This window comes from Culex quinquefasciatus, chromosome 1, assembly GCF_015732765.1.
Source record: "Culex quinquefasciatus strain JHB chromosome 1, VPISU_Cqui_1.0_pri_paternal, whole genome shotgun sequence".
In the NCBI taxonomy this organism is placed as follows: Eukaryota; Metazoa; Arthropoda; class Insecta; order Diptera; family Culicidae; genus Culex; species Culex quinquefasciatus.
Genome location: NC_051861.1, coordinates 74,467,412 through 74,611,590, shown reverse-complemented (window position 1 = coordinate 74,611,590; position 144,179 = coordinate 74,467,412). Strand labels below are relative to the sequence as shown.

Genomic DNA, 144,179 nt, shown 5'->3' with positions numbered 1-144,179 from the left:
AAGTCCGGAAAAAGGCGTAGAAAGCGGTTATTGCGGCGGAGACCTGGTCCACCCTCTACGGCTTCCAGTTGTCTGCCTCCAAGTCCCAGTTACTTCACGTGTGCAGGAAAAATCGCCACTCGGACATGCCCAATGTCTGTACTGACGATGGCCCGATGGAATCGGTGAAGTGTGGTACACTACTTGGCATCGCCTTTGACAGCCGCTTCCGCTTCTGGAAGCACATCGAGAATACCAAACGAAGTGTAGCGAGTCGAAACCGAGCTCTGGCCGTCCTTGGCGGCCATCTCGTTGCCGGAGCCCGTACTACACTCCTGATGGCCCAGCAGGCGCTCGTCCAGTCTAAGATTTTCTTCGGCTGGGGAGTCGTCAGCAGTGCCAGCAGCTCGAGGAGAAACCGTCTGGAGGCCTGCTACAACGCCGGCATCCGATCGGCATCAGGTGCCTTCAGATCCAGCCCCATCCCCGCTATCATGGCGGAAGCAGGTGTACTGCCCTTCCGCTACCAGGAAGTAATCAAAAAAGGGACGCAGGTACAAGCTCTGGCAGAACCAGGTGTTAAACGAGCCATATTCTCTCGAGCCCAGGAGAGGTTTGGTGAACTAACGAAGCTAGATCTCCCCGACGTTGCTAGAGTACTTCGAACCACAGACCGTGCCTGGAACGAACCACCACCCAAAATCGACTGGCGAATGCACGAGATGGTACGCGCCGGGGATAGCACCGCAAAGGTTGCGGCCGCCTTCGGCGAAATCGCACAAGATTACCTGTCGCACCGGAAGATTTTCACCGACGGCTCCCTGAAGGACGAGATAGTGGGAGCTGGTGTCGTGGACGGCGACACTCATTCCACATTCCGACTTCCAGAGCAATGTTCAGTTTTTCTGCGGAAGCACTCGCCATAGTGAAGGCGCTGGAAAACACACCGAACTATGACAGCCGCCTCGCCATTCTCTCAGACTCGCTCAGCGTCCTTGGAGCTGTGGAAAGCGGCTTCTCGAAACATCCTTGGGTGCAACAGATCGAACAGCTGATTAGCGGACGTGACGTCACTTTTATCTGGATCCCGGACACACCGGAATCTCCGGAAACGACCTGGCGGACGAAGCAGCAAAGCGGGCCAACGAACTCGACCCTGTCGACGCTCCGGTGCCTAAACAAGATCTGCTCCGATGGGCCCAGGAGAAAATCCGGGCGGCTTGGGATCAAGAGTGGTTCGGCTATAGGGACATGTCTCTTCGCCGGATCAAACCGACAACCACCGCAGGCAGATACCGTAGTGACCAAGAGGAACAGAGGGCGCTGACGACTCCGCATCGGTCACACGCGGCTCACGCACAGCGAGACCTTCAAAACCGGCGCCAAGTCCTGTTCAACCTGCGGCGTCCCTCTAACGGTGGCCCACATCCTGCTGGACTGCCGTAGATACGACGCCGAACGAAACAAGCACGAACTCGACTCCAACCTTGGGGTCGTACTTAGCAACACGGACAAAGAAGAGGACAAGCTGCTCTCGTTCCTTCGCGAGAGCGGCCTCTTTAAAGAGCTGTGAAGGATTCGCCAAGTGTCTACAAGACCCGGGGCCCCCCTAACCACAATTCGTTCGAGGCGTGGCATAGGTGTGGCATCCCCGGGCTTCTGACACGAAGCGGACTCTGGAAAGCACCAACAACGTCGGCAATGGTACACGAACTCCACGGGTCGGAAGACCCGGGGCCCCCCTAACCACAAGTCGTTCGAGGAGTGGCATAGGTGTGGCATCCCCGGGACCCCCCCCCCCCTAACCACAAGTCGTTCGAGGCGTGGCATAGGTGTGGCATCCCCGGGCTTCTGACACGAAGCGGAAGAGGACGCACAAAGGGGGAAAACCCCCCTGTTCCCTCGGACAAATACCAGCAGCACGGCCCAGTAGGCCCAGCGATGGAGGTGCCGCCAGCCACAAGTGGCCGAACGAACAGCAAACGATTGCCGAGCGAGCGCCGAACGGCGCCGAGAAGACGGATCACCGATTGTCAGCGAACCTTAGAATAACAAATTAAAAGTGAAATAGAATAATAAATGTACGCTAGGAGGGGCAGCGAATGACCGAAAGGTTAAAGCTGCCGGAAATAAAGAAATTAACAACAACAACGATCCTCGGTCCTAAGCTGGTCGTAGTACCTAAAAGGACCTAATAAAAATAATTTATGAGTAAAAAAAAAAACCTAGGTGATGCGAGCTGCAGTTCGCTTTACAAGGAGACAGTCATTTTAAGCGGACTTACCGGAGACCAAGTTGCCTAGAAATTTATAACTGGAAAAAGAACCAATTCCACCTGAACCTGATTCTCACCATCATGACAGCCGTCCAATAGGGTGCCCAGAAAAAATGACCCCTGCTCCACAAGCGGAAAACGGTTAATTGGGTTATTTTAAGCATCTGTGCAAATTTTGAGCGAAATTGGTTGTGATTAACCCATTGATACCTGAGCCTAATGTTGGTGAAAACAATGTTTTTCATACAAAAATGAGTTTTTTAAATCGCTAATAAATTTTCAGGATTAAGTTTTACAACTTTGGTATGTTGTACAAAGTTATAAAGCATTAAATTTTCAATAAGAATCTCACTTTTGGGAATATTTGGATGGGAGTAGCGCACCGTGCAGACCAAACCGTAAGAAAATGGGGTTTTCCATACATTTTTTCGATTTTTCCCATACAAACTTCACCTTCGAGTATCAATGGGTAAATGTTGACCGATTTTTCTCATATTTGGCCGGTGTCCTAAAATAGCCCAAAGAGCAATATTCAGCTTGTGGTGCGAGGTTTTGAGAAAAAGTCCCATATTCTGGGCACCCTACCGTTCATTTCCGGCCGCTCCCATCTCCACCGCACATCAGGGTCAATGAAGACGAGAACTGTTGATGCTCCTCCACTTTTTCAGAGTTTTAAGGTAAAATTTCCACGGTATCCTCATGTAAATTTCGCCAAGAGTTGGACGGACCACCCTAGGCGAGTGGTAACGAAAATTTCATCTAAACTTACTAAAGGAAATTTATGTTTCTTCGCGTTTAAATGCATTTTACAGAGATGATATTTTTTCCCCACCTTTATTATTGACTACAAACTTGAAAACAAAAACCACATTTCAAGCAGATCGGAGTCATCTTAAAACTGGTACAACAACAACAACATCTATTTTGACGATACATCAAGTTTGGAAATTATCGCACTAATATACTACACAGCAAAAAATCCGATGCTAAAATCGCATGCAAAAGCATGCACATCTCCTTCGTCAAAATAAACACTTACAAAAATTTCATCCGACGGGATTCAAACCCAGCACCAAAAGTACGGACTGGCGCCTTAGCCCACTCGGCCATCAGACCGATGAATAGCTACAAGGATAAACGCATATATGAGCTTGACATTTCGGTCAAGTAGGTTTCCCATACTGATGGGCTACATATTTCAGGGTGTAAAATCACATAAAATTGCATACAATAATGCAATATTAATTTTACACCCAGGCCTTTTACACGCAGCTGGATTACTACTTTTTCAGCTGTGTAGGCTGGAGAATGTGTCATAGACGGGAAGTGTTAACTTAAAAAAACGAAATGTTAAGTTTACATGCACCTTAATCAGCAAAAAAAAATTATTTAGCATTTAGCATTATTTATTAGAACAGATTTTACAAAAAAACCAAGCGTTTGCGAGAAACAGCGTGTCTTCTAATTTAATCACGTAACTCACCCACACACACACACACGCGCGCACGCTTGCATCCAAAGAGCGTACACTTGATCGAGAGAATAAGTGCCCTTATCAGTCGTTTTGGCGTCCAGCGCCACTCTCAGATTCCTCCAGAACATCAGAACGATCCGTAGTTTTTCGAAAGGTCATGGTTGTAACTGCAAAATAATATGTATCAGCAGAGACTGTAAAGACTGAGTGTTTGGGCAAATTATGTTCTATCATGCATAAATGAACCAACAATTTGATTGGTGGGTCAGTCTTGACTGTTGAAAACAAATATAAATAATTGAAAAAATCCACGCGGTCGTTGGAACGCCCAGCTGTTAAAATCTCTCAAGCTCTTCCAGTTTTCAAGCTCAGGATTCTCTCGCTTTCGTCGCTCCGAACTTGTACGATCGATCCGATCAGTCTCCTTCGTGAGCCGGCTGCGATCGGTTGTTCTCGTGTTAAGTCTTTTCCCACCCGTATCGTTTGTTCGATTCGCGAATCAAGTGTGCTCAAAGTAAACAAGCGGACCTAATCCGACAAGTGTGTTGAGTTGTCGGTGTCACCGTCGTCGTCGGCCAACTCGTCTTTGTAAATTGAGAGCTACTTTACTCGAAAGGTGCCTGAATGTGTGTTGGATTGAAACTTGGATGATCATTAGGGTGACACAAAAAAAATCCTCAGCGCTCATAACTTTAACTGTTCCCTGTGTAATATTAAGCATGTGGTTTAAAAAATTGTACATGCAGTATGTAATATATAAGTGTCTTTTTTTACAAAGGTGATGTGCATGGTATTGCGATTTATCAATTAGATTTTTTACTGTGTGGCACACGGCTGAAAGTGTTTTTCCGTAATTTATATTGAATAGTTTAAGTGCAACAATTATATTTCAGTCTCGATTTAATCTGCTTTTTGAGCCTATGAATAGTAGTAATTTATAAAAAAACAGTCGATATTTAAACAATATTTAATAATAATATATTTTTGAAAAGATTTGGTTTTTTGCGGCAACTTTGACCATATTTAAAGGGTGACGAGCGGGATTTCCCAGAATTTGCAATTTTTGAGCCTCTCGATTTCCGAGAAATTTGGTTGAGACTCCAAGAAATTTGGATACTTAAATTGAAGCAAAATAATTTAAAGTCAATCAGTGACATTAGATGAGTTATATTCTATACATAGAAAAAATGAGGCCATTTTAAAGTTCGATTCTAACAATGCTGCTTTGATTTACCAGTTCAGCTTACAAAAAAATTAAAATGCAGTTGCAGGTCAGGAATGATAAACCAAAGTCAAAGCAAACAAATCTTTTTCCTCAAGATATTTTATTATTTGGATGGCAAGTCATTTTATGTTGGTTTCGTATCGGCACCAATAATCAATTATTATTTTCGTATAACTCTGGCATTTCTTTGTTACGTTAAAGCCCGCCATATTCAGTTTAGTTGTTCTTTCAACAGTGAATAATCCTTCACTGCTTGTCAAGGGAGAAAAACCATTCAAATGATGCTTTGGATCCTTACTTTCCAATGTACCATACATCTTGATCCTGAAAATTAATGCAAAAGCTTTTGTTTATGTCTTGGGCAAAATAAAAAAAAAGTTTATGTGTACTAGGACTAACTACGACACAAAAAGATGTATTAAAAAAATTAAAAATCATTCTGAGTAAATTCAGAATGGATAAGTATAATTCAGTATTGAGTATTGAGTCCCAACAAGTCACTAAATTGAATTTTAACTCCAAGATTTGGAAAACTTTTTTTACAGGTAGGAAGCATTCCACAAAATTATTGAATTCTCGATATTAAACTGTGTGCATAATAACTAAGACTTAATGTTATCCAATTTATCAAAATGTTATAAATGGGTAATTCTCTACCAACTCGATTTTCGTCAAACTTTATCCTAAAGAGTAACCTTTGTCCCTGATCACGAATCCGAGGTCCGTTTTTTGATATCTCGTGACGGAGGGGCGGCCCCTTCCATTTTTGAACATGTGAAAAAAGAGGTGAATTCCCAAAAAAAAACGTAATTTTCATCGAAAAAAAAAACACTACAAAAGTTTTAAAAACTGTGCCATTGTCCGTAACTCGACTGTATTTTTTTGGAACATGTCATTTTAAGGGAAATTTAATGTACTTTTCGAATCGACATTGACCCAGAAGGGTAATTTTTTCATTTAGAACAAAATTTCGTGTTTTTTTGCAATAGAACATTGTTACACTTTAAAAAGTAACCCTGCAAATTTATTTGTTCTAAATGAAAAAAAAACCCAATGTAGATTTGAAAAGTTACCAAATTTTTAACGGTCGAGTAACGGAAAATGGCAGAGTTTATAAAATTTTTTAAGTGTTTTAGTGGCAGTGCTTGGCCGAATGGTTACGCTGTGCGCTTTGTAAGCGGATGATTCTGGGTTCGATTCCCATCTGCTGCAACCTTCCATCGGATGAGGAAGTAAAATGTCGGTCCCGGCCTTGGTTGTTAGGCCGTTAAGTCTTCCAGTTGTAGGAGTCGTCTCCATGCCATAAGTACAAACAACACACCAAACCAAACCTACTCCGGTGGAATCGCTGGCGGCGGTTGGACTGGCATCCGAAGGTCATCAGTTCAAACACTGGAGTGGAAGGTTCCTTGGAGTAGAAAGAGGTTTGGGTGCTCTCCCCATTCAAGCCTTCGGACTCCTAGGTTCAAGCAGAAACTTGCAATAGAGACCACAAAAGACCTGGGGGTCGTTAATGTGGATGGTTTGATTTTTTTGATTTTGAAGTGTTTTTTCGATGAAAGTTACGTTTTTCGGGATTCTGAGTACGCCATCAAATCAAAATTACATTTTAGATAAAAGTCCCTTTGACTCCAAATTTCTATCTCATCACCATTTCAGGCTGCAAATTATTGAAAAACACAACCCTTTTTTTCGCATGTTCAAAAATAGAAGGGGTCGTACCGCCCCTCCGTCACGTCTCCGATATCAAAAACAGACCTCGGATTCGTGATCAGGTACAAAAGTTATCTCTTAGGATAAAAATTCAGGCAAATCGAAGAGGGGTCGGGGCAACTGCTGTGTGAGTTGGGGGAGAATTACCCAAATCTATAATGCATCTTTAAAAAAAAGGTCAACACATAAATAATTTTGCCTAAAAACAAAAATTCCCGAGAAATTGCAATATTCAACTCAACTCTAAATCAATGTTTTTTGTGTTTCCTCTCAAAGTGTGTTGTTTTACATCTTAAGCTACAAATTCCATCTTATACTATAGTAAAACTTTTGAAAACAAGAAAAAATAAAAAAGAAATATGACTGGGAAAGACTCTGCACTGCAGAGTGATTGTTTTATTTTTTTCTCTCTTGTCACCCTAGTGATCACCTTACGAACACACTGATAGGTGCAGGTCGAGCCGGAGATCAGTTGCGACCGGACTGACCGGTATTCACTGATTAAGTGAGAGGCTAATTAGTGCTCGTCGCCTCTCATCGCAGTGTATTCCCAAGACCCGGTCAGTTTAGTCACCGTTGTGTTCTGATGGACTGTATTTATCGTTGATAGACACTAGCTTGTGTTGGATGGTATTTGTACTACACTAGTCGACCTAGTCTAAGTACGACGCATATTGCTGCTCAGCAGTCCTCGACGATGTGTTTGGAATAAAAATTTCGAAATTTAGCTGTAAAAGTGCGACCAATGACCAACGATTTGGTGCGAAAATGTGCAATGTGATGTCTCCCTCTGGCAGTGTCTTGTGAATTGTGGCACAAAATCAAAATAAAACTGAAGAAAGTGAAACATTTGCTGTGGAAGGGATAGGATAGTTGTTTGTGTGGAGTGTAACGGGTCATCCCCGGACTAGATGACAAAGGAAAAGGAAGAACCCGCAACGATGGTCCGGGGTGTCCCGTGGGCACTCTGGCTATCATCCGGGCTGGTGATAGCCCTGCTTCTCTTCAGTACGGTCATGCTGATGGTCACGGTAAGGTGCAGCACCTCATCTCGTTCTCATAACAGAATAATATTTGAGTAATTCTTATCAAGCGCATTTGTGTCCATCGTGTCTGACGGTGGGATTTTCCGTCCGTCCCGGACTGGACACAACTCAACCGTTCACAAACAGTGTAAAGTCGGAAGTTTGTGTTTAGACCTCCTAACGAAATCTCTTTCAACCTCTAAACAACACGATCCGACGCAAAATATCTCAATCCGGTCTGGGTCAAGCAGCATCAGGAACATCGTCCTACGAGCAACCTGCCAACAATTAAAAAGCATTATTTTCTGTTTTGAACTTTGTGTTGTTAGGGAATGGAATTTCCATAGATTGACGACGACGACCACTACAAACTTATCGTCGACGTCGGTTTTCGACAATGACCGTGACGCACCACGTAGACTTTAAAAACACTCAGTTGTGTAGAACAGGCATCACATTTAGCTACCGCATGAACCTGAAGAGCAAAATGCCAAAAATTAAACATTCCTCTTGTATCAGTTTGTAAATTTGTGCAGCATAGAACTGTTAAAAACATCGAATATTTTATTAACAGAAAAGCTCTACTTCATCTAAGATTATTAAATTATGTGGAAAATTAGATTAAGATTGAAGCAGTCGCTTGCATTTAGTTTCACTGTTAAGTTAATGCCGAAATGGTATATTCACCGTCCCAATCAATATCAGTGTTGAAGAGTTCATTATAGCACTAATGTGAATGCTGCAAAATCCAATTTCTCAGAACATGTATCAAAAAGTGACAGTTTTCGACATTTTGTTGGTTTTGAACTAGCCAAATACACGAACCCCAAACTAAAGTGTGAAAACAAACGAATCAGTTTTGAAATTCTATTTAAACGTGTTTTTCGAATTGCAGACACCATTTTTTGCCAATTTAAAAAAGGTATCTTTTTTGCAGACATTTTTTATTCATCAAATAAAACTCTTTAAAAATGTTTTCAAAGTGAAATATCTATGTGTAAAGTCATTTTGACTTTTGCCATATTCAATTCAATTCAATTCAGTTTATTACTGTAGTTTCTCGACTAACAGAAGTTTTGTAAGTGCAGTACAGAGTTTTTGAGATCCTTTCAGCTGTGTATAAGGCATTTATCACAATGGATGCAAATAAAGTTGGTTGTAAAGGAAACAGCAAACAGAAAAACAACTCGCAAAAAAAACTTTCATTTTTCTTTTGCCATATAAAAATCCACTTTTTCAAGAAATCCGTTTTTTCTCAGCAAGTTGTTTTTTTTTTATTTGGGACAATTAAACCAACAGTTCAGTGCATCTTTGTAAAACATTGATACACTTTTAAGAGTAACCCTGCAAAGTTACAGAAAAACGCGTAATTTAAAATGAAAAATTAATTTAATATCTAAAAGAATTTTTTTCAAGATATGTCAAGTTTTTGTAAAAGTTACATAAAACCGCCTCCTATGATTACACTGACTTACAAAAATTGACAAAAATGACTGCGCAGGCTCAACTCGAGGGGAAGCATGAAGTTTGGAGTCCCCAGAAACACGTGCATTTTGAATTTTTCAGAAATATTTCGTCTGGGTCGAATGGTTTTTCTCCAAACTTTGTATGGAGAATTAGGGCGGTTCGTCGCTGTTGCATACAATCGAAAAATTGCAATTGTAGCGAACAGCACTAATTCTCCATACAAACTTTGGAGAAAAAACCATTCGGCTCTGACAAAATGTTTTTCAAAAATTCAAAATGCACGTGTTTCTGGGACACCAAACTTAATGCTTCCCCTTTGTTGGTTGGTGTTACACTTATCCTGTCGTAAAACTTTTTTATATTATTCACAGTCAATAGTCAATGATCGATTATCCGAAGACCTTGGAAAAATTTCACTTCAAAATATTAAAGGAACAGATTTTTTTTAAACTTCGGACCACTTCGGATTTGTGCTCCCTAAACACGTTCTAATCGACAGAATTGAATTATAGTGAACTTTCTGCGAAACAAAAATTCTTTTTTGGTAAAAATGATATGAAATCATCTTAAGCGTATTCAGGGAGTCCAATTCTCTCGTACCTTAAGCAAGTTGAAGCGTTTCCCAAGTAACATTTTTTCCAAGAGTTCTACAAGAGCTCTTCAAGATAGCTACAGCATAGTAGTTTGGACCGCGGTAGGATAAAATTCTCTTCAAAACATCATTACTAACATCATTCTCTTCTTCAGGAGTTTGGAAGAGTACTTGAAGACCTACCGCGGTCCAAACTGCAATGCTGTAGCTATCTTGAACAGCTCTTGTAGAACTCCTGGAAAAAATGTTACTTGGGTTTACTAACATCAATTTCAGAAATGTCGAGTTGTATATTAATTGATGTTTTACATCTGTGTGTGTGTATGTGTGTGCAACCAACCAAACGGGACCATGCGGCCGCTGCTTACAAATTGAGTTGTTTCCATGTATTTTTAGATCTACATTCTATACATGCAAATAACTCGCATAGGCATTTGGAAGGTGTTAGCTCTGCCGAGCTTCGGTGACCCATTTCTACGCTGGCTAGCCGAGCGCGAGGTACTTCAGCTTTATCGACAAGCCCCGCCCTGAAGAACGTTTGCATCAATCGGATTCAAACGTTATTTAGAACTTCCGAACCCTTGTCAAATGGACAAGGACCCAGCGCGTATATAGTTAATACTAACAGTATTCCTAATTCCAGATATAGCTCACCAAGTCGCGATGGCCTAGTGGTTAGCATTTTTGCTTACCAATCCAAAGGACGGGGGATCGAACCCCGACTCGAGTGACTTTGATTTTTCGTTCATGTTCAGAGTTTCAAGATTCATATTTCCTATACTTTCTCGTTGGGAGCAGATGGGAATCGAACCCAGGACCATTCGCTTACAAAGCGAACACCGTAACCAGTCAGCCACGGCCGCTCATCAATTGATGTTTTACATCTGGGCTTAATAGAAAGAAATGTAAGAATTTTAAGAGCTTGAAGAGTATTGTAGCAAAAGTTCGTGGACTAATTCAAAAACATATTTATTTTGCAACGGAGTGTAAAAAGTTCCAAAAGCAAACACCAAGGCGAGACGTACTGTCGTCAAAGCTGCACACCATCATTGGAGGAGCTAGAAGCACTATTTTTGGAACGTTAAATCACGCACGGAACAACTTTGCACAAGTGTTTCGTTCGTTTTCTGTTACAGTTGGTTTGTTTTACACATTTTAGATACTTTAATCGGTTCGCTTGTGATAACACGTAATCACGCTAAAGTTTAAAATAAATATAGTTTAATGCAGCCCGATTTCTGCCGAATCTAAATTACGTGTTATTTGTCTGCACCCTCAAGCGATTAGTAACCACTCGAGCAATGTATTGATTAGATTTGTTTATGTTATGATGTCACTGTCAAGTTTTGTAATCAGTGGGAATCCATCGATTCTAGGCTTGATAGACGTTTGCTTTTTTTGCGTTAAAAGTACTTCAGTGTGCATTACTTTATAACCGGTAACAAGAGAATATTTTGAATAGTTATAATAGTTATGGTTATAATAACATTGACTACAAATCAAACAACCAAATTCCACCTTTTAACTGGCACTTGAAGAAATGTGTACATAAAGCTGGTTTAAATCCAACATTGCTTAAAAATGTCCGGATGTTTGAATTTTAAAACTATTCGAAACTTTCTCAAATGTATTATCTCCAACTTAATACGATACAAATTGATCTCACCTTTGTGCCTTTTAGAGTCTTCACACTTTGTTGTGACTTGCTGCCGAAAACCTGTTTTTCTACATTTCGGGGGAACCCCCCTTGAGCGTGCGTTCACCACATTGCGTCCTCAGATGCATATCATATTCATTCGATTGCTTACTATTTCTTATTCAATATTCCAGAACAGAAACAAAATCATAACTCATAGAATAATGAGAGCTACCTTGTCGAGTTGCTATTCCAACAGATGCATTGGTATTTGTCACAATAAAATTCCGTTGGTATGAAAATGAAGAATGATGCAACCCCTCTTACGAATACTACCGTGCGAGTATTAAAAGTGCTTTTAAACTAAATACCAACTCCGTCCATTCGATTATTATCATTGCCAGACAAACAGGGTTTCACTTTAGCTGGTAAAGAACTTCATTGAGGTGCAAAGTTAATTTGTTTGGATTAGCCAGCTAACGACAACGAACGTAGTGTTTTGTGAGTGTGTTAGTCAGGTGGTATAATTTATGTAGGTGCACGATCTGCTCCAGTCTCCGGTGCTTAAGCGATGCCACTGAGAGTGAATTTGAATAATAATTGACTGATTGAAATTCTCCTGTTACGTTGTTTGAGGAGGGCGAGTTATAATCCAGCATTTGTGGGAATTTTCGGATGGATGTCAAAAAATCCCCGCTAAAGTAGTTTGTTTACACTGCAATGTAGCTATTTATAGAAGGAAACATTTGTTAGGATTGTCTAGCAACTTGCTGACGGAAACTTCTTTACTCTTTACTCTTTACTCTTTACTCTTTACTCTTTACTCTTTACTCTTTACTCTTTACTCTTTACTCTTTACTCTTTACTCTTTACTCTTTACTCTTTACTCTTTACTCTTTACTCTTTACTCTTTACTCTTTACTCTTTACTCTTTACTCTTTACTCTTTACTCTTTACTCTTTACTCTTTACTCTTTACTCTTTACTCTTTACTCTTTACTCTTTACTCTTTACTCTTTACTCTTTACTCTTTACTCTTTACTCTTTACTCTTTACTCTTTACTCTTTACGCTTTACTCTTTACTCTTTACTCTTTACTCTTTACGCTTTACTCTTTACTCGTAGAATTTTACTTTTTAATTGAGAGAAAATTATAGTTAATCCCGTTGTGTAGAAAAATAATAATCACAATTGTGGCTCTGATTGCTCCTTTTAATTTGCGTGAGAGAGCTCTATTTCCGGACATGGCTGCAATATCAAATTTAGCGCAACATTCAGCGTATGATTGATAGCAGAACGCTGAACGCTTGAATTGGTGGAAATTTCGTATCACGCTCACTACACACGATAGCTGTGACGTCATTGTGGTTTTCCGGATTGTGCGGTTCCGATGGATTCGTGCCCCGTCGAATGTAGACCAGTGGTCACTTTGTTGTTTAGAAGTTCAGATTGACTGAGCCAGATAACTTTGCAAGTGTTGAACATATGAAATGAGTCATTGTTTTCTTCGGCATTGTTGGCTGTCAGAGTCATTTACGATTGCGCACAATAATGCAATCGTGCTTGCTACCTTGTGGGTGAAGGCTTTTAAAACAAAACAAAAAGACATAACGTTAAAAACACGAATAATTTGAAAAAAATACTACTTTTCAAAAAAATTCGTGAATTTCTTATCTGAAAAAATAGAAATAAAATTTTATTTTATTTGCAAAATAACGATTTGGTATTTAACATACAATAATATCCAACAGCTTCAAACCACTAAAAATATATTTGCCAGGGGACAATATTTAAACATTATCAACAATGGATAATTTTTTAAAAGCATTAAGAACAGTCTTTTTGATAAGATAAACCTAGAAGGTATTGACGGAAACTTGTTTGGTTCACTAATCCTTAATGCCTTATTTTATCCATTCTCTAAATCTCTGCAGCTGAATAGTGATTGGAAAGGAGCGCAGTACAGTTTCCTGATCTGAGAGAGTAAAAACTGAAGACAAAGTGGATAGCGTTAGCACGCCACCGGTTAAATTGCCACCGTTTATCATTCTTTCAATTACTTTCAGTTGATGTCTTCCAGCTTGAAGGGTGCCATAAAGTCAGTGACTGCAACAGTTTGTGTGGTTTTGCTGTTGGTTTCTGGTTTCCGGAAGGAATTTAATTATGTTATGTATGAAATACTTTTTTCCAAAATGATTTAAAATATACACGCAGAACAATATTTTGTACGACCAGCCTGTACGAAGTTTGATGCAACAAAATTTTTGTTGAATATAACTAATAAAATTTTGCGTTGAAACAAACCTTGATTTTCTCAACTCTATAAAATTCTATTGCTATTTTGAAAAAAGTTGCTTTGACGTTTAGTGTTGATTCAACAAAAATCTGGATTTTCAAATCAACAATGCCTTATGTTTCTACGTGTAAAGATCATTTAAACAAAGGGGGTTTCTTCAAAACTATGTCACCTGCTCAGTTAAACTTTCTGTTCCATTTTAAATCTTTTGTCAATTTCCACAAAAAAAAACACACAAGTCACACCACATGTATCGTATATATACTTGCGTCCAATTCAACACCGCTAATAAATATCAATGAAACATAAAGCCTTCGCCAGCACCATTTTGCAAACAAGTTTCGACGCACGTTTTCCATGCCATTAGCTGCTTTATGTGTTACACAGTTTCAGAACCATAACAGTCCTGGGAGGTGAGTGGGCCGTTGAACCATATTCCAAGTGGCATCATTTTCCGATGCCTCGTTCTGCTTTCACCAGCTGATTTTACAAGGCTTGCCAGTTTTGCTGCTCACAAGGAAAGATTCTTCAAAAAGGTGCCATAATGAGGGATCGGTCTTAGCAACGATGTAACAGAGGCCATAAACTGCTCTGAGACGGTTGTAGGGTGATCAATTTTTTTCAGAATTTAGTAAAAATAAAAATGAAATCAAAAATTTATTTTGAAATAGAGGAAAAAATCAACTCGTGACAAAATTGGTAGGCTAGAAATTTTGACAGGTGTGATTTTCATAAATTATTCGCCTCCTTTTCTCTGGGAAAAATGTAGCTGTCAAACTAAGCAAACTGTTAAAGTCACTCACAATATGAACTTTGAGTGATTTGAGTTCAATTCTGACATCACGATTTTCTCTTCTATTTCGTAGAGACTACTTACTTTACCTTTCATTCTCGAACGACGATACGGCCTACTGATCAGTAGTGCGGTGCCTGTGGGGACGCGCAGTCCTGTTTTTTCGCGTTATTTTCCGTCTCTTTTGTGTCGCTGTTCGAGTCCATGTGGTGATTGGTCATTATAATTAAACAATGGCATCAGTAGTGCGGTTCTTGTGAGGATGCGCAGTCCTGCTTTTTCGTGTTATTTTCGTCTCTTTTGTGTCGCTATTTGTGTGCATGGGGTGATTGGTTTTCTTCTTCTTCTTTTTTCATTTTTTTTAGTTCGCGCGTTCGTTGGCCGATGAGTTTTTGTTCTCTTTGTATAGTTTACGATAGAAACGATCCGATTTTTTGTTTTTTGAGACAAGCAAGTCGTATTGCTGGATTAAGTCCTTTCCATATCATCGAGGATCGGAAGGCACGTCGACGAATATGTTTTAAGGCTCATGTTATATAATAATTTTAATAAATGAAGCCCTTCCTACATCACCGTTGATCGGAAGGCACGCCGACGGAGAGTTTCTGGAGAATCGCGATCGAATTAATACTATATTTAAATCCCTAGATAGCTATCTTTCCGCAGCCGGCTGCCTAAGATTTTTAAAATTTCAACCGATAAACAAATTGCTTATGGTCTCATGTGATACTTTGTCGGAGATGCAGCCGATTTAGCGGTCCCATCACTCAAGTATCGACTAACATTCCCATCCACTTCCCCGTGTCTTACCTCTGGTCGTGGCCGGCGTCGGTATTGAGCAGCACGGACCTTTGAAAATTGCAAAGGGGTGATGATTGGTTCCTACTTTTCATCTGTGGTCCACGGAGCAATGTTTGGGGGTCCTGGTCAATAACGTAGTAGCAGCTACGGGTAGACACCAATGCTATTCTCGAACGACGATACGGCCTACTTTTCTCTATCAAAAACAACAGAATTTAAAAAAGGTAATACTTTCTAGATAAATTAGTATTTTAGGACGCCCAATCCACCGATGCACCGCGATGGCTCCAGGTACTTTGTCTATATAACGACTAAATAGTTATACTTTTCAGCACTGAAATGGATGCTGAAAAGTTAAATTTTTAGAAACAAAAAGTTTTTATTTTCTTTTTCACAGAAAGGTATCCACCACGATTCACCGCGATCAATTTTTGACAGTTCGACGCCAACGAATTATTTCAAGAAAAATTACCGCGGTTAACCAAAATCAAATCAATAATGCACCTCCAGTTTAAATTTTCAAAAAATATTATATCATATCTCGGAATCCTGTTAATAAACTCCTCCCATTTTTCAAAGGATGTTTGAATAAACCCAAACATGCTCGAAAATTATTTTAAACGCAGGGGAATATATTTTAAATGTAGCTGGTTCCACTTGCATTCCCATTGAAATTTTGAAAAAAATGGGAGTGGGGAATGACACAAACTTTTGAAAATATTTCTACCACCCTTAAACGAAATTTAAAAAAAAGTTAATGCATTGCAAACCCTATAGAATTATTTGAGAGCCTAATACGAGAAAAAAATGTTTCCTTCTCTTCCGGAAAAAAATCCGAGCTGACTTCCTCATCCATACCTAATTGAGGTTCAGGACACTTGGCTGGTGTTTTCTTCACCATTTGCATTCCAAGAGGTATCAAGCCATATTCACATATGGTTCCAAGAAATTTATGGCTATTGGCCAAACTGTCGTCGTCTTCCTCAACTCCAGTGGTGCACAAAGGTAAACCTGGCCGTTCTGGGAGGACACCAGAAAAAAGAGTAGCACCGCGCCATCCAACACAGGACATAAATCTCAGGTTCGCTCCAAGTTTGCTACATTTCTACGAGGACATAGAGCCACTTTTAATGATCATTAATATGAATTCTCCAAGCGCCACCCAGCTCTGGCGTGTGTTAGCTCAGGGGACTTTGCATACATGTTGGCTATGGCACCAGCAAGCGGCACCGCGAAAGTGCACACATTTTGCAGCTGCATCAGCTGCAATCGCACGCGACTGCTGCTCTGCAGTAACATTAAATTATCGGCGGGTGAAACCGAAGAAACGGCAGTCGGTGCAAGTGTGGTGTGGATCTCAGGAAAGGATAACGTTTGCCACGCGTTCCTGGGGACAAAGTACGCGAACAGAAAAAAAACTAATCATATTTTTTTCCGAGAACTAGCGAATAACTCTTTGATCATGTGTACTTTATGTCCCGCATGTGAAACTTTAAATTATACTTTATCAGATTTTATAAACCAGCATTAAAACTTATGATTTCTTTTTTTATTTCATGTAAACATCGTGATCGCATGATCTAGATGTACTCCGGAGTTGCGTGCTCAAAGGTAAATTGTTATATTATTTTATAATTTGTAGAAATTCCATGAGAAATAATAACAACAAAAATCCTGAAATTAACAGCAATCCAAAAATTCGATCTTTATTCAAAATTAGACCATTTTTAGTTTAAGTCGAATGAAAACTTTTTTTCAAAATTTAAGTTTCTTAAATAAACCAGAAATAATAAGATACAATTCAATTTTAAAGCTTGTGTGTTCTTTTATGTTTTGTACAAGACAGTACAAAAATTCTAGAGAGCAAACAAACATAAATTAGTAATTTTCATTTTTTCTAATATAACCATTATAGAATGTAGTTCAAAAACATTAAACCATTAGCTAAATCCTTCATTTCATATTGTAAATAAAGATAAAGCAACAAACAAAACCTTTAAAACGTCTACAATCGTCGTCATCGTTTCTCTGATAACATATTGTAATTATTATCATTAGTAAAAAAATGATTGACAATTTCATAACATTGAGACTTGTATAAATGTTGTGGGAAAACTTCTGAATGCATAAATTAAAAGGCATCTTTGGATCTACAGCGTTCCTACAGGTACATTGAAAGAAAGGAAGGTACAACGAAAGAATTACATATCATTTCGGAATCATTATCATATATGATATTATCATTTAATCATTAGAGGTGTTAAACATATTTTTTTAATATTTGGGATGATTGGTCAAAACATAATTGAAGAAATAACGTACAACAACTAAATGCTTCGAGCAAAGAATTTATTATTTTATCTCTTTTTATTCTACTATTTAAAAAGATACATCTATCCTAAACTCAAACATAAATTGCTTACCTTACCTTGATTGATGTATTTTTTCCTATTTACATTCAGCCCACAGATTCCACATCAGAGTTCCGGCCCCTGGTGCGGCTACGGTCCACAACTACCGTGAGCGACGAGCCATCCGATACGGCCACCGATGAGGAGGTGCAGCAGAAAATCTCCGAGCTATTCAAACGTAAGGGATATTCCAACCCAGACCCCGATCCGGAGGATCAACTACTTGAGGAGTCCGGCTCTCAGATTGAAGCTAGAATAGTAGGTTTTGCAATGTCTCACGTTGTTAGATTATTTCCACTCTTTCTGGAAAGTGTAGTGAAGAATTTACAGATCTAGAACCATACAACATTCGAAAATTGTCCGCAAAAGTGACTTTCCTGCTTCAGCACATTTTCCCTGAAAGGTGGATTCCAGATCGAGGCAAATTTTGAGTAACTTTTCCGCGAGCAGGATCCTCCTAGGCGTCGACGAACGCGGCGGCCGCTGCAAAAGATCGGCAAGGATTTTGACGCAAGCCAGTCGTACGTGATCAAGCACGCCAACGGGACGATCACCTACGTCTTTCCCAAGGAGGTTCTGAAGGGAAATGGCAACGCCCAACTGGTGGCCGATACCACTTCAGAGGACAGCAAGAAAGCGGCTGAGGAAAACGTCGTGCGGTATCGAAGTAGGAAAAGCCTCCGTGGCGATTGTAGTATGAAGTGCTCTAGTTTTAGGCATTAGGGGGAAATTGGTTGTAGAGATTTTGTTTGGTTGTGCATTGGTATTAGACAAAAACGTTGTAAAATTGCTTTACTAACACATAAAATCACAAAAAAAACTCATCAAATCTGCATATTCCCAGTGCAAACGACGGAACAACATAGCGTCGTTTACTAAAATCGCCATAAATTTATAATCTCTTCAGTAATTTTGAGTTTTTGACCCAGAAGGAGGGTAACCGTATAAATAAGAGCAACACATGTCTCATGGTGAGAAACATTGGAAAGTGATAAACATTGAATAAAGAAGATATTTTGCGAAAAATTCCCCGGCGGAATACAGTGCACAATTTTTTCGCAAAATATCTTCTTTATTCAATGTTTATCACTTTCCAATGTTTCTCACCATGAGACATGTGTTGCTCTAATCTAAATTATAATCTCTTATTTTTGAGTTTGAATTCTACCACTTTGGAGAAGAACTAAGTAAAAATCCAGAATAATTTTTTTTAGAAGACTCAGGTAAATCGAGTATGGACTTTAAAACCCATGATCGGATGAATGTCTCAAATGCAACAGCAAGTTTTGAAAAAAAAAACAGAGTGTAAATGTCACATCTATTAAGCAATATTGTATCTCTCGCGACAAAATGTTTTTACTTTAATTTTGTAAAATTACTGTATATTTTGAGCTATTGCCTTCTTCACTATACCCCTCAAATATTGAAGATCTGAAAATGTCTAAAATACACTTTGAGATATTCTGACAAAAACAATGTACATCATGTGACCTAACGTTGAATGCGTAATCAAATAAACTATCCAACGAGTCCAAAAGATTGAAGATCTGACAACCAAAAGTTATGAGTCTTGGATCATCTTAAGCAACCATGCGCACCCACGATTATCGAAGAAGATAGCAAAAATGAAGAGGTGCGCATGGTTGTTTGTAAAAGGGTTCGCAATGTTGCCTAAAATTATTCCATAGCATTTGTACCCAAATTTTCAATTTTAGGTAATTTATAAACATTCAATTTAGCGTGTTCAAGGGTCCCAATTCTTTCTTACTTTGACGAAACTGAAACTATTTACACCACCTCAAAAATGTCGAGTTGTTTAATCATCGAAAATGATTTGAGCGCAAACAGTTCTGGTTCTCACGGATCGCTGAACTGCAGAAACGAAATTTACTTAAATTTTATGGGAAGATTTTCATGTTATGTCGAACAGCGCCAAATATTTTCTTTTAGTTTTTCAATTATAAATCAAGTACTGTTGATATTTTATTTGAAAAACATTTTAAGCAGTTTAATTATTTTTCTGTCAGAAGAACGAATCAAAAATAAATAAAATCCTTATAATAGAAGTTACGCTTACAACAACCCACCCTAAATCCCTGAAAAGTAATGGTCACTGGCAAATTCATATAATAATGGACTAACATTAGCTTAATTGCATGCAACTACTGTATACGACTATTTATATAATATGGATATTACACCCTGTAAATTTTTCACTTATGATCTAATCAACATTAGCCTAGTATCCTACCTAATCTCTGAGTCGGTATTTCCAGTACAGATGTATGTAAGCCTAAGTAACAGGTGTTACGTCCATTATTGATTGGTTTAAATTGAAATGCAGTCAAAAGTTCAATTTAGGCTTACATATTGTCCATATTGTGTCCATATTCTAGCGCCCAGTTCCAACTCAAGCGATATTGTCTTTCCCTCCGACTCAGAACCACCAACTTCGGACCAAGTGACACCGCAGAAGAAGGAATCGTGCAGTCCGGAATTTCCGATCTGCAACAACGTGGACAACTATCCGCACAACAAGATCAACGACATTGTCGCAAAATACAAGCAGCAGTACGCCGGCGTTTTCGGCGAAGACGTTGTGGTACCCGAGGGAGACGCACTGGTGACCCGGTTCGATACTTCCAACGATAGACCACTTTGCTATTCAGTAGAGCGGTTGATTCACCCACAGGAGGGCTTCACGAAGGATAAGATAAACTTGACCATAGTCAACACCAAGGAGTACAAACAAGGAGTTCGGGTGGAACTGTGCAGGTAAATAAGGCTTTAAAGTAAATTGTGTACCAGTCGCCCAGGATTCATCGATGACTTTTCCATTTCAGTAACCCTGCCCAAACGTGCAACGAGCTCGACGGGCTAATGGGGCAATATAGGACCGAATGCAAACAGCTGTACCACTACCGGACGCTGCTGGCCGTTCATCCCAAAACCGGAGAGCTGTACAAAGAATCGTTCAAACTTCCTTCCTGCTGCAAATGTGTGATAAAACCCCTTACTTTGCTCAGCGATGGCAAATAAGCACGCTTAAAATTACGTGCGGATGAATCCGCACAAGTAAAATTCACAAATTCAGGACATCGCGATATTAAACCATTGACAAAAGCTTACAAATTGCTTTTACTCAGAATGCGTGATCGCACTAATTGACTAAGTGGCAACCTGTAATGCTGCGTGTACATTCTCATCAAATCGAATACGCCATAATGTGTAGTTGTTTGCTCTTAAAAATAATATGTAATAAAGTTTGTATTTTATAGTAATTAGGAATCAATGACTTCAGAAAGAAATTCATCAGTTGAATGAAAACAAACCATTGATTTCAATACGTAAAACAATCATATTCAAAGTTGTACAGTGACTTTTAAATAACACTTCCCTTATCGTCAGAGGAGACGGAACGACTGAGTGAATTTAGCACTTTGCTAGATGCTGTCAGTTTCTTGTTCGAGTAATGTGAAACTTTTGTGCGCATGGTCGAGAATTTGAATTGCCAGAAAGGGACCGATATTTATTCATTGAAACAGGATGGCATGTGGAAAGGGATGGAAAGTCGTTGTTTACTCATTGTACGAGAAGCAACAGGTGTATGGGCATTGTGAACTCATAGTTTAACCGTATTCAAGCTATCCTTCTACATTCCTGTGCAGAAAAATGTAAACATTCATGTTCAACAAATTGAGTGATGAATTACGAGTTATTTTCCTTTCAAACATAGTTTTTATACGCTTCTTAGAACAACAACATTCGGTTGCATGTTTCGCTGAGTGAGCTAAGGGAGCGTTTTGCCTTCCTCACCTTACTGAGGAAAGGCTATAAAATCACTCGAAAAACGAAATTCTTAATTTGACTTCCTAGACCCACCTTCATGTATACCCTGGGTGCAGAATAGTGGTTTGCAAAGCGGCCTCAATTTAAAACTGTCAAAGCGGCACCAATTTACTGTTCGCAAAATGATACCAAGTACTGGCAAGTATTGTGATCGATCTATAATTTATTTTGTCAGGAAAAAAAAGATGGCGTCGAAGTCAACACATCTTAAGAAGACGATTGATATCGAGATGGCATAATTCAAAATCAAAAAATCAAATCAAATTATTCGCTCTACAGCATTGCCTTGGCGTTCTCGATTACGAGATTCCTACTCGAAACTAGGTGTCCAAAGGCTTGATTGTTGAGGCAATTGCAAACCTCTTTTTACACCTACGCTTCCATCAACCCCAGGATTCGAACTGACGACCTTTGGATTGTTAGTCCAACTGCCTACCAGCGACTCCACCGAGGCAGGACCCAGGGAGACGACTCCTACACCTGGACTGAGCTAACGACCTAACCTTTTTAGGTTAGTCCGGGGCCAACATTTACTTCCCGTCCGACGGAAGGCGTGGTCAGACAAATCTCGTCTCAAAATTTGCCACCAGGACCTTCTGGGATCAAACCCAGGCCGACTGGGTGAGAGGCAACCACGCTTACCCCTACACCACGGTCCCAGCTTGGCATAATTCGTCGTAGACATTTCAATATGTCCCACGCAAAACCTAGATTATGACGTTTTTAAAATTTAGCGACGATAACTATGAATGGCATCTGCCAAATAATATTGAGTTATCTTACTCCGATATTATTACTACACTTATTAAAAGATACATAATTTCAGAACTTCCATTCGGTTCACAAAATTCCACCCACTTTTGACACAACTTTTCATCACGTGGAAAACAGAAAAGGACTCTTTTGACCGCCCATTGTTCAGTCTACGAAAAAAAGCGAAGTACTTAATGTTTCAGCTAAAACTTCAACATCAACAGATCCAAAATGTTTTAAAACAATTCACTTCAGCAGCAAACAATAAGCCACGCTTGAGCTTGGACATAGCCTTCTACTTTGTTTTTGTTAACAGCTGTAGTGCAGTTGTGTTGGTGAGAAACAGTGGGGAGCTTTCGAAAATTACGTTATGCATTTTGTCTTTTCAGCACCCAGTGTATACCTATCGACTCAGAATCAAATTCTGAGCAAATGTCTGCATGTGTGGTGGGATGCTGATCAAAAAAATTTGCACTGGATTATCTCGGCATTGGCTTGACAGATTTGGACCGTTTTGGTCTCATTCGATCCGTCTTGGGGTCCCATAAGTCGCTATTGAAAATAATAAAGTTTAGTTAAGTACTTCAAAAGTTACGTTAATAAAACGATTGAAACAAAAGTCCGGAAGATTGTAAAAACGGTGGTTTTTGTAAGAAACCCCGTCATGTTACATATTTTTAGAAAGGTACCTTTCCAACGAGCTCAAGAGATTGCAGATCTGACACCCCTATCAAAAGTTATAAGCACTTAAGTGTTATTTATGACCTTTTTAGAGGCCGGATCTCATATATTTCGATGAAAACGTTGTCCGGATCTATCATGCGACCTGTCGTTGGATAAGTAATCAAAAGACCTTTCTAACGAGTTCAAGAGATTGCAGATCTGGAAACCCTATCAAAAGTTATAAGCACTTAAGTGTTATTTAAGAACTTTTTAGAGGCCGGATCTCATATATTTTGACAAAAACGTTGTCCGGATCTATCATACGACCTGTCGTTGCATAGGTAATTAAAAGACCTTTCCAATGACTTCAAAAGATTGAAGATCTGACAACCCAATCAAAAGTTATAAGCACATAAAAGCCCTGAATTATGAAGATCTGATTATCCAATCTGATGGTATGAATAATGAATCATAGAACACTGAAAGGTCCGCCCTTTTGTATCTATTTTGGATAGCATTTCGCTCTGAATGTGAGGAAGACACCAACCACCTAAAGGTGGAATAAATAACGTTTTTTATTACGTAACGCAAAAAAAAATGATTTTTAAACACCCTATCGCCCCCCCTCCTCGTAACAAAATGTCGATACCAATTTAAAAAAAAAATAATTGGAGCGTATCATAGCCATATGCTGATAAAATAAATATCTGGTGTTTAATGCAATTTACAACTCTCTTTTTGTAACCAGGCATTTCAATTTGAATGTTTGTATAAGTTTATACTCGGCCATAGTCAAGGGCCATAAACTCTAAAAAATATGTGCAACGGCATAAAAGAAAATATAACAATGATCCAAAATGTTTCAAAGCAACGGACCACTTCAATAAATATAAACAATTGCTGATTTTCAATTGAAAATGTAATATTAATAATGATAAATTATAAAATTTATTATTTAAAATTACTTTTATCACTATTGAACAAAATCAAATTACATGAGATTTAAATTATGATAGATTTTTTGATCTGCTACGTTTAAATTTAAATAAGATTTTTTGATAAAATTTTAGTTTTTATTTACATAAATATTTTATAATTGCTATATCTTTAACATTAAGTCAAAACTCTAAAGGCATAAAATGTAGGGACTTGCAGACCAGAGCTTTGAAACACTATTCGAGAAAATAAAAGATACAGTAAATTATGTAATCAAAAATCTGAAAAGCACGTGTCACAAGTGTGTTTCGAAAGTTAAATTGAGCTACGTGTCACAAATGTGCACAGAATTTCCATACAAACCAAAAAAACTCAAATCAATGATTTAATCGACTAATTCAGTATATTTTCAAAAACAAAAGATTGCATTGCCTTTAGAAAATATGTATCAACATAAATTTGTGAAAAAAAAGCTAAAAATTTCACATTTTCCAACAACATGTATGACGTGTAACGAGTGTGCACGATCATTTTGATGATAAATTGGTCTTTATCACAAGTGTGTATTGTGAAATCCGGGAAACGGAAGCGAGTTCCCAAACTCGGGTTAAAGCATCTTGTAATGTTGTTAAGTATAGCAAAACGCCAACTCATTTTCGACCAAAATGGTCTATGTCACAAGATATCACACATCAGACGATATGATACATTTATTGTTGGTTGTCTCCCAGATGGTTCCATTTGAGATTCTTAAAAATAATGTTTTAATTTAATTAAATATCTGCTAAATTTAACAACTGATTTTATTTAATCACCAGATAGTAGCAACTATGCAAAATTAAACGAAGAGTATAATGACGGAAGCGATGAATGTACAAAAAAATAAATAGGTATTTTTATTCATTAAAAATTGGATTAAAACAAAAAAAACAACCTGCTAAAATAATTTAGTAGTAAGCGTAAACAAATCAAAGTTAAATCCAAAACTTAAGTTAATCATTCAAATGTTTCTAGTTTCAAGCTATATCTATGTCTATCCCCTTTCCCTTGCAATTTTAGTAAGTTTTTTTTTTATATTTTTTCTTATTCTTGGTGACACCTTTATTTACAAGCAAAAACTGTTCCAACATGGGTTATGATAAGGAACTTCAAAACTCTGTTATGTACCTCAAAAGAACTTATTGTATCTTGATTATTCACCAATAAAACCGAATTGAATTGCAAAAATATTCAAATGTTGCGACTAGATTTAACTTTAGGTTCATTGTATCGACTTTTTTTTTAAACATTATTCACGGGCTCAAACGGGTAGGGGTGACGTTCACCAGATTCAAAGTTAAAGACTAGGACTTGAATTGAAAAATATTTACAAGGTTTATTCTGTGGGCATGACGAAGCCGAATATCATTCGGCTTTTGACATGTTACTCCTTGAAGCTCAATAAAAACTTACTAAATATCTATTACCAAAAATGTAGAACATTGCTCTTCGGTAAATTCTTTTCTTCTTTCAGGAGCAAGTTAGCACCATACTCTCTTCGGCAAAGTTGTAGAGGACATTCCAGAGCATTCGAATATGAGTCCGGTTTTGATATAGCATAAAACGTGGATTTGATAAAAAAAAATAAAATAAAATGGTTTTCCCCATACAAATTTATATGGAAAATTGAATTGCTTTGCGCAAAGTGAGGACTAAACCAATCGGTCCCAAACTTTGGAGAGTTGTTTAGGACCCCAAAAGGAACTCAAAAATTGCTGTGCTGGAAAATCGATTTTGATATTACACCCTAATGTCCAATCCTTGGGAAGATACAGCGGTTTTAAACATAAAAATAATTTTTTTTTGTAGTTTTCGGCAATTTCTATATGTCAGGCTTGGGTTTTTCAGTATCGTAAATATTTTGACCGGAAAGCTCGTCCAATTTCTCATAAGTTTGCCTGTGACAGCTTTTTGATTTGATTCGTTTTGATATTTACGTAAGCTAATTTACTATCCAGGTTTCTACCACACTGAAAAAATGTCTATTTTCAGTTGTTAGCCATTTAATTAAGCTTACATCATCCAATTGAAATGCTGTCAAAGACAAACTCATGGGAAATAGGACGAGCTTTCCGGTAAAAATATTTACGATACTGAAAAACCAAGTCTAACAAATAGAAATTGCCGAAAACTACCAAAAAAAAATCATTTTTATTTTTAAAACCGCTGTATCTTCCCAAGGATTGGTCATAGGACAATGGTCAATATTAAGACTTTTATGTAAAATTGTCTGAAGAATCGATTCCCACTACCGGTTTTTCAAAATTTCGACGTTAAGACCACTTTTCAAAAAAACTGTTTCAGTAAATGATTTTTGTATTTTTTTTAGGAGAGACATACCATCCTGCATTTTTCGGCAGTCTTTTGATAACATCTTAGGCTATTTCCTCAAAAATTTTGAACTAAAAAAATCGTGACTTCACCTTTAAATTTAAGTTTTAGACATAAAACTCAAAAAGTCTCATAGAAGTGCCATGTATTTTTGTTTCAGTGTATTTTTTAAAGAAAGCCCGTCCAATTTCCTACAAGTTTGTCTTTGACCACTTTTTGATAGGACGCAACGGCTTTGAGTTACAGTAATTTTTAAATTGCAAAATACATTTTTTTAAATGCCTTACGCCCTTCTCAAATGTTATTCTCGAGTACTATTGGCTCCATATACACAAAAATGGCTTATATAGGCCTAGGATAAGATGTCTACAAAGTTTCATTAAAATCGGAGAGGGTCGGGTACAAAAGTACCAGAAAAAATCCTGATTTGAGCTGGAATCGCTCTCTCAATAAAAAAAATTACAAATGTCACTTAAGCAGTCAAAACGTGCAACTGAGCGTTGCCAGATCTTCAATGAATTGAACTCATGGGAAAAACTCATTACCTAATCAACGATGGGTCGGATGATGGATCCGGACATAGTTTACATAGGGGAGAGTGGGGAGACTTGATCCCCGGGGACACTTGATCCCAAGCCTGTATCTCGTCAGCATGTCGACGTCGTCGTGCTATCTTGTCGCACCCGCCATTTCGACGTTCCGAGAAAAACGCGTTTTAATGTTTGACCTTGAATATACAAAAACGAGAGCACACAATGTAAACAATAACAAACACGTTTTGTTTGGCTGACCATTCTGTGCATTGTCCCAAAGTTTGGTTGAAGTTGGTTGCTGGAGTCCCGAGTTATAATTACAAATGTTTACGGTAGTCTAGCTTGTACGTGCGACAAACGCATCCTGACTTTCCTGGCCTGAAATCCCTTTGGCCTTTTGTCGCACTTACATCAATTTTCATGGAGTGACAAGATAGCACGACAAGATTGAAACTACTTTCATATATAAAGTGACAAAAATGCACGGAGTTTTTTGGTTTTTGTTGAATATCTCAGGATTGAAATCATGCCCATTTTTTGTCTAAAAAAGAAAATTTTAAGTTTTTAAATATTTTGCATGCTAAACTTGTTATATTTTGCACACAAACGTACAGGTTTTATGTGAAATTGCTGTAAATTATAGAAAATTAAAAGTTTGGATGAATAAGAAACATTTTGCTTGAGATTTCTTCAAAATGTTGAAAGGGGGACCAAGTTACCCCTAACATTTTTAAAATGCCGGTTTAAAATATTTTTTTAAAACGCTTGGCATGACTCGAAGAGTTCATCTGATGAAATACCCTTATTAGCCAAACATAGATAAATGTTTAAGCTTTCAATTCATGCAAAAAGTTTATAGTTTTGTGAGAAATTGACAGAGTTATGTGCGATACAAAAAAGGGGATCAAGTCTCCCCACTCTCCCCTACCCAATTCCGTCGTGAAATTACTTACTTTTCCTGTCCTTCTCGAGTGACGAAACGGCCTACTTTTCTCTACCAAATATAAAAGAATGAAAAAATAATGCCTTTTAAAACCAGTGCTGAAAAGTTCTACTTTTCAAAACTGAAATGGGTGCTGAAAAGTTGAACTTTTCAGCACAGGTATCAAAAAGTAACATTTTTCAATGTTGTTTTGTTTTTGAACGGTGAATTTACTTGACACATGGCAAAAATAACTAAGCAATCCACGACCCCCGGGTCTTTTGTGGTCTCTGTTGCAAGTTTCTGCTCATTTATAGGCGTCTGAAGGTTATGTGTGGTGAGTCACCCAAAACCTCTTTTACGCAAATGGACCGACGTTTTACTTCCTCATCCGATAGAAGACCAGGGGATAAGGCGGGAATCGAACCCGCGCCCCATAGCAACTAAGAGATCGGCAGCCGAAGCCGCTAACCACAACAGTGCAAATTACGACATAAACCAGCTCCTCCTATAAAAGGCTCAGAGGATGAAACTTCGACGTGAGCTGGAAGAAAATGATTATTCTTATTAGTAAATATTTGAATTTCGTTCAATACCATAACACATACCTGTTATTTTTTCACAATTATAGTATTAAACTACTTTTTCTGATGGTAGTCAGAAAACAGTCGACAACAGCGAGCAAATACAAAAAATGACAGCTACAAAATGACATCAGTTTCAGCTGTGAGACTCGGCAAATCTTTACTGAGCTTTCAGTAAAACAAAAGGTTATTAGCTGAGTACTCGGTAATTAAATTACCGAGTACCTATAATTTACCGGAAACTAGCGTTTACTGAGTGTAGAGTTATGAGTTATTTGAAGTGTAGCACCTACACATATAATGAGTAAACCAAGTGCAGTGTGTAATCGGAAGATCTGTCAAACGAACGAACGAACAGAAGCGAGAGAGTAAATGTCTAACGGCATACGGCAGTTAGGATTGGAGAGTAGCACGGAGCGGACGTGTTGGCTGGAGTGAATATTCCACACTGAGAAGTTCAGTGATATTAATACTGAAGTAAGGTACTTTCAGCAGCCCGGGAGCATGTCGACAGCTCCCATGCAAACTGAGCGTACCCCTTTTTGTGGGCCCAGTGGGCCTAAGATGGCGGCCTTCGATATTATCTAGCCAAACTTTTGAAAAAGGCGAACAGTTTAAATAAACATAGTTTTGGCTTGTTTCAGTTCAAAACGACAAAATAAGCAGTCTGGAATCATTTTCTTCAAAAACTTGTTTAGAGATACGCCGCGTTCAAATATTGGTCTAGAATAGTTGAAGTGAGCGTGCCGCGAAAGCCGTCACGAAAAAAAAATTTTCCCATGCAAATTTTGAGTTGCGTATTTCATGGGCGGACTCCGACGAGGCCCACTAGCCATCTTTCGGTGAATACGCGCAACTCACGAAAACTGTCAGCTTAGGGCCCGGCTGACTTTCAGCGATTTTTTTAACCGTAGCTCAGTATATTTCGACAGCAAAGTAAAATTTGATTTTTACAGGGGAGCAGTTCTCTACGAAATCGATCTTTTTCTTAAATTTTAATTTTTGTATTTTTTAATCCGGCTGAAACTTTTTTGGTGCCTTGGGTATGCCCAAAGAAGCCGTTTTGCATCATTAGTTTGTCCATATAATTTTCCATACAAATTTGGTGTCTTCGGCAAAGTTGTAGGTATGGATAAGGACTACACTGGAAAAAAATGATACACGGTAAAAAAAATTTGGTGATTTTTAATTTAAGTTTTTGTCATTAAAACTTAATTTGCAAAAAACACTATTTTTTGTGTTTTTTTTATTTTTTGATGTGTTTTAGAGGACGTCAAATGCCAACTTGTCAGAAATTTCCAGGTTGTGCAAAAAATCTTTGACCGAGTTATGAATTTTCGAATCAACACTAATTTAAAAAAAAATCGAAATATTGGTCGTAAAAATTTTTCAACATCATTTTTCGATGTAAAACCAAATTTGCAATCAAAAAGTACCTCAGTGAAATTTTCATAAAGTGCACCGTTTTCAAGATATAGCCATATATAGGATTTTAAAAAAATTAGTCGCATTTTTCCATTTTTTAAATTAGTGCACATGTTTGCCCACTTTTGAAAAAAAAATATTTTTGAAAAGCTGAGAAAATTCTCTATATTTTGCTTTTTTGAACTTTGTTGATACGACTTATAGTTGCTGAGATATTGCCATGCAAAGGTTTAAAAAGCAGGAAAATTTATGTTTTCTAACGGCGATATCTCAGCAACTAATTGTCCGATTTTCAATGCTAAAATATGCAACATTCGTGAAATTTTCGATCTTTCCGAAAACAATAATTTTAAAATTTTCAAATCAAGATTAACATTTCAAAAGGGCCAAACATGCAATATTACGCCTTTTTGAAATGTTAGTCTTGATTAAAAAAGGTGCAGGTGGTTATGTTACACATGACCAGTATGACAAAGAACTTTGCAAGATGATTGTTGTAATTTTCGATTAGACGTCCGGTCCAAATTTCCCCCCTCATAATTAACATCCTATCAAACTAAGAGGACGGAAATGGCAAGTGGAGCTGAAATATAAATCGAGGTGAAATCAAATGACTTTCCTTCACCACTCGAAAGTTACCAAGATGCGGGAATGTTTTTGCAAGGATGCAAGGAAATTTGAACAGCTGACATTAAAACTGCCCTTTATAGGGCTTTAATTGATTACGAGATAGTTATTTTAAATTTCCTGATTCCGATTTTCAAAGCGGCACAAAAAAATGTGCATCGCAGTAATCTATTTATTACTTCCTGCCTAATAAGCAAATTAATTTATATGCTTAACTTCAGATAATGGCCAAACGCAACTTTTTATGTCCAGTATCAAAAACCATAAAGTTTAATACCCATATTGCCCCAACTCTTACGGTCCGGCAAATGTCCCCCCATCGGAACATCCGCGGGGCCTCCGGCCACTCCGGATTGTGGCCACTACTGCCGAAATGTCAAATTTCATATCCAGTATCAAAAACCATAAAGTTTGATACCCATATTGCCCCAACTCTTACGGTCCGGCAAATGTCCCCCCATCGGAACATCCGCGGGGCCTTCGGCCACTCCGGATTGTGGCCACTACTGCCAAAATGTCAAATTTCATGTCCGGTATCAAAAACCATAATGTTTGATACCCATATTGCCCCAACTCTTACGGTCCGGAAAATGTCCCCCCATCGGAACATCCGCGGAGCCTCCGGCCACTCCGGATTGTGGCCACTACTGCCGAAATGTATCATTTCATGTCCAGTATCAAAAACCATAAAGTTTGATACCCATATTGCCCCAACTCTTACGGTCCGGAAAATGTCCCCCCATCGGAACATCCGCGGGGCCTCCGGCCACTCCGGATTGTGGCCACTACTGCCAAAATGTCAAATTTCATGTCCAGTATCAAAAACCATAAAGTTTGATACCCATATTGCCCCAACTCTTACGGTCCGGCAAATGTCCCCCCATCGGAACATCCGCGGGGCCTCCGGCCACTCCGGATTGTGGCCACTACTGCCGAAATGTATCATTTCATGTCCAGTATCAAAAACCATAAAGTTTGATACCCATATTGCCCCAACTCTTACGGTCCGGCAAATGTCCCCCCATCGGAACATCCGCGGGGCCTTCGGCCACTCCGGATTGTGGCCACTACTGCCAAAATGTCAAATTTCATGTCCGGTATCAAAAACCATAAAGTTTGATACCCATATTGCCCCAACTCTTACGGTCCGGCAAATGTCCCCCCATCGGAACATCCGCGGGGCCTTCGGCCACTCCGGATTGTGGCCACTACTGCCAAAATGTCAAATTTCATGTCCGGTATCAAAAACCATAATGTTTGATACCCATATTGCCCCAACTCTTACGGTCCAGCAAATATCTCCCCATCGAAACATCCGCGGGGCCTTCGGCCACTCCGGATTGTGACCACTACTGCCAAAATGTCAAATTTCATGTCCAGTATCAAAAACCATAAAGTTTGATACCCATATTGCCCCAACTCTTACGGTCCGGCAAATGTCCTCCCATCGGAACATCCGCGGGGCCTTCGGCCACTCCGGATTGTGGACACTACTGCTAAAATGTCAAATTTCATGTCCGGTATCAAAAACCATAAAGTTTGATACCCATATTGCCCCAACTCTTACGGTCCGGAAAATGTCCCCCCATCGGAACATCCGCGGGGCCTCCGGCCACTCCGGATTGTGGCCACTACTGCCGAAATGTATCATTTCATGTCCAGTATCAAAAACCATAAAGTTTGATACCCATATTCCCTCAACTCTTACGGTCCGGAAAATGTCCCCCCATCGGAACATCCGCGGGGCCTCCGGCCACTCCGGATTGTGGCCACTACTGCCAAAATGTCAAATTTCATGTCCAGTATCAAAAACCATAAAGTTTGATACCCATATTGCCCCAACTCTTACGGTCCGGCAAATGTCCCCCCATCGGAACATCCGCGGGGCCTCCGGCCACTCCGGATTGTGGCCACTACTGCCGAAATGTCAAATTTCATGTCCAGTATCAAAAACCATAAAGTTTTAAACCCATATTGCCCCAACTCTTACGGTCCGGCAAATGTCCCCCCATCGGAACATCCGCGGGGCCTTCGGCCACTCCGGATTGTGGCCACTACTGCCAAAATGTCAAATTTCATGTCCAGTATCAAAAACCATAAAGTTTGATACCCATATTGCCCCAACTCTTACGGTCCAGCAAATGTCCCCCCATCAGAACATCCGCGGGGCCTCCGGCCACTCCGGATTGTGGCCACTACTGCCGAAATGTCAAATTTCATGTCCAGTATCAAAAACCATAAAGTTTGATACCCATATTGCCCCAACTCTTACGGCCCGGCAAATGTCCCCCCATCGGAACATCCGCGGCCTTCGGCCACCCGGATTGTGGCCACTACTGCCGAAATGTCAAATTTCATATCCAGTATCAAAAACCATAAAGTTTGATACCCATATTGCCCCAACTCTTACGGTCCGGCAAATGTCCCCCATCGGAACATCCGCGGGGCCTCCGGCCACTCCGGATTGTGGCCACTACTGCCGAAATGTCAAATTTCATATCCAGTATCAAAAACCATAAAGTTTGATACCCATATTGCCCCAACTCTTACGGTCCGGCAAATGTCCCCCCATCGGAACATCCGCGGGGCCTCCGGCCACTCCGGATTGTGGCCACTACTGCCAAAATGTCAAATTTCATGTCCGGTATCAAAAACCATAAAGTTTGATACCCAACTCTTACGGTCCGGCAAATGTCCCCCCATCGGAACATCTGCGGGGCCTTCGGCCACTCCGGATTGTGGCCACTACTGCCAAAATGCCAAATTTCATGTCCGGTATCAAAAACCATAAAGTTTGATACCCATATTGCCCCAACTCTTACGGTCCGGAAAATGTCCCCCCATCGGAACATCCCTGGGGCCTCTGGCCACTCCAGTCCAGGTGGTGGCCAGTTCCAATGATCGACTCCCGCGACTGGAATGTCTTAGCTGGTCCTTGCCTCCAAGCCATCTGCTCCCGGACCTCCAGGCCGTCTGCTACCGGGCCACCAGGCCATCTGCTTCTGATGTGTTCTCGTCGACGTCCAGCAATAGAATGAATTTTCGGGACCGACCGAGCCGAGTTTTGTTGGCTCGTCGGCGATCCGAAAATTATGAGGTGGAGTGGGGGTGAATTTAGATACATCAATCTCACGTCTCTCGATTGACTGATTGGGAAACGTTCGTTCATCCAACCAGCGTGCACCAAAAAGAGGGGAAATTTGCCGAGAGGGGAATTCGTCACGTAACGTTTTCGCTTCGCGAAAATTTTGGATTGACACCACGTATAGAAACCTTAGGACAAAGTTCTTTGTCAAAATAACTAAAATATTTTTTTCGGAATGATCGGAAAACTTCACGAATGTTTCATATGTTAACATTGAAAATCGGACAATTAATTGCTGAGATATCAACGTTAGAAAATTGTTGGTGGGTTGTTTGGGTAAGACTTAAAAAACATCAATTTTCCTGCTTTTTAAACCTTTGCATGGCAATATCTCAGCAACTAAAGGTCGTATCAACAAAGTTCAAAAAAGCAAAATGTAGAGAATTTTCTCAGCTTTTCAAAAATATTTTTTTCAAAAGTGGGCAAACATGGGCACTATTTTTAAAAATTGGAAAACTGCGACTGTTTTCAAAAATGTTGCCTAAAAATGGCTATAACTTGAAAACGGTGAACTTTACATCGACAAATGAAGTTGAAAAATTGTTGCGACCAATATTTCGATTTTTTGAAAAAAATAGTGTTGATTCGAAAATTTATAACTCGGTTAAAGATTTTTTGCACAACCGGGAAATTTCTGAGAAGTTGGCATTTTATGTCCTCTAAACATTAAAAAAATAAAAATAGTGTTTTTTTTTGGCAAATCAAGTTTTAATGACAAAAAGTTAAATTAAAAATTCACCCATTTTTTTACCGTGTATCATTTTTTTCAGTGTAGTCCTCATCCATACCTACAACTTTCCCAAAGACACCAAATCGATCAAAAATTCCTTCAAAAGATACAGATTTTTGAATTTTCATAATCATTTTTGTATGGACAGCTGCCAAATTTGTATAGAAAATTATATGGACAAACTAATGATGCAAAATGGCTTCTTTGGACATACCGAAGGCACCATTTCAACCGGATTAAAAAATACAAAAAAAAAATCGAATGACCGAAATCTCAGAGAATTGCTCAGGGCAATTCGAATCCCGGGGTGGATAGAAGCTTAGGAGGTTTGCAATTGCCTCAATAATCAAGCCTTCGGACACCAAGTTTCGAGTAAGAATCTTTCAATTGAGAACGCCAAGGCTTTAGAGCGAATAATTTGATTTTTGACATGTTACCCCTTGAAGCTCAATAAAAACCTACAAAATATCAATTACCAAAAATGTAGAGCATGGCTTTTCAGTAAATTCTTTGTTTTGTTCCTTTTCGACGCCTATCTTCTTGTTGGGACAGATTTGTTCTATGTTGGAGAGAACAGGCTCTTCAAAAGAGCCTCCAGAGATCAATTGGAATTTAATCTCAGTACCGTAATCTGGGGCGAATCAAAAATGTAGAGCACAGTCTGTCATGTAGACTTCAGTCTGAATAGGGACAGCAGTTTTTAGAGCACTTGATGCTTTTAAATTTGGAAATGGATGTACACATGTTGTTGGTCTGAGTCTGTTCTAACCGAAACCAACCAGAAAATCAAAATATTGTGCTCCAATATGGTTAAAACTGCTGTCCCAATCCGCCCCATGTGTACCGATTGACCCCAGTTTACGGCACACCCAGATAATTCAGGCAAAACTCAAAATTCGAACCACCCTAACACCCATACATACTACTCTAATCTGGAGCCATATTGCTAAACCAATAATTTTGGTGGTTTTTCATAAAACGTTTCATCGCAATGTCGCGCAAAGTCACAATTTGGCTGGCATCGACTGTTCATTTCCAAATGTAATTTAGACATGTGCCGCAAATTTTGTGCGATAAAAAGTTGCTAACAAATTCAACCAAAATTATCAATACGGCTAGTTCTCGTATTCGTTCTTCTGGCATAAAGTAAGTAAATCTTTCCCAGTTCCTAAGGGGAACACCCTTGAAGAGTATCGGGGCCGGCATTTACAAAGCGGATTCAGTGGCAGTTTCATTCTCAACATAATGTTAACATGTTAAGGTTAATGTTAACATTCCATAGGTCGCCTCCCTTAGGTGTCGTGATAAGGTCCAGTTTGTGACGATACACTACCTTCCCTTTACTAAGCAATCGATTCCAGAAGGGAAAAGATCACCAGTTGTGTTGGTCCGAGCCGGGATTTGAACCCCGATCTACCGCTTTTGAGGCGGAAGCGTTACCACTGGGCTACGTGGCTCGGTTCTTCTGGCATACTCAAGTGATTTGTCCCCACAATTTTTATAAGCTCGAGTTCGAGCCATATTGAGTCGAAACATGAGCCACTTTTCTTTTTGGACTGCGAACACTTTGTAAAATTTAAACAGACGTGCCAGCAATTTCCATACTAGTGCATGTGGAACTCCAATAAGAATACAACAGAAAAAATAGGCATGCGTCTGTGCTTTGGAAATGTTTCCAAGCTTTCAATCCAACTTACGCCATCATTTAACATTTTCGTTTGCCAAACAAAACACACAACAGATGACACCATTACGAAGCTCGAACACATTAAACTCCACTAGATGGCACTGCGGGATTTAACCAAAGCTTTTTAGCTGAGTAGTTTTTTAGCTCATTGAGATAGAATGGATTTTTACACTAGCTAGGACACAAACCAAAACTAGGGACTATCAAAATTCAAACTGTTGAACAGGGTGGGCTGGAAAACTGAACCTCAAGAGAAAATAAAATACTCTAAGAATTATTTTCATATTGGAATGTGTCCAAATTTATTTATTTATTTATTAGTAAATTACATATGGGACGGGCTTGCTTTGAGCGGCAGTAGACTTGAATAATCAATTGTTTATTCATGCATTTAAACAATAATGAGTTACTTTCAGGATTTTTTGAAATTTTGAAATTTGAGACTACAGATCAGAAAAACACTGAGGAGCTTGAAATACAAATAGAACAAATTCTCCAGCGACACGTTTTGGTTGGTAGGTCTTACATTTTAATTATTTATTCGTTGTTTTATTGTTCCAATCTTCAATCGCGGCTGAATTAACCATTAGGAATGTTCAAATATCTTAAACTTATTAAATTGTATGAAACTAAAACGGGTCAAAATTTCGCTATTTCTCACTCCGTTGCAACGTCATGGAGTAATCAATGTGGCAAATGAAAAGTTGGACTTAAAATTAGTTTACCATAGTCACTACTTGTAGAAAATTTAATTTCCAATCAGAATCTGTAATAAAATTTAAGTTTGGGATGATATCATAGATTTTTTGTAGTAATGAAAGTAGCAAACTTTTATAAAACTCTTATAATTGCCCGATTATAAACAAACCATATTTATTTTGCTCAAACATGTAGTTTATTAAATAAAATTTCTATTTTTATTACCATAAATTATTTTTTTCCTAACAACTGCAGCAAAGTAACCAAAATACTGTCTAATTAAAACATCCTTACCAATTAGCAAGCGTTTGACCAAATCCTCCCTCACCCCTTCAGAAAACCACTCCAAAGTCCTTAACTGATTGTGATCGAAAGAATAACCCACGGTCGTCACCCATGCCAACAAATCAACCCGCTCCCCGGTGGGTGATCTATCCTTTTAGATAAGGACCAGCAGCAGGAGGACGCCGGCGACTGACATGTGCTGGCAAACTGTGGCAGTGGCCGATTTAAGCATTACACGGTCGATTGTGATCTGCTTTCTGTTCTGCTTTTCTACGGTGATTCAAATTCATTTCAGGGTAATGGTTAAGGATGAAGAAAATTTAAATAAGCCACCATATCAACTCGGCCAGGGAGCTCTTCGGCAATCGAGCTCGAGGTTGTCTGATGAAACATCAATCAGGAGGAGTTGTAGAGAAAGAGAAGGTGGCGCCAAGAGCTTAAGGGCAAGAAAGGCACTCGTTTTAATGAGAAGAGTTTTATTTGATCAAAGCTAATTAAGGGTAACGAACGATATTTTGCTCTTCCTCCTGGTCTCTCGTTATTCACAGCAGATTCGATTGGTTGCGGAGCAGAATAATGAGCAGCATCATTAAGCGAGTGACAGCCAATTCAACGTGGATGTTGTATATACTCTGTGTTGATTGATAAACGAAAATGGTTCATATTTTTGTGTAGAATTTTGATTAATGAAAAAAAAAACAAATATTATGAGCATGGAATGAGCAATTCCTAAAATATAAAAAATGTTTTGTTTATTTCAAGAAGACTTTTTAGTGAATCAGTTACAAAAATATTTTAAATATTCAACAGCACAAAATTTAGACTCTCACAAACTAAATTCTGCAACCGGCCGAAAATATATTATTCAGATGGTTTTTTCTCAAATCAAACGGTTGTTGGTTAAATTTAAGTCACCATAAACCCCTTGAATTTGAGTAAGTTTGAAAATAGAAAAAAAAATTGACATTTACTTTCATCATTTTAAATATATCAATGATTCCCTTTCTAACATAGAATCGTTGAATTTACAAATTATTCGTTTTTGCTGAATAATTTTAATTTCCAGCAGTTTTCAATCATTTAGATTGTGAAAAATATATATTTGTTAGTGTTGAAATTAGAAGTTAATAGGTAGAAGGTAGAACCGAAAGCCCGTCCCTTGGCTACAACCCTTCAGAGGAACCTTTTTATGGGGATGCGTAACGATAAGTAATTTGTCGATTTTTCTGGAATGACGCAATTTTCATGAAATACATTTCTTTTCTTGTATTTGTGTTTTGCTGCATACATTTTTAATATTTTCATTCAAATATATGTAGATTAGTTTTAGTTTAAAATTGGCAGCGTTGGGACTTTTTGATGTAATTTCAACCCTGCAAAAAATATCTGTACAGCAAATATTGCTTAACTAAAAAGGTCACTCCTTCAAACATATGCTCGATCTACATATGTGTGTAGTTTAAATTGTCTATAACTCTTCCATCAAAATATAAACTTTCATTTTATTTATTTCCGCTTCTGCCTTTAGGAAATTTTTTGAACTTACTTTTAATGAATAAAAATGATAAAATAATTTCCAGATGCTAAATGTTATGCAAGATTTTTTTTCGAGAAACCTATTGCACCTATTGCATTCTGAGGACTCAAGCTGTTAAATTAGTTCTCTTTTCGTCACATACTGCAATCCCTGCAGGAGTTCAATAAAAGCCACTTGCCACTGGAAATAAACACTCTTAGAAACCTGATCCCATCGCCAGTGTACTGCCTTCCAACCTCAAACAACCATGTTGCGCCAAATAACAAAGGAAACCAAAGCATAAAACTCATAAAATGCTCTCCGGGATGAAGAAATTTCATCCACAACCGCATATGGCTCCCGCTTCTAGTTTTATTTGCTCATTTGTGATTCATGTATTCTAGAATCCATACGTCCCTCGTCAACCAGGAACTACAAAAGTCCCGCCAGAAAGGACTATTCAAGGCTTCTGGAGAGCCCTCTTATTGGTAAAAGTAGGTGCGCAAACAGCGAATATTGCCCTAATCAAACATTTGTTCGTCTCCGTGGCTTTTCCACCCACCACGACACTTGTTCGTCTGTTTCTGGTGCTTTATTTTTGGCCCAAAGGACTCTTCCCGTTTTACACCCAAGGACACAATTGGACACACCCGATAAGGCACCACACTGCAAAAAAAAGAAATCAGGAAACTCCGTCGATTGACTCCTGCCGCGAGAGCATAAATACTGCCTTTTTTTTTCAAAAAGTGGGGTTACTGGCATCAGGAGGAAATGTGTTCACAATGGGCAATCAAAGAGGTCCTCGCGCCAAAGTGGATGTCACGTGGTGAAAAATATTGCGATTTTCTCCGAGTGTTTTCAGCAACTTTAAATACTGCAGAGCGAAGGACTAGCTGGCTGTTTGTTGAATCGCACTAGGTGAGGCTGAGCTCTTGATGTGGCAATTCTTTGCGGTTTATCGATTGTTTTGTTGGCCCTGGCCGGGGACCGTTCTAGGGCTGGGTCTGGAACCAGGGCTGCTCGGTTGGTTGGCGGTTCGTTGTTTAAAATTATGCCTGTCAAACTGTGTGAGCAGAGGATACCTCATAGCCGACCGGTGCTCTCGTTGTGGTTAGTTTGGTTTAGGTTTTTAGGTTCTATGCATGATCATAGATTGAATCTTTATTTAGTAACAGAACTTTGAACTTTAAAAAATCGTCAAAAGTGTTGGAATAAGAATGGAAGCCAGTTTCAATTCACTTACATTACATTACATTACAGGTGTCTTGTTTTTTACTGCAAACGGTAAATTATGACAATGGAGATTTTGCTTTTGGGCAGTTCGTTTGGTTCCTGAATCCAATTTTTTTTGTAGAAACAAAAAAAAAACAAATTGTTCACTCTATAACATTGCCGTTCTCGATTGCGAGATTCCTACTCGCAACTAGATGTCCGAAGGCTTGATTGTTGAAAAAAAAGTCCAAATGTATACCAGCAAATCTATTGGGACAGGACCCAGGGAGGCGACCTATATAAAATCAATTGACTTCGAAAGTTTGCCATTTAAATTTGAATATAACAGATTTGTGAATTCTGGAGTCATTCTTCTCGAGGCCTTGAAGGCCACTTCCTAAAAACCAACTGTGTTTTGTTTTCTCCTTGTAAAGTTATAATGTTTTGTATGTACCCAGGAAAACCTTATCATTAGACGTCTTTCAAGCACAAAAAAAAACCTTCGAAAATGTTGTTTAGCTATTCAATAAATAGCAAATTAGTAGTATAATATTTTTTTGTTTTATTTCATGAATATTCAAATAATGTTATATGCAGAAAAGAGTTGCCCATCAGTTTTGATACCTGCATTATTTAAGTCTAATTATGAATTTTTAACTTGGCTATATTCAATGATAAGACCAGAAAAGACTCGAATGTGAAAACAGACCTGATCTACACAGAAAAAATGATGGTAATATTCATCAGGAAATGGTGACAGATTTTGTGGCAAAAAAAAAGATTAATTTTACCCCAGAAAATGATGAATTTTCATCAGTTTTTGATGAATATTCATCAGGTTCACATTTTTACACATTTTTTATGTAATATTACTCAAAAAAGAGGTAATATTCAACCTACCAAATTTTCAACATTCCAAAATTAAACTTTTTTTTCTGTGTATGATTTGTGTTATTTGTATCGTGAAAAATTTTTTTCTTCATTCACAGCAAAAAAGTACTGAGTTAACTGAGTTTAAAATGGTTGGATTTTAAATCATTTTGCATTATTTCATGAAAGTTTTTGTGATACTACTCAGAAATATGTTGTTTATTAGTAGTGTAAATGATAACAATGAGCTACAAAAATTGATAAAAATGACTGCGTAGGCTCAACTCGTGCACAGCAAAAAAAAAGTTGAATTTTGGAATGTTGAAAATTTGGTTGGTTGAATATTACCCATTTTTTGAGTAATATTACTCAACAAATGTGTAAAAATGTGAACGTGATGAATATTCATCAGAAACTGATGAAAATTCACCAATTCCTGATGTAATATAACACATTTTTTTGCCACAAAATTGTCACCATTTCCTGATGAATATTACCATCATTTTTTTTCTGTGTCGGGAACCATGAAGGTTGGGGTCCCCAGAAACACGTACACTTCGAATTTTTCAAATATATTTAGACAGGACCGAATGGTTTTTCTTCAAAGTTTGTATGGAGAATTAGAGCGGTGCAGCGCTGTTGCATACAATTTAAAAAATACCTGCAATATGTGGAAGCAGCAAATAGCAGAAAAACCATTTGGCCCTGTCTAAAAAAATCAAAATGTACGTGTTTCTGGGGACCCTAAACTTTATGCTTCCCCTCGAATTAAGCATGCGCAGAAATTTTGTTGGTTGGTGTTATTTGCGGTTTCGCAGAAGCCTTGATACCCGTAAAATTTGTTCTTGGCCGTGAAATTTGATCAGTTTTCCATGAAATGCCGCCCAATTTTATGTAATCAATCAAATATTGCTCCTAAGTGTAATCACATAATAAAAATAATTAAAAACGATAAACAAGTAGCATGTAACATAAGGAATATTCAAGAATGATTTAATATTTTTTGGTTGTACAGGATATTTTTTTTAAATCATGACAAAATAATTGGATAAATATTTCAATATAAGATTAAACGTGGGTTCTCAAATGAATGTGGAATTAGAAATATGCTTGCTTTAAAAATTGGTACATTATTTTTAATTTAATATCAAATTTTTAGATGATTTGGTTTAACGATTCGTTTTGGAGGAGGATAAAAACATTGTACCTGTCAAAAAGCTCCCCAACGAATAAATCGCTGTTATCAAAGTACCACAAATGTTTCCAACAGTAACGTAGCCTCCAGATATTTAGCGTCAAATACAGCATCAGTAGCAGTAGCAGTCAGTACTTCTTAGCGATTTTCATTAAATTAGTCTGTGCCCATGTCGTAACGACAGCTTGGAGATTCGCGTCAGGCAAGGGTCTCTTCGCGCTCCACGACTGTCAAATCGAATCGCTTCTAATTAAATTGAAAATTCCCAGAAGCCTTTCTCCCCGTGGAACTCGGTGGCAACAGCTCTTTCATCTGTCGTGGCACAAAGGCAGACAACCGTCGAGCTGTTTGCAAATTGAATCCACCCGAGCTTTAGATCCTTGGCAAGTAGTTGAACCGTATCAACCAGTGACAGAGACCTGGTCGTCGTGCCACAAGAGTGTGGCACAACATACTGGCAGTTAGTAATTCCGAATGACTCCCTAGGGCTAAACCGGGGACTCTTGTTCTGCTGTTTTGTGCTGCCGAGATAGTTGACGATAGTGCGTTGGTGGCGCATATAGCGAGTACGTGCGTATCAGCATGAAGTTAGATGTCCTGGGGGAAGGAAGATTAATTCCGATGAAATCGAAATACGGAGTAAGATTTTATGGTGTAACAATGGAATAGTGAGTTAATAGCAACAAAATTGATGAAATAAGTTTCAGTAACTGTGATGCAAAATAAATTATGTGTAAAATTGCATTTTATGTAAAACTGTTTTGCTGCTTTCGCAGCAGATTTTTTTTTTAATTAAATATGTCTTTATTGAACTTTCTTATAATAATTAGGGTAGAGTAGTCATCAATGAGACACGCGGAACAATGATAAAATGGCTCTCACAAGTCGTAGTTTCAACCAATCAGGCTCATATTTGGGGGAAAGGTGTCTACAGGATACACGTTTGCTATAATAGTGGCTTTGGTTACGGACGCACCCTTGAAAAATTATTCATAAATGTTTGATTCTGGGGTGTAAAAGTAAATAATGGACAAAAAAAAACTTTTTCGCTTGTAGGCTGCCATTTACACCAAAACTAATATTTCTTCAAATTTCTTTCGACGTTCCATAGGGATTGAGTTGGGCTACAATGTTCTTTCATTAAGTTTGGCCAAAATTAAGAATATACCCAGAATCCAGGGCTGTCTCATTGTTCCCCACTCATTTCAGCCCATGGGTAACAATGAGACACTTTAATTTTTCTTCATTAAACTTTTCAAAATCGATGGAAATCTTTCAAAACATGAATTGGAAGTGATTTTTGGCATATTTACAACAAAAATTTATTTACAACAAAAATTATTTGGTATAAATATATGGATTTTACAAAATTTAAATACTTTTTAGTACAACTTTTGTTAATTAAACTTTCATGTTGCTCTAAAATGTTCAAGGCAAGTAACCTGCTATGGAACAATACAAAAACATGATGTTTTCCTAGAAAAGTATTGATTTTCATAGAGTGTCTCATTGTTCCCCAGCTGTTTGTTCGTGCCAAGTGCGTCTACAATGAGACAGTTGAATAACGTCATGATTCGAATTCCCGGACGCTTCGAAACCCGGACACTTCAACTTGTTTTATCAATTATTTGGATATAAGTTCACATTATGAATATCAAAACAGTGTTATTTGATTAATTACATCAACTTCCATTTAAAGTTAGTTTGAACGCTGTAGTTAATGCCAAAACAATTAAATAAAGTAAAATTATAAGTTTACCAAAAAAATGTGAAACATTTCAACGGAAATATTTCATAGGCGTCCGAAAAACCGGGAAGGCAAAGCAGAAATTTATGTTTTGATTTTCTCAAATGCTAGCCATTTTTTATATAAAATATCGATTGATTTGATGTTAACAGCTTTTTTGAGACCTAAAGAATGGCATTCACTAATATTTTAGTCCAAATTTGTGCGATTCATAAGCAAAATCGAGTGTCCGGAATTCGAAGCAAAGTGTCCGGATTTCGAATCAGCTTTTAACAGTGTCTGGGATTCGAAGCACAACAAGTCATTTTAATTTTCAAATTCTGATGATTGTTGACATATTTTGCATTCTCTTAAAACTAACTGTTTATACTAAATCCTGATTATATTTCTACGTTTCCAACTTACTACATGATTTTTGCCAGCTATAACAAAATAATATGGTACAAAGTACCCGGATTTAGAATCATGACGTTAACTCTGGATGTAGATGTCCGATCGATCTCATAGTTTGGTCAATGTTAGAACACATTAAAAGAAAGAAAATGTATTATAAAGCTCATTAAAACATGCTGATGAAAAAATTAGAAAAATCGTTTAAAATTGAAAACCAAAAGTTCTCATTGATGACTGCTCTACCCTACATTTCTTTTACATGCTAAGTCGTATGGCTTAATTCTCTTCATCTTTGTTTTATTTTTCATTTTATTATTAACTGATCACATTCATTTATTCACATCAAATTGTTTTGCATTTTTGCATTGAATCGAATACATTTGGGTAAAAAAGAAAAATCACTTTAACAACTAATCCTAACTTAAACCTAAAATAAAAATTGTTTGAATTATTCAACATCATTAGAATGAGTAAACTACGAACTGTATTTTATTTTATGAATGCTCCAAGCGTTCTTACTTGTTCCTGGCGAGTTTTGCAACCACACAGTGTTGTTGTCATCTCGATGAAACTATTCAGAAGTTCTTGTGGTGAAAACAGGTCACTATTGCCTTCACCCGTTGATGCTGGTTGGTTTTCTCTCGGTTGTTGACTGAAGCGGTTGTATTTTCAGCAACTTTTTGCCGCTGATTCAACGGCAATGGCTGCAAATTTGGAACCACTCGAGCAGATCCCGCTCTTGGTAGCGCCAAAGCAGGAAAATCCACATCCGTGAATGTTGGTGGTGTTTTGCGACGATTTGGTTGGTGCCTCGTGCCATGATGTCCTTGTTGTGTCTCGTCATCTTGAAGACTTCGATCACGTTCAATTCAGTTTTTAGCTCTTCTTCAGCACACTCACATCCATGTTGTACAGGCCTCCGAGGACCTGTTTCATGGGGCGTTTACCTGGATCGTCATGGCTGTAGTATTCAATCTTTGTGTTGTTCAGGAACCCGAGCAGACGGTAATAACTTTGGAATAACATTTTTTGATAATTGAAAATACTAGGTCAATAACATTTTATGTTTTTTATAACATGATTTGTTATTCCCCGTTATGATTTTTTGGTTATTGGATTTTGAGTCCATCAGCACACAAGCAAATGGAAGCTCGTAAAGCACCAGATTTGATAAACCCGGTCAGCCACTTTCGCACCGAATCCGATGACGATGTTTTCACAAAAAAGGGTGGCAACTTTTCCCGTCGTTCAAATTCTTCCTTCTCGCTCACGTCCACAGGAAGGGTAGTGATCTGGTTTCCAGACGAATTTTGAGCGTCCTTGCTCAAACTGCCTGGCTTGGCAGGTAGCGCTTCGGCATTCATTAACTTGGTGAGGACCGCCTCTTTTTCTTGCCTTGAGGCATTTTCTGCACTTTTTAGCACTTATTTGGTGTTGGAGGGACGCACGTCTGACTCGCTGCTCTGCTAATCGCAAACCCGGCTTTCGCAGTAGATGTTTTCTCAATAAACATCATTCTGGTTTTAGAATTCGAAAATATTAACTAAAATGGCAATAACATTTATCAAAACTTTATTCATCAAAATTCATCAATTTGTAGTTGTCTTTCAAAATATAATTCAAAAAATTACGATCAAATTTTTCCAACAGACTAAAATACAAAATCTTAGATAGTTATACTCATCGGATAGGTCTTGCAAGTACTTGAAATAAAAATATATTCAATGAAAAGCAGCTATCGTTGCACTGGGACTCTGTAAGACTGATTCTTTTTGAAGATTAGGGCGTTATTAGTTTTATTTGTCAGGTCAAGAAAATCATAAATGTCCCATGTCTCATCTAAATATCAATACATGCGAGTTTAACTCCTAATGAATAATGAAAAAATAACTTTTTTTATACAAAAAACATAGATTTTTGTCTGCATCCTATCAAAGTATCAAATGGTTTTGCCGAACTTACTGAAGTAAGGCTATAATCCTGCTCTAAAAATGAACTTTGTATAAAAACGTCGTAGACCCACCTTCATGTATACATATCGACTCAGAATCGAAAACTGACAAATGTCTGTGTGTATGTGTGTGTGTGTATGTGTGTGTATGTATGTATGTATGTGACCAACAAACTAGCTCATGTTTCTCGGCACTGGCTGAACCGATTTGACCCGAACCTGTTGCATTCGACTTGGTTTAGGGTCCCATAGATCGAGTTTTATACAGATTGAAGTTTCGATAAGCAGTTCAAAAGTTATGTATAAAAATTTGTTTTCACATATATCCGTATCTCACTTAAATGTATGTAAACTATGTCCGGGTCCATTATCCAACCCATCGTTGGAAAGGTTATCAAAAAACCTTTCCAACGAGCCTAAAATATTGAAGATCTGGCACCCTGTCTCGAGATATGGAAACTTAAGTGATATTGATTAGAAAGCCTATATGGAGAGGCGAAATGTCACTCTCAGGGTTCCAATCGAACATTCAAATCGGGGTTCCAATCGAGCAACAAGGTCATGTAAGAACAAGGTCGGAATCAATTTAAAATCATTTTGGCAAAAAAACGAGACTGATAACAATCAAAAGTATTGTCAAACTGTTTTTGATAATAATCTGATAGTTTTTGTTATGTTTGTGCTTGTTCGGTACAAGAAAAGTGCCAGCACCAAAGAAAAACTACAAGTTTTTCAACCTTAAATTTGAATGACTTTGAGTGTTTGAAATTTCTCCCAGAACATTTCACTTCCCTAAGTAGGTCCCATTAGGGAATATTAATTGATATACTTTTTGCAAGCCGGATCTCACTTAAATGTATGTAAACTAAGTCCGGATTCACCATCCGACCCATCGTTGGTTAGGTTATCAAAAGACCTTTCCAACGAGTCCAAAACATTGAAGATCTGGCAATCCTGTCTCGAGATATGCCCACTTAAGTGATATTGATGTACTTTTTGGATGCCGGATCTCACTTAAATGTATGTAAACTATGTCCGGATCCACCATCTAACCCATCGTTGGTTAGGTTATCAAAACACCTTTCCAACGAGTCCAAAACATTGATGATCTGGCAACCCTGTCTCGAGGTATGGCCACTTAAGTGATATGAATGTACTTTTTTATTCCGGATCTAAAAAATAGATGACATTTTTGTACAATTTCATCATATCAGCCATTGTTGGTAATTAGTGAGGAAGGCTCTAACCACATAGGTGGATTAAGTTAGTTTTTTTAATTAAATACAAAACAAATGTAATATCAAAACTTCTAAAGACTATTGACTCATTCTTTGCAGAAATGTCGGTCTATTACAGTTTTATTTACTAAAATTGTTCGTGTTTTTAACAGTTCCAGAAAACCCCGATTTTATATCACACGAGGTGAAAAAAAGTTTGAAAGTCATCTTTTCAAAAAAAAGCACGGAAAATTAAATTTAATTTGTAATAGTCAAAAACTTCAAATTTCGCTACAATCATATCGTTGATCTGTATTTCAAAAGCAATACTTTTGATCGAAATTCATTATTTTGCAACTTGTGGGATTACGCAAATCTCCAAAGCTTTCCCAAGTTGTTTGAAAAATGGTCTGTAAATATTTTGTATTAAAAAATGTTAAGTCGTACACAGCAAAAAATCCGATGGTAAAATCGCATGAAAAACATGCACATCACCTTCGTCAAAATAAACACTTAATATTACACACTGCATGTATATTTTTTGCAAACACAAAAAAAAAGTTGAAACCGTCGGGATTCAAACCCAGCACCAGTAGTAAGGACTGGCGCCTTAGCCCACTCGGCCATCAGAGAATAAAGTTGCAAGGATAAACGCATATATGAGTTTGACATTTCGGTCAAGTAGGTTTCCCACACTGATGAGCTACATGTTTCAGGGTGTAAAATCACATAAAATTGCATAAAATAATGCAATATTTATTTTACACCCAGGCCATTTACACACAGCTGGATTACTACTTTTTTAGCTGTGTACATGAGATTTTTTTATCTTTTTTTTCCAAATATATTTCTTACGCAAAAATGTTAAATGAATTCTCGCTTAAAGGTCCTAATCAGTCCTAAATTCACACATTCTTACAGGAAAAACTTACTCATACTCATTCCCTGAATTTTTTTACTGTATAGTGCCAACATTTTTGAAAAACATGTCCAGTGCTTTGAGAAAATCCTCTTAAGTTAAAATGAGTAACTGTTATACGATTTGGGAAATTCCAAAATTTCAATAAATCCTTCTATCACATTTTGTTTGCTTTTATTCCAACCACTGGTATTTATAAAATAATTGTTGAAATATTTTTTCCCATGCAGTACATTCTAAGAACAGGGACTTAAATTTTCCATTTCGTTTAAATTTAAACAGCGCTTCCATGTATATTGAATAAGCCAACAACCATCACTTTTGCTGCTGGTGCCAAGGATGCTACACACAATTCGACAAAGTACCAATGTTGGCGGTACTTCACCGTTAGACAAGTAAAAAGCACTTCACCAAGGAACAGCAGCAGCAAAAAAGAGTCCTCCCCAGCGACAAGCAAACATCAGCCAGCAGCAGCTCCGAGAAATTGCTTCACAAAATGGACTAGAACAAAAGAACTTCACCGGGAAACATTACTCTGGAATGAATTATTTGTTCCTTTGCCCTGCTTTACACCCCTCGCTCGTACTCCAGCAGGTCCTTGGAGGATGCTCCAGCAACCATCCCCCCCCCCCCCGACCTCGTTACTCCGGATCTTCTACAGGACATTTCCCAATTTATTACCCTTCTTCGTTGTCGTCTGATTTCGCCGTTTGCATACGCCAGAAAAAGTGCTACATCTGCTGGTTTGTGCAATACACACAGAAGGTTGAAGAGAGAGCATTCCGGAAAGCACGGGGGAAAAAAGGACAACTAGAAAACGAAAGCTCCTCCCATTTCGAGGGTGTGGTCACCAGTTAAAAGCTTTTCATTGTATTGGTGTGTTGCTTTTCCTGGCTTTTCTTCATGACAAAGGCGCGCGATGATGACAAGGAAATCTAGCAGTCCACGCGAGAGAGTGTGAGTGTTGCCAGCCAGCAAAACCCAAAGCCTGCTGCTGCTACGAACACGAATGTTGAGAGGTTATGTTGGTAGACCGTCAAGAACAAATTGAGCCGTGGCAGGAAAAAAGTTTGGCCTGCTGCTTTGGTCAACGTGGAGTTTGATGAAATTTTTCGGCTTGCCCACGGGGCACATTGTGTCGCGCGTGGCGTGTGGTGACCCCACACAGGTAACCCATAATGATTTATTATTTACAGTTCACCAGTTTATTGATATGACCGAACGCATTGTCAAACTTGAGTTTCAACGGGCAGTGGGTGGAACATGGTTTGGGCGCTTGTTTGGAGTGAGGGCGAGGACAATTTGGGTGGAAAATCACCACAATGAATTACATCTGGATGTTTCACTGACAGTGATTGAAAATGTAAGGTCTATTTTCTTCACTATTAGTTTTTAAACTTATGTTAGAAATTATAAGCAAAAAAGCATTTCAAAAGAGCACATAATTTTTTTAAGCAAGAGTAAATCCCTTTTACTCAAATGACAGTTTACATAAAGCGTAGGAGGGAAAAAAAAGTTATGTGTGAAATTAATGATCAACGCTAAATTAAAAATTGTTCCATTGAAGTTGAAGAAATATTTGTTTCGTTGAAAATTGCATCAGTTAAAATGTCTATTTTTAAATCAAGATAGTTTCTATTTTGGCCAAACATTTTGAGATGCTATTTCAACGGCGTAAAAGCTGTGTTTCCTTTCTTTATGACTCACATTAATCGAATAATATTTTTGAAGGGAAATTAAGTTAACCTAGTAATCTTCCACCCCGAGATTGCAACTGACGGCCTCTGAATTGTAAGTCCAATCGCCGACCAGAAAATAACAACTGAAATGCTTGATCTTTTAGTCCAAACAATATTAGAATATCTTGAAATTTGAAACTTTACTTGTATTTTAATAAATATAAAAGTTTCTTGAGCCACCTCCTTGATACAGTGTTTCTCCTAGTTAATTTTTCCAGCGATTTGGAACTTTTCGTCGTATATTTTTAAATTTTCCAAATAATTTAAAATTAAGAAAAATGTCACCAAGAAATTTCCATAATGTTTTGCTAAAAAGGCATTTTTCAAATTGTTGGAAAACTAAACTGCATGAAACAAACCCCTCAGCATTCTATTATCATCGCTTTTATTCCAGCGAACAAAGAACCGTTTCCGAATCAATACTATCGATTTGGGAAGCCCTTCTGGACGAGTGACACTCCTTTTCCCCCAAGCCAGCAACTACTTCTTGTGTAACCTTAAGAAAAAAAAATCTTGTTGAAACCAAATACACACCGAATGCACTTTACTTTTCGAGTCATCCAGTTGTTGCAGTGTTGTGTGGTTCAATATTACATGATGTTCATTCAACCGAAAAAATGAATGGATCGCAACCAACAGAACGAAGATGGGATGTCTCACGGGAGACTGATCTATTGATAATGAATTTGCCCACCCACGAGTTTCTCCTCAAGCCTGGGATGGATGTCGGTTGAGAGGCTTAGCCAATTCCTTTGGGGGAAAACCATTGCTCGGGAGAAGACTCTTTGTGCTCCGTGCTGTGTTTCATCGAAACTTCACAAAGCAACAACACCAGCGTGTAAGAAGGTCTGTTGGGCATGATTATGCAGTTCAATTTCAACAATGCCTATATATGGGGAATTGAATTTTGTTGAATAGAGGCCAACGAACAAAAGTATTACAACGTGTTTAAATAACATTGCGACAGGTTGCATAACGTTTGAGATAGAGGATGAAATCATGAAAATAAAATAATAAAACATTTACACAATATTAGAGACCGCAATTCAAATTTGTATGAAAAATTTCAAGGATCTTCTCAATTTTTAAAATAATTATAACCTTTCCTTGTAATCGTTCATCGTACAATAAAATTAGAAATTAATATGTTTCAAAATATCAAAGTTTTCAAACCACATTCACACTCATATTACTATGGCTGACTAACTTTAATTTCCTCAAGCACATTCATTCGATAAGTTCACAGACTTTTCAAATCGACAAACTTTATCAAAAAAAAAAAAAAACCGCATTTTGCGCTTAAAGACGGTGGTGTCTGTCGGAATTGCGTGCCTAGTTGGGCATAACGGACTGAAATGAAGTAAATCACCAGACCTGGACCAGAGACACAAAGCCGAAAACGAACAAATTTGTGTAGAACCAGCTGAAAATAGAAGGTCTCTGAGCAAACAACATGGAAAAGAGCGAACAACGAGAAACATTTTCTGCGTGCGCTCTTGGGAGGAAACAAAACGAAGTTGAAAAACAAACACCTCAAATCGATAAATTGCTTCATTAAACCTGACGAAGGCGAGGAGTGTCAGTCGACAAAGATTACATGAATATTAGGAAGGAAAATAATCAGGAAATACCAATAGATTAGTTTCGGGTTTCTTGACGCTGGGAAGCATATAAATCTCTCACGTCTCACTTCTCACAGGATGTCCACGCCGCCATCTTACGAAAATTGACGGTTAAAAGTTGATGTGCCCTTTTCACGAAGAGCTATCAACCGGCAGCCAGCTGCCCAATTAGAGGGACCATAAATCGCACGATCAATTATGTAGAGGCCATGAACAAAAAGTCAATCCCCGGACACACAATTGACGGCAGAGGCTGCTGCTGCACGTGCTCGGGATCTGCTGCTAGTTTTTCCAACGACCAAAGTTTTCCACCCAGCTAATACCGAGGGTAAACAGAAAAGTGTTGCGCCTCCCTCCCCGGGGCTTTACACGGCGTGGTCACCACCACCGAGAACGTCCTTTGGAGTTCAAATCGGTTTAATAAAGTAATAAAAATACCAACCGCGCTTGCATGAATGAAAATATTAAATTTGTTGCGTCAACGAACGCCGGCCGCCGGCACTCTGCGGGAGTTTTCGGTGATAGCGAAACTAAATAAATGCTTTTCCATTCGGAAAAGGAGTAGCAATTGTACCACTTTATACAACGAGGCGGATTTAATTCAGACAGTAAATAGAGGCCCTAACTCTGAAAACAGCAGAGTTCTGAGCCGAGTGCAATTTTTTTTCATTAATCCTCATTTATCATACCGTCATAAAGCTGACACTGGGCTTGGGGATGAGATTTGGTCATATAAATTTTAGCATTTTGTATGACCCAATCTCACCCCAGACCCAATGTCACCCCAAATCACGGTAACTCCATTTCTCAATTCTCAATTCCCTTGTCTCAATTCCTATGTCAAAGGGACTTTTATGTAAAATTAGACGCCCAATTTGATGGCGTACTCAGAATTCCAAAAAAAAACGTATTTTTCATCGATAAAAACACTAAACAAGTTTTAAAAATTCTCCCATTTTCCGTTACTCGACTATAAAAAATTTGGAACATGTCATTTTATGGGAAATTTAATGTACTTTTTGAATCTACATTGACCCAGAAGGGTCTTTTTTTTCATTTAGAACAACATTTTTTATTTTAAAATTTCGTGTTTTTCTATCTTTGCAGGGTTATTTTTTAGAGTGCAACAATGTTCTCCAAAGTTGTAGAGCAGACAATTACAAAAAAAATTGATTTATAGACATAAGGGGATTGCTTATATATCACGAGTTATCGCGATTTTACGAAAAAAAAGTTTTGAAAAAGTTGGTCGTCATCGATCAGGGCCGTTCATGGTCACCCGCGACAGACACGGACGACGAAACAAAAAGAAACGCAAAAAGTAACTTTTTCAAAACTTTTTTTCGTAAAATCGCGATAACTCGTGATGTTTATAAGCAAACCCCTAATGTCTATATATCATTTTTTTTTTGTAATTGTCTGCTCTACAACTTTTTAGAACATTGTTACACTCTAAATAACCCTGCAAAGTTAGAAAAAACTTGAAATTTTAAAATGAAAATTTTGTTCTAAATGAAAAAATTATCTTTCTGGGTCAATGTAGATTCGAAAAGTACATTAAATTTCCCATAAAATGACATCTTCCAAAATTTTTTACAGTCGAGTAACGGAAAATGGGAGAATTTTTAAAACTTTTTTAGTGTTTTTTTCGATGAAAAATACGTTTTTTCGGAATTCTGAGTACGCCATCAAATCGGGCGTCTAATTTTACATAAAAATCCCTTTGACACCAAATTTTTATCTCATCACCGTTTCAGGCTGCAAATTATTGAAAAACACCTCTTTTTTCGCATGTTCAAAAATGGAAGGGTTCGTACCGCATCTCTGTCACGAGATATCAAAAAACGGACCTCGGATTTGTGATCAGGGACAAAAGTTACGCAGTTGGTAAAGAATTACCCATATATTTAACGTATCAAAAAATTTGATCTTTATTCAAAATTATTTAAAAAACTGAAAATCAGCGTACCCATTCACGCATGCCTGCTACAAAATTCATTTATTATTTTTTTAATTTGAAGCGTGGAACGTAGAGGACGTTCCACGCTTCAAAATTAAAAAAATAATAATTGAATTTTGTAGCAAGCATGCGTGAATGGGTACGCTGATTGCTTTGTAAGCGGATGATCTTTTGTTCGATTCCCATCTACTCCTACGTTCCGTCGGATCGGGAAGTATGGGGAAGTCGGCCCCGGCCTTGGTTGTTGTAAGGCCGTTGAATCATTCAACGGTGTAGGAGTCCGGGTATAAGAGACAACAACACTAAACCAAGCCTGCTCCGGTGGAATCTGTGGTCGGCGGATGGTCTCGCTATCCAAAGGTCGTTAGTTCGAATCCTGGATGGAAGCCTCATAGAAATTTGAGCCGACGTTCTCAACGATTTAGTCAGTTTCAGTCTGTTGAATCTACCGACTAACCTGTTGATGAATCAATTGTTTTATTTAAACAATTGTTTCACCAACTCTTATGGCAGCTTAACACAGGGATCGACCGACTAATCGGCAGACTGAATCGGCCGACTGCAACCGACGAAATTGCTTGATTGTTCGATGCATTTTTAACGGCGTGTTAGTAAATCCGGCCAGCCGGATCAACCGGAATAATCCTACTGTCAAGTTTACATGCGCAGGCTCTTGTTGCTCACATTGTGTAACCCCCACAACCCCCAACAGTGGCAATAATTCAAAAGACAATGTAATAATATTGTTGTTTTTTTTCAATCAACTAAGTTACATTTAATTCATATTTATTCTAAGAAACGTTAACTTCAGTATCCTCTTTATCTGAGGAACTATATCTACCTTTTGATTTTTTCCTGAATCTGCAAATACAAGATTGTTTCATGAGCTTTTTCTGACTTAAAATTGTAGTTTAGAGTGTTAACGAATCTTTATTCGCACTGAGTGATTTTTTAAAAGTTTCACAAGCTTGTTGCATGATTTTTGTGAAGTAAGAACAAATAGCTAATATATAATTTCCCAGTATCGGGATGTTTGCAATATGAAAAACAACGAATTAAAAACAACAATTCAAACTTTTTTTTTCCTTTTTAAGGTTAACTGTAAATATTAATTGAAGAAATATTTACAGTTATCAGGGAAACCCGAATATTCACAATTGTTTTTTTCTAAAATATAATTGAATATTGAGGTTGACATGAAACACAAAATGACTTAATGACATCAAGAAAGGAATGTACCTTGATACAGCGAAATTACCCTTGAGAGGATTGCTAGGCTCGAGAGAGAATATGGAAATTGAACTTATTATGAAAAAGCTCCTAGAAAAAATCAATAAAAAAATAAAAAAAACTTTAGATTTAATTTCTGGGGTATAACTGCAATGTATGCTTCAAGATAAATTTTGGGGTTCAATTTTTTTTGGCTTCTCTCAATTATAGTTATTGGAATTTTTGACAAGTTAAATTTTAAACTTTTTGAATAAGAAGATCAGAGAAGCATTGGTTTATTCGAACTTGGACATCGAACATTGAACTTCTAATGTTCTATACAATAAATATAGAATTGTATAATTTTACTTCGATATTTATAAGTATAAAATTTCCCAGGAGTCTCGACCGAATTTCCTGGGAATCGAGAGGTCCAAAAATTGTCGGGAAAATTTTCTCGGGGATTACCGCACGTCACCCTCTAGAAGGGATCGATTTAGTCTAGCATTTCGTCGGTTTTGAGAACTGTCAAATTTTTATGGGGAGGTTTCCTCGAGTAAAAAAAGTTTTGTGTGCTCTCCAGTGTTCCCAGATTGCCAGATAAATCTGGGAATGCCAGATTTTTCAAGTGTCAGCCAGAATAAAGATTCATCCTTCTCTGTGCCAGATATTGACCGATTTTTCGCTTAATGCCCATTTTGAACAAATGTTTGATTAAAATGAGTCAATTTCATTGAAAATCATAAAATTCTGAATGAGTTTTTCTTTAAGTAAATGTAAATTTTACATTTTTTATTCCAAAAATCAGTTAAAACATTTGAATTCTTCAAACTTTTGAATTAATTCATGTACTACATCAACTTCATCGTTCAGAATTGTTAGATTTTCGTCTGCCAGATTTTTTCAGATTTTTAATCGATACTTTGCCAGATTTTTTCAAATTTTGACCTGGTAACCCTGGTGCTCTCACTCCTTATTCAAGCCATGGGACTCCTACGTTCGAGCAGAAACTTGCAAGAGAGACCACAACAGAACTGTGAGTCGTTCAAGTGGATGTTTTGTTTTTTTGTTCATTGTACTGCCGTTCTACGTATAATAGTTCCATGTTCAAAAAGAGCAACTGAGAAAAACGTGATTGAAATTTTTCGATCGATTTCTGTGTTTCTACGCATAAATGTCCCGCGGTTCCCTATTCACCCTATATGTCCCTAATTACCCCAGTTAGCAGGTTATCACTTTTACTTGTGATCCTCTTGCTATACAATAGGTAAACACGACATAATGCTTCGTCAAATTATTGATTCCGGGGAAGAAAATACTTGGTGGGACAATTATGCGTAGAATTCCTACGATGGGACAAAGAGACTTGGTGTTGTTTTCAATGAGTTCACGAACAAAGTATTAAATTTTATGTGTTTTGCGAAAAGTATACGTCAAACTAATCTTAAAAAAAGCTAGAATCGTCCAAAAACGTCATGTACTGTTCCTGTTTCTGTATTTTTTTGGTGTGCTCTCTGCTACATTTAATTCGATTTTATCTGTCGGCTGAAGTCTCTACCATCAGCTCGTTAGAACCAGCTCTTACTGCTAGCCACAAGGCCAAATCACAAATTAGAAGAACGCATAACAAATCCAGCTTTAAATCGTCTTCTCCAAAAATCCTGTCCTAGCCCTTTGGTCCCTGGAACCATGGAACAACCCACGACCGGCGTGGCGTCGAGAGGGTGCAGCTGAGCCGTTGACTACAGACAAATAAATGTATTAACGAAATTAAAACTATAATAAAATCAATTTCCAGCGAGAGAGCAAGTCAGAGAATCGGTGCGTGCAAACATGATAGGTGTAGACTAAACAGTTTGGGACGTGATGCCTTGCCGTTTCAGCAGGAACCGGGGTTCCCGTTGGTTTGGTACCGCAAGGACGGAGATTCGACGCCGCAGATGTTTTTTCCTCCAAATGGTGAATGGTGATGATGATTTTTCGTAATGGCGCGCGCGCGGAGTTCGTTTTGCTTGATTGAAATTACAACAGTGCTGGCCTGGCCCTGGCTGTGGAGAACCGCGTTGAAAGCCCCTCGAACGAACGTTCCGGCGTCCGGCTCAGGGATTAATCCGTCAACTCCCGGAAAGTGAGAGGGTAACTCTCCAGCAGATTTCACCTTTCGGGGTGCATAGAACTAATATTTGCTTTTTTTTTGTATGGTAGACCGTAGAACAGACGTAATTTGAAAATGTATTATATAGACAGAGATGAAATTGTATGGAGACCCGGTTTCTTAGATCAAAGATAACTTTGAGCATATTATTTCCTGAAAAAAAAACATTTGCAGTTGAAAATACAAAACATCAGTGATCCCCGTGCACCGCGTTCAACCGCGTTCTCTGTTTTCTGTACTCGATCAAACACCAGCACCGCGTGTGCACGCGTACAAGCAAACCTAAACTCTGCCGTGTACAGTCTGTACGCGCACACGAACCTCGAGTTTAAAACCGAACCTTGCACCCCGGGTACAAACCCCGTGCAAGCCGATGACGCAGAAAAGAGACAAAAATAGTTCCCTCACGCTCCCTCTGCTGTAAAGCGGTGTTTCATTCTCCGCTGCAGTCACACTACAGTGTGTGCCATAGAGAGAGTGAGAAGCAGTCATTTTTTCGTCTCTTTACACGCTCTTCGCTAGCACGGCGTTGTACCCGAGGTGTGCACCCCGTGTTTACACCGCGTGTAAACTTGAGTGCGCCGTGCGGGGAGAACTCGAACATGGCAGCCTGGTGTGTTTGAGGTTCATCTGCACTGAAAACTTGTACGGCGTGTACGGCGTGCGCGCGTTTCGGGAAGACTGCAAAACATATACAGCAATTCTCCACGAAAACAGCATGGAAAAAAACAAAAGTCCTCGGATCGGGCTCAATTTTTTTCTGGGGGTTCCCTGGTTGAAATAATAAGACCCGTATTTTTTTGTTTGGCCATTAGGGTGACCTACACCGTGTTAGGGTGGTCTGAAAAATGGCCATTTTCGTCGATTTTCGCAAAAACCACTTTTTTCGAAAAATCATAACTCCTCGCCATTTTAACCGATTTCAATTGTCTTATACGCAAATGAAAGGTGATAAGTCGGCCTTTCAAAGAAAAATGGTAATAAGTTTCAAAAATCTAGCCTAACATATGAAAAGGGCGTATGAAACTTTAAAATGCCGTATTGACGGTGTCTGGACCAAAGAGCCTATGTCTGGAAATATTTTTATTGGATTCCCCGGATATTTTTACATAATATACTAAAAAATGAGAGGAGTTCATTAACAGTCTTTTAATTACGAAAATTTTGGTACCCAAACATCTATAGGTCTTCGCTGAAATTTTAAAGTTATCGCAGTTTTAGTGAAAAAAGTTGTTTTTTTTTTTTTGCCAATTTCGTCATTCTCCGGTTGTTGCGCGCGGCGCGTCAAAAAACACGGATTTTATTTTCAAAAAATCATATCTCGGAATCCTGTTAATGAACTCCTCCCATTTTTTAGTATCTTATGTAAAAATGTCCGGGGAATCCAATAAAAATATTTCCAGACATAAGCTCTTTGGTCCAGACACCGTTAAAACGGCATTTTAAAGTTTCATACGCCCTTTTCATAAGTTAGGCTGGATTTTTGAAACTTCTTACTATTTTTCTTTAAAAGGCCGACTTATCACCTTTCATTTGCGTATAAGACAATTGAAATCGGTTAAAATGGCGAGGAGTTATGATTTTTCGAAAAAAGTTTTTTTTGCGAAAATCGACGAAAATGGCCATATTTCATACCACCCTAACACGGCGTAGGTCACCGTAATGGCCAAACAAAAAAATACGGGTCTAATTATTTCTGCCAGGGAACCCCCAGAAAAATTTTGAGCCCGATCCGAGCACTTTTGTTTTTTTCCATGCTGTTTTCGTGGGGAATTGCTGTATATATATATTAGGGTGGGTACGTTTTTCAAAAAGTTCTCGGATCAAGTTTTAGTATGGTTCCCCTTGTAGGACATGCCCATAGAGACTTTCATGCCAAATATCAGCTCATTTGATTGTAAACTGGCTGCGCGCATCAGGGTTAAAGTTTACATGGGAATTACTATGGGAAATTGGAACTTTTTGTTCAAACGCTCCTACAGGTCTGGGAAAATCACGCGCCAACTTCTGGTATGGTCAGGCCTATGGGGAATGGTCTGGAGAACACTTTTCCCGAAGAGAGCATATGGTTTCGTTGTCCCTAGACCTGGCGCATCGACAAACAATCCGATGTCTCCGGAATCAACGGTTTTGCCTCAAAAAGCATCAAATTATCCTTAGCATGCTATGAAAGTTTGATGAACACCGCGACGCCATATGTCAGGCAGCTACCATTCCCCATAGGCCTGACCATACCAGAAGTTGGCGCGTGATTTTCCCAGACCTGTAGGAGCGTTTGAACAAAAAGTTCCAATTTCCCATAGTAATTCCCATGTAAACTTTAACCCTGATGCGCGCAGCCAGTTTACAACCAAATGAGCTGATATTTGGCATGAAAGTCCCTATGGGCATGCCCTACAAGGGGAACCATACTAAAACTTGATCCGAGAACTTTTTGAAAAACGTACCCACCCTAATATATATATATATATATATATATTTGTTTGGCCATTAGGGTGGCCTACATCGTGCTAGGGTGGTTCAAAAAATGGCAATTTTCGTCATTTTTCGCAAAAACCACTTTTTTCTAAAAATCATATCTCCGCGCCATTTCATCCGATTTTAGCTGTCTTAGACGCAAAAGAAAGGTGATGAGTTTGGCTATTTGGGAAAAATAGTAAAGTTCCAAAAATCTAGCTTAACTATTGAAAAGTCGTATGAAAACTTAAAATGGCGTTTTGACCGTGTCTGGACCAAAGAGCCTATGTTCGAAAATATTTTTATCGGATTCCTCGGAAAATTTCACATAACATATCAAAAATTGGCGATGTCGAACCGTACGTTTCGAGATATGATTTTGAAAAAACTGCGTTTTCGACGCGCCACGCGCAAAAACGGAAAATGACGAAATCGGCAAAATCAACTTTTTCCACTAAAACTGCGATAACTTTAAATTTCAGCGATGACCTATAGATGTTATGGTACCAAAAGTTGCGTCTCTCAATTACGAAAATTTTGGTACCCAGACATGTATAGGTCATCGCTGAAATTTTAAAGTTATCGCAGTTTTAGTGAAAAAAGTTGATTTTTTGCCGATTTCGTCATTTTCCCGTTTTTGCGCGTGGCGCGTCGAAAAACGCAGTTTTTATTTTCAAAAAATCGTATCTCCAAAACGTACGGTTCGACATCGCCAATTTTTTGATATGTTATGTGAAATTTTCCGAGGAATCCGATAAAAATATTTTCAGACATAGGCTCTTTGGTCCAGACACGGTCAAAACGCCATTTTAAGTTTTCATACGACTTTTTCAATAGTTAAGCTAGATTTTTGGAACTTTTACTATTTTTCCCAAATAGCCAAACTCATCACCTTTCTTTGCGTCTAAGACAGCTAAAATCGGATGAAATGGCGCGGAGATATGATTTTAGAAAAAGTGGTTTTTGCGAAAAATGACGAAAATTGCCATTTTTGAACCACCCTAGCACGATGTAGGCCACCCTAATGGCCAAACAAAAATACGGGTCTAATTATTTTGGCCAAGGAACCCCAGAAAAATTTTGAGCCCGATCGGAGAACTTTTTTGGTTTAGGCTCTTTTCAAATGGAATTGCTGTATATATATATATATATATATACAGCAATTCCATTAAAGAACCTAAACCGAAAAAAAAGCTTTGGCTTAGACCCGTATTTTTTTGTTACCTACATCGCGCTAGGTGGTTCGAAAATGACATTTTCGTCATTTTCGCAAAACCTCTTTTCAAAAATCATATCTCAGCGCCATTTCATCCGATTTGTCTTAGACGCAAAGAAAGATGATGAGTTTGGCTATTTGGGAAAAATAGTAAGAAGTTTCAAAATCTAGCTTAACATTTAAAAGTCGCATGAAAACTTAAAATGGCGTTCACCGTGTCTGACCAAATAGCCTATGTCTGAAAATATTTTATCGGATTCTTGGAAAATTTCACATAACATATCTAAAATTGGCGATGTCGAATACGTTTGGAGATGATTTTTGAAAATAAAAATGGGGTTTTTGAGCCACGCGCAAAAACGGAAAATGACGAAATCGGCAAAAATCAACTTTTCCACTAAAACTGCGATAACTTAAAATTTCAGCGATGACCTATAGATGTTATGGTACCAAAAGTTGCGTCTTTCAAATACGAAAATTTTGGTACCCAAACATCTATAGGTCATCGCTGAAATTTTAAAGTTATCGCAGTTTTAGTGGAAAAAGTTGATTTTGCCAATTTCGTCATTTTCCAATTTTTGCGCGTGGCGCGTCGAAAAACCCAGTTTTTATTTTCAAAAAATCATATCTCCGAAACGTACGGTTCGACATCGCCAATTTTTTGATATTTTATGTGAAATTTTCCAAGGAATCCGATAAAAATATTTTCAGACATAGACTCTTTGGTCCAGACACGGTCAAAACGCCATTTTAAGTTTTCATGCGACTTTTTTAAATGTTAAGCTAGATTTTTGAAACTTCTTACTATTTTTCCCAAATAGCCAAACTCATCATCTTTCTTTTGCGTCTAAGACAGCTGAAATCGGATGAAATGGCGCTGAGATATGATTTTTTGAAAAAAGAGGTTTTTGCGAAAAATGACGAAAATTGTCATTTTTCGAACCACCCTAGCGCGATGTAGGTCACCCTAATGGCCAAACAAAAAAATACGGGTCTAATTATTTTGGCCAAGGAACCCCCAGAAAAAATTTGAGCCCGATCGGAGAACTTTTTTTTCGGTTTAGGTTCTTTTGAAATGGAATTGCTGTATATATATATATATATATATATATATATATATAATATGTTCTAAAGTTACTTCACTTTAAGGTAAGTGTGAATCATTTCCTTTTTTTCCATGCCAAATCGAAGTGAGTGAAAAAACTGCGAAGAAAAATCCTCCATCCATCTGTACGATATCATTCACACAAGATTAGGATGCTAATACCTTTTTTGTTTGCTGCCTCGAAAACTATATTATTCATTGCAACAGAATGGGAAGCCTAGATTGGCAATTGGCACTACTGGCAAACCAGGGTGGGTAGAGGAAAAAAGAAAATCCCCGAAACTGCATCGCAGAATGCATTTCTGTGCTGCTCGTCAAACTGTGCGCAGCAAAAAAAAAGGACTCGCTGACAACTTGAATGGTGTTGAGCCTTGGTAACCTTCAGGGATCCATAATAAAAGGAACTTTAAGCGGGCATGAGAAATTAATTGCCAAGGTGATGCCGATTTTTTTAAAAGAACTTTTCCCATTCATTCCTTCCCTTTGGGCTTTTCTCTTTCAACGCAAAGAGCCCTCCCCTCTCGGTAATGTCTGAGCCTTGGAAAATTGGGAATATCAATAAAATTGCAATTTTTCAAATTGAATGAAACGGATCACGCTCTTGATCCTTGCCTTTGTGCACGGATGGGAATGGTACATTAGTGTTTGGATAATGCAATGCCATTCTTTGTCAGCATTGGCGAAAAAAAGCTTTTTTATTGACCGAACGCTTTTAGAATTTATCATATTTTTCATGGATGGCATGTTTCGTAGACCTAGTTTGGTTCAAACTTTAATTTTAAGTTATATTCGAAATACATTAGTAAGCAAGTTGTGGCTCTATAACCAGGGCATTTGTGGAAAAACAATGTCCCATTAGGGTGTAATAAAGTTGTATGGAAAAAATAAGTTGTCCAAATTTAGCGAGCACAGCAATTTGTCAGTTCCTTTTAGGGTCCTAAATATATCCCCAAAGTTTGGGATCGATCGGTTAAGTCCTCACTTGCGGCAAGGCGATTCAATTCTCCATATAAATTTGTATGGGAGAAACCATTTTTGGATTTTGATATTTATAAAATCCACGTTTCACGCTGTACTAAAACCGAATTCATATTCGGATGCTTTGGTGTGCAAAACTCGTCTAAAACGTGTTTTTGCTCGAAAATCACGTTTTAGACGAGTTTTGAGGACGCTGTATCTTTTTTCAGGAGCAAGTTAGCACCATACTCTCTTCGGAAAAGTTGTAGTGAACCTTCCAGAGCGTCTAAATATGAATAGTACAGCGTGAAACGTGGATTTTATAAATATCAAAATACAAAAAAATGGTTTTTCCCATACAAATTTATATGGAAAATTAAATCGCTTTGCGCAAAGTGAGGACTAAACCAATCGTTCCCAAACTTTGGGGAGTTGTTTAGGATCGCAAAAGGAACTGAAAAGTTGCTCATTAGATTTGGACAATTTTTTTTCATACAACCATATTACACCCTAATGTCCCATACCATAGGGTCCCGGAGCACCAAAATTTCTTAGCATTGTGGTTTTTAACGATGCATTGCCTAAACATATAGAAACGTTAGCGGAGAATCCCTACGTTTTTTCCTCCTCTGTTTGTAGATTCAGAAATGTATTGTTTTTCTCAACAAAAAAAATGTATGGAAAATTAGGGCGGTTTGTCGCTGTAGCATACAAGCTAGAGAGCCTATGTGGAGAGGCAAAATGTCACTCTCAGGGTTCCAATCGAACATTCAAATCGGGGTTCCAATCGAGCAACAAGATCATGCAAGAACAAGGTTGGAATCAATTTAAAATAATTTTGGCAAACAAAATGAGACTTATAACAATTACAAGTATTGTAAAACTGTTGTTGATAATAATCTGGTAGTTTTCATTATGTTTGTGCTTCTTCGGTACAAGAAAAGTGCCAACACCAAAGATAAACTACAATTTTTTCAACCTTAAATTTGAATGACTTTGGGTGTTAGAAATTTCTCCCAGAACATTTTATTTCCCTATGTAGGTCCCTAATACAAGCCAAAATGCGTGCAATATGTGAACAGCACTAATTCTTCATGTACACTTTGGAGAAAAATCATTCAGCTCTGTCTAAACATTTAAAATAAATCAAGGTGCACGCGTATCTTAGGACTCCATGCTTTCCCTCGAGTTGAGCCTGCGACAGTATACGAACCGATAACTTCAAAAACTTTGACTCTATCATTCATAGTTAAGAAATAACTTACCATCAAACTTTAAAAAACGATTTTCTCAAAAAGTACTAAATGGTCGTTGTCACAAGATAGTACACAACAAACGAATTGTTAAGTGTCTCCATACAGAAAATATCAATTTCCATAATCATGAATTGTGTTCATGACTTTGAGAACCATGAAGGAATTTATTCATGAGTATGGTGCATTTGCACTTTAAGCGTAAATGTATTCCTTCGTGGTTTTTAAATTCATGGGCACAATTTACGATTTCGAGAAATAACTTTTTTCCGTGCATTAAATTTTTATAACAGATATTACGTTGCTTGTGTGCTGCCACACGTCTGCTGTAAAAAGAAAGTGTCACAAGACAGCGCACACGCGACGATTGGTTAACATTTTATTAGAAACAGACTTAGAATGTTGTATCACCACTGAGAGCGATTAGCATTGCTCACGCGTGTGCAAAATAAATGATTACAAACATGTCCATTCTTGCTCGACACTCAGAATCGCATCAAGCCTTTCGAGGACTTGTGCTGCTGTTTTTTCTTCGTTCAACGCTTGCTCACAAATTATATGATAATTCCAGGTATCAGTGTGCATAATCCCTTTTCGCCCAGGCAGAACCGATGTTGGTCAGCTTCTTCGGCAAAAGAGTCCTTTTCTTCCTCGAGCACAAGTGCGTCGCGTCGCGGTCACCATCTAGTGCTTTCTCGCTTCCTCCTAGCCACCGTTGTTTGCTGTTTGTTCTCGTTTTCACTCACTCACTCCTGGCTGTTTATGATGCGTTAGCCAAACCGATTAGCTCCGGGTATAAGACATGGCCTATATCACTTTCACGCTTCAGGTTCGCAACAAGTTCGTAATCGGGGATTTTCAAATTGAGGAGAGGAGATGATCACTTTCACCTCTTTTCCGTGTGTTGGTCTTTTGTTTTTACTTCGGGACGTCTCCCGAAAGCACCCTCTAATCTCGGGGCTTTCGGTGGCTTTGCTTTGTACGCAGGGGTGCCTTCTGATTTTTGCAGGCAGCCAACAAGCAAATGTTAAAGTGAGTTGTTGTTTGCAGTGCAGCCTTTATCTTTACTTAAGACAAAGAAATCTTAAACAGTGAAAATGCAATAGTTTGATTCTTTTTATTGACTCGTTTGATTTTACTGACATTTACCAAAAAAGTGTAACATTGTCACAATGATACGAGATAATCATTGTCATTCCAGTTGACCAAACTGAAATGTTACTCTATATAATACAACGTTGTCCTTGTCAATCCATCGGGGCTTTACTGTGTGCTCTCTTCAATCAAAACTGGACTACGCATCGACCTTTGGGAATATTTTGTCAATGACTCATCGGGGCTAGTGTGCGAGCAGCTGAACGAAGAAGAGGGCCCCAAAAACACAAATATCCCATTTTGAGCTTCTAGTAAAACTGTTCAACTGAGAAAACGAAAAAAAAAACGCTCCGAACGAAAGAGGAAAAAATGGCTTAATCCGATGTTGATGAAACGTCTAAAATGGTATCCGAAAGGTGATGGAAAAGGGCAAAAACTATAAAAAATTAAACTTCGGTCTGTACGCTGCTCACAACTGAAGGCTAATCTCTGATTTAGATCAATAATAAAATCGAATTATAAACGTCCAATAGTAGGAGTATCGCAACGAATGTGACCGGAAATGTCTGTAAAAGTAAAGTTTAACAGAAAATCAAACACACACAAAGGCGAGAGATGGGCCTGTTTCTTTTCTTTCACTTTGCATTATTTGAGGCGCGGACAAAGGAAATCGAAGGAAAAAAAGCAAACGTTGATTGGAAACACGAAACAAAGTAGAGAAACAAACTTCTCATTTGTTCGATAAAAATTAAGATCTGACAAATTTTGACAGATATGTTTATGACTTACTAAAAATATTCCGCCTCTTCTCTCTCTCTCTCTCTCTTGCTCGTTTTGGGATTTGCTTGCGCGTGCGTGCCGTCGTTTGTTAGGATCACACCTTCTTCCTGCGTGCTCAAGCAGACGATTTGACGTGTAACCATCACGCTAACCATCCTACACAGAGTTAAGTTGTGAATGAAAATAAATAAAACGAATTTGATCCATTCGAGATTTAGTGATTGGAAGATTAGCGCATTTGACATCCAGTGTCAGTATACGTACAAGTTCTTTCAATTAGGCTTCTAAGAAACTGCATTCATTCATTTTATGAATGAACATTGAACATTCTTGCATTCTTCATCACTGATTCTCAATGTATCAAACATTTTAGTTTGAATGTTATTACCTAATTTAATTAACATTGTAAAACCAAATTTGAATAATATTTTTAATGGAAAGAATAGCAACTGAGCGAACGAGCCACGTAGCCTAAGGGTAATGCTTCCGCCTAGTAAGAGGTAGATCGGTGTTAAATCCCGTTTCCTTCTGGATCCAATTGCTTAGTGAAGGGAAGGTAGTGTATCATCACAAGCTGGACCTTATGACAACACCTTAGCGAAGGCGACCTATGGAATGTTATCAATAACCTTCACATGTTAAGAAATAGCCACTGAATCCGCTTTGTAAATGCGGCCCGATACTCTTAATGGCACATGGGAAAAAAAATACTTTTACTTTACAGCAATTTGTTCCGCTACACAGCAAAAAAAAAAGAAGTAATCCAGCTGCGTGTTAAAGGCCTGGCTGTAAAATATTTTTTTGCATTATTTCATAAAATTCTATGTAATATTATACTCTTGTAGCTATCGTCCGAGCGGGCGGACAATTCAAATCAGGGAAAACTGTGATATTATACTGAACACCAAAATTCAAACTACCTTGTAAAACTTATATTATGTCCAGCTAAAACTCGCGTCTCTACAACTAAAAATCGTCACTACGACCGCAAGCGGAACCCTGTCAGAACGCGACAACCCCACGGTGTCCTAGGTCGAGGTTAGAGAATGTTATGCAAAACATCAAGTGTACGTTTACCGCTTCTTGATTTTTTGAGTAACATCATGCGCGCGCCAGACTACCGTTGTGGCGAACTTGACTTTGGATGTTCATGTTTAAAAAATGAAAGAGCGACTTAGGGTCGCTACACTCTGCAATATGTAGCCCACCAGTATGGGAAACCTCAAATCAAAAATCAAATTATTTGCTTTACAGCATTGCCTTGGCGTTCTCGATTGCGAGAATCCTACTCGAAACTAGGTGTCCGAAGGCTTGATTGTTGAGGCAATTGCAAACCTCTTTTACACATCAGCTTCCATCCACCCGGGATTCGAACTGACGACCTTTGGATTGTTAATCCAACTGCCTACCACCGCGGGTCTCAGCGTATGGGAAACCTATTTGACCGAAATATCAAGCTCATATATGAGCAGTTCTCTACGAAATCGGTCTTTTTTCTTAAATTTTATTTTCTGTATTTTTTAATCCGACTGAAACCTTCGGTATGCCCAAAGAAGCCATTTTGCATCATTAGTTTGTCCATAGAATTTTCCATACAAATTTGGCAGCTGGCCATACAAAAATGATGCATGAAAATTCAAAAATCTGTATCTTTTGAAGGAATTTTTTGATCGATTTGGTGTCTTCGGCAAAGTTGTAGGTGACCGATTCTTCGGCTCCTTTTAAAAAAAAAATCCCAGTTTTTTTTTCAGCGTTTTGGCTGTAGTGGCAAAATAAAAGAAGATACCCCCCAATGTTATTACATATTTGGAAAGATAATTGATTTTCCTATAAAGAAATATCATGCAGAATGAACTTTATAGTACCTGTCAAACCATCCACATCAACGACCTCCGGGTCTTTTGTGGTCTCTATTGCAAGTTTCTGCTCGAACCTAAGAGTCCGAAGGCTTGAATGGGGAGAGCACCCAAACCTCTTTTTACTCCAAGGAACCTTCCACCCCATTGTTTGAACTGACGACCTTTGGATTGCGAGTCCAACCGCCGCCAGCGATTCCACCGGAGTAGGCTTGGTTTGGTGTGTTGTTTGTACTTATGGCATGGAGACAACTCCTACACCTGGAATGACTTAACGGCCTAACAACCAAGGCCGGGACCGACATTTTACTTCCTCATCCGATGGAAGGTTGCAGCAGATGGGAATCGAACCCAGAATCATCCGCTTACAAAGCGGACAGCGTAACCATTCGGCCACGCACTGCCACCTGTGCTTCCCCTGAAATAAAAATGTAGCGTGACGGGACAACATCGTAAAACTGGACTTTTAAAAGGCACTCTACCAAAATTGCTACAGTTTTGCCAGTTTGATTTTTAAAAACTTTTGCTCTTCTACACTTTATCACAAATTAAAAACGAATCTTTTGCTCCTTGAACTGAACGAATTTGAGTTTTTGCCAGCCATTTCTTTTCGTGACGGGACAACGAAAGGAGCAGATTTATGAAAAAACTCCTCTCCCGTTCAATGGCTTGCAGACCATATTTGGTCAATATTTTTGGCTTTTGAGGTAAGAAAACGCATTTAAAGCACATTGCAATTGTTGCATCATAATAAAAATGAAATCTTTCATATTAAAAATCACATTGAAAATTGAAAAAAGTGACATCTTGGTGTACCTTCGCTAAGAATCGGTCAGGTATGGATATGGACTACACTAAAAAAAATGATACACGGTAAAATTTTTGGTGATTTTTTATTTAACTTTTTGTGACTTGATTTGCAAAAAAACAGGATTTTTATTTTTTGTAGAAGTCGTCTCCCTGGATCCTGTATCGGTGGAGTCGCTGGAAGGCAGTTGTACTCACAATCCAAAGTAAAGTTGTAATTGTTGATGATATAATTAAATAAGAAACAAAAAAATCCACAGATAACAGCTTGAATTATATTTAAAAAAAATTAAACTTTTTTCTCATCAAACTTCTTTAAGAAAAAAAATCTTGATCTCACAATGACACCCATAAAACACCGGGTTTACAAGCATGTTGTGGTTTGTACCATTTTTATCACAGAATCTCCAGAACGATCCCATCGTCAGCAATCAATAAAATAATTTGTGAGCGTTTTACTCTTTGCATCCTTTCTTACCCGGGTTTGTGCTCGCTCTACACGATCCTCAAAGTTGAAACAATAAAATGGACATTTTCTTGCTCTCCGTAAAAGTCAAGCAAGAAAATTTCTACAGACAAAAGTCAAGTCAGCGACCAACATAAAGGTAGTAATGATGTTAATAAATAAGGATACGCCTACATCTGCGACGACGATTGAGTTGCCAAAGTGTATAAAAGGAACACCAAACTCATCGAAATCATCTCATGGCGAATGGTTTCGCGTTATCCTCTCACTCAAACCAAAAACCCCACCAATGAGGTAAACAAGGCTGTAAAATTAGTTATCCTGGCCTCGCCACTATATTGGCCTCATGATTGCTCGGCAGTCTCGTCGACCAAACATCCTTACACACTGATTAGTCCACCGCAAAGTCTACCACGACTGGAACGCCCCCATGAACAATATCTTCCAACCGTTCTTCACAAGTTGGCTCGTTTATGGCTCGATGTCAGTAGCAAATCCTCTACTCTCCATGCCATGCTGGACAGGTTAACCCTCGGCAAGCCACACAAAAGATACGGCTCTAACACTTTTATTGTTTTACAACCATCTTCTTGGCCTTTTCTGAGCAACGAGCTTCAGACCTTTGAAATCATCAAATAGATAGACAAAATGACCTGTCCTTGTAACGGGTTCGTAATTTGAGCTAAAGTCTCCTTCGGCAGAAGAACCAAGACCTATAAAGAGTGTGATAATCATCTGGTTTGGGTAGCTTCTTGATGAATTAAAGTGATTAGCGGTGGTAATCACATCCCTGCGTGTTTAGTGAACTCAAAGCAGGTTCTTCCAATCGCTACCAATCAACATGGAACCGAGATCGTCCTAGCACATCACGCATGATTCAAACTTGTGGAAGGGCCGAGGGAAAGACAAGGAAAGGTGGAATGCCATTAAAGTATCAAATTTCAGAATGGAATCTGTCTTCGTCTGATTTCTACTCAGAGTCTGGACTTGATGGAATGTCAAGCCGTGAAGGCGTGTAGCTTAAGTGAGATGGTTGAAACTGGAACCGTTCGACCGTCAAGTCCCTTGGAGATTTGAGACGCACCGCACCGCACTGACTGCGGCACAGGACACAGGTGGATCTTAAGAGGGCAGGACCAACCAGTTTAATTTATTTAACCTTTGAAAGATAGTGGCAACGTCTTCTGAACATGTCTAGTTGAAAATAAGAAAGTTTTATTTCTGATTATAACAGACTGGAAAAATGTGTATTAAAAAAACTGACTCCTGTAGGATTTTGTTCACGGTTAAGCCATTATCCATTGTTTGTATTTGCAGTACAAAACTGTAAATTCTGTTAGCCTGAAGAAAATTGAACTGAAAGCGCTTATTTTTCAGAAACTTCAACGCTCACGATACAGGCAATATTTTGATCGAACCAGTTGAAAAAACGTAGTAAATATTATAGTTAGAGTTATGCGAGTTTACATAAAATTATGTTTGGAACAGCATTTCTTTCTTCTTTCGGTTTCAAGCAAGTGATCATTGAAAAACATGTATTCTAAAATCATTAAAAATGGAAGGAGTCGTACCGCTTACCGCCTTAAGATAACAAAAAGTGGACATAATATTAATGATCATTAGGGACCAATATTACTCCACCGAATAATTTTCACGAAAATCTAAGAAGGATAGCAAACATATCACTAATAATTTCAATTAATAACTCTTAATTGATATTAACAGTTTAAAAATTGAGATACTAAGTAGTATGTTGCATTGATTCAACAAAACATTTATTTCACATGGTTAAAACAAATTCAAATACTGATGAACTGTACTTAGATAACTAAGCACATTTCCCAAATTACGGAAATGTATGATGAATCCTACCATTAAAGCGTATCCTGAAATATTGCCAAACCAGTACAAAACTACTTTGGACTGCCAAAAACCCATGCCACCCCCGTTGATGACAGTAAAATTTTAAAAAAAATATTTTTGTGTTGCAGGGAAAAAAAACTAGTGTAAGAAAGGGTAATTTTTAGATGTGTCCCCTTTTTTCGAAATGAGTTTAAAAATATAAAAAAATATCTGATGTTGATATAAAAATCTTTTATAATCAAAATTATGCTCATTACTCGAACCAACTGTTACTTATATTTCAAATCAAATTATTCGCTCTACAGCATTGCCTTGGCGATTACGAGATTCCTACTCGAAACTAGGTGTCCGAAGGCATGATTGTTGAGGCAATTGCAAACCTCTTTTTGCACCTTAGTTTACATCCACCCCGGGATTCAAACTGACGACCTTTGGATTGTGAATCCAACTGCCTACCAGTGACTCCACTAGGACAGGACCCAGGAAGACGACTCCTGCATCTGGACTGAGCTAAGGACCTAACCTTTTTAGGTTAGTCCGGGGCCAACACACGGAGAGACCGACCGGGCAAATCTAAGAAAATCTTGGTTTATTTAACTGAAAGTATGGGATAATTTTTTACACAGCTTTTTTTTCAACAATCGATTGTTGATTTTGTTAATCCGAAATTGCTGACCACCAGTAGCTGAAATTAATTATAAAAATAGTTAGAATTGCCATTTTTTTTGGTTAAATGGCCGAAAAAAATTTTAGCAGTAGACAGCTAAAATATTTTTTTCAGAAAATTAACTTAAAATTTCATGTTTTCAGCTGAAATATTGTGGAATATTCTGTTCAAAACTGGCTGGGACATATTTTTCAACTATTTTTCAACATTTTTTTCGTTGTATCAACCGAAATAGTTTTGCATGCAGCAAATTAGTAGTGGTTCATAACATTTCTTAATTAGACATAATTTATGTAAGTGTTGATACATATTTTCTTTAATTATCTAACGATATAGGCTGTGCCAAATTACTAGCTATTTTTTAACTAATGTCTTACTTGAATACAGAAAAATATTCGTACAGGTAGTCAATAATTCAATAACAAATTGATACTTAGTGTTTTTATTTTCACATTTATTCTGCCTAAAAATTAACGTTTTGTACTAACTTGTATTTTTTGCATAAAGTTGTTAAATTACTGTTAAAAGGCATCAAAACAAAACTTTTTTTTAACTGTTGTTATAAAACATGTAGAGATGGACTTTTGTTTAAAAAAAATAACGTTGCATTAATCTAAAAAAATAATAAAAAAAAGTATATTACAAATTTTTCGTGAATTCCTTAATAATAGAAACCGAGCAATTTTTACTATGTTGTATAAAATTAAGTGTTGTATTCACTTACCATCACTGTGAAATCATACGATAAGTCATCATCATTGTAACATATGGCCGGCTAACCCCAGCAATGATGAGACCTCCCTTACTAAAACACCTCAGGGTCGGCCTGTTAATCCGAATTCGGCACAAAAGGAAAACACCTGCTAGTACCGTTGAACAAAACACCCACTTTATTCCGGAACTATCCGACAGTTTATTTCGGCAGACTCAAGCTGCACTTCCTTGTCCTTCCCACTTCCTTATCCTAGTCCTACCTCACACGTCCTCTTCTTCCTTCTTCCTTGGGGCCCCTTTCCGGAACTGTCACTGCTGCCGCTGCTCGTTCTCGCCGGCTTCTGCTACTCGCCGTCGTTGTCGCCTCCACGCATCCGGGACACACTTCACCGGAGCGGAACGCCTTCTTCTGCTCTTCGCTCGTGCTTGATGGTCAGCTGCTTCAGCACGTACTCGGACCCTCTCCTCGCCTTCTGCCTCGACGCTCCTGGGTTTGTTGACTGACCCAGGACTTCGGTGGACAAGTCCACCGGATTGCCTGGTTTCCGGCGTCGACGGGTTGTAACGGCTGGCAGATTCGGTGGCGGTTATGGTCGCGACTGGGATGTTCCTCGGAACAAAATGGCGGCGTCGCGACCGGCAGTTCCCTCACCGGAACGGTGTAGATTTGCGATCGTCTGGCGTGACGATCGCCGTAGGGGACACTGCGGGTGTCGTGTGGGTCACACGGGCTTCCGGCACCCAGGGTTGGGCTGGCCGATCGGTACGCGAAGGTCTGTAGGGCACAATGGGGCAGCGTTAGAAGATGGCGGAAAGGAGGTGGGTTGGCTGATTCGGGGATTTGTTGTTTTGGGATCGTCCTCTACCTGGTTGTCCAGTTTCTGCGCAGGTTCTTCTGCAGCTCGTCCGGATCTTCCGATCGACGGACTCTTTTCTTCCGGTCTTCCGCGCCGGTTCCACTTCACTCTCACTTGACGGCGAACGTAGCTGGTTCGACCGTCCACTTCTTAAATCACCAGGCAAGTGACCGATCCTATGGCGCAGATTCTCCAGCGATCCTCAACCTCATCCATCCTTCCCGTTTCGCCCCATTCTCATCCTATTTCGCCCTAGCGAATCCATTGTCCTTCTCGTGGCGCTTTCTGGTGGTGACTAGCGCAACTACTCCAGCGTGCAGCGTTGGTAGCGTCCATTGGCGTTGGACAGCTACTCGAGTGGGGATGTTCCGCTCTCCAGCTTTCACAGGGTTCCCTTTCGGCATGCTAATTTACGCGTCGCGGAACAACAGTCTCACCACTCTTGAAGCTAACCGAACCACTGGTTACATCATCTACAACGGTCTCAGGTTTAGTTATTTTTCTTGTGATGGGACACAGAATTTTCACCAAAGTGAACCTTTTGCTGCAAATAGACATGTGAAATTTTTTAGTAATTTAATACAAAATTCTTAATTTCGACTATAATCTGAAAAAAGGAACGTAAATAAATATAATTATAATGAGGAAAGAAGAAATATCAATAAGGCGTCATCCATAAAGTATGTCACACTCTAGGGGGGAAGGGGGGGTCTGAGAAAGTGTGACATTGCGTGTTATAAGTATAGGAAAAGTGTGGCAAAGGGGGGGAGGGGGGGGAGGTAAATTTTGGCTGATTTTAGCGTGACGTACTTTATGGATGAAGCCTAATGCTACTTACCAAGCTTGCATTAATTTAACAATTACTTTTGGCAACACAATTTAACTGCATTTGATTCAATTTATTCAACGTACTCCGATTCCTGAAAAAAAATATTATGAGTTTAACTTACAAGTTTATTGAGCAGTCGTATGGCAACAAAACTTTCAAGATAATAATTTTCTACTTTTATATATTTTTTTTATTTTTTGATATTTTACTTCATCTTTATTGTTATGTTGTCATGTGTACGCATTTCTATGTATTTTATAATTGATGATTCTGAAAAAAAAAGAATGGTTCATTAAGATTTTATCCGTCGTAAGCACGAAGATTTTTAATGATTCAGTTTTCTAATAAGCATCACATAAGATAAATTATTGTGCCAAAAAAACCCATACTTACTTGGATTGACCAACATTTTGTTAAATTTGCCGGGCTGCTTTGTCCGTGAAGAGTTGGCCCGCTTCTCCCTTCTACTGCCCCCTCTTTCCTTCAAACATTCTTACAACGTCATCTACTCACCAATTCTACCTCCCCAGTTGCAACACTTGGATTTGCCACTTCAACATTAGCCAAATAGTGTAATTTTCACCTTTCACATCCTCTCACTTCATAATTAACAACACATACTCAACAAATCGACTGCTCTCGTTTGAATCCTGACTTCAAATGACAGACGTAAACAAACCCAAGTTCGTCTTTTAAATATTTAACCAATTGTTAATTGTATTAAACCAACAAAAAATTTTGATTTTCCTAAAACCAAACCTAACAGTCGAGCACGTTCATTCGAGTTCGTGAAATCCGTTAGCTTTTTGCCTTTAGCATTTTCAACAAACAGGTTATTAAATTAATACTGAATTTTGGTTAATTTAACTGAAAATTGGCAGTGACAAGTACGTTTTTGTTAAAATTTTCCAAAGTAACATCAACAATTTTAATTGTTAAAATTTCTGGGCACTGTCTCTCCGTGCATTTACTTCCCGTACGACGGAAGGCGTGATCAGACAAATCTCGTCTCAAAATTTGCAACCGGGACCTTCTGGGATCGAACCCAGGCCGACTGGGTTAGAGGCAATCAAGCTTACCCCTACACCACGGTCCCGGCCTTATATTTATTCTGTCCTAATTTACCCCATCTTTGAGTACACAAACCACAAAAAAACAGTAGCTCCCGCACCACAACGTTGAGTAGCGATTTCAAAATTATGAGTGGTTAAAACGTTGTTTTCTCTTGCTGGCCCAGCATTCTGCGTCTTTTCTGCGTCTTTTCTGCGACTCTGGATTAAGTATTATTTATCGCTCGATTTTGGCACTTGGGCGACCGTAACAAATGCCGCGCTTGGTAGCCGGTTTTCGCGAAGCACATCATAAGGAGAGCCTTCTTTTTTCATAAGGAGAGCCTTCTTCTAGTCACGGCGCTTGTTGCCACATCGTTGTGCCATACAGTTTTGGGCTCATTTGTGGAGAAGATATCGACTTCAGTGGGAACGCTATCAACTATGAAGTTGGTGGAGTTGAAGGCGGCTTCAAAAGTAATTTTTAATTCATTTATTGTTTTAGGATAAATCCTGCAAACTTTTCATTAACCCTCTACTGCCCAAATTTTTTTTTCGAAAATATATATTTTTCCCGTGTTCAGGAGGTCATTTTGAGCAACTTTTGTTCTACGAAAAACTTTACTTCTCTTGTTTTATGTTTTTCTTGTTTTATTTTTAGTATTTTAATTTGCATTTATCTTGTTTGGTTTATGTTTGTTTTTGGTAGTATTTGGCCTATTCTACCATCTAAAATAATTAGATTTTGCCTATCTAATTTTTTCACGTTTTTACAGTCATTTTTTCAATTTTTTGCATGTTTTTCACATTTTCTGCTATAGAATGGCACCATCATCATTTAAATTGCGAAAAAATGCGTAGAGGCATAGTCTGGGACACTACAAAAATTACTGCATACTTCTTTTTACTGAAAGTATAGGAAATGTTAGTAAAAAACACAGCCAAAGTTGACCCCTAAAAAAAATGACATTTTTAAAAACACTGACTAAGTCACATAAAACAAGTTAAACTCCCAACCCTGAAATTTTCTAAAATTTTAGGAGTTCTTCTTTCCAATGCTTTTTGGAGATCAAAAATCGGGTGGAAAATTGATTTTTGGCGATTTTTTAGATTGAAGCCCGTCTAGAGGCGGGGTTAGGTTGTAGAGGGTTAAAGATCTGAGTTGTGAGAGATGAGAGATGAGAGACTGGGGATGAGACAGAAAATATGATACAAAGTTGGATTATGAGTTTTTAAAGTTTAAATTTGAAAAAAATCTTGAAAGTTCTTCATTGCTGACACTTCATTGGAAAATGATGTTTCTACCAGACTCTGTTGTAAAATAAAATTCACCAAAAATACAAATGAGATTTCATTAGCCAAACGCAATAATATATCGTCTCTTTCAATTTCAGCGGCAGGCCAACTCGTGATGATTGAGATTCCACACACTCGTACATATGTTCCTCAGCCAAAAACACGCTGAAATTAATTTCGAATTTCAGACACCCGCTGCAATTTCGACCGAGAGTGCAATAAAAGCATTTTAAATATTTTATGTTACTTTATGAATTCTTTCTCCCAACCAGGGACTCGTTCCATCTCACCCGGTCGTGCAATTATGGTCCAAAAAAGACCACATCAGCCACCGCACACATGAAACTGCGTCGAAACCGTGGTTCCAGAGAGGTGAACCAGGGAGCTTTTGAGTCGAGGCGGATCGTTCGTGACTGGATACATGCCGCGCGCACGGTAGCAGTTTTGAATAAATTAAAGCGAAACTTTGATTGCCTCACCTCTCCAAATGCTTTACCCACAGACGACCCCTCTTTCCATGGGACCATGGGTTCAAATCCACCCAGAACGAACCAATGCAATTCGTGGTCCGTGGATGGTTCGGATTAGTTTTGGCTCGCTCGGAAGACGAACAAGAAAAGGAAGAATCCTCCCTCCAAGTCTAGTGACGACGACGACATTGAAAATGGGATTCCACCGTCGTCGACGACGCCAGTCTGACGGTGGCCACGCCAACCCGGAGACGACCCCGGGTGATGGTTGGACCAATCGAGAACCTTGCCAAGAAGCGTGTGTTGGCATCTTACCCGCGCCGAAAGGGCGAAAACATTTTCGGGCTTTCGTGGTTCATAAAATCAGATTAAGGCTATCTCTCACGACCGGGTGGGGGGGCTAATAAAGCTCTAATCCTGGAGTCAATAAGCTTCCGATGTGTGCTACTGTTTGGCCCCGAACGTCGTGATATTGGCATGCCCCTGACATGCAGGAGGAGCCACCCAAAGTGTCTCAGTCGCCGTGTTTAAAGTTATGATGGGCTCCTGGAATGCTCCTCATATGTGCCGGCTGATACGATAAATTATTGGATTGTCTAAGATATGCTGCTGCGGTGTGGATCGACACGAGTCCCTAATATTAGGGAGTGTTGGCGGGATAAGCATGACATTTTTCACCGACTTAATTGGTTTATTCGGAGCTTCTCGTGAGAAAATCCCACGAATTATCGCATGCAACTATGGTTTACAACTTCCGTACAAGGTAAGCATACCGTAAGCTGGAAATTTTTTTTTCCAAACATAATTGCGTACTGAAAAGATAAGCGGAACTTTTTTCGCATTGATTTTCATGAACTTTGGTCGAATTTTAAATAAACAGTAAATGAGATAAGCTATAAATATCAGGATGGTTGTCCTTAAGGTTCTTAAAATGTACTGCACTGAAAAATTTCAAAGTTAAGCAATTCTCTGGGACTTCGATCATTCGATTTTGTTTTCATTTTTCAATTCGACTGAAACTTTTTTGGTGCCTTCGGTATGCCCAAAGAAGCCATTTTGCATCATTAGTTTGTCCATATACTGTTCCATACAAATGATGTATGAAAATTCAAAAATCTGTATCTTTTGATGGATTTTTTTTGATCGATTGATTTGAAATATGAAACATTTGCGAAATTTTCTGATCTTTTCGAAAAAATACTCATTTTGTAATCAAGACAAACATTTCAAAATTGAATGTTTGGGCCTTTTGAAACGTTGGGGTTGATTCAAATAATTTAAAAACATTATTTTCGAAAAGATCAGAAAATTTCATGAATGTCGACATGAGAAAATGGTGGGTTGTTTGGGTGAGACTTGGAAAACATCAATTTTCCTGTTTTTAAACCTTTGCATGGCAATATCTCAGCAACTAAGGGTCGTATCAACAAAGTTCAAAGATGTAAAATATAGTGAATCTTCTCAGCCTTTCAAAAAAATCCGAAGTGGGCAAACATGAGCACTTATTTTCAAAATGAATAACTGTAACTATTTTCAAAAAAGTTACCTCAAAATGGTTAAAACTTGAAAACGGCGCACTTTATCAAAATTTGAATCAAGTACTTTTTGATTGCAAATTCAATTTCACATCGAAATATGAAGTTGAAAATTTTTTGCGACCAATATTTCGTTTTTTTTTAATTAGTATTGATTCAAAAATTCAAAAACTCGGTCGAAGATTATTTGTCCATTTTGGAAATTTCTGAAAAGCTGGTATTTGATGTCCCCTGAAACATATGAAAAAAAAAGAAAAAAAAATAAAATAGTATTTTTTTGCAAATAAAGTTTTAGTGACAAAAAGTAAAATAAAAAATCACCAAATGTTATTTACCTTTTATCATTTTTTCAGTGTGGTCTTTATCCATACCTACAACTTTGCCAAAGACACCAAATCGATCAAAAAATTCCCAAGGCACAAAAAAAAAAATCAGCTGGATTAAAAAATCCAAAAAATAAAATAAATAATAAATTACCGATTTCGTAGAGAATTGCTCAGTTAGGATTGATATGCAGTTCACACCTCAGTACGCTGCATGACGATACCTCCCCCTGTGCAAAATTAGCCTCCCCAAATGCTTAGTCTGACTGAGCTGTCGTTAGCGCGTTCTCCTTCAGTTGTAGCTAGCAGCGCCCATCAGCCAAAGTCCGTTTCAGGTCAGTTCAGTCTACCTTTTTGCGAAAAGAAGCCCTAAATACGAGTTTAATGTAATAATGATATAAAATAGAACCGATCGAAAAGGTTTCCCTTTCCCTAGGCCTCGGCGACAGCAGTAGCAGAATTGTCAAGTGGAAGACAACTAACAAGTGCGGTTACTGGAGTTCCTTGGACACGACGAAACGATGGACAGTACTGTTACGGCAGGGTTCTGTCCACATACCTACTTTACGTCCGTGCTTTCGCTGTTGTGCAAACGAAGGATGGAATGATGGATAAACAAACTAACACAGTTCAACGGACGCATTTGCATGTCAACGAGCATCGTGAGTTCTTGATATCGTTTTGCGGCTTATGCCAAAAAACCTCTTTTTCCAATTTTTAATTTATGATTTTTATGAACTGAACTATTAAATAAGCTAGTTTACTTAACGCCCAATGCTGTTTTGAAAACAAAAATGCAATCTATAATTAAGAAACTGGTACAATTAACTATGAGTAAATCTACTAAAGTACAACAAATATTTATTTGTACCCGTTTATCAGAATACTATTAATGCTGAAAGTATTTTTTTTATAGTGGTTGTTCATGCAACGAATTGCAATATTGGTTATTAACATACTAATTACATTTCTACTCTAGATTTGAGCAGTTCTCTCAGATTTCGGTCATTCGTTTTTTTTGTATTTTTTAATCCGACTGAAACTTTTTGGTACCTTCGGTATGCCCAAAGAAGCCATTTTGCATCATTAGTTTGTCCATATAATTTTCCATACAAATTTGGCAGCATGGTCAGCTGAAAGAAATGATGAATGAAAATTCAAAAATCTATATCTTTTGAAGTAATTTTTTGATCTAGTTGGTGTCTTCGGCAAAGTCCACCCATGGTTGCCGCTCCGTTGCTGAACAGAACCGTAATATCCTTTCAGCACTACTGATCATAGGCTTCGACGATCTATTGGTGTTTCCCTTATCAACAGCATGTTATGATACACGGTTAAAATTGTTTGGTGATTTTTTATTTATCTTTTAATCACTATAATTTGATTTGCAAAAAACACTGTTTTTATTTTTTTTCATTTTTTGATATGTTTTAGAGGACATCAAATGCCAACTTTTCAGAAATTTCCAGGTTGTGCCAAAAATCTTTGACCAAGTATGAATTTTTGAATCAATACGGTCCTCTTCTAAAACATATCAAAAAAAAGAAAAAATGTTTTTTTTTTTTGCAAATCTAGTTTTAAAAACAATAAAATAAATAAAAAATCACCAAAAAAATATATCGTGTATCATTTTTTTCAGTATAGTCCGTATCCATACCTACAACTTTGCCGAAGGCACCAAATCGATCAAAAAATTCCTTCAAAAGATACAGATTTGTGAGTTTTCAAACATCGCTATGCATCGTTTTTGTATGGACAGCTGCCAAATCTGTATGGAAAATAATATGGACAAACTAATGATGCAAAATGGCTTCTTTGGGCATACCGAAGGCACCAAAAAAAATTTCAGTCGGATTAAAAAATACAAAAATTAAAATTCTAAAAAAAACCGATTTCATAGAGAATTTCTCATTTCTATAATTCCCGGCCTATCGAGCTTTCAATTTCAGCTTTCGAAAAGTGTTTTCAACTGTTCCAAGGAATTTAAATAGAACTGGTGGTTATGTTACTCGTGACCAACACGACAAAGAACTTAACAATGTTTGTTTTATGCATTTGGTTGTATCTAAAATATAATTTCAAGATTTTCCTCTATAAAAACGATACAAAAAGCGTCACTGACGTGGAAAAAGTGACCTGTCAGCAAGCAGTCGGCCCGGGGGTGGTGATGGTGTCACGACACGGCACCGGTTCTTCCCTGGGAGGCCGTGGGGGAGAGGGAGTCGACCGTAAACCCGTGCCCGTCCATCAGGGAAGGGTATCAGGTTTAGTTCAATTGAATTATCGCGTTAACGCTCGCTCGCATGAGGTTTCCTTTGACGTCGACTTTTTTCCACTTTGCCCCTTGTAGTGTAACACATTTTGATTACATGTTGATTAGACGCTTGAGTAAGGATAAGTCCTTGGCGTGGGAGAAGGGGGCAGTATGACGACTTTAATGCTGTTGTGGGCGCCCCCCGTGTGTTTGTTCTGCTATAAACCTACATAAGTCCAGACTATCGAATCTCTTTTCTTGGCTTGTCGAGGAGTGATAAAAAGTCACAGAACAAATGCCCGTAACAAGTTGATTTCATGCTGAAGAGTGTTTCACAAAATAAACTTTAAAATCATAATCACTTCTAAGAAGCAGGCACGAAGTGTTTGCCGCAAGGCTACAAACGAGTTAAGCTCTCTTTCCTCTGGGTGGTAAGCTTAGCCAACCGTCGTCCTTGAAGGTATGCGAAAATGTGTATGTGTTTAGTAAATTTTCCGCTATTGTTTCTCATTATCCGGTGGCCTATTTATACCGATCCTCGTGTAGACCCTTCCGCTGCAAAAGGGATCAGTTTGCTGGGCTACTTCGGAGAAAATCGGATCAAAGCAAGGTCGGACGGACGGACATGCAGAACCTCCCTGTCCATGAGGCCAATCACCCTCACAGTGGGGTGTTGTGTCAACACAGGTCACCGTAATAATAATGATGATGATGGATGGAGATTTTATTGGACAATGGGTTTAGCCCTTACTGTACTCACTCAATTAGCTACCTGAATTTACCGTTGAACCGTTGCAAAAACCATGCATTTTTTTAAATTAGCAGATGAATCCAAACTAATTGAATACCATTCCAAATTAGTTAATTTTGAATCTTTTGTATTGTGTTGAATGAACTTATTCAAACTTATTTTCGGGAAAGCAAATTTTTCTTAATCTCTCATCTCATCATAAACATGTTTGAAATATAACTATTTGGATCGTTTGTTCAATCGATCAATCGATTCTCCATTAACAATTGCAGTGTTATGAAAAGTAGTTTTTGGATCAATTTGTTGTTTTTAAGTGTATTTGCTCAAAACTATTAATACAACTAAAAAAACAATGTAATTATGTTGCAAGTGGCAGGATGAGATCAGAGTGTCAAAAAACCGAATAAAAGTTCCTTAAGATAATGATCGTTATTAATCAACCAACCTGTTCAGTCACGGTTCAAATCACCTATCCATCAGTTATGACATCCAACAGGAAAATATTATGATTTTAAGTGTTTTATAATGCCTTGCATTCCAATTTTCCACCGTGGCACATCTCTCTAATCACACCTGAATGGGATCAAATTCATTCTACTTGCGAGCTTATACGCACGGCATGGCTACCGGACACATGCCAGCAACTGCTCCCCACGTGTTACATTGCGCTGGACCCAAGGCTGAACCATCGCAGGAATTTAAAGCCCAGTGGTTGGGTCTGGTCGGTCATCATCATCATCACCATCACCGGTTCGTTATTGTTCGCGATCCGGAGCTAGATTTATTTGGTGCAACGGTGGCCATTCTTGCGCTAACGAACCAAAGAATGAGGACCTCTAAAAATCGTAAATTAATCCTCCAACTTATGTAAATGTTAGTGTGTGTGAATATATGTGCATCGAATGTGGTTGAAATCACCGTTGGTGCGTGTATTTTGACACGCCTCTCCTCTCCAGAGATCCAGCGTAATGCAGTAGCTTTCTAATTTGTTTGTTTCACGTCAGGAACCACCTTCGGAAAGTACAATCGTGCCGAACATCGTCAAGACAACACACTCAACAGAGAGCGCGAGAGCTTAGCATTTGAGGTCATTGTGCAAGCTTTTGCGATTCATCATCAACAGCCGCAACATCCAGAAGCTATGGCAACAACTTTTTGGCTGGCCAGCATGTGCCCTTTTGTTGCAAAGAGAGAGAGAGCTGATTAACGGCATTAATCAGCCAAGTGGTAATTTATCACGCCACACCACGGCCAAGCAATGTTCGACGGTTGGGAAGTTTGGGAATCGCAAAAATAAAAATCCTTTAATTTCGTCTTGATTTTTTTTCTTTCTTCACTTTCGTGTTCTTTGGTCGTGATGAAGATAAACGCCTTTGTTTTGCTCTGGAGGATCAAATGTGGTGGCAACATTTCGTCGCTGTCGTGCTATCTTCTCGCACGTGCATTTTGGGCCAAATTGAGTTAAGAACGCCAATATGTGCAGCTCACAATATTTCACCTTTTCCAATCCTGAGATATTTAATAAAAACCAAAAATTCTCCGTGCATTGTTGTAACTCTTTGTGTGAAAGTTGTTTCAATCAGATCGTGCTATTTTGACACGCCCTGAAAATTGATGTTTTTGGCCAAAGTGATTTCAGGTCAGAACGCGTTTGACACCCTTACAAGCCCGACTACCGTTAACATTTTTAATTGTAACTCGGGTCTCCGGCAACCAAATTCCACTTCGGGACAATGCATAGAATGGTCAACAAAACAAAACATTAATACGCGTTTTTCTCGGAACGTCATGAAGCGACATGCGAAGAAATAGCACTACAGCGTTGATTTGGTAAACAGCTAAGGGACCATCTATAAACCACCTTAAGGGGGTAATGGCGATTGTCCACGATGAAGCACGATGGAGATTTTTTTGTATGGAGAATTGTCCACGAACGGGGGGTTCGAGATTCTTAAAACACGAATGGTCCCTACACATACAGTTTCGTTTTTGTGTACATTGCGAGCATAAGTTATCTGTGGCGAATCGGGACACATGAAAATTATATTGTTATTTTCCAATATGTTTCATCGAGAAATTATCTAAATCAGCAAAACCAGACTAAATGCCCAAATTTAAGCATTCAAACTTTTAAAAATCTGTTTTGCCTTCCTCATCTCAATGAGAAAAGGCTATAAAATCACTCGAAAAGTGAACTTTTTCATTTGACCTCGTAGACCCACCTTCACGTTTATCAACAAATGTCTGTGCGTGTGTATGTCTGTAAGTTCGTGCACCCGATTATCTCCGGATTGGCTGAACCGATTTGACCCGTTTTGGTCTCATTCGATCCGTCTTGGGGTCCCACAAGACCCTAGTTAATATTATGATGTTTAGAAAAGTACTTCAAACGTTATGCTAAAACACGATTTTAGCTAAACTTCGGAAGATTGTAAAAAGGCTGGCTTTTTAAAAAAAAACCTGTCATGCTATATATTGTTAGAAAGATATTTGAAAGAATTTTCCAATGTGTTCAAAAGATTGAATATCGTGGACAATTGTCCATACAAAAATCTCCATCGTGCTTCATCGTGGACAATCGCCATACCCCTTAAGTGTCCACGTGGTTTATGGATGGTCCCTATGGTGTTTTTCTAAAGCTTTATAAAGTTCCAGTACGCACCTTCTAAGGAAAAGGTGACAAGAAACAGCTTTACAAATGGCAAAACAAAAGAGAGGAAGCAAATTCATGAGACTTTTCTACACTTTCTCTGTCATGCTTTCGAAACCACTGCTGCCCACTTGAAATTTTTCTTGACCTGTTCGTTTTGCTTCGCTTCGCGAGGAGACGGTGATTTAAGCGAATTGCAGACTGGATTTTGTCATGTGATGTGATGATTGTCTAGGCCCAAGTTGCCTGAGAATCGATAATTGGGAATAGAACCAATTCCACCAGAACCAGATTCTCACCAACATGACAGCCGTCCATTGTCGGTCGCTCCCATCTCCAACACGCAACAGAGACAAGAAAGGGATTTGAAAGTCGGGATCTTTTTAAGAGGACATGGGTTTCATCCTCAAAGCAAGGGTAAGCGAATGGTTCTGGGTTCGATTCCCATCTGCTCCCAACGAAAAGGTTAAGAACACAGAAATTTGAAATGATAAATATTTGAACGAAAAATCAAAGTCGCTCTAGGCAAGGTTCAATTCCCCCTCTTTTGGATTGGTAAGAAAAAATGTTAACCACTAGGCCATGAAGACTTAGTGAGCTTGAACTGGAATTAAGAATACTGTTACAGAGAGCGAGTTGTGGCGCTATAGCCACGGCAAATAGTGTCCAGGTCATTCGAGGAAATAAAATGTCCCATCCCAGAGGATCCCGGAGTACCAAACCTTTCTTATCTTGTGCTCCCAACGAATAAACCAAATCTCAGAGCGTATGGTGGTGTGTCCTCACTAGGTACCCAGAATGTGAGGCTTTTTTCAAAACCTCGCTCCACAAGCTGAATATTGTTTCTGACCTATTTTTGGACTCTGGGCCAAATATGAGCAAAATCGGTCATCATTTACCCACGGTGCGCTACTTCCATCCAAATATTCCCAAAAGTAAGATTCTTATTGAAAATTTAATGCTTTATAACTTTGTAGAACATACCAAAGCTGTAAAACTCGATCCTGAAAAGTATTCTAATGCAATGGTGCACTACAAATGTTAATAAATGACAAGAAAAGGATCCCTTCGAAAGATTGGCTGCGCTACACAAAGAAAAATCATTGTGATATTACATCTGGAAAGGGTACATCTTTTATGTAAAAAAATGTGTAATTTTACCTCTGAAAATGTGTATTTTTACCAATATTATGGTGTAATGTCACTGAGTTAAATTACATCGAGTAGTGCGGTACCTGTGGGGACGTGCAGTCCTGTTTTTTCGTGTTATTTTCCATCTCTCGAGTGCATGGGGTGATTGGTTTTCTTCTTCTTCTTCTTTTTTCATTTTTTTAGTTCGCGCGTTTGTTGGCCGATAAGTTTTTTGGTTCTCTTTATATAGTTTTCGATAGAAACGATCCGATTTTTGTTTTTTGAGACAAGCAAGTCGTATTGCTGGCATATCATCTACCAAGATGAATCCTGACCTTCCCTTTCCTTCCCCTACTAACACAATTCCCCCACTTCCCGTGATGCTTGAAGGAGATGCTGTGGATTCAACGGTCTCATGCGGTGTCAACAGGTATAGAGCGACAAACTCTGTGTCTGATGAGTCTGCAACTTCAACTATCGGACTAACATTCCTACCTTTGTTGAACTGCATCTCCTTGGGGGGGGGCGCCGGTATTGACTTGAAGCAGAGATCTTCAGGGGTTATACAGTGAGGATGATTAGCTCCCACTAATCATCTGTTGGTTCATTGTGTAACTTCAGCTGATCCGTCAATAACGGAGTAGCAGCTCATTGGCAGTCAACCATGCTCATGCTGCTCATGCTCATGCTCACAAGCAAGTCGTATTGCTGGATTAAGTCCTTTCCATATCATCGATGATCGGAAGGCACCTCGACGAATATGTTGATATAAAATCATCTTAATGAATGAAGCCCTTCCTACATCACCGTTGACCGGAAGGCACGCCGACGGAGAATATCTGGACAATCGCGGTCGAATTAATACTATATTTAAATCTCTAAATAGCTATCTTTCCGCAGCCGGCTGCCTAAGATTTTTAGAATTTCAACCGATAAACAAATTGCTTATGGCCGCATCACCTATCACAGTGAATCCTGACCTCATACCCATCTTACTAACCCCTCAAAACTCATGTGATACTTTGTCGGAGACGCAGCCGATTTAGCGGTCCCATCACTCAAGTATCGGCTAACATTCCCATCCACTTCCCCGTGTCTTACCTCTGGTCGTGGCCGGCGTCGGTATTGATCAGCACGATAGGGAGGGATATCACTGCGAAGAATTTTACGCGCGTTAATACGACTGCAGGAAAATGGTGCCACATGACAACCGCTGAACAAATTGTTGGCTGTTGTCAAAAGTTGCCATGAGTTTTCAGCTGACTTTATGGAAAATTTTCAAAACAAGCCAATTTGACAACCAAATCAACGTAGAATTTCAGTTTAACTTGCTTATTTTTACACCGCGGTATTTGGGCGGCTATAATCTACAGATTGTCTAAGGGAAACAGATTGGTCGATGCAAAATGAATCGGCATTGACAACGTATGTTTTGCCCTTTGCAACACTGCCAGTTTTGCCAGTTGGTGTCCAGCGCGTTTGGATCTGTCAAACATTGGCCAATCTGTTTCCCCTAGACAATCTGTACTATTATCTCCTATCACTGATTACGGGTTTTGATTGATATTTTTCGGTGATTAATAAATGCTGCGTTTAATTTGTTTACGTTTCGGCCTACTCGTTTTTTTCGGCCATCCTCAGAACTGTAAAAATTTTATTACAAAAAACACATAGTCATTACATTCTTCGTCAAAATTTAACACAAAAAACCACTTACACAAATCTACGACTGTTCCCTACCACTAGTCGAACTCTTCTGACGTGTACGTTCTTTACCTACGTCTGATTTAACCCCACACCCCCCCTCGATCGACGACGCTACACTTGTGTTAGTGTGGGCTGCAAACCGTAAGTCCCGCAGTTTGTTTACAACCCCAGTGTAGACGTTGGACATCGCTGTGGATTCTCTCTGGAGATTCACCGTGCTCCCTTCTCTCAGCTTGATGTGTACCATTTCGGCCGCCTTTCTGTTTCGCTCTTTCTCCACTCTTTCTAAAATCTTCGTGTTGGCATAATCGAACTGGTGGCCGCGTTCGATCGCGTGTTGGGTGAGTCCCGTCCCTCCCGTGTTGAGTCGTACGGAACAACCGTTTCTCGAGTACTGTGATGTTTGGCCAATGTACTCCATCCCACAGGCGCCGCAGGGGACGCTGTACACCACGTTTTGCTGTCGCATTTTTGGGATTTTATCCTTCAATTTGGTAAAAACGGCCTCCCTCACCTTGTCCATCGGCTTGAACGCTGCAACGATTCCATGCTTCCTCAGCACCTTGCCGATCTTCTCGCTCAGGTGCGGGATGTACGGGAGAGACGCAAACTTCTCTCCTGGCTCCAATCCTCTCGCCACGTGGTCTAGCGAGTTGTACAGCGCGTCCACTCGTTCTCTCTGCAGCTGTTTGACGAAACACGTGGGGTAGTTGTTGGCACGGAGGATGTCATGCACAGTGCTCAGGCTTTTCTCACGGTGCTCGACGTCCTTTAGCGCGCGGTCAAGAAGAGCAATCACCGTGTTCTTTTTGTGCGCGTATGGACTTTCTGAGTTGAAGTCCAGGTAGCGCCCGGTTTTGTTTTGGGAACCATGACTTGAAATTTTTCACCACTTCTTTCCAGAGTCAGGTCCAGAAAACGCAATTTCTTTTCGTTCTCCTTTTCCACAGTGAACTTCAAGCTACTGTGAAAACTATTGAACACCTGCATTACCTCATCTATCTCCTCCTCTCTCCCCACCACCAAGCAATCATCAACATACCGTTTGTAGAGTGCGAGAGTGATGTTCTTCTCCTTCAGCTTCGCGATTCCCTCTCTCTCCAATTTCTCCAGTACTACGCTCGAACCCACTGGTGAGAGCGGGAGCCCATGGGGACACCAAAACATTGCGTGTACAGTTGTTGTTCGTACTGGAAAAACGATGATCGTAGGACAATTTCTAGCGCTGTCTTAAAACTGCCCCACGGGATGGTTGTGTACCTCCGTACCTCGTTCCACCTCTCCTGCACGCCGTCCACGATCTTGTCTACCGGGACGTTTGTGTACAGCGAAACGACATCTAGGGAGTACATGACATAGCCTTCTGGAACGCGAAACTTCGCGATCTCCTCAGCGAATTCGAAGCTGTTTCTGACGTGATATTCTGTTTTCCCGACGATGTTGTTGAGAATACCAGTCAAAAAGCAGCAGGATGTTTACATCACCAAGGCGGACAAGGGCAACAAAACAGTGGTGATTGCTGCCAAGGAGTACAAGGAAAAAATGCAACAGCTTGTAAATGACACCACCACATACAAACGTACCCGCGCGAACCCAACCACCAAAACGCGCGAAGGTCTAAACAAGCTTGTGGAAGAATGGGGGAACGAAGGACACATCGATGAGAAAACGAGAAAGAAATTGTTTATCCCAATGTGCTGCTCAACGCCAAGAATCTATGGCCTCCCCAAAATCCACAAGGTGGGCCGCCCTCTGAGGCCGGTAGTCTCCACAATCGGTTCGGTCACCTATGCGATGGCGAAGTTTTTGACTGGTATTCTCAACAACATCGTCGGGAAAACAGAATATCACGTCAGAAACAGCTTCGAATTCGCTGAGGAGATCGCGAAGTTTCGCGTTCCAGAAGGCTATGTCATGTACTCCCTAGATGTCGTTTCGCTGTACACAAACGTCCCGGTAGACAAGATCGTGGACGGCGTGCAGGAGAGGTGGAACGAGGTACGGAGGTACACAACCATCCCGTGGGGCAGTTTTAAGACAGCGCTAGAAATTGTCCTACGATCATCGTTTTTCCAGTACGAACAACAACTGTACACGCAATGTTTTGGTGTCCCCATGGGCTCCCCGCTCTCACCAGTGGGTTCGAGCGTAGTACTGGAGAAATTGGAGAGAGAGGGAATCGCGAAGCTGAAGGAGAAGAACATCACTCTCGCACTCTACAAACGGTATGTTGATGATTGCTTGGTGGTGGGGAGAGAGGAGGAGATAGATGAGGTAATGCAGGTGTTCAATAGTTTTCACAGTAGCTTGAAGTTCACTGTGGAAAAGGAGAACGAAAAGAAATTGCGTTTTCTGGACCTGACTCTGGAAAGAAGTGGTGAAAAAATTTCCAAGTCATGGTTCCCAAAACAAAAAACCGGGCGCTACCTGGACTTCAACTCAGAAAGTCCATACGCGCACAAAAAGAACACGGTGATTGCTCTTCTTGACCGCGCGCTAAAGCTCTCGGACGTCGAGCACCGTGAGAAAAGCCTGAGCACTGTGCATGACATCCTCCGTGCCAACAACTACCCCACGTGTTTCGTCAAACAGCTGCAGAGAGAACGAGTGGACGCGCTGTACAACTCGCTAGACCACGTGGCGAGAGGATTGGAGCCAGGAGAGAAGTTTGCGTCTCTCCCATACATCCCGCACCTGAGCGAGAAGATCGGCAAGGTGCTGAGAAAGCATGGAATCGTTGCAGCGTTCAAGCCGATGGACAAGGTGAGGGAGGCCGTTTTTACCAAATTGAAGGATAAAATCCCAAAAATGCGACAGCAAAACGTGGTGTACAGCGTCCCCTGCGGCGCCTGTGGGATGGAGTACATTGGCCAAACATCACAGTACCTCGAGAAACGGTTGAGCCAACACCAAAGTTCCGTACGACTCAACACGGGAGGGACGGGACTCACCCAACACGCGATCGAACGCGGCCACCAGTTCGATTATGCCAACACGAAGATTTTAGAAAGAGTGGAGAAAGAGCGAAACAGAAAGGCGGCCGAAATGGTACACATCAAGCTGAGAGAAGGGAGCACGGTGAATCTCCAGAGAGAATCCACAGCGATGTCCAACGTCTACACTGGGGTTGTAAACAAACTGCGGGACTTACGGTTTGCAGCCCACACTAACACAAGTGTAGCGTCGTCGATCGAGGGTGTGGGGTTAAATCAGACGTAGGTAAAGAACGTACACGTCAGAAGAGTTCGACTAGTGGTAGGGAACAGTCGTAGATTTGTGTAAGTGGTTTTTTGTGTTAAATTTTGACGAAGAATGTAATGACTATGTGTTTTTTGTAATAAAATTTTTACAGTTCTGAGGATGGCCGAAAAAAACGAGTAGGCCGAAACGTAAACAAATTAAACGCAGCATTTATTAATCACCGAAAAATATCAATCAAAACCCGTAATCATAAAAATAACGGTGATCAAAAATAGTCCAAAAAAAATCTCCTATCACTCACAGCGATGGAGAAACTTGATTTTATCTCGCAATATGCAATACACAAATTAATGACAAAACGCGCCCGTAGTCAATATGGCATATTTATTCTCTTTCAAACTTTGGGAACCTAAAGCAGCGATTCTACTAATATTAGCGAATAAAGAATGCATGCAAGACTCTAACACGATCACAAAGCTCCACGAACAGCGACACAAAAAAGAAATGAATATTAACACGAAAAAACAGGACTGCGCGTCTCCACAGGCAGCTTCAAAAAGTCAGATTTTGATTAAAACAATGTTAAGTGGCACAAGTTTTGTGGAATTGAATTATAAACGTGTACAAATTAGAAAAATAAATATATCTTAACCTAGAAAATTTGCAAAATAGGATATTTGTCCCTATTTTGGGCCTAGTACCTTTTTTGGGTCTACCAAATTTAATTAAACGAAATTGTGCATTTCACCAAATCGAGCAGGAATCTGTCACTTGATAATGATACATGCAGTCATTATCTTCATTTTGGTGGGCAAGAATAATTCACTTTTTCCTCCTAAATTAGAAATAAAGCAATAAAAATAGCACTCTTAATTTTTTTTCTTGGCAAATCGCTAGTTGCCCATTAGGTCGCAAATTTTCACCATTTTTGCTTACCGCTTGTTGACACTCAGCGTCACGGCTTTCATCGCTCAGCACACAGTGTCTTGCGAACCTTCGTGGTGAACGGACACTAGAGCTGCGGTATTTTTTACTACCTATGCTCAGAGTTTTTTCAAAACAAAATTCACAGTCTTTTTAAAGACTACCTGAGTTATTTTCCAAAATTCTAAACAGTCTTTTCAAGACTAACCCCGCCTGAAATTTTGTTGTATTTTACAAACGAAGCCATCTTTTTAAGAGAACTTTGCTTGCAAAATGCGTCAAAACAAAGGTAAACGCAAATCTTCTGAAGATTTGGTCGTTACGTCGGTGAAGCGTTTGAACGCTAAACCGGCTAACGGAAACAGAAAAAGAAAACAGCCTCTTCTGAGGTCTGATTCTGATTCTGAATGTGAGGTCAATCCTCCAATTCCATTGACAAACAGTTTCGGTGTTTTATCCGAAACTGATGACAAGAACCTTCTTCTCGTACTGAGCCTTCTGCCGTCGAGAAACGAGTAAAGGCTCCGCCAATTGTTGTGACTTCCGTCTCCGATTTGGCCAGCTTTCGAACGCAACTGAAGAATTGCAAGGAAACTTGCAATTTGAAGGTTTCGTTCCAGCTTGGTCGAAGAGGAGAATGTCGCTTGTTGACGGAATCTTTACAAGATCACCAAACTTTTGTTGGTTATTTGAAAACCACAAACACAATTTCTACACGTATGAGACCAAGAATGCTCGGCCATTCAAGGCGGTCTTGAAAGGTCTCTCCAACGACTTGTCGGTGGATGAGATCAAAAACGAACTTAAGGTGTTGCTTGGCTTTGCCCCATCCCAAGTAATACCAATGAAGAAAAAATCAAACGGGAATATTTCTCGCTTTGGTTTGACTTCACAATTTTATCTGATTCATTTCAACAGAAATGAAATCAACAATTTGAAACTTTTGGACAAAGTTCAGTTTTTGTTCCATGTACGGGTAAAGTGGGAGCATTTTAAGAAACATGGCGGTAATGGCCAGAATCTGACCCAGTGCCGGCGTTGCCAGGCATTCGGTCACGGTACTGATCATTGCGCCATGGTTCCAAAATGCATGGTTTGCGGGGATTCTTCTCACGACAAGGACAATTGTCCCGTGAAAGAAGTCACCCAATTTAAATGTGCAAATTGTGGTGGAAATCACAAATCAAATTTCTGGGATTGCCCCATCAGAAAAAGGTTTTGGATTCTCGTGCTAAGCATCAGCCGAAATCCAAACCGAAATTTTCTCAAAGTCAGGTTGTACCTGCATCTTTAAATCAAACGTTCGTGCTGTCTCACTCGAACAATTCTAGAAATACCCCTACCGTGGAAAAGTTAGGTAACAACAATGGCATTTCTTATGCTAACGTCGTTTCGGGTTCATCCACGAATTTTAAATCCTCTACCAATCTTTCTGAAATTGGGCAGGTACCTCAAATCTCATTTGAAAATTTTTCTGCTGGCAACGCTTTGGGATCTTCTGATCTCGGCGATGTTACGTTTGAAAAATGACTTTTTGCAAAACTCACTGTTTGGTTTGATTCAAACAATGAGTAATGCTACATCCATGATGGAAGCAATCCAGATTGGATTAAAATTTGCGAATGATGTTGTTCTTACCCTGAAGTTTAATCATGGATCTAAGTAATTCCATCAATATTATGAATTTTAATGCTCGCTCTTTAAAAGCGAAAGAAAATGAATTTTTCAACTTTTACGAGTTCATAACGTGCATGTTGCTGTTATAACCGAAACATTTTTAAAAACTGGCACTTATTTGAAAAGTGATCCAGATTATAAAGTTATAACTAATAACCGAATGAATCGAAATGGCGGTGGAGTTGCAATAGTTATCCACCGTAGTATGACTTATAGCACGTTACGTGACTTTAAGTTAAAAGTTATTGAAAGTTTGGGCATTGAACTTGAAACTTCTTTTGGGAAAATTATGATTGCAGCTGCATATTTGCCATTCCAATGCACTGGGGAAAATAAAAATTATTTCAAAGGGGATTTGAATAAACTTACTCGGCATAGATCTCGATTTTTGATCATCGGTGATTTTAATGCCAAACACCAATCTTGGAATAATTAAAGTAAATTCCAATGGTAAAATTCTATTCAGAGATTGCACTTCTGGTCTTTATTCGGTTTTATACCCGAATGGGCCAACTTGCTTTTCTTCTGTTAGAAATCCATCAACAATTGATTTGGTGTTGACAAATCAAAGTCAGTATTGTGGTCCTTTAGTGACTCATGCTGATTTTGATTCTGATCACCTTCCAGTAACTTTTTCACTTTCTCATGAAGCAGTTACCAGACCCAATAGTTCTGTGTTTAATTACCACAAAGCTAATTGGGACAGGTATCAGCATCATATTGAGAATAATTTAAATCATGATTTTGTTTTAGAAACCAAAGCTGATATTGATTCAGCCTTGGAATCTTTAACTAATGCAATTTTGGATGCTAGGAATATTGCTATTCCTAAAGTCCAAGTCAAATTTGATTCTCCCATTATTGATGACGATCTTCAGCTTCTGATTCGTCTGAAAAATGTTCGCCGAAGACAGTATCAACGTTCTCGTGATCCTGCACTGAAGCGAATTCAAAAGATTTGCAAAAGGTTATTGACCACAGATTCACTCTCCTGCGAAATGAAAAGTTCGCAAGAGATGTCGAACAAATTAAACCTTATTCCAAACCTTTTGGAAACTTTCAAAGGTTCTTAAGAAACCTCAAAACCCATCCCTTCTTTAAAAGATGGTGATAATATTCTATTAACTAATGGGGAAAAAGCTCAAAAACTTGCTCAGCAGTTTGAGAGTGCTCATAATTTCAACTTGAATGTTTTGAGTCCTATTGAAAATCAAATTTCAATAGAATTTCAGAATATTGTTGAACAAGAATTTTCATCAGATGAAGTTTTTAATACGGATCTGAATGAAATAAAATCTATTATCAAAAAATTTAAAAATATGAAAGCCCCTGGTGAGGATGGCATTTTTTACATTTTAATTAAAAAATTACCAGAAGCAACTTTAAGTTGCTTGGTCAAAATTTTCAACAAATGTTTTGATTTGGCATATTTTCCCAGTAGTTGGAAAAATGCCAAAGTAATTCCGATTTTGAAACCGGATAAAAATCCTGCTGAAGCCTCAAGCTATCGGCCCATTAGTTTGCTTTCATCTATTAGTAAATTATTCGAAAGAATAATTCTTAATAGAATGATGACGCACATTAATGAAAATTCAATTTTCGCTGATGAGCAGTTTGGATTTCGCCTTGGGCATTCAACTACTCATCAGTTGTTGAGAGTTTCAAATTTAATTCGAAGCAACAAATCTGAGGGCTATTCTACTGGCGCTGCTCTTCTAGACATAGAAAAAGCATTTGACAGTGTTTGGCATAAAGGTTTGATTGCGAAATTGAAAAGGTTTAATTTTCCGATTTATATCGTGAAAATTATTCAAAATTATTTGACGGATCGTACTCTGCAGGTATGTTATCAGAATAGCAAATCTGATCAACTACCTGTACGTGCTGGCGTCCCTCAAGGAAGCATTTTGGGTCCAATTTTATACAATATTTTTACTTCTGACTTGCCTGATTTGCCCCAGGATGTCAGAAATCACTTTTGCTGATGACACAAGCATCTCCGCCAAAGGCAGAAGCCTTCGTGTCATCACAAGAAGATTACAAAAAGCTTGGATATTTTCAATTCTTATTTGAAAGAATGGAAAATTACTCCAAATGCTGCAAAACTCAACTTATTATTTTCCCTCACAAACCAAGGGCTGATTTTCTTAAACCAAAAAGTCATCACATTATAAAGATGAATGAGGTAAATTTAAAGTGGGAGGATCAAGTGAAATATCTTGGACTTGGTTTTGACAAAACCTTACTTACAAGGATCACATTGAAAGTATCCAGGTTAAATGTAACAAATATATTAAATGTTTGTATCCACTTATAAACAGGAATTCTAGACTTTGTCTCAAGAATAAACTGTTAATTTATAAACAAATTTTCAGACCTGCCATGCTTTATGCTGTGCCGATCTGGACAAGCTGTTGCTTAACCAGGAAGAAAAAACTTCAGAGGATTCAGAACAAAATTCTGAAAATGATTCTGAAACTTCCTCCTGGTTCAGCACCAGTGAACTTCATCAATTAGCCGAAGTTGACACTTTGGATGTTATGTCCAATAAGATAATTGATGCATTTCGACAAAAATCATTGCAGTCTTCAGCTGCATTGATCCGTTCTTTATATAGTTTATAAGTTAGTTTTAAGGTATCCCTTTTCCCTTTTGTACATGTAGGACCTCCTACATTTGAAATCACTGAATAGCGAAAGCTACAATATTTCATGAATAAATGAAAGTTGCTAGTATTTAAAATTGAGGTGAAAAGTCATCGTTTGTGATTGGACACTCAATAATATTTTAACTGAATGAATGTACATGGAAAAGAAATTTGAATAAATATAAATTAAAAAAAAAAAAAAAATCGCTCAGCACACGAATGAGAGCCGTCTCCAAAATCTCCAATCACCGTCAATATTTTTGTTTGTTTTTGCACAATCCCGTTGCAAAAACAATCACTAAACTGGCACCAAAATAATAAAATAACTGGTTAAAGTTACTTCATCCATTTCGAAGAGCGGCTCTATATTCAGTACATTTGACACTTCTACAAATTGTGACAGTGTGTGTGTGCTTTTCACCAGTTACAGTCTCTCTGGCATATAACGGGCTTGTTGTTTGGCTACGCTACAAATGATTAATTATGTTTAAAACTCGCAAAGAATGATATAAATCATGTCCAAACAAATGATATAAATCATGCTCGTAATGCAAGTGAAATCAATCGTTCTAATGTTGATTTGTGACTTAAAACATCACAATGATTGAGCATGATTGTCAACCGAATTTGTGCGGCTGTACTGTACGAACTGGGGCTGAACCGTGCGTCAAAAAGTTCGCCACGTGCTTCGAAATTTCAAACAATCAGAAAGTAGACCGAACAAACAAACACTGGTAATCAGTATTATACATATTACTATGGATACACGAAGTGTGTTATCTTGGTTGAACTCAAAAGTCCCATGCAAATTATAAAAGCAAACTGAAAAATGTGTAATGCCGATTCTCAGTGTACGGGCGCACTCCCAGTCAACTCAATCGGAATTCCGAAACGGAATTCAATTCGAATCGTTTATGTATTTCGTTTCAAACGCAATAACCGGTACGTACACGGAATCGGTTGTTGCGTTTGAAACGGAAAACGTAAACGATTCGAATTGAATTCCGTTTCAGAATTCCGATTGAGTTAACTGGGCTGTTTTGTCGACCAAAAGAAAAAAAGTAAAAAAAGATAAACAGAAAAATCAGGAACACAATTCACGTGTTTTTTCAGGAATTTATCGTTTAAATTGCGGAAAATTTGAAAATCAAAAACCCAAACAATGATTTGTTATGGGCTACCATTTGACAGCTAGTGTTTTTGTTGTGGGCTCTCATTTGACAACCGTGCTAATGTCGTGTGTTGTCAGTTTGCTTTGGTCGGAATAAGGTTTCCATCCCCCCCGAAAATATGCACAAAATTGGTCGTATGCTAGAAGCAATATCCCCTAAATAGAGACAAAATTGTTTTAGTTTCTCGGGCTTATAAAGAACTATAAAGTATTTTCGTCAAAAATGTGATTAAGTAAGAGCATAAGCATTAAAAAAACTTATTCATGTTATACAAGCAAGGCTGGCTACAGCAGCCTTTGAGAATACATCAAATAAAAAGTGCCCTCCTCTTAGTAGGCCCAAAATAGGGACACATACCCTATTTCAAGCTGTCAAATTGCTTATAAGCTCTCTACACGGAGAAAAAAGCGTTCCGAAAATCGTGAACAATGTGCCACGAAATCTGGAACAAGGTGATATTCCACGGTATGAAAACGTACCATGAACAATTTCCATGAACAATAAGCAAATCGTGAACAGGTGTTCACGAAAAATCGTAACGCCAGCAGCATAACACTTGGCTTGTTATCGAAATCATGAACACTGTTCACGATTTCAGGGGAAAACGTGGGAATGTGTTCACGATTTGAAGAACACTTTTTAAATGTGAAAAAAAGGATTTGGATCTTATAAAAAATGTTATTTAAAAGTTTTAAGCATATCAGTTTTTAACTAATAATTTTGGTAAGAAGCCGTAACTTACTGTGACGGCGGCTTAGGGATTGCCTCTATTTTTAAAGACCAAAAAGAATTAAATCAACCCATTTACGGTCATTATATTCAAACTTAACACCATGAAATTTAGTAGAGTGTAGTTAAAATGCGACTGTTCAGTTTGAATGTTCAGTCCAGAATGTATTTCGTTTATCAAATTGTTAAAAGGTAACTTAGATTGTCTTCAATCTTCAAATATTCCAGGCTTCTTCGATTCGGTATTTCTTCAATTATTATGTTTAAAAACGTAACGTAACGCTTCTTTACAATCGTGAACTTTAGTTCATGATTTTTATCACTTTTGTTCATGAAAACGTAGTTTTTTGTTCACACAATCGTGCACGAGTTCACGATTACATGAACAAATATTTTACGCAAAAACGTGCACATTTGTTCACGATTTTCGGAACGCTTTTTTCTCCGTGTAGTGCTCGTCCTGAACTCATATATTCAAGATCAACATCACCTGGTATTGAAAATGTGTTCAAGATATCTTCAAAATCAATAGAGGCGGTACGATGTGTTTTTCAGATTCAGCTTTTTCAAGTTGAGTTTGTTTAAATTATTCCTGGACATATATTTCGTCGCAATAAATCTTCGAATTGTAGATTAACGCCTACCGTATGCTCGTAGAACTCTAACTTGGCATATAGTGCAATTGACTTTAACTTTTGCGGATTAGTCGCATCCTACCAATTAAGCTAATATTTCAACCGAACAAATTTTCCGCCTGAAGAATTTCTGCCTTCCTCTGAATATCTGAAAGCTATTATCGTCTGCATCATTATCGAGCCTATTGTCCTGGCTTTCCTAGTCAACCGCAGTGGACAGAAAAGGTAATTTAGTTAAGCTACAATCTTTTGCCGCAACACACTACCCGAAATACTTGGGTGCAATAAAGTCATCTCAGCTCTCGTTCTGGTAGTGGGCGTACGATATGAAGTTTATGGCAGGTATATTTTTTTGGTTTTACCGACCAAGGTAGTTAATTTAACTTACACTCAATAGTGACGCTTTAACGAGTCTTTTGATTGTTGAAAGCGATTTTACCTGTAATAACTAGGTGGGGAAAACTTGACTCCGAAGTTCGAATAATTGCACTTGTGACATTTATTTGATTTAAAAATTCAAACAATAAAATCAATTCTCAGCAAAATAAAATAAATGCATTTACTGGCGAGAATCAATTAGTATTTTCAACGAAACAATGAGGGGAGGCTCACTTAATAATACAACACATTTAATCGTAAAATATGATTTATTTCTGCAAGCTCAGCAAAATGAAAGCAGAAAAACACACAAAAATTTCCGAGGGGCCAGCATACTGCTGCTGCTGGTGCTGACGCCTCAAAAGATGCCCTGGGACGAGGAGAAAGTTCTCCAAAATTGAATATAATGGGAACCATCCATTATTAATTAAAACAGCAGCTTTTCAGGTGTATGCGCCTCGGGCAATTGAGCAAAAAGCACCGAGCAAAAGCGACGTTCATTGGATGCGGTTGTCATGAGTGTAAATATATTTCATGAAAATTGTGCGGTGTTGAAACCGCATGGAAACCAGTGTATGGGTCAGATAGGGTAAATGTGAAAAATTTAAACTAAAAAGTAACTAAAAAAACGAAACACAGAATACCCAGGAAGATATGAACGGGAACCAAACCGAGGCACCATAACATCGTAATCAATAATTTGAAAAATACCCCTTTTTACCCCTTAAAGGGTAAATTACTTGTTAAATTATCAAATAAAAAAAAAAAAAACAAAAATCATCCGACTTCAAATTTTTATATCTCAATCAGTTTTTGACCTATTTTCCCTTCAAAAAGATTTGCACAATATTCTAAAATTGGCTCATACCAACCCATACAAGTTTTTTCAACATTTATGTAACCCCTCAAATAAGGTGAATGCCTCAACATAGAGCATATGATCAGAATCATCCATCCATTACAGCCAAGACTTATTTTTTCGAAGGACTCGGAAAAACTTCATTTCGGATAATCGAATCACAGAACACGAATTTTATGTTAAAAGAAATATAATTTGATAAAAAACGAAAAAGTTTTTTTTTGTCATGACTCGATTACAATGACCTACAAAAAAAAGACTGCGCAGGCTCAACTCGAAACTTTGAGGTCTCCGAAAACACGTGCACATACCAAAGGATTTTTTTTCCAAAGTTTGTATGGAAAATTCGACACTGTCTAAAAAAAAATGAAAAATTAAAAGTACACGTGTTTCCGGTAAAGTTCTAAAGATCTTAAGTACCATACAAACCTCCGGATATCCAAAACTTCGGATAATCGGGGCTTCCGATAATCGAGTCTGGACTGTATTGAAATTCCTAAGGGCGAAATGATGGAATTAATGTTCTTGGGACAAAAAAAAAAGTTTTAAGGACATAATTATCGAACAAAAACTTCAATTTTTATCCGCTTCGGATTGACAGGTCTTTTTTTCTAGTGACGTGTTATTTTCAGTGAAATATCTACAACACACCACTGTTACCAGAATTAAGATCCCTTCAAAATAGGCCCCAAAATCAATAAATTTTTTTTCAATAAACTCCAAAACTTCAATGGAAATACGAGTGAAATCAGCTGAAATCATTTTAAAATGCATCCTCCTGCATTGAGAATCATTTTTTTTAAACTACTAATTGCAAAGCAACTGAACGCTTCTTCCTCCCCTGTAGATTCAGAATTGTGTGAACCCACTTCAAAGAATCATCTCTGCGGTAAACTTTACACAATAGGCCTGGCCGCATTAACGTTAGCGATGTTTCAATGCATTCTAATGCAATGGCGCACTACAAATATTAATAAAAAAATGACAAGAAATGGTAGGTGTAATCTAACCTATGGCTTTCTTCAGGATCCCTTCGAAAGATTGGCTGCGTTAGGGTTTGATAAGATTAGATTGGACAAGAAAATTAATAGTTATTTATTGTCACTCTACATTAAATCAGAAATCAAAAATTTTAGGCATTCAATCATCTTTTAAACCGAAATGCTAAACGTTCTCAAGGAAGACTGTATGTTTAAGAAAAAATATTTTTGAGTTGTAAACTTTTACTACAGATTGACTTCACCCGTTGACTTTCTGCGCCTTCTATTGTTGTTGTTTAGCAAAGGAGCAATTTCCTTGTCCAGATCATTAGGCAGATTGCGGTCCGCAATATTTTCACCACAAGGGGCGTGGAAGCAGCAGTTCAACTCGACTCGGGACACTATTTTATTGCTCACAGTATTCGCTGTGAGGTACCCTGAAACCATCCCTTTTACCTATCTGGGTTCAATTTTACCTGAAGTTTGCCCATGGCCCATACCACTTTTGTCCAACCCGGGGCCATCCTCCACAGCATTTGCAGGATTGAAATTATTGATTTTTCTCCCTCTGACGAAATTCCGAAACGCTGTCCTCCAATTAACGATTGAAAAATCTAATTATCGAGAAGCAGCAAATTTCTAATTTCTACTCCCGGCAGAAAAGTATTGCAGAGCCTGAAAAAAAACTTTCCCCTGAGCATTTCCCGTTGAATTTTACTTACATTTGCCCCGCTTTTTGTTCAAACTCCCTTCTACTCAAAATTGATTTTCCTCATCGGGACGAGAAAAGGTGCGCGCGTATCATTTTCACTCCCAAAATCGCTCAGCGAAGAAACTCTCTCCCGAATTTCTCTCTCTCTCTCTCACGAGCTTTGCTGAGAGAATAAGACAAGACAAAAGACTTGAATTCTTGCCAACACACCAACACATGCTCATAACGCGAAAGCAGGCAAAACCGGGTCTCAAAAACGTTGGAATCAACAAGAAGTTGGTTAAATAGAAAAGGGAGAGGGAGCTAGCTCGAACGCTGTGAAGCGAGCGAGACAACTAGCTGAACGCACGGGTTTGAGAGAGTGTTAGTGCCAACTGGATGGTTTGCGCTGAGAAAGTATTCGTGAGAGAACAACTCGTCTCTTGGAACCTTTCATTGAAAAGTTATGAGGTATGGTTTGTTTTTCTACTTAGTTAGATATAAACATTCGTAAGGAGTACATGTGCACAGCGGATTAACATTAATTATAATTTTTATTGTTGTTTGTTTAATTAATAACAATAATAGGTGTAGTGCGTATCGCGCGCGCGAGGCCAGTTTTGTACGAGAGTTGGAAAACCACGAGTAATACAGTGTCCGTGACCGCGCACCGAGCTTGACACGAGTCCCGCCGCGGCTGATCCGGCTTAAACGTCACACCGGATTTGCTCCGACGTCGCGAGAGAACAGCTGATTAAATCCGCAGTGGATCTTCCAGTACGTGTCATCGATCGATAACCCAACATTGTTAAAGGGTTGTCAGCGTCCGAAATCTATTAACCGTGACACTTGGGATAAAGTAAACAATAGAGCAGGAAGACCTAATAGATGAGGATCACGTCGCGATCGCAGTGAGTGAGAAACGATCCAGAGTGATCTTTGATGACAACAATTGGAGTTTGTGTAAGAGATCGTTCAGTGAGCTGGTGAGTTGTAGTCGTGAATGACACCAAGTGATTCGTGAACGGAAGATCGGTGTGATTAGTGAGAATTGTTGTTGTTTTAGTCATCATTATCATCTGTACCGTGTGATCAACAGTCGTGAAGATTTTTTCCTTCGGAGAGCTGCATTCGTCGATCGGGAGGTGAGTGATCTTTTTGGATATCTACTTAATTTTTAAGCCACGTGGTAAGTTCCCGACGGGAGCAAAAAACGATTCAATAAGTAAGGATTCAGATTTACAGTATGTAAAAAAAGTATTTACACCCCTTGGGCACAATACACTTTTTGTGATGAAACATGTTAACAATTTAAAGTTTGACAGAAACCTAGTACTACGTTTTGTTCAGAAACTCATGAACATTTCGCTACAAAAAGCTCATGAAAAGATGATTTCTATAAAAAGTTATATAACAAATACTATTACAGAAATCAAAAAGGGTGCAAAAAAAGTTTGTACACCTTTCGAAAAAAAGTTTGTACACCTTTCGTGTTATACCCACTCCTAAATGTTCATTAAGCAATTCTATGGTAATACATTGACATTTAGTTCAATTAAAAGTTTGCAAAATTTAGCTTAAATAAGTTGTAATTTACAGAGTTATATAAACTTTTATACTAAGTAGTTAAGTTGGAAGGATGTTTTTGATCGCAAAAATTACAGATTTGATCAAATTAAGTTCTGCAAAGTTCTAGAATCATCTAGACATCCTAACAAATCATTGGAAAGAAGAATGATTGGTTGAGTTAGGCCCGAGAACCAGCGAGTTGAATTTACCGTTCCACCTTTTTTGGAGCCTTGGCCGTTGGAATGTTAATCAGTATGTTTTCAAAAACAAAAGGTTGCATTGCCTTTAGAAAGTATGTGAGTACATAAATTTGTGAAAAACAAGATTTTTTTTCCACATTTTCCAATAACATGTATGACGTGTCACAAGTGTGCACAATCGTTTTGATGATAAATTGGTCTATGTCACAAGTGTGTATTGCGATATCCGGGAAACGGAAGCGAGTTTCCAAAATCGGGTTAAAGCATCTTGTAGCATTTGTTAAGTATAGCAAAACGTCATCATTAACTCATTTTCGACCAAAATGGTCTATGTCACAAGATAGCACACAGCTGACGAATTGTTGAAAATTACTTTGGCTCAGAAGTATGAAGTTCGTGACTTACACGGAGAAAAAAGAGTTCCCAAAATCGTGAACAAGTGTTCATGAAAATGGGAACCTCGAACAAAGTGTTCAAATCCCATGGTACGATTTTGAAAAACGTACCATGAAATTTTAACACTTTGTTCGTGGTTCCCATTTTCATGAATGCTTGTTCACGATTTTAGGAACTCTTTTTTCTCCGTGTAGTAAAAACTTCATCATTTTCCCAAACTAGCTTTGTCATGCAACGATCAATATCAGATCTGCACTCTACTACAGTACTAGACTGCATTTTCTTGGCCACCTCATTTGATTGTGATGCAGATAGGACATTTTTAAAAGTTACTACTCAGAGCTTATTCGTTTGATGGGCGAAATTTATGTGTATGTAACGTCATGATTCGAAATCCGGACACTTAGTAGCATATCATTTTTGTTATAGCTGCCAAAAAATCATATAATAAGCTGGAAATGTAGAAATATCATCAGGACGTAGTATAAACAGTCAGTTTCAAGAAAATGCATGCAAAATAGGTCTTAAATGAAAGTTTTTTGAAAGAATTCATTTAATAACACAGTTTTGACATTCATAATGCGAACATTGACATTCATAATGCGAACTTATATCCAAATAATTGATAAAACAAGATGAAGTGTCCGGATTTCGAAGCGGCCGGGAATTCGATTTTTTTGAGAAATTTTTTATTTTTTAGAAATCGTAATTGATACCACTACAGTCCTATATGAAAATTTAGATTTTTTTCTGCTATGTCGTCAATATAAATCGTAAGGGCAAGTTTTTCTATAGAATTATCTTGTATAAGTATTTAAGTATATTTATGTTTTCATCAAAACTGGCTTCAGTTTTGCAAATTCATGCACTTACAAAGCTTTAAAGGTACATTGACCAAAGCTTTTGCAACTAGATTTCTGATACACACATTTTAGTATTCTCAAAACTACGAGAACTTTCGAAATATATTTTCTTATTCATCTCCTTAAGTACTACCTACCAAATTATTCACAACAAAGTTTAACAAATTTTACAATCAGATTACTTCAGGATTGGGTCCGTAAATTTGACAATTTTGGAATAAGAAGACAAAAGGTTGGCGTGCACCCTTAATTTAGGAAGATAGAAGGAATCAAACATTTCAATTGCAAGTGAGCCTATCAACATTATAATTATTGACTTTCGATTATCCTTGGTTTTTAATGTTGTAAACAGCCTATTTGCATTTATGCTTTTAGCTGACAATCAATAATAACATTAATTATTTTCGTCTCAGTACACTTATTAAAATTCCTAAGTTGCAAAAACTTTCAGGTGTTCTTTCTCAGTCATTCCATTGCAACGTATCATTTCTAAATATATTTTGACATTAAAATGGTAAAGATCGTTGATTTGTTTTTTGTGTACTTTAATATCAAACGTTTTGCATTATAAGTTTATTTGTGTTCATTTATATCTTTTTTTAAATAATTATAAAAATATCCAGATATTCCTAAAATACTCATTTTGATTATTTGTTCCAGTCTCAAGTAGTTGCCAGCAATATGAACATTGAAATTTGTTGTATAAAATTTCTTTAATTCAGTAATTGTTTGAAAACCACTTTCATGAAAAATAATTGTGGAAAACAAATGTTTGGAATATCTTTGATTTGGATTTTTGATTGATTTTATTGATTTTCGTTTGCCTCATATGGCAGTTATTTATGACATTCATTTAAATTTGAGCACTTCACAAGTATCTCCCTAACGTTACATTTCAGTTGAGGATTACTGAAAGATATAAAACTATTATTTTGCTATATATTGTATAGTTGTACAAACTGCTACAAACATATGTTTAATCTGCTGATCTTATCTAGAATTTTCTTCTAAATTAAATATATTTCCTTATCATTAGTTCTTTATAGAAAGGGATAAGTTGATCGTAATTAAAAAGGGATTTTTTATAACTCTCTTGACGACAAAGAAACTTCCTTCGCTAAATTACACCACTTTCGTTTGCTTTACTTTTACAAACATCCCTTTTCCGCTGTCCAAAGTTTGTTAAATTTTCCCATCACCAACAATACAGGGCAGGATACGATCACCTGTTAAAATATTTCCTCCTTCAACCCGAAATCTGGAAAAAAGTTCTCACAACCCTCGTTTCCCGGTCCACGCACACCGGACAATACTCCCAAAAAGTGTCAGAAACCCATTCAATAGGCAATTCTTTCTACTCGCAACGTATTGTTGTACGGAATATTCATTGAGGCAATCACGTCAGAGTCCCGAAACCTGCGCCCCCACGATCCGTTTTTCAGAAACATTCTTCAGCCACTTCCTCTTGATTCAGAACCCCGTCTCTTGACTTTGCTTTGGTAAAATATTTATTACGTTCCCGGGGAAGCGAAGCTAGAAAGATCTTCGTCTACCTCAGGTTCCCTCTTTGACTCGAACTTTTTGAGGAACGTGTGACTCACAATAGACATTACACCTTCGACTCTATACCTGACTCGGGGAGAACTCTGTTCTGGTTTCTACTGATTTTAGCTTTACACTCCGTTGTCTAGAAATGGTGGATTTGAATTTTGATTGAAAAATGTTATTTTTATCAAATGTTTATCAATATTTCCAAATTTCTGTGAAAATTCTCCCAACATTTGGTATTTTTGAAGTTATTAAAACAAAAGCATTTTCCAAACAACTGAGTGTACAATCAATGAAATATCAATCAGATATCACTGCCGGCCCCGTTCCGTGTGACCATCGACGTTCGACGTCCGTTCGCTCCGGTTCGGACCCGTCGGTTAGTTTCACACTTTTCAAAAATTATATGACTTTGATTTCCTCCTTTCCTCCCGTCAATCGGTGCTCCAAACCAGAGTAGAGTGAAGGTTCATTCATAAAAAAATATCGTTGAGCAGCAGGCCCGAAATCGCTTGGAATGCTGCGTGGTCGCTCGACTTTTCGAATCGTCTGTGAGGGGCCTCTCATTGTCAAGATTGATCGAGACCACGAGTTCGTTACTTCGTTTTAGGAGGGACTACAGAAACGGGGGGCGGGGGGGGGTCCAACGAGGGGTGAGACCTCAAACAACTTGACGGGTCGCAAACGGTTGAGTCGCGTTGTTGTTGGACCAAGCTGAACTGGGTTTGGACGCCGTTGTGGGCTTTTGTTTGGGATGGAAATGTGTTTTACCAATGTTTGACAGACCGGTTGCCAATTAGGGCACCAGTATTGCCACCGGATTGATGTTTACCGCGCCTGAGCACAATTCAGTATTGAGGCTTTGAATGAGACACGATCACGACGCGTTGAAAATGGTCGCCTCGCAAAAAGCACTCTGTAGAAATATGGTAAACTTGATTTTTTGCAGGTTAAAAAACCTCAAAAATAGAGCTCATCTTTAACAAGAAGCTTTTAAATTCTAATAAATCTCGGTTGACCTTTGAAAATATTATTTCTTTTGTATTACTTAAAAAATACACTTAACTAATGGTTAACAACTTCTTTGAAATAAGTTTTTTTTAGTTGATGTTATGCATTCTAAAGAATTTCGTTGTAATTTTGGCAAATTTCAATTTGCTAGAATAATGTTCAAGTGAAAAAGAATACTGGGGTTAAATATTATTATATTACAGAAATTATTGTCTTTTGAGCACTCATCTATAAAAAAATGCTAAAAGTTTAATTGTTGGTTAATGGTTTCCAAATTGATTTATATTGATGTTTTACGAAATAGTTAAAAATTTATGTACAAGACTATGTAAAGGAAATTTCTGTAATCGATTTTCCTATTATGACTGCCGAAAACATTTTTTTTTTTGCAAAACTTTTAATAGAAACTTGTTTGCCCAATTTCTATTGATCTACCCATTCAGAGTCAGGACAGCTGCTTTAAAAAGCTGTATACTTGAAAAGTGAAATGCCCGATGAAATTAGATGGTCTTCTACTATTTCGTGTATCGTCGAACAGAAAAAAATTATTGAAAAATGCTGGAAAATTATTTTTAAAGTACAAATACTCCAGCAGAAAGGTGTTCAAAAGATTTGAAAAGGAATCTTTAATCATATTAATCTAAGTAAAAATTTAAATCGATTCATCAAGCATTTAAATTTGAGGAATCTTTGAAAACATTTCCATGTATGATCATGAGAAGTTTGTGTTTCTAAATAACAATTTTAAGAACATTAACATACTTTCTTGAATCAAAAACATTTACCTAGAAAAAAAATCTAAAACAGCTTTATGAAGATGTTTTAAGATCGAATAGAGATTCTTTCAGATTAATAGGATACTCTTTCAAGTCGAATACAATTGCTCGTCTTCCTAAAATGCAGAAAAATTAGGCATAATTGAATCAACAAAACATTTATTATTCAGTTCGATGGTTTAATGTATCAAAACACTGTTATACTTTAAGCAATGTTAAATTCCGTGCAAAATATTCTTTGATTAAAATGCAGATAACATATGTTTTTTATCGCTTCGCTTCGCTAGGAGACGGTGATTTTAGCGGATTGCAGACTGGATTTTCGACATGTGGTGTGATGATTGTCTAAGCCCAAGTTGCCTAGGAATCGATAATTGGGAATAGAACCAATTCCACCTGAACCAGATTCTCACCACCATGGCAGCCGTCCATTGCCGGCCGCTCCCATCTCCACCGCGCACCAGGGACAAGCAAAAGGGAATTGGAAGACGGGAAGTGTTGATGCTCCACTTTTTTAAGAGTATTAAGGGAAAATCTCCACGGTATCCTCAAGTAAGTTTCGCTTGGAGTTGGACGGTTTTTTTGGGAAGGTGAATGGTCTGAGGAGCCACCCTAGGCGAGTGGTAACGACCTTTGGCATTGTTGTTCGAATTCTTCGTGTGTTCTCATTTCTAATGGGAATGCTTTCAATTCTTCTCATCTCTTATTGGATGAATTCTATCAGTCGCCCAGGCTATTTATAGCGAGGTATTTTTAGATTCAATTTCAACTGCGCTTGCAATCTTGCATATGTTTTTTATCTGTATTAAAGTAGATAAAGTGAGAAAGTATTTTACTCGGTAGAATCCTCGGGAATATGTTTTGGTACAAAAATGTAGCCAAAAGAGTTCTTTAAGTTTAGAAGTTTTAAACAGTTATTTTATTTGCCGGGACCTGTGGTGTAGGGGTAAGCGTGGTTGCCTCTCACCCAGTCGGCCTGGGTTTGATCCCAGAAGGTCCCGGTGGCATTTTTCGAGACGAGATTTGTCTAATCACGCCTTCCGTCGGACGGAAAGTAAATGTTGGCCTCGGTCTAACCTAAAAAGGTTAGGTCGTTAGCTCAGTCCAGGTGCAGGAGTCGTCTCCCTGGGTGCTGTCTCGGTGGAGTCGCTAGTAGGCAGTTGGACTAACAATCCAAAGGTCGTCAGTTCGAATCCCGGGGTAGATGGAAGCTAAGGTGTAAAAAGAGGTTTGCAATTGCCTCAACAATCAAGCCTTCGGACACTTAGTTTCGGAATCTCGCAATCGAGAACGCCAAGGCAATGCTGTAGAGCGAATAATTTGATTTGATTTGATTTTTTTTATTTTCCAATACTTTGAACAGTGAATATTTCGTGAAAGTACATTTTATAAGCTAATCCAAGACAAATAATTCGAAAATATTAAATAACAATGCATGCTACGATTTCTAGGCGTTTCATAACTTTTACCTTCAACACACGTGACATGAAATTCCATGCTCCGATTTGTTGCTTCGGTTGCTGTTTTGAAATTCGAGATGCTCTCGTTTTCCAACAACCCGAAACCCATCGAAAAGGTGTCAGAGCTATTAGCCTCACTTTTCGGCATCCACTTTTCCCTCTCGCTGCCCTAGCTCTGAATGGGTAGATCATATCTTGCGATACGATCCTCGGCAAGGACCTTGACAAGAAGTTCTAGACGAGTTGTCCTTTTGCATTCAGGGTTCGAGGAGAAAAGGTGATCGTTAGATTAGTTGGTTTTTCGACCTCGATTCAAATGTGACAGGGTGTAGGTTTTTCGAATGGGATCAAATTGAGTAATTTTCTGTTAAAAACCTGAAACCATCTCTTTTGTGCCAATACGTCAAACTGGAACTGGCTGGAAAAGGTCACAATCGTGTGTTTGTTGTTGATGTCGAGAAACGTGAGTGACATTTCCACTTCTTTCTGAAATAAAAACGAACCAGAGAAAAAAAAGCTGAAACGAACGACAAAAGGTGAAAAACAACAAATCCACACAACCAGTGACTGGACCCATCAAACGCAATTGTTATCTATGCAGCTTCTCCCGATTCGAAATATTTGAAATCCATTAATGGCCCCAGAAAAAAAGCGAGCATATTGACATCACGCAACCCCGACAGATCGTCGTCGAGTCGGTTGAGTCAGAATCCTGTGGGGACGCGGGCGGGTAAGAGGTGGGCAGAGTGACAGGTCTCATTTTCGGAACGCGCACACGCGGAGGTGGGTCGGGTCAAACCACGTTGATGTCTTCAGGAAGGGTCCCAGGAAGGAAGTGGAGGAAACTTCAATTTTCGTGTGATATTTTGACATCCAGTCAATAATTGGTATCGAAGCGAGTCAGGGAGAAGAGGAAGAGGTATTTGCGAGACGGGGTGCCGCTCGACCACTTAAGGCCAGAAACACTTAAAAATCATCTCGAAGAGATACTTACACCCCTTGTGACATTTCTTCGCCGGGCCTGGTACACCACACGGGCCCGGGCAAAAGCTGACCGATCGCTGAGCACTGGAGAAGCCGCAAACCGAAAAGCCACCAACGATGTCTATTTTTATGATTTTTGATAAAGAGAGTGAAGTGGAAGTGAGTGATTCGAGTAAAAAGCTCTCGAGAAGTTGAAGCTTTTTTCTGCTGCTTTTGTTGTGGCAAATCGAGGAAGACTGTGGACAGAGAGGATGAACAAAAATAAATATATCCATTAGACAGCCGATCAGCGAACGATTAATAGCCACTAAAGAGACCAGCGCGGTTGGGGACACTCTGGCGCGAGCGATGACGATGACGGAACGGCGGAATAGGACAAAGCTGGAAGGAAGCAGGTTCAGCGGGGCTAGGGTGGTCACCAAGAACCTTTTATAAAATGTTGTTCCTCGCGACTTCTTTGGGAATCAGTTTTTTTCTAAGCACACCTGACACTTGTGGCTGATACTTTAAAAGCAATGTCAATGATCTCGGGATCAAATGGAGCCTAATATTTCAAAAGGGCACATAACTTTTGTAAACAATAGTTTATCCCTTTCACTCAAATGACAGTTTACATAAGGTGTGAAAGGGACACACTCTAGCCTAAAAAAGTTATGTGCCCTAATGAAACGGCAAGCACGAAATCCCGCTGACGTCCTTTTTTTACGGTTGGTTTTCGATCTTCAATTTAAATTTTCAAAAGACAACCCCATCCGCTCCATCGAATGCCAACCACCAAACGGCAACACTTTGGCGACACTTTTTTGTGTGCCCACTTAGCCTCCAGGCGACAACCTGGCTCATCGCCTCTTGCCCTCTTCTTGCCGTTGTTGTTTGGCCCGAATCTGTTGAACATGATTGTAAAACGTGGCTCAACCAGCAACTGGACATACCACCTGACAAAAAAAAGAGCCAGAGAGACGCTAAGCTAAGCCAAGCCGCCAGAATGCGGATTTGACAAATGTTCTAAGGAGATTCCCCCCTTCGCGAACGAGTTAGGCGTGTCCTCAACCTGTGCCGTGCCGCGTGCTATCTTATTCGCGGATCTTAAAGAACTACAAATTGCTTGAATGTTCAGGCCATCTGCAGAGGGTGCGCTAAAAGCTTGACTCGTGCTAGCCGTCCGACGGTAGGTCGTTGGAGTGATTTAGTTTTCCGCAGTTCTTCGCCAGAAATCCATAAGCATTCCGCGGTTAGAGTCCCCCGATCCCGGCGAAGAAGAAAAATTGATTCCATTTCTTGACTCGTGCCACTATCTTCGGTGCTTCTTGGTGTCTTCTTTTGACCGTCTCCGTTAGAGTGGATCTCGCGAAAACATAAAAGCTCCAAAATCCATTTCGACCGACGGGGACCGCCGCGTTTTTCGGTTATCGGTCAAAGTTTCGCACTTTGGCGAGTTGCCGACTAACGGACGCCGCTGCCGCCGCACTATGAGAGTTTATCTTCATGGGTTCTGAGCGCCCGCGCGAGATAGTAGAGTCTAGTCGTCTTCCGCAGGAATGTTGCTGCCGGAGGTGACCCTTTGGCGGATATCAGCTGATATCGGGTGTTTCTAGATTTCGATGGATTTGAGCGAGCATGATCCATGATACAAGCTGGTGGTCTCAACTGATCTAAGCGAAATTCGACAATCACATACATTTCTGGAAAACCTGGCCTCGAAAGGGTTTCCGTCCAACCAGGCCATCTCCGTGTGTGTATCTGTATTGACAGTTGGCGTCAATAATTCCGGTGACTCGTCGTCGTGGCGGCGGCGGCGACGAACCGCATCTCCCAAAGAAGTGTGATGGAGTGGGGCCTCAGAAGAAACACATGCTGGAACGACGATTGAACTCGCTGCCTAATGTCTTATAAATTGTCCACGACCGGCGGTCAGAACCGGAGCCCCAAACCTCGGCTCAAAGAAAGAGGACGTACGGTGGAAGCCCGAAAGAAGTTCGAAACAAATATTTCCATTTCAGTATCGTGTCTCAAATGACATAATTATGCATAAAGATAAGCGTGAGCCAGCAGAAAAATGGAATAATAATGATGTTGTTCCATAAGTGTTTTAACATATTATACCGTAGGCAAATGTGTGTGCTTTCATGTGCTGCTGCTGCTGAGGCTGAAGTGATGGATCGACTAGAACTGGACATCGTGAGGGGAACGTCGACGACTCATATTCCAATTATTGATATTTTTACGATTCTCGCTGGCGCACTCTCTTCTCCCAACTTCTGCCCAGAGATCGAGCGAAGTCCCTGGAACAGGGTGGCGCGACGTTTATCTCCGCGACGCACTTAGCGATCGTGAATCGTGAAAAATTAAGAACTCTGCTCGCCATAAAATTGTGGCCGTAAAAAGATTCTGACCTCGCCGTCCCTCCTTCCTTTCGTTGATTAGTTGGCGGACTAACCAGGAGGAAATCGATCGGTTGTTTGTCAACGCCAAGTCTTGGCTATTTGTACTGAACTCGCCGAGGGGTACGCACACTATACTATAATAAAAAATGAGAGTGCGATTTTATCGCATAGCCCCCTCTCATGAATATGAACAGAACAACAATAAAAATGTCCGAGAATCCAAAACTCTACCGGAGGTACTCCACGACGACCAACTCCAACGGTTGACGTGGTGATGGGTTTGATTCCCGCTCTCCTCTTTTTCTACTCCCAAATTTTTCGTATATATATAAATATATATATTTTTGATAAAGAGCACTTAAGCACTCATAAAGATTCGTGTTTCGAAGCAAATTCACGACCGCGGAGCGCCGCAAGTTTTGCTTTTCGGGACCTCACTCGAGCGACCTCGATTTTGGTAAAGATTGACGACGGGGAGAGTAACCCATTCAGAGTGACCCTTTTAAAGCGGGTCACCGGGTTGCCAGATTTATTCAATCCTTCAGAGATATTTTTCGAAGCTCGAATGTTTAAGCAGTCGAATCCAACTCGTTTGACAGATGCTCACTTTTAGCATTGTTCTAATTGATACGCTGAATCAAAACAAAGTATATTTAAGGTGAACATCTGTCAAACGCTTGGCTTCGACTCAAACAAACTACTCTGCTCTACCAAAACGCCATCACAATCGTGTGCAGCGTTTGTCCGCCATTGCGATTTCTCTCGTTGTTCCTCGAACAGACCCCTCGCGCTAAGACCCCTTGATGAAGAGGGCCAATTTTCAACAGTTGAGCTACCGTGGCGGCGGTCTCTTCGTGTGAGAACCCTCCCCAGAAAACGGGCAATACAGAGAAACACACAGAAAAACGCGGCGTCGGCTTCACGTACGAGAAGAAAAAGTTAAGGGAAGTACTTTTTGAGTGCTTGCTTCCTCCTCGTTTTTGCTGCGCGTTGCTGCGTCATTAGCTTTAATTACACCTCTCTTGGCGTGAGCGTTAGAGAGCAAATGAGCATGAGGGCTCGGCTAAAATGGCGGCTACCAGCCAAGGTGCAAGATGACGAAGATGACGCAGAGCGTTTCACATCGTCATAAAAAAATATTAATAATTAAATTTGGGGGCCCCGGGATGATGAGAAACTTTTTGTTCGATTTGTTGGAAACATCTCTCTTACTCGGTAGCACCCCGGGAATGGTCGAAAAATTAAAATTTGAATGAATTGATTAAATTTTACATGGTTCATTAATTTGGCTGTGGGTCCGTTGCCAAAAATTGAGACCGAGGCGAAACGGTGAACGGATCTCCGAACAAAATTGTTCAATGGCCTCACCAGATCTCCTTTTTTCGGTCAAGCTGCCAAGCTCGTGGCCGAAAGAAATGAATCTGAATCATAAAGGCAAGAGCTACATAATTAATTATAATCCTCAGTAGCTGCTCGAGATCATAAATATTTATTTATTTTTATTTTTATTTATTCTTTCACTCTTTTTTTCTCTCCTATACTGCTGCTGTGTCCCGTTCGTTGGCCGAGCGGCTACCTCCTAGCCCGCGAATGTTCACCTTTCCAGGGTAGCTTCCCAGCCCGGCTCGGGGTCCCCCCCCAAAAGAATGTGTGCATGCGCACCCCGCAGATGATCAATTGCATTTAAATTAATCTTAATTATTAGATATTTTTCTTGCCGTCCGGCATTGTGGTGTCCGACTCCCGGCAAAGCCGTAAAAAAGTGTTTGACCTTAAACAAACAATTGTTCCGGGACGGTGACTACCGCGAGTCCACGAGCTGCGTTTTTCGGGATTTTCGGAACGGCCACAAAGAGGTTGCCGCCGCTTCTCGCTTGTCATCCAATTTAATCGGACCAAGCCGCACTCGCGAGCGCAAGACTCGAGCCCCAACCTCAATTAACGCAACCGAAGAAGCGACATCTACAGACGAGGGGTTCGTCGCTGGTTTGGGCGGGAAAGTTCCCAAATGAATTTAGAAGTTCCGGAGTTGGAAGTTTGTTCCAGGTTGAGGAATTTCTAAGCTTCCGGGCGGAAAAGCATTCAAATTTCAGGCTAGAATCTCACAACAATAAAAACACCACCACCGTTGGACCCCTCGTCACAGCGGCGGCGGCGGGAGCTGTCACATCGCGGTAAGTCATACGCTGAGCTGAAAGGCCAACGAAAACAGATAATACAGCGCGCGCTGGTAGCTGTGGCCAGGCCGACTTGGATGACTCCGACGAGGTGCTTGACAGTAATCAAGGAAGATCGCGCGGTGAGTGTGACGGCGCGGCGGCGGCTGTTGTGTGCGGTGATTTTCAAAGACCTCTTCGTGCGTTGGGCGGCTGACCGGTCAGTGGCGGTGCGGAAAGAGGGTGAAAGAAGGAAGAAAATATTATAAATATCTATATATGAAAAATATTGTTATTATTATTATAATTTCAAACTGGTTTCTCTCTGCCAAAGTCGGGGGGAGCCACGAAGAATTCTTTTTCTGCCTTTTCTTGGCGATATCAAAATATTCTGCCAAGTTCCGGGGAATGCCGGTAGGGCGCGATGTCCAGAGGGGTTGGGGCAGGGAAAAGCTCTCTGTCTACATAAATAATAATAAAAACGAGAAATAAATTAAGAAAAATATGACGATATTATACGCTACTGTATTCATACTTTTATTGCACGCCGAGGGACGGATGGACGGACGGCTAGGACGAATATTTTTTTATGACAGCGAGGCTTCTGCCGGGAGCCCACAACGAGGGTACGCAGCACCTAGGAGCTTAACGAACCCCCGGCAAAAGGGTACGCGCGCGCGAGGTGTGAAGCTCTAATGACATAAAATCCAACATCCAGAAGCCGGTGGCGGGAGGAAATTAGAAATTCACCAACCGCGCTCGCTGACCGTCTTCGAAATGGCATAATTGGATATTTTTATTATATGCTACCAGCCACAAACATCTCGGCGAGGCGGGTAAAAATGGGTAGCTCCCAAATTCCCCAAAATCCGTCGAAATCGATGACCACAAAGGCGCGGATACCGCCCGGCAGGGAGACCAAACGAGCCCCACCGATCCCGACCGGGCAGGACAGAGACAGAGCGATAAAAATAATCGTAAAAATAATCAACGACTATCAAGATTCGGTAGATACAAATTTTTTATCGCCTTCGAGCTAATTTTTGTCCGCGGCCGCGACCGTCACCCTGCACAACCTGCAGTCTTCCCTCCAGTGCCGGGAGATTCCAGCCCAAAACGGCCACAACGAAAAAAGTGGTAGCACCTTCTTTGCATATTCTAACGATTTAACAGCAGCTCACCGCATCTTGGCTCTGCGAGCCGCCAACTCTGTCGTCTTCTTTCTCTGAGCCGCGCGGGTCCCGATTGAACCCCGCTGGGCCGCCCCGGTGGGGGGCTCTCACTTCTGTCCGCGGGAATAGGAAGCTGCCAAAAAATTCACCACGGACCGCGCTGGCCGCCGACCCAAACTGACAGTCTTTTAATTGAATTTATTAACGGCTGCTGCTCCTGCGCACTGCACCGGTCGCCGTAGTGCACCGCGGATGGCTGAATGCACTTTTGCCCCCGGAGTAGTAGGCCGTGTGGACGGCATGTTATTTTGGGCGGCTCTTTTGCCAGTGTGTCAAGGTGATGAAAAGCGCTGCCCGTCATATCGTCGTCGTCGGCGTTGCTTGCCTGCTTGGATGGAATTTTGCGACTGACATGCGCCCTCACGTTTGAGCTCTCCGGAGCGGGATTGAAAGAAGGCAACTGCTCGAAATTATTGCGAACCAGTTCCAGAGGTGGCCTTCGCTTGGCTGAAATGAAAATGTCATTAATTAAAACTTTTGGTAAACGTAACCGAGTACGGGAGTAACTGCTGCGACATTTATTTTGTTCACAAAGGTGTTTTGAGGGTTTGCTGGAAAAGACAGATCATGTGATACTGCACTATTACTACAATGCTTTTTTCCTAGAAACGCACCTGATGTCCTGGGTTTCAACCTCGCTAATGATTGATTTTGTCACCTTTGATTACGACAACTCAATACCGGTATGGTGTGTGAAATATTTTTCGCTCGGGCAAAATAAAAAAAAAACATCCAAACTGGTTCAGCCCGACAACCACAAAAACCTGCCGCCACGAAACCGTTCTCTACGGTACATCCCATTAATTCGTTCCATTTTACGAGTTGTTTATGCAAACAGAAATGCTTTAAATCAAATGTTCGCACAACAGAAAACCCCGGTTCTCACTGCTACCGGACTCGATTCGAATCGTTGGATCCGGTTTTGCCTTCCTCACCTTACTGAGGAAAGGCTATAAAATCACTCGAAAAATGAACTTCTTAATTTGACCTCGTAGATTCACCTTCACGTATACCTATCGACTCAGAATCAAATTCTGAGCAAATGTCTGTGTGTGTGTGTGTGTGTAGGGATGTGGGTCTGTGCACCAAAAAATATGCACTCGATTATCTCAGCACTGGCTTAACCGATTTGGACCGTTTTGGTCTCATTCGATTCGTCTTGGGGTCCCATAAGTCCCTATTGAAAATTATGAAGTTTAGTAAAGTACTTCAAAAGTTATGCTAAAAACGATTTTGGCGTATGTCCGGAAGATTGTAAAAGGGTGGTTTTTGTAAGAAACCCTGTCATGTTATACATTTTCAGAAAGGTATTAAAAAGACCTTTCCAATGAGCCTAAAACATCAAGGATCTGACAATCCTATCAAAAGTTATTAGCACTTAAGTGTTATTTATACACTTTTTGGAGGCCGGATCTCAGATATTTCAGTAAAAATGATGTCCGGGTCCATCATGCGGCCCCATCGTTAGTTAGATAATCGAAATACCTTTCAAATGAGCCTAAAACATCAAGGATCTGACAATCCTATCAAAAGTTATTGACACTTAAGTGTTATTTATACACTTTTTGGAGGCCGGATCTCAGATATTTCAGTAAAAATGATGTCCGGGTCCATCATGCGACCCATCGTTAGTTAGACAATCGAAAGACCTTTCAAATGAGCCTAAAACATCAAGGATCTGACAATCCTATCAAAAGTTATTGGCACTTAAGTGTTATTTATACACTTTTTGGAGGCCGGATCTCAGATATTTCAGTAAAAATGATGTCCGGGTCTATCATGCGACCCATTGTTAGTTAGATAATCGAAATACCTTTCAAATGAGCCTAAAACATCAAGGATCTGACAATCCTATCAAAAGTTATTAGCACTTAAGTGTTATTTATACACTTTTTGGAGGCCGGATCTCAGATATTTCAATGAAAATGATGTCCGGGTCTATCATGCGACCCATCGTTAGTTAGATAATCGAAAGACCTTTCAAATGAACCTAAAACATCAAGGATCTGACAACCCTATTAAAAGTTATTGGCACTTAAGTATTATTTATACACTTTTTGGAGGCCGGATCTCAGATATTTCAGTAAAAATGATGTCCGGGTCCATCATGCGACCCATCGTTAGTTAGATAATCGAAAGACCTTTCAAATGAGCCTAAAACATCAAGGATCTGACAATCCTATCAAAAGTTATTAGCACTTAAGTGTTATTTATACACTTTTTGGAGGCCGGATCTCAGATATTTCAATGAAAATGATGTCCGGGTCTATCATGCGACCCATCGTTAGTTAGATAATCGAAAGACCTTTCAAATGAGCCTAAAACATCAAGGATCTGACAATCCTATCAAAAGTTATTGGCACTTAAGTGTTATTTATACACTTTTTGGAGGCCGGATCTCAGATATTTCAGTAAAAATAATGTCCGGGTCTATCATGCGACCCATCGTTAGTTAGATAATCGAAAGACCTTTCAAATGAGCCTAAAACATCAAGGATCTGACAACCCTACTAAAAGTTATTGGCACTTAAGTGTTATTTATACACTTTTTAGAGGTTTGATTTCAGATATTGTGATAAAAATATTGTCTGAATCTTCCATGCGAACTATCGTTGGATAGGTTTTTTTTATCAGACCTTGCCGATGAGCCAGAAATATTGATAGTCTGCAAACCATATCAAAAGAAATGAGTAATAAAGTTGATTTGTTAAACATGTTAAGGGGGAATGTCGCTATTTTTACTGAATGTATTGACTTTATGAATATGAGGAAGGCACCAACCACCTAAAGGTGGATTAAGTAACGTTTTTGGTTATGATTGACATGCTTGCGCGTATGATTGATTTTGGCGCGGCACTTATCAGAACCAGGCCTACACGGGATCGCACTTTTACAAGGTGCCGATCAATAGCAGGGCACTGCGGCTAGTTGCGCAATAGTGATCAACCCTATGGCCGAAGAGATGCTGAACTGTGCACTTTAAAAAGACTGTCGACAATCTTGACCTACGCACTTCACCATCTAAAGAGTCATCTTCAGGGTTGCATTTTTTTTAAATTCTGCATCTAATTGTCTGTGATTGGAAGGAGTTTTCGGGGTGATTTCTTCCGACACCCCGTGTCGACGATCAGGTTGTCGTCCTCGCCGTTTGAAGTCTCAAAGGCCGCGGCCACACCAAGACTGGTTGTAGATAAAGCGCGATTGATAGACGCGTTGCGTTGTTGTGGTGTGGGTTCAACTTTTCCAAGCTGGCGTATCGGAGAGGCTGCCGATCGATCTATGCGGGGTCAATCGGCAACTATTGGATGGGTTGGTGAGGTTTTGGTGCGTAGTTTGTAAATTGTCAAACTTCCCTGAAATATGAGACAGGGTGGAACTTCCAGTCGTTTTTCGCAAATCTGTTGACACCTGTAGACGTTAGTTTTGGACGTAATCACTGAACATCTTAAAAGGGCATTCCGTTGGATTCAACCCTGACCTCGGACGAATCTAGAATTTGAAGGAACGCAGGGGTTGCGATCGTGCGGGCAAAGCCAAACAACTTTGATAATTTTGGAATTCGAGAAGCACAGGAAGAAAAAAAATGTTTCATGAATATTTTATTGATTCGTTACGGATTCGAGGTCGTTTGTTCGCGCTGACTCCTGGCACTCTGACTGAGCTGGCTGTCAGGCAGCAGCCAGAAATGGCTCGATCGCTCGCGATCCCTAAGGCAGGGATGCGGGACGCGCGGAGAAAATCAAGATTCCAAATTGGAATCAAGTTCATTTCAAACTGCGTGTATAATTCAATTAAAACGAGTGGGCTTTTGGAAAGGCAGCAGCCGGCCTGAGTCGAGGCGATCGCGTCGAATTAGTTGAATACGAAACAGTAGTAGGAGCAGCAAACCCAGAAGTAAAATGTGGTGCATTCCAACCCAATTTCACCACGCCGGGGCTAAGCCCCCGGAGAACGATTAATCACCTTGATCGGATGGCCCGGGCTCGTCACAGACGGCTAACGGGCTCCGGGGGCGCCTACCTAATCGATTAGGCGCGATTAATGTTCAGAACCTGAGCATAAAACAAAACAGGCTAAACCAACCGAAAGGGAAAAAAAAGTTATAGCTACCCCGAAAAGATCATATTTATTACTTTTCACACCTCATTACCAGAAACAAACATAAATTACACCCGTAAGCGCAGCGCGATCGGTCGGCTCGTTTGGAAATTTGAGCCGTTTGTATCTAGCTGATTGATCTGCGGCAGAGGTAGGCAGCCAGGCAGGTGTGGCAGGACCGATTAAGACGTTGGCGTTCGAGTCAGAAACAGTACACGGTGATGAGTCATAAAAACGCAGCGAAAGTTGGGTTATAAAAAAGGGTTTTGATGCTTGTTCAATTTGTTTTCTAATCGGGAGGTTGTAAAAGCTTCGTTATCACTGTTGGGCTTGTTCGGAAATGGAGATGTTTTGTTTTTTTAGAGAAAGTTCTGTTATTCGTAAAGTTTTTTGGAAATACATTTTCATTCCGAAACAGTTGGAAGAGTCTACGGCAACTTTACATTCTCAATTCTTCTTGGTTGACCCACAATTTTGACCTATAAATCCTACAGAACTTCATGATCTGCATTTAAAAACAGGTTGGCGTAAACGCAAACGCGAGTGTTCTAATCACTCAGCTATTGCAGGTGGGTCGCTGTTGATCGTGTAATCAAGAAGAAGCGATCAAACGGACAACAACAATTGCTTCCTCCAGAGCAGGTTCGCCGAATCAGTGCCGAGAGCTCAAGTGGCCCTTTACCTGGCCCACCACGCGTGCCTCTCCGTCAAGTGGTTGTTCTTCTCCGCACTCCATACACACGCACACACGAAGTTGAGCAAACAAATCAACGATCGTTTGTTTGTCTAGCGCAACTCCTCGTTGATGACCTCGGTGTGGACGTCTGTGCGCGCTACAATGTGGAACTTCAGGTGATCAAGGGGGCGAAATTGCTTTGCGCGTCGAGATATGATTTTGATTGCGCGTTGCCTCAAGTGGGCGAGGAAATCCTTGACCAGATCGGTCGTTGGCCGGCGGTTGTAAGGAAGAAAACGATCATCGGCTGTTGCCGGGTGGTCTAGGATGGGCAGGTACAGCGTTGCAGAGAAAAGGGCGTACACGTAGGACGAAAATCCGGAACCCTCACGTTCCGACTTATCTTTTTGTGACCACATGCCGGTTGACAATTTTGGCAAAGGATCACGACCGTAATAATGAGTGTGTGATTTTCCTGGGGCGTACCTGGCAAATACCAGCCAGTGTTGCCAGAGTGATGGCTCTGCGTGGATAAATCAATCACCTTCACCAGGGTATCATTTTTCACTCATCACACCCGGGTGCTCCCGGAGGCCGTTTGAATTGGGTAGATCGTCGTGCTGACTCAGCGCGGCGGCGGCCCATCATAAATCTTGATCCCGGCGGCGGCGCCTCACTTTATCATAACTTCTGCCGCCCCGGAGACGTCTCCTCCCGGAACGCCCTTGCGCGCGCGCTTCAAGAAAGAGGCAGCGCAGCAAACGCGCGGATAATCACTTAATCAATCCTCCCCAATCCGTCCGAATGTATTTAAATCGATGTAATTTGAATCAGATATCGAAGGTGAGAAAGATAAACGATTCCCGTGCAGGCCTGCCTCGGACAGAGCGCTCGCGAGCCGCAATGCAAGTCAAGAGAGCCGCCGGTAATCGCTGGAAGACCGCAAGAACAAGCAGCCTTGGTCATTAATACAGGCTGAAAATTAAATTAATTTAGCCTAATCTGATCAGATCAGATCAAACACTTTCGCGGTACACGAGTGGTAAACGAGGGGTTTTGGTTTTTTTTGGGCAAATAAATCGACTCTCGAAGTTTTTCACTCTGTTGCTTGTGAATTGAGAGTTTTTAAATTGAGCGTTTAGTGCCAGCGTTAGCACTTCAAAACAGGCTAGAGGGACTCTCAATAATTAGTGGAAAAATCTTCTATGATTTCATCAGATAATAATAGTGAGTTTTTTTTAAGAAGAAAGATAATATTTTAACCCTCTAACGCCCATGGTTACTCCAGAGCACCACTAATTTTTGTATTCTAAATTAAATTTCTCTACAACCATGCATTTTTTCAACCTGGTTCAACCTGAATTAGTTTATAAAGAATGTTAGCTTATAACTATTAAAATTGCATCCAATTTAGTCGATCCAATTACGAGTAATAGTGAAAAACGTAAAAAATCTCGATTTTGCTCTGGGCGGGAAGGGGTTAAGTTCGCTGGGGACGTTAAACTCACTTTATTCAATATGATTCAAACAAAAGATAGTTGAGTTGTCCCAAGATTCGTTTTCTCACGCCCAGCTCCCCCAACGAGACTAATCCAATCCAAATATTTACACGCCAATTGGTCTCCAATCTGTTAGCTCGTCACAAGGGAGCTTATGATCGACACCGCATCGAATATCGATTCCAACTAGAGCGTCTGATTCTCACGCTTTCCCTGCCGGAATGTCTGAGTGGGTTTCCTGCGGAAAAAGGGCAGCCAGGGTCGTTCTAAATTATGAAATAAACTCACTTGTTCTGCATTGTTAGGTTGGTAGGTCGGAGAAATTTTTAGAAAAACCGATATACCGACAAAAAAGTAAAGGGAAAACTGCCGAAGCATTAAGTCTCTCTGACGGGACTTTATGAGCCGGGAGAGATGCGGTCCGGGGACGCCTGGCTTAAGTTCCCGAAAAAAGAAATGAGCACAAAAGGCTCGTGTAGATATTAGATGGAATATTAAAAATCTATAACCACAATTGCTCACATATATCAGCTGAAGCTGATGATTATTGAGGCTTAGGAATGCTTTTTCCCCGCGCGCTCGGTCCGGTTCTCGGGTCTGCCCGCCTGCCTGCCAGTCTGCCTGGACCGGGGTCCGGTGGAGAAGGGAAAAATAGTGACAAATATTCTATAAATTTTCGGTGCCTTTTAATGGATTATTTATGTCGCTGTCCGTTCACCTTGTCTCTCTGCTATCCTGCCTGGGCTGCCATTTCTTGTTTGCGGTTGAGGCTGCTGCTGCTATCTCGACTAGGTTTGTCTCTTCAGTTTATCACATTCTCACTTCTTCGCCGTTCGAACCCCGGTCCTTTGATCCGCAACTCCCGAAACAAAAACAGAAATCCTCAAAACCCAATATACCCAAACAAACTGCCACTCACCAGCTTTTCAATCACTTATTATCGTTACACGCATGTTTGTCGACCTCCTTGCCCTCCGCCGGCTATCCCGGTTCCCGAGTCGGGTCGGGGATCGCCCCGTTTTTGAGGGAGCTTCGGTTAACATGCATACTGAAAACAAACAACAGTCCTGGAGTCCTGGCCCGAGGGATAATCCGATCCTGGATCGTCGTCGTCGTCGTCCGAGGATCGAAATTAGGCTGCTCATTGTTCTTTCCAGTGTACCGGTATCCTCGCTCTCGGAGGCCTTCAAAGAATGGCTCTTTCTCGTTCGTGTACCGATCATGCATGAAGGCAGAGCCTCTATTCGGTAGCACGGAGGCGTAAAATTATGTGCTCTTTTGTTCGGGAAGGTTTCTTCTTGTCGGCGATCCTCCTCTGCCGATTGGTGAAAAGTTTAATTTTTCGCACTCGGTGGTGGCGTACCGTAAAGCGCGCTTCAAGAGTTGCGAGATCGAGATCTGCTGGTGGTGATCAGGGTGCCCGATATCTGTAAGTCGGCATAGTTGTGAAGTGAATTGGGAGATGAGGTGATCGAGGTGGGTTTTGGAGTAGAAGTGAAGAATTTTTTAATGGTTTTGGCTGATTCCAGCTGGTCCCAAACAATTGCTAATATTATCATTCGAAAACCTTGATTTCCGGAATCCAAACAAGTTCCGGAACCCCATTTATTAAGCTTGAAACCAAACAATTGTTCTGATGATCATTTTCTCTTTTCTTTCCAGCTCCACCGGAAGTCCTGTGCCCTCCGAGTCGGCCTTCCTCGACCATCCCGGTCGGCTTCCGGAGCAATCCTCGCCGTCGCAGCACCACCACCAAAAAATTAGCACCGTGGCGCTGCACTCGACCGAGGCCCTGATGGCCGGCTTTCTCAAGTCCACGGACCTGGGTCCGCACGGTCCGCACGGGTACGGCGGGTCGCACCATCCGCACCACGGTCACCCCCACGGGCCTCTGCCGCCCGGAATGCCAATGACGTCGCTGGCCCCGTTCGGGTTACCCCACGGGCTAGATGCCGTAGGGTTCCCGCAAGGTATGTGGGGTAAATATTCGCTTTTTTCTACTTCTACTATTACTCACCCGCTAGTCCGTAAGATCCGCCGTGCCGGCTCCTTGTATAATCAACGAAGAAGATCACTGCCGTGCCGCGCGTCAACCGGTTGATGGGCTAAGTGCTCACCCTAACCAGTAGTGGTCAAGATTCTCGATTCGATTCGGTAGTCACACAAAAATTGTGAAGAGGATTAAGCCACGGCGCGGCTCGGCAATGGCTCAAAACTAGTAGCGCGCTACACGTTTCGTTAATTATACAACAAGAGTTTGTGATTGATATGTAATATTAGTTTTAGATCTTGTTAGTTTTCTTCCCTCCCATTAGAGCAAACCTATTTTAGAGGTCCCTCGCTCTCTTATCTGAAACTGAAACGAAACACGGGGACCGCGACGACGAAGCGGGACCGCACTGCTGCAGACCCTGACAACCCGGAGCATCAAATCACGCTCGAGTGACTTTCCTGACAATAATTCATCTGTCATTTCTCTTAAAAGCATTCCCGCCAGAGCCAGATCGTGACGAGGGGTCGTCCAACTGCCCAACGCGCCTTTTAGATTATCGATACGCCGCCGATGATACTCACACACGTACCGCCGCGCGTAAGAGCATTTCACCGTGCGGTGGGAAAATTTGCCCAGAAGCTCCCGTCGAAAAGACACCACGACGAAAAAGAAGACGGAGTCCAATTTTTGACAGGTCGATGACGCGGTTTTGCCGCCGCGCGGGCCGCCAATCTAGGAAGGGCTGTTATGAAATATTCACACGATCTTTGCGCGCGACGACTCTCGGTGCGTTAATTTTCGTTAATTCCATTAGAGTGATGGCGAGCCCGAGCGGTTAAGCCTGAGCCGTATCATCTTACCCCCGCCACCTCGCGATGGCTTCTCTAATGGCCTTTTCCGAGCTACCGCGCTTTTAATTGATCTCTCGGCTCCGAAAAGAGTCGCGCGAGAGTTTTGATTTGTTGTCCAAGTGAAGCAACGGGTGTCCAGCGGCAAATGTTGATGAATTTAATTTTGATTTGATTTTGATGATTTGGAATCTTAGGGGGGAGCTGTGTTCGAAGGGGGATCCAAAATGGCGGTAGCCATGTTTGCTCTTAATTAGTTTTGAAGCGCAAAGTGAAAGGACCATTAATGGAAGTTGAATGTTACATCGAATTCGAATTAAGAAAAATTGTTGTGCTCCACGCCAAACCATGTTTTGGAAAGATGAAATTATTCTCAGATTGGATGACATTTGCACTCTGTTGCGTTCGGTTTGATTAGCCTGACAGTAAAATTGGATGCGGGAGCGAAGACCGGATTATGGTGAATTGACTTTTTATTAGCTTTTCTCTGGCTGATTCGTAACAATTGGAAGTTTCGAATAATAGAAAAAAAAGTTTTCAGAAAAAATATGTGTCGTAACCCTCGTTCATCAACGAGAACTGTCAACGTTTCCTCTTTTAGCTCAAGTTGGATGAGTATTTGCTAACATTTTTTAATTTTTTACCCATTTGATGTGTGAGTAATAAAAATAACAAAAATTGGCTTCTAATCTTTCAAGTTTAGCTTAAAAGAACTCGTCTACAATGCTGATTTCTTTTGACAGTTCTCGTTTATGATTAAGGGGTACGACACCCATTGATTTTTTTTTTAATTTTTAAACATTTCCGAAAATATTTTTTCTTTTAACCGTATTCAGAATTAAAATTGTTCGTTTACATTCGAAGTAACATAGTTAGTGGTATCGGCTAACTTTTTAAACCTTAACTAGTGAACATTTAGAAACATTTGCCTTTAGATTCTTTAGATTAGGCCACTATTACACAAGCTTTTGCAGATTATGCGACTCTGATTCCAGGTTTTGGAGATATAGCAACATTGACTCCGACTGTGAATCTTAAAATCTTACCCCAAATACTATCACAACTACTATTTGAAGCTTCTAAGTCCGATTCCGACTCCGGTTTCCCAAAAAAAAATATCGACTCCGAATCTTCAAATCTTGCCGACTTCACGGAATTTTCTCTTAGTGAGTGTTCAGTGTAGTTTTCTTCAATTGCTTATTGAAATGATTTTGATGATTTTTTTTTTTCTGTTAACACTCAGCTGAAATTTCTTGAAATGTCCTGAAAACGGTTTTACATGGCAACTGCGTACTGTCAAGAATCTGTCCTCGAGCGAAATACAGAAAAAAAACTTGGCAAATACAGTTCGTTTTCTGCCGGATTGTAAACAAGCCCCAAGAACATGAAGCCATTCAGACCCACCACTTTGCCATATTTCAAACCTTGGGAGAATTGTTTACGAAGAAAACAATGCCCACGGAAGAATGCTTCTGCGTCACACACAGAATTCGCCATCGCTAGCGCTTGTCGTCTCTGCTCTTGGGCAAGGAGAGTCCTTACAGCGTCCCGCAGAACCATCTATAGCAAAAAAAGGGAAAAGTTAGGGGGCAAAAAAGCATCCATTTGCCCCATTATCACGGCAGAAGAAACGTGAGCGCCGTTGTGCGCCTGCAAACGGAAAGATAAACCGCTTAACGGGGTGGCAACCAAAATACATTCCCCTCCCTGTCGTGTATCGGCGGTGGCATACATCCAGGGGGGCTGGGAATCCTGCCACTTCAGTGTAGCGTGCAAGGAGTTTCACGTCCCTTGAGGCGCGTTGGAATCACCCACCAAACAAGGGAAACAACATCAACAAACAGCATCCCTTCTTCCCTCGCTTTTTTGGAGGAGTAGAGTTGGGTAACCTTTTTTGGTCTTGAAAGTCGCGTGTTGGTTTAGCGACGTATGAACAAAATCGTTTGTCTAACCACGCCCCTTAGCAAGCGTTTGAATCGCTCTACAATAACTGTCAAAGCTCACGCTGGGAACTCTACAAATGTTCCTCACACTCGAATACTGCTCGTTTCGGGCTGTTTCCGGACATTAATCTAGTTCAAACAGACGAACCAAAGCCCAAAATAGGACTCCCAACTCTACAAATGGATGTACGCTACAGTTACCATTGCGAAACCCAAGCGAAACCCCCTCCCCGTGCAACTTCAAGTGATGCCGCAAACGAGGGGGAGATCCTCCCTTTTTTCCAACTCCTGCTCACCCATTAAAGCCATTCGACAAGAAAAACGTCATTTATATTTCATGATGTTGGCGCAGCTACTTTTGCTGAACACGACGACGTCGTCGATTCAGCGTTGAGCACACTTTTAAGCATCGCTAGTGCGGCAGTTTTCTGCTGCTTGAAAAAGAGGGAAAATGTGACATCGCGTCCGGGTGGCGTGACAGAGAGGACAAACACCATCCAGCTGGAGCCGCTGGGAGAAGTGCGGTGCAGATTTACGGTCCGACTTCTTCTTCTGCTTCTTGTTTCCTTGTGTGGTGAATGTGTTTCCCGGCTGCATTCGCTGTGCAAGCCCGCTGCAGCTTTTTGTAGAGGCTGATTGCGCGATTCTTCGTGTCCGCAAAGACGTCGTGATGCACACTCTTGCAACGAGTACATTCGCCATGTTGTTTTGCGATTCGAGTTGAGTGCCTTAAAGGTTAGAAACGAGATGCTAATTTAACATTTTGGTAGTTTAAATGCTAAAATAACTTAGAATTTTATTTTTCTGAATCTCCGAATTCAATTCATATGTATCAAATGAATGAAGCAAAAGTGTAACCAAAATATTTAATAAAATATATGGTTTAAATCCTAAAATCAGAGTGATATGCCATTTGAACGAAAATACGTAAATAATATTCAGTTTATTCTAAATAATACTCAGTTTTGTCTAAGTTTAGCAAGGATGTTTAAGTTTATAGAATTTGAATTCCCCAATATGTCGAGGGAAAAAACAGTTCTAATCTAATCTAATCAAATTTTAGCGCAGCCAATCTTCCCAAGGAATCCTGGAGAAAGCCTTAGATTAGATTACGCCTAGCCTTCTTATTGTCATTTGTTGACATTTGTTGTGTGCCATTGCATTAGAATGCACTGAAACATCACAAACGTTAATCGTCCATGCCTACCACATAAAGTTTACCGCTGAGATGAATCGTTAAAGTGGGTTGAGTTTGAGCACGGAGAGTTTTGTAATCTCGTTTAAAAATAAATAAAATGGTTCCTCACGATCTGCTCAAAAATTAAATCAACGTTAGAAAACCTATCAGCTGCAAAAATACAATTTTTCCATCTGTTTACACTACAAAACTGTACACTTTGATGGCTAGAAAACAAGGGGACAAAAAATCGTACGTCACTCCAGAGCCCAGATTCGCCATGTTTCTTTGTGTCGATCACGATCGCCCATCTGGCCCTTCGGGAACGCTCTAGTATGTCATTGGCAGTTGCTGCTGATACAATTCCAAGGGTGTTCCATACAGGGGACGCGCGCGTCGAGGCGTGATGTGGAATAAATTCCGGCCCCTGCCGACGACGTCCCACGGCGCGACCCTTTTCCAGACCCGGGTCTCCGAACTGTTGATAGTTGACAAATTGTAACTGTCATTCAACGGTGGCGGCGGCTCGGAGTTGAATTTGGTGCCGACATTATGGTTCATGTAAAAATGCGCTCTGCAACGCCAAACAGAATCAAAAGTTGTTTTTCATAGTTTGGAATCGGGAATCGAGGGTTTGTCGCTTTTAAATCCAAATTGCACATGTATGTTCAAGGTGACGGTTCGACTGTACGGAAAAGCGCAGATGCAGCTAGTTTCGTTTCGGAGGAAACACTATTGTGTGTGCTTGTTTTTGGTTGATGTCCCTTTGTTGGCGAGGGTAGTGGAAATGTAAACTCGAACATTCATCGGGGCATGGTTTTTGGTGGGGAGGATTTTTGCCTCTTTTTCAGTCTGATATAAGGGAAGGGGCTCGCTAAAACGAGAGACGCCATTTGGAAAGGATAATGCAGATTTATGACAGTTTCAGGCTTAGGCGCAAGAAAGAGGACTTTTCTGTCACGATTTGAGCGCTAGTTGTTTTTTTTTTAAGATTAATAATTCCGAATATAGGTACACAGATAACTTGAATTTTCACAAAATTTTTAGATGTTTTCAAATCTAAAGTTTTTTTAAAGATCCTATAAACATATGAAAGACAAATTGTACCATGGCATTTGAACACTTCGTTCGTGGTTCTCAATTTCATGAACGGGTGTTCACGATTTTGGGAACTCTTTTTTCTCCGTGTAGGACTTTTAAAAAAACTCTAGAAATGTTCATTCACATTTTCTAGATATTTGTTTGCTCTTGTTGCATTCAGAGCAGTTTTAAAGTTTCTAAATTTTCCTATCATTTTCAAAGAGTGTACGTGAAAAATATTATATTTCAACTTAAATTTCCAAATTTTTAAACTTTTTTGTTTTGAATGGAAGCTTATTTCAACTATAGAAAAATTTATACGATTTTTAATATTTCGCTATTTTTTCAGTTTCAATAAAATTGTAGCAATTTATTATCGATTCCCTTTAACACTTTCTAGTAACCACCGTCGGTACTTTTCCGCCACCTCCCAACCAGCAACAAGGCGTTTATTTACATAACTTTCCGCCAATTCGATTGCGATGCCGCGTGCTAGGCAGAAGGGATAATCTTCAAAACGCCCGGCGGCGGCGGCGGCACTTTCCCGCCACCCATTTCTCAGTCAGTGTGGTGTCATGTTTTCACAGCAATTAATTTTTCCATGCTAATTGAGACCGTTTGCCCGAAGATTGAGCGAAGAGCTACTGCACACTTTTTTTACGATGCAAAGACGCGCTTTTTGCGACGACGAGGGTGGAAAATTAAGTGTAAATATTTACTTTTCGCACCCAAAACGGCCCATGGGGTTCCAGTCCCACGAAGGGTGGTCGCTGCCAGGGGTGGAAGCACTAGAAGATGACACCGACCGGCGGTGAAACTTGGACCAAGTCACGTGGCCTGGAGTTATGTGTAGGGTTTGTCTAACTTTTCGAGTTGGTAATTGATATTCAAACAGAGTGGATGGGAAAAAGAGCAAAATAAACTGTGGGTGGTGGTGAGGCTAGAACTCACATACAAAAAAAAAAACATATTTTCAAAAAACTTCAAAATTTTAATGGAAATTGAAATGCAATTAGCTGAAATCAATTTAAAATGCATTCCCTTGCGTTTAGAATCATTTTCAGCATGTTTGGGTTGATTTAAAGTTCCTTAGAATTTTGGAAATTTTCGATGTTTATTATCGCTGAATGTTTTTTTTTCGCTAAAATTTTTGTTTTCGTCAAATCTTACATTTTTTGAAAACTAATGATTGCAAAACAACTGAACTAGTGTAAAATGCATTTTAAAACATTTTATCCATGCAAATGTTGAAACTATGGCTTATTTCAACATTTATATTTATTTATTTTTTTTACCCCGGTCAGAGCCGAGGGACACACATTTTGAAACGTATTTGCATCAGCCTAATTATGGACAAAATATCTCAAACTTGAACTAGTGTGAAGTGGTTTCGCAGTCCGCCGCGGCGGCACAGCAAGTGAACCTTAAAATTGAAACCCGATAGTTTTTCCGATTCCGGTGCACGCGACGAGCAATACGTTGCGGTTACCGTATATGGACCGACTGAAGCCACCTTGTCGTCGTCGTCTGGGCACTCATTTGGCTTTTTTTACACTCCGAGTTGCGATCGATAAATGCACGTTTTTTTTGTTTGTTTTGTTCAGTCTTTGTGCGATATCGGGTGTAAGTTCGACGACCTTTAATTGATATCGAGCGAGGGATTAAAACGAAACATTTTAACTTTTTTTACAGAGCTAAAACTAATGCAAATACTCTCGTTTCAGAAATTTCCAAAGCAGAATTAACATCGAGCTGCACATTAAAAAAAGATATTTATGAAATTTTATATCACAATTTCTCTCATTACTATCCAAAGATTTTATAAGCATCGGTTTCGTTTCAGTTTCAGATATCAAATTTAGTTTTTAAAGTAGATTTCTGTTTTCATAATTTATTTTTAAAAACTTTTAGTTAAAGCACACAAAATCTAGTTTCGCCAACATTTTTCTCACATATTTCTTCAACTTTATCCCCCATCAACAGGAGTCAACCCGCGGAAGCAGCGCCGAGAACGCACCACATTCACCCGTGCCCAACTGGACGTCCTGGAGGCCCTTTTTGGCAAGACGCGCTACCCGGACATCTTCATGCGCGAGGAGGTCGCCCTCAAGATCAACCTGCCCGAGTCGCGAGTACAGGTAGGTGTCGGATTTTCCATTGAGCCTGTTTGTGATTTTGAAAATCAGAATTTTGAAATTCTTTATATTTTTTTTCGAAAATATGTGTTTAATCACATAAAAATCGTCTTCCAGACAAACTAGTTAAAATAATATTTAGTACAACTCGAAATGTCTACAAGAAAGCTTTATATTCAATTTTTAAGCCACAACGAATAGTAAACATAAAAATTTCGCAAACTTTTGTGTACGCTCAACTTTAAAATTCAAAAAGACGCTTGAGAGTGTATTGTAACTTACGGTTACGATTACTTACAGTTTTCTGTCCATATATAAGCTTGATTGGTTTGGTCTAAGTAGATTTTATTTTTTTGTGACTCAAGAAAAATTAAGTTAAGTTTAGCCAGAATGCTTTATAAGGTTTTAGCTGATAGCAAAATAAATAATTGAATGAAATTATAATTGTCTATAAATTTATCGTAAATATACAATATCGTGGGATGTTTCTGCAGTGTAACTACCCAAGTAACATTTTTTTCCAGGAGTTCTACAAGAGCTCTTCAAGATAGCTACAGCATAGCAGTTTGGACCGCGGTAGGATAAAACTCTCTTCAAGTACTCTTCCAAACCCCTGAAGAAGTTTTGAAGAGAATTTTATCCTACCGCGGTCCAAACTGCTATGCTGTAGCTATCTTGAAGAGCTCTTGTAGAACTCCTGGAAAAAATGTTACTTGGGAAACCACGAAACTGTTCCATGGTTTAATTTTTAAATATTCAAGATTATTTTAAACAGGTTTAATTTTTTAGAATTGTTTAATATACCTTTATGCTAAAATTGGCAAAAACAACATACCTGGAGTTTTTTTTTAAAAAGGTCCAATAAACCAAATTTCCAGTTTTTGCTTTTTGGGTGTTTTTGAAATCGCCTTGTATTAAAAAACACCCAATAAGCAAAAACTGAAAATTTGGTTTATTTGTCCTTTTCAAAAAAACTCCAGATACAGCTTACGACTCTGTTTATCCAACGACAAGTGTTGTCACTCTTGGTAGAAGCAAAAAATAACCCTCAAGGCCACCGGACAACGGTAAACTCTCAATTTTCCACCCCCCATTTCAACAATGTGGTGGGAATTTTCCCGCCAGCAACCATATGCAGTGTGACAACAACATTCCTCCTTTCGTCCTTCTCCTATGGAATCAAAATTGTGAATAACTCTGCGCGTGTGATGTTGATTTAATTTCAATTTTTAATCAATTTGCTCGCTGCCTCCCTTGCGGCGGAAAATAGAAGAAGTTTTTGCACTTTGACGACCGCCGCCGTTGAGTTTTCCCGACGTGGAAAAATAAACTCACCAGCGCCGGGAAAAAATAGGGTGAATAATAAAGTGATAATCGGGGAGGATTTGTTATTCATGGGGAAGAATTCTGTGCGGGGTGACGACAGGGATGCGAAGGCTGACAAGATAGGCAAGGAGTTGCACAAGACGAAGAATTGAATTTCACCGTCGGTTGACAAGGGAAATTAAATTTTACGAGCGGTTGGCGTTTTGATAATTGGAAGCGAGAGATTTGAGTTGAAACAGAAATAGCATTTTTGACACAGGGGGAATTCAAGGCAGAATTTTCAAATTTATTTCATTAAAGAGTCTGTTGAAGATTTGTGAATCAATCTTTCAAGTTTTAGGAGGAGTAAACTTCAATTCTGAAACTATTTTATATATATCACTGAAAATTATAGTACTGAGGTCAAGCTGACCTGACAACTAAGTCTCAATGAATGATTTATGTTATAAATAAATTCTGGCAATCATGGCAAAACCAAATGATATAGTGTTCTATGAGATTCACATTTTTTGTAACGGCAGAAACTAGATAAGGAAGTGTTTTTCATGTTTATAAAAATTTCAAAATCATTTATTTTCAAAACATAACAAACTTAAAAACTTTAAATTTGTTAATGGTTCATTTTGTTATAAAGATTTGCTCGAATTCTCTGAATTTATTTTAACTACTGTTCTCGAATAACCTATTAGAAAAAAGCTCTAACCCCACAAATGACTCCCCTTCCACTACCTAGTGTCACTCAAGATTCATCAATTAGTTCCACTATCAACCAAACTACCCGGCGCGTCGCGCAAATGTCTATTACTCTTATTTACGAGCAAAAGCTCTATTTTACGACCCCTTCTCTGCCCCCGTAGAAAACCTAGGAAATGTTTTGCCGCCGTACAGATCGCAGCAAAAATTTCAAATCGTCATCAAATCCATTTGTCTCCGCGCCACAGATCTCCTTTTATGGCCAAACTCTCTTCTATCCATCTGGCCTGGTCCGGGCTCTGGTCTGAACTCGGCGGCATCGATTATCATAACCATAAATATCGAATCGGCAAAAAAAAACTCACCGTCTAATGTCGTCGATTCCCCCAGACAGGGCGCCAAGAACCATCTGCGCACCGTCAACCAGAGGCGGCTGTATTTGCGCAACCCAACTCGAACGTAATAATTGCCGGAGGTGCAAACAAAACCTCGGAACATTCCGGCCGATCGACCGATCACAACAAACAGCAGTGAGATTGCGAAAAATTGATCGATTTTAGGGTCCGTTTTCGCTCGTTGCTCAAGCCGTAACTGCGGAGGCTTCGGAAAAGGTGATAATGAGAAGGCATTAGGGCTCTCTGTGGGTTCTGGGAAATTTGTCGAGTCAGGGGCCAAGAAGTGATTGATCATTCTAGGCCTGGAAGAAAGTGCAAACAGATTAGAAACAGATTGAGATGTAACTGTGCAGCTTCGGGGTTTGTTTGTTTTGGCCGGAAGCTGACAGCCAAGCGGTATTGTAATCATTGCTTTTATTGTGTGAAATATGAGTTTGGTCAGATGTGCCCCCTCAGGAGCATGTTGGTCATTGATTTGTGCATGTTCGCAAAGTCATTGAATTGCTGTTGGAAAACGATAACGGCTTACTTTACGGCGTGTCCTTCGGTAAACTCAGTTGTGTAAAGAAGAATGTTTTTTTGAAAACTGAAATGATTTTCGATATTTTATTTAAAAAAAAAATCATTAAGGATATTCTTAAACACCTTATGAAATAATTTTCTGAAATGGAACTTGCTTAACATTCCAGCACCTTGAGATTTCCCTCCGCTCCCAAAACACAACCGAGTGTACCGGAGAGCTATTAGCACAACTCTCTCAGTCCCTCGGGAAGGCAGCTTTTCCCCTCTCGAATGAAAATACCAAACGTAGCGGAAAATCTCCAGCTGTGCGGCGGAACCACAGACTAGCTACGCAGACTAGGGTGGTGGTGGGCGAGGGGTCGCAAAAAGGTAATGATTTCGTAATCACGTTTTCATTACCCGAACAAATAATCCTCTCCCGCCGGGGACATCATCGACAACCAAGTTGGGGGAGGAACAAAAAGTAATAAAATCAAATGAATTGAAACAAATCACTGCCGGGAGGACGGAAAAAGTTGGCATGGTTTTGGTTTCGGGTTTGCTGGGTGGCAGTCAAGTGAGGGGTGTGCTGCTGCGTGTAGGAGGATATTGAATTACCATTGTACTTTTAAGAGTTCTTTAACGGTTCTCCGTCGGGGGTGGATGATTGGGGAGGGTGGGCTCAAGTTGCTCAACTTACAAGAGGTGAAATGTTGAGTTGGAAGTTTTTCAGGCAATACTTGATTGATCTGTGGCATTTTTGATGCACAAATAGTAAAATTAGCGTTTTTTGAACCACACATGTTTTCTCTAATTTCTCTTAATTTCGTAGCCGGTGACATATATCAGGATATGTTTTCACAAAATGTCTCTCTCTCTCTCTTTCCAGGTTTGGTTCAAGAATCGCCGCGCCAAGTGTCGCCAGCAGCTCCAGCACCAGACCTCCGCCAATCTCAACAGCAGCAACAAATCGTCCAGCAGCAGTTCGTCCAACTCGGCCAGCCGGCAGTCCGGCGGCGGTTCCGGTTCGTCCTCTTCAGCGAACCACAACGGTTCTGCCAACAAGACCACCTCATCGATAGCGAACGCCAACAACAAGCCCACGATCAAGCACACGCCGATGAACAGCAGCAGTCACGGCAGTCATCCGAACGGAACCGGAAGTGGGCCAAGCAATAACGGTAGTGGAGCGGGCGCGAGTAACAGCAGCAGCAGTCACAACGGAAGTTTAGGATTGGCGCACAGTAACGCGTCGCCGATCCTGCCGATAACGCCGTCGACTTCGGTGAGTCCACCGGTCAATGTGATCTGTAAAAAAGGAGCAACCGTCGTCGTTTCATCACACCCCCCGGTGGTGGTGGTGGTGGCGGCGGTAACGATGGCATGAAGGCGTCTCCGGGCTACGATCTGCTGAAGGATCCCGAGCTGAGCAGCTTATCGCACCACGCGCCGGCCTACATGAACATAAACTCGCGGTTAGGTCAATCGCTGGGAGCGGGTGGAGTCGGAGGTGTTGGCGGCGTGGCCAATGGGCCATCCGCCGGCAACCTGACGCCACTGGGGTCCAACTCGTCCATCATGACGACACCGTCGCCGCCAATCACCCCGCAGACCTCACATAGCTCGCTCGCGTACGTACCGAACCACGAAACGTACAACTTCTGGCACAACCAGTACCAGCAGTACCCGAACAACTACAACACCCCGTCCTACTACAGCCAGATGGACTACTTCCAGAACCAGAACCAGAGCAACTACAACATGGGCCACGGCCACGGCTACACGACATCCGCCAACTTTGGCCTTGCCTCGACGTCGGCCCTCACCGGCGGTCCGATGGGCGGCCAAACGTTCAGTCCGAACGGCCTCGACTACATGAACCCGCAGGACAAGTACGTCAACATGGTGTAAAGTCCCGATCGAGAGAGCTGCCAATCATTGCTCATATCACACACACACACTCACGACGACAACGACGATTTTAGCAGGCGCAACTTCCGAAGTTCTGAATTTCCCGTTGTTCATCCTCCACCCGCTCTACCATATCGAAGAAGCGCCCCGTGTGATCGCTTCGAAAGCTTTGTTTTTAATGTTTTTGTTGCCCCCTACCCAAAACCTTCCCCCCACCCCACCCTTCTAATTTATTCGTTAGGCTGCCATAGGAGAAAGAACGACTCGAATCGTGCGAAAGTCATTTTCGAATTAAGTGTATAGAGAAAGAATCAATCAAAATTGAGCCAGAATCGATATCAAACTGTTCATATCAGTATTTTTGATAGGATCAAAAAAAGTGAACGCAAGTATTTAAAAAACAACTGAGAAAAAAAACATACATCGATTTACCAGCGCCAAAATGTGTTATTAAAAACCCAATCTTAATAAAAAAGAAAACCAAAATCTTATCAAAACAAACAAAAGGTGTAAATCCGTGTATGAATTAAAACAAAACAAAGAGATTTAAAACAGTGCGACGGATCCCGCCTCAGAGGTCGTGCAACGAGCACGAAACAAATCATTAACTTTGATATTAAACAAAAGTGTCCCACGTCCCACTCACACACATTCCAACCACTTGTACGTAGGATAGTTAAGCGGTAAGAGAAAAGAGAGAACCTGTGCAATTTTACGTTCGAACCATTTTTGCAGCATGTGCGTGAGAATGAAACCCCCCTTCCTTTTACAAAATACTCATGCTCCAGAGAGAGAAAGAGCGCCAGCGACTCAATTTGTTTTTACAAATGTTACTTTTTCCTTTTATTTTTTTCCATTCGAGGAAAAAAATCATCCAACCAACACACTTTTTAACACGCTCTCTATGGAAGAACATTGAGCAAGAGCAAAAAGAACAAGATAAGATTAGGTATAAATAAGATTAACGATTAAATGAATTGAAAGCCCTTCAAGCAAAACAAAAAAAAAATCGCTAAATATAGTTGTACACACGAAGCGCGCTGATTCAGAGAGTGAGCACTGCAAATGTGGTTCTTCCGGTTCTCGATCGAGTGGCGAAGGAAGAGCTGCCGGCAAGTGTACGAGATTAGCGCAAGTGCATGACGAAGTGAGCGAATCAGAAGCAAACAGAGATGCAACTAGCTACTGGTGGTTTAGAGAGTATCGAGAATTTGATTACAAATTTATTGATTATGGAATGAGTAAAAAAATAGGGGGAGCGCGAGGAACGCTCCCGAGAACTGTACATAGTAAATCGAAATATTATATAATTATATTATCTCAAAAATAAAAAAAATATGAAATCATAAAAAAATGCCTGGTTTGTTACTTTATTATGAAAGAAACTATAAATTATGATGACATCAAACTTGATTTTTAATGGGTTTCAATAAATTCTCTAAAAACATTTTTTTCTAAAATTATCTGATGACAGCAAAATTGAAAGTTTTATCTTGTTTTTATTAACTTTATGTATAGTTTATAATGATGTTATGACATTCATCACTTTCCCTCTCAGTTGGAAGAAGTGTCAAATTGAACGTTTACTCTCCCATGGTTCCAAAATACACAAAGTAATTTTAATTAAAAAATTTATTGCTGCAAAGTTACAAAAGGCTCGCATTCGTGTGCAGAGCGATGGAAACCGTGACGCTGAGTGTCAAGTAGCGGTAAGCAGAAGGAGGGAAAATTTTTAACCTGTTGGGCAACTAGCAATTTGGCACAAAAATAGTGAAGAGTAATGTGTTCATTCCTTTATTTCAGATTCCGGAAAATTGTCGATGAAAAGCACAATTTCGTTAGACTAAGTTTGGTATGCTCAATTTAGGTACTGAAATGCCCGCAAAATTGCCAAATTTGGTTACATCCTATTATCGATGTACATAAACTATGTTTTTGATTTGATAATGCCAAATTTTTCTACAAGCAGAAATAAATAAATTTACAGGACAACATTTTACTTTGGATCAATTATGGTCACCTTGAAACGAGCTATCAAACAAGATACTTTCTGTGCTGATAAAATTAAGCTTTATCGTTGTGAACAATAACATCAGCAATCTAAGCATAATTTTAGGATCCAATTCTCTGGAAAACAACATTGCCGAATGAGAGTTATAACTTTTAAAGCATCGGCTAATGAATTGATTTTTGTCTTCCTCACTGAGGTAAGGCTATATTACTTCTATCAAAATTAAGAAATCTCGTACTGGGATCCGTGGTGTAGGGGAAAGCGTGATTGCCTCTCACCCAGTCGGCCTGGGTTCGATCCCAGAAGGTCCCGGTGGCAAATTTTGAGACGAGATTTGTCTAATCACGCCTTCCGTCGGACAGGGAAGTAAATGTTGGCCCCGCACGAACCTAAAAAGGTAAGGTCGTTAGCTCATTCCAGGTGTAGGAGTTGTCTCCCTGGGTTCTGTCTCGGTGGAGTCGCTGGTAGGCAGTTGGACTAACAATCCAAAAGGTCATCAGTTCGAATCCCGGGATGGATGGAAGCTAAGGTGTATAAAGAGGTTCGCAATTGCCTCAACAATCAAGCCTTCGGACACCTAGTTTCGAGTAGGAATCTCGCAATCGAGAACGCCAAGGCAATGCTGTAGAGCGAATAATTTGATTTTTGATTTTTGAGAAATCTCGTAGGCCAAATTGTTGAAGTTTAGATGTGCAGTTCAAAAGTTATGTATTATAATATATTTTCGCATGCATCAGGATGATAATGAATAATTTTTGAAGATCTGGCAAACCTGCCACAAGTTTTGATCACTTAAGGCTAACGAGAAGGCAGTAATATATTCACATTACGACTCGAGTTTTTAAATGCAGTTTCAGGGAAATTGCCGTAACTTGATGAAGTTCTGTGAGTTACAAAAGATTAACATAGGGATAGCAAGCAATTTGTCGAGTTTAGAAATCAATTTCAAAGGTCGAAGTTCTGTTTTTTGCATACGAGTTCAAAAATAGGTAAAAGTTGAACAGTTCTTATGTATTGCATTAAATATCAAAAACTGTTTCCCTCCGTTGAAATTCCACCCAAGCAAGCAAACATGAAAAAGAGTGCATGTTGAAAGTTGTAATGCCTAAATTGAGTGTAAAATTCTCAAATCAATTCTGGCTCCACGCTGTTCCATTTAAAATTTTGAACTTACGCGAGCATTTTCCTCTATCGTTCTCTTTTGATGTTTCACGGTCGTTCAAAACTTGAAAATTTAAAACTGAGCATAAAAAAGTCGCTCATCTTTCTGCCACCACGTGAGAGCGCGCGAGGGATAATTTGATTTAGGAATTTTTTGCTTCCCCACCGGTCTGGTTCTGATGGGATCTGGCCCAAGATAACAGGGCCATCAACCATCATCAAACTGATTTTTTTTGTCTGTACCTCTACGTCGTCGGTCGTCGGCCAGCCGTGGTGGATTCAAAGGTATCGCGCGCTTCGTTTACGCTCTTGTTTATCAATTTCGGGTGGATTACTAGAGAAAATCCCCTTTTATTCGCCCAGCGGGATAAGTTTTGTGGCCTTTGATTTTGATTGAATCGACGTAATTAATCTGGAACAACGAGTGGTCTAGTTACGGACGTGGTCCTGGGAAAGGTTAGGCTAGGCTGGGCTAGGACATGGTTCAATCAGATGAGAAAATTTCAACAGGTGAATAATGGGGGCTGGCTTTTGCTCTAACGTGATTAGCTAGGTTTTGGGAAAATGAGGTGGCTCCGACGCTCTGGTTGCACGTGGCCAGTTTGTTTGCATTAATCAACCATTAAGCAGACTGTCTAGAAGCTAATTTTATTAGTTCAACTGTTGGCTTGAGAATTCGTAATTCGTTACAACCGATTTCAACCCACCTTAAGAGCAAGCAAGCATACAGAAGATGATAAAGAAATACATTTTTCTGCTCATTTGTAGAGAAAAGCAAGCCAGAAGGTAAGAAAAAACACACTCGATTTGCATCACAAAGCTGTTCTGTCCATTTATCATTGGTCACGTTTGGCTACCCGGCCACGAAAAGAGACCCCGAAATAGCTTTGCCTTTGTCCAGCTCATCGATTTGTGAAGTAGCAGCCGAAAAAATGTATTAAAAAATATTCCCGAACAAAATTAACCGCCACCGAACATTATTGATAATTTATTCTTTTCAGCAGTTCTCGTCCGGACTCGAACCTGACTGCGCTCAGTCGATCGAATGTTGTTGGTCGGTTAAAAAATTTCTTCATTTCAATTTTGTCACCTGGTCCACGTGAACACCCGCAGCAAGGTGTTGACCACCTGAAAAGGTATTCACACCGTTGAACGTGTTGTCGTCGGCGGCGGCGGTAACAGAATGACCTCATCGCTAGAGGAGCTTCCGGAGAGACTGCAGCTTGGTTTAGATAAAAAGACTCGCGATGGAATGTGAGGAATTTTTAGAGGGGAAACATACCTTTGGAATAGCCGGAATGGTGGAAAGTGTAGGCGAGATTATGGGATGTTGATTTTTGGATCAATAAAACCTAAAACCGAATGATTCCATCGAGCTTGATGTAGATTTTGTGATCAAGGCAATAATTAGTTGCTTGATTTTTTATAGAAGAAATTTTCGAAAATGAACACTTCAGAGAATCATGCCACAGAAATATCTAACCTTCAAATCCTCCAACGAAAATCAGCCTAAAAAGTCATCACATCAATCTTCCACCACCCGGAACGAAAGCCGGAACCGCCAAGTATCATCAACTTTATTAGTCAAATATTTGTCAAATCATTCCGCACACACCCTCCTTATCGGAAGCAGAAAACGCCCCTCAACGATTCGTATCATTTGTAAATGATACATTTTATCATTCCATTTCCACCCCAAATCAAATAATAGTCAGTCACCGAGAGCGCCGGGGGAAAACTGCCAGAAAATCCCATAAAAATCAAAAACACTCGTTAGTTTGCTTTCAATTAGGCGCCCACCCTCGCAGAATGTGCCTTGTGTGCGCTGCTGAAGAAGGAAACCCACCGCAACGAAAACAGAGAGACAGAGCCCACCAAATTGGTAGAATTCCTCGAGGGCACGTCCTCTTACGGTGACACTGCACGAGAAGAGCCACTGGGAGGTGGTACCGTGAAATTGTGAGAGTTTGTTTTCGTTTATGAAAAAAGTTGAATGCTTTTCATTATGACCTCAAAACGTTTTGTTTAACATCTAAAAATCTGTAAATTCATCGCATTGCCAGTACAATGCATCCATTTCAATCTAGGGGAACTATACCCTTTCTCAGCCTATTTCTATTATCGGCCTATCAGCACTTTGATCATGAATTACAGCTTTAATAAAGTGTTTTTGACTGTTCCAAAGTAATAAATAGCTCAAACAAAAGTGAGCAAGCAACTCTCCATTGTTGATACATCTGAAATATTGATTTAATAGCGGAAAACGGCAAAAGTGATGAGAATTGGTCGAACGGCTTAGAGTGATTAAAATGGGCATATTTCCCCTAAATTGTGATTTTAATAGCATCATTAAAGAGGTTATAGGGTAGAGTAGTAATCAATTAGCCACTTTTGGTTTGCAACTTACAATAGTTTTTGTATGTTTGTGATCGGCGTTTTATAATGAACTTTTTGTTGCATTTCCATTTCCATTTCATGAACATTCTGAAATTAAAATTTATAAGATGTCAAATTTAATGTACGGGGTACCAGCAGCTTTATTCATACAAAAATAAGTACGCGGCCAAGAAAAAATTGAGAACCGCTAACTAATTCCAAGCTGATTTTTCATCTAATTTACCATATTTCCTGAACGTCCTCAAAAAAAAACTTAAATGCTGAAAAAAGCGCACATTTTGTTGTTGTTGAATATTCTTTTATGCTTCTGAAAAAAGATTGTGTTACCAGTGTTAAGGCAAATCGCATAAAGAACGTCTGTTGAACTTTTTAAAAGAACTTTTGTCGAATGTGTTTTATTTGATATAAAACAGAAATAGGAATGCTTTGTAAGAACATTCGGGCGGTGCTAAATGTAGGTAAGTCAAACAACCAAACAAGATGTGATGGTTCTATTTTATTGCTTGTGAAAACAAATCTTTATTTTTCCTAAACTCAACTCGTTCTACGGTCTCCCTGTATCATTGCGAAAGTGATAACGACTTTTCCAACATCGATACCATTCGCACTCACTCTGCGGGACATGGCTGTGAATTTTCCACTGGCGCTGAAACGAAACATAAATATTCTAAATCTGTATGTGCGTGCGTGTTTGTGTACGTACATAGTTTTGCCATAAGTCCTTTTCATCGGAAAACCCCTTCGCATTCGCAACACACCGTGACCAAGCCATGACATCACACATACATACACACACGCACTCACGCACACATACAATTATTACCTTATTCGAAGCGGAAGGCTTTACGGGGGGCAAACCCTCCTGCTTTGAGTTTGAGAGTGAATTACCCCCTCGATCGAAGTGAAGATGCACTGCTTGAGATAAAGAACGGATTTTGATCCCTTTTAGATTTCATTTAATTTAGTCAAAACGGAACCTTTGCCGACGACGAGGACAGGATCCGAGTCGCTAGGGGACCGTCGGTTTGCTGCCTGCTGAGCTAACGAGGACCAAGTGGGATGCGCATCTCTCCAATGTTCCTCTTCAGCAGCAGCAGCAGCACCATCATCAACATCAACGCAAAGAGATAAGAGAAAAGCGAGGGTGGAAAATTCAATCAACCTGCCGTTGCCCTTGCTACTTTTACCAACCTGTTTTAGCCTACTGCCGCTGTGCGGAGGACGAAAATTTGCGTAAGTACCAAGCAATTTCCAGTGAAGTTGGGTTTTGGGATTGAAGAGAGCGTAACGAATGGAATTTTGATACGGCTGCTCCTATCTCGGAAACGAGCAGGGCCAAAGTTGTTGTTACTCTAATTTCTCGCTAATTAACGTGGGACATCTGCTGCGAATTTAAATTGATAGACTTCGAAGGTAGCTGATGTCATTAAATTTGAGTGATATTGTCAATTAAAAGAAATTATTGTCACAGTTTGATGAAATTTTCTACAATAACGTTGCGAATTTAATGAATTTTTAAATAAAACTTACGATTTTGCTGAATCTATATTATTTAATGAATTTTTAAATAAAACTTACGATTTTGCTGAATCTATATTATTTACAATACAATACTCTAGTTTAGGTTTACACTTGTAGCTTATTTATTTATTTATTTATTTATTTATATTGTATGTAATTTTCGTTAGCTTAATAGGTTAGTTTAAGTAATTATGTAAAAGCCTTTTTGTCATTTGGACTGTAAATCTGTTGACAATAAAAAAAGAGGTTTTGTGCCTATTTGAGAAGGACCCATCGGTTGGCGATCCACTCAAACGGGCTTTTCCCTCCAAACAAAACAAAACAAAACATTATTTTAACCCGGAATAAAGGATGTGTTTTTATTAAGATCAATAAAAAGTTTCAGAAAAAAATAAACTATGAAAAGCAATTAGAATAGGATGTAATAACACAGGAAACATAAGATTTCCATTTCCTAAAGATAAATTAGAGTTCTACAGGTAACTCACGCTTTATCCAAATTCTTGAGCAAACACCCCAGCACCAGCTTAATTTTATAAACGAGTCAAAATTAAACAGTAGTAACGACCGCGTCCCGTGATCAAATTGATCCCGCTTAAATCAATAAATTTATACGCTGCTGCTGATGCTATTCATCTGATTATGGAACCTTTAATCAAATGCAATCAAATTAGTTTCGCTTCTTGCTACCTGACTTGTACCTCACGAGAACTCACCGAACCCGCGGGACACATCGTCGTTCGCTTGTCGTGAAATATTTTACTTTTTCCAGCTTCTGATGTTAGGGCGCTCCATATTCCTTTGGGCGGAAAGTGGGGTGGGAGAGATTTATACATTTATTGTTTTATGACATTTTTCTCCTTTCTTAATTCCCCGCCAGTCAGCGTCATTGGGTTTGTTTCCCAGACCTGATTGGACTTTCTCAATCGCTTTGTCATGAAAGAACAAAAATCAACGTGTAACGGCAGTGTCTTGCGAACCTTCGTGGTGAACTGACACTAGAGCTGCGGTATTTTTTACTACCTAAGCTCAGAGTTATTTCAAAACAAAATTCACAGTCTTTTTAAAGACTACCTGAGTTATTTCCAAAATTCTAAACAGTCTTTTCAAGACTAACCCCACCTGAAATTTTGTTGTATTTTACAAACGAAGCCATCTTTTTAAGAGAACTTTGCTTGCAAAATGCGTCAAAACAAAGGTAAACGCAAATCTTCTGAAGATTTGGTCGTTACGTCGGTGAAGCGAAAACAGCCTCTTCTGAGGTCTGATTCTGATTCTGAATGTGAGGTCAATCCTCCAATTCCATTGACAAACAGTTTCGGTGTTTTATCCGAAACTGATGACAAGGAACCTTCTCCTCGTACTGAGCCTTCTGCCGTCGAGAAACGAGTAAAGGCTCCGCCAATTGTAGTGACTTCCGTCTCCGATTTGGCCAGCTTTCGAACGCAACTGAAGAATTGCAAGGAAACTTGCAATTTGAAAGTTTCGTTCCAGCTTGGTCGAAGAGGAGAATGTCGCTTGTTGACGGAATCTTTACAAGATCACCAAACTTTTGTTGGTTATTTGAAAACCACAAACACAATTTCTACACGTATGAGACCAAGAATGCTCGGCCATTCAAGGCGGTCTTGAAAGGTCTCTCCAACGACTTGTCG

The 144,179-nt window shown here is 39.6% G+C and overlaps 3 protein-coding genes across 18 annotated transcripts; all 3 read left to right on the top strand.

Annotated features, from left to right (window-relative positions):
* Positions 1-4,138: 4,138 nt before the first annotated feature.
* On the top strand, positions 4,139-20,967 carry LOC6038645 (protein spaetzle). Of its 16 annotated transcripts, none has more exons than XM_038253774.1 (7): positions 4,139-4,316; positions 7,464-7,697; positions 16,860-16,886; positions 17,738-17,944; positions 18,137-18,353; positions 20,083-20,461; positions 20,530-20,967. In XM_038253774.1, exons 2-7 carry the CDS (start codon positions 7,578-7,580, stop codon positions 20,723-20,725), a joined length of 1,146 nt encoding a protein of 381 aa, XP_038109702.1. In that variant the 5' UTR covers positions 4,139-4,316; positions 7,464-7,577; the 3' UTR covers positions 20,726-20,967. The 16 variants fall into 16 exon arrangements, with proteins under 16 accessions (XP_038109702.1, XP_038109663.1, XP_038109632.1 ...); XM_038253735.1 differs by having other exon boundaries at positions 7,395-7,697; XM_038253704.1 differs by having other exon boundaries at positions 7,277-7,697.
* Positions 20,968-88,124: 67,157 nt separating this feature from the next.
* On the top strand, positions 88,125-89,906 carry LOC119770403. Its single transcript, XM_038265214.1, has one exon. It carries the CDS (start codon positions 88,125-88,127, stop codon positions 89,904-89,906), a length of 1,782 nt encoding a protein of 593 aa, XP_038121142.1.
* Positions 89,907-101,086: 11,180 nt separating this feature from the next.
* LOC6038638 (homeotic protein ocelliless) lies at positions 101,087-136,432 on the top strand. The gene is given in 6 exon segments (XM_038248413.1): positions 101,087-101,725; positions 123,095-123,411; positions 130,457-130,611; positions 134,413-134,835; positions 134,837-134,890; positions 134,892-136,432. Coding segments are annotated over 5 exon segments (1,359 nt in total). The 5' UTR covers positions 101,087-101,725; positions 123,095-123,227; the 3' UTR covers positions 135,435-136,432.
* Positions 136,433-144,179: the final 7,747 nt, after the last annotated feature.

What these genes read in the sequence shown, in the direction of transcription:
- LOC6038645 (XM_038253774.1), top strand. Translation starts at nt 7,578, where the DNA reads ATGACAAAGGAAAAGGAAGAACCCGCAACGATGGTCCGGGGTGTCCCG. An exon ending in CCGGAGTTGCGTGCTCAAAG is followed by an intron (nt 16,887 to 17,737) that starts GTAAATTGTTAT and finishes ATTTACATTCAG; the next exon opens with CCCACAGATTCCACATCAGA. An exon ending in CTCAGATTGAAGCTAGAATA is followed by an intron (nt 17,945 to 18,136) that starts GTAGGTTTTGCA and finishes TTCCGCGAGCAG; the next exon opens with GATCCTCCTAGGCGTCGACG.
- LOC119770403 (XM_038265214.1), top strand. Translation starts at nt 88,125, where the DNA reads ATGTTGTTGAGAATACCAGTCAAAAAGCAGCAGGATGTTTACATCACC.